This window comes from Mesoplodon densirostris, chromosome 9 (assembly GCF_025265405.1).
Source record: "Mesoplodon densirostris isolate mMesDen1 chromosome 9, mMesDen1 primary haplotype, whole genome shotgun sequence".
NCBI classification, from domain to species: domain Eukaryota; kingdom Metazoa; phylum Chordata; class Mammalia; order Artiodactyla; family Ziphiidae; genus Mesoplodon; species Mesoplodon densirostris.
Window position 1 is genome coordinate 11,642,249 of NC_082669.1, and position 122,380 is coordinate 11,764,628.

General features: G+C 36.4%; 1 protein-coding gene across 1 annotated transcript; it reads right to left on the reverse strand.

The window, feature by feature from the left end:
- Positions 1-446: 446 nt before the first annotated feature.
- On the reverse strand, positions 447-61,867 carry LOC132495670 (platelet glycoprotein 4). The gene is made up of 15 exons (XM_060107553.1): positions 61,780-61,867; positions 31,826-31,922; positions 31,143-31,351; positions 20,690-20,850; positions 16,386-16,533; positions 15,201-15,380; positions 13,866-13,957; positions 11,725-11,771; positions 8,679-8,748; positions 7,541-7,728; positions 6,422-6,540; positions 5,395-5,468; positions 4,767-4,821; positions 3,804-3,968; positions 447-1,272 (listed from the first exon to the last, which is right to left on the reverse strand). Exons 3-14 carry the CDS (start codon positions 31,260-31,262, stop codon positions 3,804-3,806), a joined length of 1,419 nt encoding a protein of 472 aa, XP_059963536.1. The 5' UTR covers positions 31,263-31,351; positions 31,826-31,922; positions 61,780-61,867; the 3' UTR covers positions 447-1,272.
- Between the last annotated feature and the right edge of the window lie 60,513 nt (positions 61,868-122,380).

Consider the following 122,380-nt stretch of genomic DNA (forward strand, 5'->3'; position numbering starts at 1 on the left):
TATGGGGAGCCTTTTTAGGGAGCCTAGTGCTCTCTGCCATAAGTGAACCCCTGCTAACGAAAGGGGTTACCTAACAATATGTCTTCTAATAAAAAGGAAAGATCCTTCATAGTCTAGACTTTAAGTCCTACAACTCTAAAGCATGACCAAGTATCTTTTTGTTTCCTTTCCCCCCAACTAGCTCAAAAAATTACCTAAAGAAAAAGTGGTCGAGGTTGAATTTAGAAATGTTTCAGAAGGAAATGTAGATGCATAAAGAAATAAAAGTTCAGATAGAATACATCAGTCAGAAAGCTAGAGTAAATGTTTTGTGACACAACAGGAACTAGGCAAAGCACAGGAATTTAAGGAAGGACATCTTTTAATGTTTGAAACCAGTCTTTCTGTGGCGACTATGAAAGCAAGAAATAGTACAACAAATAACTATGAATGGACATTCTGCTCTTTGTAATCTCCCACACAATAATTTCTGTATTATCATTTACATCTCTTAATACTAGCACAGCATTCTGAAGTTGCCAAGCATAAGTTGTATGCAACTGAGTGAAAAGATCAAAATCTACTCAGATTTCCAAAAGAACTGCAGAACATGGAAAATGACAGTCCCAAACATGTCCATTTGTATAATCATTGACAAAAATATAAGCCCATATTGTTATGAACAGCATGGTTATAGTGCCTACTGATGCTGTACAAAGGACTCCATAGAGAAAGAAACTTAAGTAATGTATAATAAATGGTTCATAGGCCAGTCCTTTAGTTTCCATTTTTAAACGTCTTTCAAAATGGTTCATGTTCATGAAAAGCAATGTCCTGACCGTCCTGGGGTCTGTGTATTGCAGGGACACTGATAAGGGTAGTGATGTTTTCCATTTGATGAGGAAGACAAGAGTTCAGGGTCCAGGATTTGTTTAGAACATCCACCCATCTTCTGAATTTAGCAAAAGGGAACCAATCAGTGAATCAGTACCAAATAAAAATAACTGGATCATGCTGAAGCCACATCTGTAGAAACTGAAATCCATTCCATTGTGAACATGTTGAATTTTAAAAGTTACTGCTTTTTGTTCAAAGTGTGGATTTTAATGACATCTTAATAATCCTTTAGAAACGTGCTGCTGCTCAGTTCAGAGAACAAAAGTGCCGCCAGTTCTTCAACTGTAAGACAAGGTGTGTTTTGCAAATATAAAGCATATTAAATCTTCATTTTGTAGGTCGATATGAAGAAAGGTCCTCATGTAGCTGGTGCATAAATGTTGACTCATTTGCTTCCTGGAAAGCAGAAGAAAGGTAAGCACTTATCAGAAAGTCGTGGAAAAATAAAACAGGTAATATTCAAATTCTAAATACTGAAGATGTCATGTTTTCTAGTAATTAGCCCAATTTCTCAAGCTGCAGAGAAAAATTCTCTGATGAATTTCATGGATAAGGCAATTATTTTCCCATTCCAGGATACGTGGAAGGCTGCTTTCCAGCTCTCAAGAGCTGCGCATGGCCAGATAAGGAGGGGTAGCCCATTAAATCTGCTCTGGATGAGCATTTCCACTCTTTGCTGTCCCTTCAGACCATCCTCCATTTAGCAGTGTATATACTACTACTTTCAAAAGGACTGTTGGCTTATTCTCTTTGTGATCCATTGAGCAAAATCACACCTTAGCTCCACCATCTTTGCTTTACTCCCTCTTGTACATCCATCTCCTTATTTTTCAATTGTTTATAAATCTTCCCAGAGGCATAATTATTATAGTATTTGAAACAGAAGCTTGTTTAAGGAAATCTATATCTGTGATTCTTCTAAATCTAGTAAATCAGGTAATCTACAGAGAACAGTGTTCTCTATTAGTAAAGAAAAGAAAACAGACCTATCATTGTGTAAAGAGCAGTAACTTTTCCTTGTAACAGTCAAATGTTTAAGCCAACTCAATATACTTGTTGATAAAGACACTCTAGAAAGTTTTCAATCTTTCATCTTAATTTAGCCACATAGAGACCCAAGATATTGGACATTCAGGGCTCATTAAGCACTGATGAAATAGATCATATAATTTTAATAGAGAATAGTATCAGAAAATTTTTACAACTACTATATACTTCATTTTGAAAAGCATATTCTCCCACTACAACAAGGTTTTGTTGTAAACTGGCTTTTCAGTGAATGATCTCTTCTATCTATTATATAAATGGTCATATGAAGTACTTTGTTTAATCATAACTCATTTGTTACTGGACAGATGACAGGTCTTAATGGTGATGCAGTATTCCCTTTACTTATTATAATGTGAATGTATTAAGTCAGCACTTTGAATACATTCCGTCCAAAATGATTGTAGGCAGAATTGTTCAGTCTTCTTTTCAGGGAATAAATATAGGCCAAAAACATCAGAACAAAAGATGGAGTTGCCTTCCTAGGCCCAAGCTCTCAATCTCACACACAAAAAATATTGGTCCAAAAATGCCATTTCATTTTTTTTAATCTTCAATTTGACTGATTCACATTTTGAAAATGGATAATTTTGCAGTTAAAATTTACAATTTTCTGGAACGTCTCCAAAAGATAGAAGGATGATGATGGATCCATGGCTATTGGAAACTCATAAAATTTTATCGGGGATTAGTTGTGATAATTCATGTGAAATATTTAGCATGATTTTGGCACATTAAGAAGGTCAATAATTATCAGTGGCAGCTCCAGAATTTCTATATAAGACAGCTTACGGTCAACAACCTGATGGAAAGTAGAGTAAGAAGACTTGTTTTGAAATTGTGATTTTTCATAGCAAGTATATTGCTTTTATTTAGATTCCATTTTTTTTTTTGATGTTCTCGGGAAGGAAGGGTGGATGGAAGCTATGGATAAGTGGAAAATCACACCCCCCCCCAGGCCGTACCAATGCTACATATGATCATTAAAGAAAGTCTTCCATTTAGGAAAGATAGGGTCAGACATTCATTCCTCTATGTACAAGGGGGCACAGGCACTAATGTCTAAAACCCAGAAGCCTGAACCGTCTCTTCAGTTTTGTTAAAACTCCTATCTGTCCACATTTACCTGATTTTTCCTGTAAACTCTGAGTAATTTGGTTTTACTATGTTGGACATTTTTTGTCTCTATTTTCTTGTACTGTTGTATTCAGTTCTAGCTCCCGAATTGTAAGCTCCCAAATTGTAATCATTCATCAGGGCTTCCACATCATGATTTTGGACAGCATGTCTATGTGCAGCAACTCTGTTTTAATATGCTATCTTCATTTAAAAATAGCATATTTTTATCTTATCTGTATCATTTATTGAGTTTTTAATTCTCATTAATTTTTAGCTTACCTAATCTAAATTTTCCTTTTTATTTTCTTTTCCTTTGTAAATTTCAGTCTCCCCTAATATCTACTATTTTCAGTTTCACATATCCTTTCCTAGTCAGATATATTAAATTAATTATTTGTGATTTTTAAAAAAATAACTAGCTAGAAATAATCAAGAAATAAAATTTAGTACATGTATAGCTTTTGTGCAACATTCTAACTTTTCAAAGGTGACAATTTCATAATTTAGCCCATTCCTCCCAGAATAAAGATGAAATGTAGTGATCTGCTTAATATTAATAGGGCTTGTTACTCATTCAGGCTTTGTCTATAATTTACATTAAGCACCTCAAAACTTCAAGGATGTGTTAAAAATGCTAGATGACTAGACATATCCAGAAATATTTGCAGCCTAGTTTATAACCTCTTTTTTGATAAAATGAAAACAAGTAATATATAAACTAATGTTATTAAAGCCGTATATAATTTTTGTTATATACTTACTTAATTTACTCTCTTTGATCTGCATGCACAGTATGAAATCATAAAAGCAATAAACATCACCACACCAACACTGATTAAGGTAATTTCTACCAAGCCAAGGAGGTTTATTTTTCCAGTCACTTGATTTCTGAACATTTCTGCCTTCTCATCACCAATGGTACCAGTCTGTAATCAAGTTAATAAATAACGTTATTTGGTTAGATTTGGGAACAAAATACTCAACTCTCCACTTAAGTGTATCACTCTTTTTTTGAAACATCGCATAGATGTTAGTCATCTTTATCTGTAAGACAAGCTAATGGAATTCCCTTTGCATGTCAAAAAAGGCAATAAATGCCAAGGTAGAATATTTAGAGAGAGAAATATAATCTTCCTCCCTTGAAACATGTCAGCTAGCATTCTTCAATATACTGATTTCATTGATAAATACAATGGTCTTACTGGAATATTCTCCAATTTTCCGAAGGTTGTTTCCTAGTGGCAGAGGAAAATGCCAAGGGTCAACAGTTTTCTTCCTCTAAAGGCTTATGCAGTTCATTTCCTAATCCTGTGGCTAATCAGTTCCCTGATTTGTACTAAAAGTATCTTGTCAGGCACTAGATAGACTGCCTACATCTACTCTAAGTTTGGTTGGCTTTTATTAGCACTACAACATTCACATGGAGTTATTTGGAGTTATACGTTTGCATGACTCTTTCCTAACACATGTATTATGACAGGAAAAATTGTTTAATAAACATTATGAAAATAAGAACACTGAAATCTAACATAAGCGTGATACTTCTGTGTGATTTGGTACTCTCAAAATAATTATTATATAATTAATATATAAATCTCCCATATATGCAATGGAAACACAAGTTCAAATACTATATATGTGTATTCAGTTTTCAAACATCAAAAGCTTTTTCTATCTACCAAGAAGCTTACTGTTTTTAGTGACTAATAAATAAAAATACTAACCTCATTAAGCCAAAGAATAGGCACAAAATAGTTCTGCTTCAGACCCTTTAATGCTCTGTAATAAACATTGAAAATAATTATGAAAATATATACTAATATACTACCCATATATGACAGAAATGTTAATAATTATTAATGAAAATAAATGCTCAGAAATTAGCTGCTCTTGAAACTTGGTTAAGTACCTTGATGTTTGTTCCCTGTAGTGAATCATTTAAATTTTAATATGGCTGTTTCTCAAACATCTTTCACGCTTATAAATCTTTCTAATACACATTTCTAATTAGACTGACTTTTTCTAAGCCTATGTTTTGTCCTTTCAACAAATTATACCCAGGAAACTAAAATATGAATGCTAGAAACTATTCTCTTGAAAATATTTGGACAGCTAGCAAAATGAGCAGTGCCACAAATACTCATTCCAAAATATGTGTAAATACCATTTCAATACACACTAGATATAATTCTAAATTACAAATGAAAGTTATAAGCATTTAGTAATCATTTAATGACATAAAGCCAAATAGAAGGTGAAAGTTTTATTATTTCCACTTCCTGCCATAGATATACCCACATTCTTACAAGGAGGTAGTAAAAATCATAATGAAACTTTTTCCGAGGGACTCACTCAATTTTTCTTGCTGGCTTGACCAATATGTTGATCTGCAGCCGTTTTGCAAATCGTAAGGTAAATCCAGTTATCTAAAGAGAACAAACTAAAAATTACCAACTTATTTTAAAAACATTCTTTTATAATATCCAAAACTTATTTTTACTGTTATGTAGAACCTAAGGTGAAACCTTTATACTTAAAACTTGTGAAATTTATTAAATAATTAATTGGACTTATTAAATATTACATACAAAACTCTCCATAGTTACATTTTATGTGTATATGCCTGTGTGTATACAGATGTATACACACATGCATTATATATGTGCACATGCGCACACACAATTTTTTGCCCAAACTACTGTCAAGGTTTTAGTTAGATTTTTGATTTTTATCTGAACTGGTTTTAACAACAACAACAGTAGTGAAACCTAGAACTCATGTAGTCAGTTTAAATCCTGAACTATATATTGTCAAATATATATTCAGTCAGAATCCCTGTATCGTCCGTATAATTATAATGCTACTTCTGTCATTATTTAAACTGAAACATGACTACTAAAATCCTGGCATTTCATTTAACTGTTGACAAGGAAATATTAAAATAAAAGTTATACTGTTACACTATAGGAAATTTAGTAGATTTTTTACACTAAGTATATCATAGATCTTGCCTCAAATGCACATATACCCGTAAAACTTTTTCAATCCCTCATAGTCTACAGTGTCCCTTCATGTAAGCAATACTTGCAGTTAAGTATAAAAGAAGCATAAAAGAGTACCTTATACCAAATTGTTTTAAACTGATTAGAATCATTTCCTTCATTGTTATTACTGACCTTTGCTGAAAAACTAAAATTGAATTACCTTGACATTTCATAAGCAACAATAGGAAGAAATCAACGTAATTTTCATTGAAATAAAAGTAATTTATCAAGATCGTGATACAATAAATATCAATAAATGTGATTGACAAAAGGAGAGAATTTAATTTTTCCTTCATTTTTAAAAAACAAATGAGATAAATAATGTATTTGCTTACAGGTTCAACATCTAAGTACGTTCTGTGTTCTTCTTCATTTGGACTTAAGCCTTCAATAGGTTGTGCAATGTCAGGACTTGCATATAGAAAATGAGGAAGTGAAATATACACAGGTTTTCCTGAAAACAAGGTTTAAGAGACAATTGGGATAAATTGTTTTCCTCATTTCATATACCACTTAGGAAAGACTTCCTTGAAAATAAAGCTATTTAGGTTAGAAAGAGAAATGCATAAAGTTGGCTTTGAATACTAATTGGGGGATGATGGTGAGGGAAAATTATTATATATGATTGCTTTTGATCAAAAATAAAATATAAATTTCTGCATCATCCTACTAACGATTCAGTTGATGTCTGTCGTTTATCCCTTAGGTGTTTATTTTCAATATGTAATGCTTAGCTGCTGAACACAAAGTTACAACCATATACCTTCATGTTTCAGGCAGTAGTATGTCTATGGACTGAGAATTTATTTAAGAGGCTTTTCTTTCTTTATTCTCACCCATTCCAATATGAAGAAGGTGAGCAAAATAAGATAGTCTCCAAATTTCATGTTTGAAGCAATTCTTGTCTCAGACACCCTGAAATATGCTTATCTTTATTTACCATTTTCTAGGGTAGAAAAGGTTAGAAAAACGTCAGATGGGTAAGTTGGGATGCTCAGAATATTCTGGGAACTACTTTCATTTTACCCTAAATCTATAAGGAGCACAGGGATTCTGCACAGCAAAGAAAACCATCAAAAAATGAAAAGGGTATATCTATGGGATGGGAAAAATATTTGAAAAATGCATATCCCATAAGTGATTAACGTCCAAAATATACAAGAAATTCATACAACTCAAAAAAATGAGCAAAGGACCTGAAGAGACATTTTCCAAAGTAGCACTGGGAAATATCAGTAGGGTTTTACCTAATAATAACTAAGTTTTGCAACACTGAAACAATTGGGACCTTGACAACGGTACAAAAATCAGAACAAAAATATCCTACCACCACCTTTACTTTCTGCCCTTATTGCTTTCACACTTTAAATTTTTGGTGCAAAGGATTCCTGGGTGAAGTTTAAAGAAAACTACAAATTATGGCATGGATTGCACCATCGAGAACTTTTACTCACCGTCTTTGCATTTGCCAATATCTAGCACACCATATGAAGTACAATTTTTGGAGATAATTTTTTCTGTGCAGAAACAGTAATTGTCTGGATTTTGAAGTGGAGATGCAAAAGCCAAGGATGGAAGAATAAATCTATACACAGGGATTCCTTTCAGATTAATTTCCACTCCAAACACAGCATAGATTGACCTAAACACAGATAAAGATCTTCATTCTGGGAAACTGAACTTCATTCTGGACATTCTTTTTTTTTCCTTACTCTTAAATTTATATTACTTCCTTAAATTAGAAAAACTGAATATGATCTTGTTGGAATTCTTGCCTAATTTTTAGGGAAAAAATTCTTGTGAAATTCTAAAATATACCGGAACTCAATACCTGAGTATGAGCTCTTACCTTTGTTTTCAAAAGCTTCTGAGAATAATTTTTGCTTGTGAACTACTGTGGAGTGTTTATACTGAGGACATTTCTCAGAGTTTCCTTTATAGATTAAATATTTATATGACTCCCTCAAGTCCTATATTTGTGCCCAATTTAAATTAAAGAAAACTAAAATTTCAATCTTCTACAACTTAATCCTGGAGAGAAAGGCTGCTCACTTGCTGGGGTGTGTGCATATGGGTTTTGATATACATCTCCTACACTCCCCCATGTACCAAGTGTCCACCATAACCCCGGCAATGTACCGGGACTGCCAATGCTTTCGTAATAGCTGCTAGGCCCCATCAATTTGAAAAGATGCTATACTGTCTGTAAAGCACATTAATATAGCTGTGACTGTGGTATCAGTCTCTTTGGACATCTTTACAAAGACTGAACATGCCTTTCTAGACTCGACTGTTACTACACATACTACTAGTTTAGTAGAAGAATGAAAATATAGTTATTGCTTAGAAATAACAAAGAAAATGATTTGCATTATGCAAAATATCCTCCTACATCTTTCAATTTTTTAAAGACTTATGAACACATTATGAATTCCATATTATATTTCTTCTTAATACATCAAGAAAAAACTTCCCTAAATGTACTTTATTTTTCTCAAATAACATGATTATTAAGTATGAGCTTTTTGGTCTGTGTTTTATCTCTTAGGGAAAGAACTGACTTCGAGAAATACATCAATGTCTTTGTCTTACCTGCAAATGTCAGAGGAGAAAAATTGCAATACCTGGGTCTTCTCAACGAAAGGTGGAAATGATGCTGCGTCTGTTTAAAAACCAAGCCAGTGGCAAGGGATTAGGTGTAGTGTGTGTCCTAGACAAATCTAGAAATCTTGATTCCAGCAGGGTTAAGAGAAACATAATGCAAACTGTATATATAATATTAAAATTCTCCGGTAGCCACATTTTAAAAATGAAAAAAGTATCTGGTATATTTTATTTAACCCAATATATCCAAAATACCATCATTTTAACATATAATCAATATAAAAATTAACAAAAATCTCAAAATCCAGTGTGTACTGTATACTTACAGCACATTTCACTTTGTACTAGTTGCATTTTAAGTGCCGAATTGTGGCATGTGCTAGCAGCTGCCACATTGAACCAGTCTGTACACTGTATACAATCACTGGTATTCAATTTCATACTAAAATTTCCCACTCCTTAAAGATTAATGAAAGTTAAAAAAACATGGCAAAAATCGCACGTTGTTAAAACTGTGATTGTGTGTTTTGAAATCCTCCACCTATCAGTAGAGTAGCACTTTTCTTACCTTGAGGTTCCTTTAGAACTCACTTTGGTAAATGTTGTTCTTACTTTTAATAATGATGCATTCACCTACCCTAACGTCTGATTAATATTTTTTAAGTCACTTATTGAAGTTCTCTCACTAAACAGAATTTCATGCAAATGGATGGAAAATGTACACATCAAACTAAAAAGGGCATTTGTTGAGCTTATTGAATCTCTACTATGGTTATGATCCATGGCACACACTGGATATAAGCAGGAAAAAAGAGATTATTCCTCCATTTGCTCCACAAATGAATATCACCAAAATGAGCCACCACTGAATGTGTCTGTTCAATACAGTAAGACCCATCCTTCAACTATGAATACCACACTCTTCTGGTAACTGCACTAACCTTGTGATCTTATTACATTTCATTTATATTTTTGTGATAAGTGAAATGTAACAGAAGATCTCAATGAACTTGATACTGACATTGAGAGAATGGGATATTGAATATTACCTTAAACTCCACAGATAGGCCCCTGAATGGGCATTGTCTACAACTGCTGTCCCAACATCGCAGCCATTAAAGAAAAGGAATACCTTGAAAAGCTTTAAAGATGATCTGAAATATCATCGAAAATTGTGTTATAATGACACCAGCAATTACCATGGTCCATGACCATAACATAGCTGATATTAGCAGGGCTCTTTTTTGTAATACATTCAAATGTAAATCAATATTTTCATTTTCTGTCTCTTTAAACTATTGAAGAAGGTAGAAGACGTACATCTAAATCATGATAAAAAAAACACCTTGGAACACTTTCCATTTCATTAGTCTCTTTCCTAGCGCCATAACTAAGAATCTCTCTCACAGGGATTCCATCAGAGTCCTCTGGCCTGTTCAGTCTACCTGTGCTCCTAGTTTGTTTTACTGCTTTTTTACCCTTAGATACTTTTAACTTCATGCCTGATGCACATGTATTTATATTATAGTCATTAACGAATCCTCTAATTCCTGTTTTAAAACTTCTCTACTTCTCTGTTTTGGACAAAGTTTTTAAATATATTTTTAAGCCCATAAACAGTAGTTTACTAGAAGAAGCACAGTATATTTTTCTCTGTATCTAAGGACTGAAGTTTATGCTTATGAAATTACTAGAGTTAGTGGTATTGGGACACTTGACTATTTGCAGAAATGAACTGCTGAGAAAGGACTTCCTTACCCATCCCCATGACTCAAAGCACTATAAAGCAAACTCAACGTTTGGTTTTGCTGTTTTCTTCTAGAAGAGTGTTAACAAAATTAAATAAACATGCAAAACTCAGCAATACGTTTGTGAAAATGAATATTCTATGTTTCCTTTTTATTCCCTGCCTTTTACATAACTTTGTATTTAACATTTTTCATCTTCATTATATTACTTTCCTATAAAGTATTGTCTCACTAGCTTTGTAAACATTATACTCTGCTTCTGCTTCTTAGCAGCTGAAAGTTCACCTCTGATTTTAATTACCTCATGGGATCCGATTCCCATTGCTTTTCACAATCTTAATTCTTTTTTTTTAATGCTATTTTTATTTATTATTTATTTATTTTTTTCTTGCGGTCCTCGGGCCTCTCACTGTTGTGCCCTCTCCCATTGCGGAGCACAGGCTCCGGACGCACAGGCTCAGCAGCCATGGCTCACGGGCCCTGCCGCTCCGCGGCATGTGGGATCTTCCCGGACCGCAGCACGAACCTGCGTCCCCTGCATTGGCAGGCGGACTCCCAACCACTGTGCCACCAGGGAAGCCCTACAATCTTAATTCTTAAAATAATAGGCATATGTGTACTTTGCTTTTCTTTAAGGAGAATAATAACCTGGATCTACCACACACTAAATCTAAATTCATAGTACCTTCTTTCTTCACAACTCTAATTCAGAATGTTCATTTCTGCATACGTTTTTCGTGGTTAATACACTTATAACCTTGTTTTGTTGCTGTTGTAGTTTTCTCTCTCATTTCTGATCATCTTATTCAAAACTCCGTGGCTCTGTCTTAACAGCTTCAGTGATTCTACCTCATACTGAAACCTCAATTTGGATGCATGTTTTACTTTTGTACTTATCTTGATTTTTTAATTCTTTCACTTTTAAACTATTATGTACAGAGTACTTATAAAAGATGCAGACAGTGACTACTACTCTAAAACTTTCTAACCCCTGACTTCTGTGGCCAGGGAGGGAGTTCAATTAAGTAAAGCTTTTATGAAGCAAACATTTCCCCAGGAATGCAGTAAAGGCTCATCTTCAATGGTTAAGCTTCAGAAATCCCATCACATTAGATAGACATTTACTAAGCCTACATAAGAACAGAGACTCTGAATTATGTTGCAGGGATACAAAGATAGGTAAATGCATACCCTCAACCTCTGGAACACTATAGGTACCCTGGTGGATTTGTGGGAGAAAGGAGTTGGTTTCACTGTGATTATTACCACAAAACAAATGCCCTTACCTGTACCATTAATCATGTCACAATAACTTGGCCAATAGGAGAGATTCCTTAGGAATTTAAAAAAAAAAAAGAAAGAAAATGATCAGTCTCATTTCAAGAGCACCTTTTCACATTACATTGTCTATTATGAGTCAGTACTCCTGCAAAAATAATAAATATTGATTAGACTAGATGTGTCAAATGCCAAGTTTAAGAAATGTTCTAAGCCATTTGGTCTATGTTTTGTTTGAAGTTTGCATCTTGTTGAGTTAAATGAAGTGCCTGATGCCATTAAGTGGCCAGATTATACAATAAAAGCTGCCATAAGTTGGTAGTTAGAAACAACTTGGAACAGAGTTCTGCAAAAAGGAAATTGAGAAGCACTTATCAGAAATTTAGCTCTCTACTTAGGGGAAAGTTTTTTTGTTTTGTGTGTTCAGCTGAATAGGAGGAAAATATTAACCAGATAACTGGTATAAACTCAGTATGAGGGAAGAGGGAAGTGTGGAGGAGGACGGAAGGAAGCAGATGTTTGATCAGTAGAGATTAGAAACATGTAGATAATCAATTTATACTTTTCCTCTCTTTTACCTCTTACGTGAGTGGGCATTAAAGTAGGATGGAGTTTATTACTTTGTACTCTCGTATCTACATAAGATATATGTATCAACATATATATCTGGAAACAATAAAATCAACAGTAGTGATAGCTTCTCTGCACACTCAGCCACATTTTGGTGATGGAAAATGGGTTTCTCACACTCCCAACATACCATCCAATAAGACATCAAGGCAAGCTATTGCTTCTTTGTTTTTTTTTTAATTTAATTTAATTTATTTATTTTTATACAGCAGCTTATTAGTTATCTATTTTATACATATTAGTGTATATATGTCAATCCCAATCTCCCAATTCATCCAACCACCATCACCTCCATTGCTCCTGCTTTTTAAAACAGAGTAAACTTAATCATGCTCAGTCTTGCCATGGTCAGTTAAATTAACCTTGTCATAATCTTAAACTCATGTGAAATTCTTACTCCAATTTGGAGCATTTAGTAACTCTCCTCAAAAACTCTCTGTAATATTGAAATAGAGGGAATGCTCACTTGCCTCAATATATAGTGATTTCCCTAAAATGAGCATTTAGATGTGTTCATTTTCCTCCATTAGAATTTTCAACAAAAATACGTGACTATGAACTCTGTAGCAGAAAAAGGACTACCTGAGTGTTTAACTGTTTTAAGCAACTTTTAGATAGGAACGCAGTGTGAGGTAATGTTTACTTAATTAATAAAAATATTTCATCTCTTTTGATGTTGATTATTCTTTGTCAAGAAATCACTGATTTAAAAGTCATTTTAACTTTGAGGAGAAAAGGATTTTCTCTTGATATTTATTGGGGTTCGTCCTATTTTAGACATAATGATGAATAACTTAGGTGTACTCCAGATAAATAGGCACGAGCTAGGGGAAAGTAGGAAATCATGGCTATACGAACATATCTCATTCTACTACTACTTCTTAGGAGGTGTGCTCCTTATTTTCAAGTTTAATATGTCAGTTTTAGCACTTGAAATACTACTTCCCTTATTGCATTGATAAAGTTTTTAAAAGCTAAGTTATCAATATAGAAAATTATTTCAAGAAAATTTTGAAGGGGAAAGTCATGAAAGTGTTGGCATGGATTCATTAAGCTTCCACCTTTATAGGCACATTTAGTCATGTCCTTGGAATGAACATTTTTTATTTGACATGCTCAGTTAAAATTAAAAAAGCGAAAGGTATATTTTCCTACTTACTAGATGAGTTGATGTATTGATTTTCTTCCTTTTCATTTGTGCTTATGTAATTGTATGAGTGCACGATAATGCTGGTTATGCAGCAGAGGTGGAAGTAGTTTCTTTAGATTTCTTTATGTAAGAGACCCTGTGCATAAAGGTCAACCCTCAGTGGGTCTGACACTCAGCACCTATGCACTAGTGTGACCAGTCGTCGCAACTAAAGGGTAAACACCTGGCAGAACAGGAGTTTCTAGGGCTGAGATACAGGAAGGTCTGTTCCATAGGTTGGTGCCTGTGCATTACCAGTTGTTAAATAAGTTTCTTGCCTGCCTTAGAGTATCCTAGTGACACACACACACACTTTGTGTGAATACTTACTTTTTGCCTTTATATGTGTCGATTATAGCAACTTTGCTTATGTCGTCCTTTCCGCTGAAAACTTTATAAACTCCATCTGCAGTATTGTTGTACTGAAAAGATATGTACAAGAAAAAATTACTTCTACAACAAGCCACATTGTCCAAGTTATAAAATATGTAATTAACTTACACATTTCTCAGTGGTTGTTCATAATTATTTTATATGATTTGAAATATATATATGCAATAAAGTTTAAAAATTTTTGGTCTTTAACATTTTAAAAAGATGTAATAGAAAAGGTGCCTAGAAATAAGTGCTAGATCCTGAGACAGAAGGAAACAAATAGCAAAGCTGACATGCAACTCTAGCACACTTTTCATAATTAAGCCAGAAAGGCCATCTTAATCACTACTCCTATTTTATTGAGGTGAGGGGATAATGAACAAAACCTATGAGAACAATGACAGATTTCTAGAAGTATTCTCAATGTTATGATCTTTAATAAGATAATAAGTGCTTACAAAAGATTAGGTCACAAAATTTAAAACAGAATTAGCCCAGGAAAGGATTAAGAATATTTGCGTTAAATAATAGTAACTGAATTTATTATCCCTTAAGGCTTTCTATATTCATATTTGATTGATATATGAACTTGCAATCCTAAAAACCATCTAAAGTAAAATAACAACCATGAACTGGAGAATATAACTAATATGTCATATAGTGCCAAGTGAAATCACAGCCATATTTTCAAAGCAATAGTCACCTTGTCCTATTTATAATTCAAAACATTATGCTATAACTAAGTACATAACCAAGCTCACATTTTTCTTTATCTCCAAACTGCCTTTTCATGACATTTGTAGATTCCTAGAAGTTCTTATCAACTAATTCTGTGAAAATATGACATTGCTGACCTATCAATCTGCTGTGCAATTTCTGGTGACTTTTAAATTTACATTGAAATAAATTTGTAACAAGTCTAGAGAAGGAAGAATGATATGATGAATACAATTAACAAAAATAAAAATATGGTATTAAACTTGATTTTATCAGACAGGAAATCAAAACCAAAAACAGTGTTCAAAGTCTTACCAGGTTATTACCTTATTTTTACAATTGTATATTTATCTAAGAGTGGAAACTTGATTAAATGTGCTAAATTCAGATAAGTGAATTCTCCCAACTAGGAAAACTAAATCCATGTAGGTAGAGACTTTAAAAAACTTAGAACATGTATTCCCATATCAGAAATAGGGTTAACACATTAAATGATAAAATTATGAATTGCCAGTGCCATTCTATTTATCCAATTAAAGTCTAACAGTATCGACATTCATATTTCGTACTCACAGGATAAAACACACCAACTGTAGTGGTAATAGGGTATGGAACCAAACTCAAGAATGGATCCTTATAGCCCCACAATAGTTCTTTCAAAGTTCTATTTTGAAACATAGAAGATTTTGACTTTTTGATAAGTGAATTGAGTACTCCTTGAATAAATACATTTGGGTAGAGGTGCGGTGCAGCCTGCAAAAAAAAAAATCACCGTTAAAGACATCAATTGTAGTATCAGATTTTAAACAAATAAATGGAAAATACTAGAATTAAGCTTGATAAAACAGTTTTCAACTGTATCTTTAAAATGACTGCCAAATCTTGCCAAGACTAAGAGTGTATTTTTTCTTCATCTCTGAATGATTACATTTCTCTGCCTCAGTGTGAGCCACAGGAAGAAGACTTTCAAAGTTAAATCCTACTTTTTAAAAAATATACTTTGGGCTTCCCTGGTGGCGCAGTGGTTGAGAGTACGCTTGCCGATGCAGGGGATGCGGGTTCATACCCCGGTCCGGGAGGGATCCCACATGCTGTGGAGCGGCTGGGCCCGTGAGCCATGGCCACTGAGCCTGCGCGTCCGGAGCCTGTGCTACGCAACAGGAGAGGCCACAACAGTGAGAGGCCCGTGTACTGCAAAAAAAAAAAAAAAAAAAAAAAAACACTTAAAAAAATAAATTTTATTTATTTATTTATTTTTGGCTGTGTTGGGTCTTTTTTGCTGCATGTGGGCTTTCTCTAGTTGCAGAGAGCAGGGGCTACTCTTCTTTGTTGTGTGCGGTCTTCTCATTGCGGTGGCTTCTCTTGTTGTGGAGAACGGGCTCTAGGCACATGGGCTTCAGTAGTTGTGGCTCATGGGCTCAGTAGTTGTGGTGCACGGGCTTAGTTGCTCCGCAGCATGTGGGATCTTCTCCGACCAGGACTCGAACCCGTGCCCCCTGCATTAGCAGGTGGATTATTAACTACTGCGCCACCAGGGAAGTCCTAAATAATACACTTTAAATAGTTTTCTAATTCAGCTGATTATTCTATAAGCTTGTTATCTTTCCAACTGAGTGTAATTCAAAATAATGCCATAAGAACATATTTTCATAAAAATGACAAAATAAATGATATCTAATAGTAGTTCTAATCATGAGATTAATTACAGTGGATTCTAGAGTATTTCAAAACCAGTAATTTCACTGTTTGTCTACTCACTGCTACAGCCAGATTGAGAACAGTGAAAGTGTCATTCTCGGTTCCAACTGATAGTGAGGGTTCAAAGATGGCACCATTGGGCTGCAGAAAAGAGACTGTGTGGGTCTCGGAGTCCCACGTTATATTTTCCTTGGCTAGATAACGAACTCTGAAGATAAAAAGGAAATAAAATTCAAAATAATTGTTTCAAGTGAACATTAAGTCTCAAATGCCGTTCATTCATACAACAAATAATTTTTGAGTGCATGGACTATGTCAGAAATTAGGCTAAACAAGTAGGTTAAAATGATATATAAGCAAATGCTGAGTTTCTAGCAAATCAGAGAAGGCGGGGAGGGGTGGGTGGGGAGATGTCTTAGAGGTGCAGAGCAGGGGAGAAGGAGTACGTGTTATTATAGGAGTTTACACAGAGTCTGTGGGAAAACACACAACAGGTACAAACCCAGGCTTGGGATGGTTATGGGGGGATAATGGACAAGAAACAATTCCTCATAAGTGGTCTGAATGACAAGGAGAAGTTTAGTTAGGTAAAATAGGGTAGAAAATAGCATGTAGAAGATTAAGGAGTAAGAACATGGTGTAATTTTAGATACGCAAACATTTCACTATGGTTGGTTTACAGAGTTAGAGTAAGGAGAGTGGTGGAAATAAAGCCACTAAAATAAACAAGATCTCAAACACAAAAGGGTTGTGTCCTGTACTCAGATATTTAGCTTTTTATCCTGAGGGTCGGGAGGAAGATAGCAGAGAGGTTGAAGAAAGGAACAGTAAGAGCACGTTTTCGTATATTAGAAAGACTGTTCAAAGTAAACAGCCTTTCCAGTACTGGCTTTTTCATAATTTGTGGTATTTTAATGAGAATTAAAGATAGCTAATGGAATATAATTTCCACTTTAGAGATCATTCCCCTCCATCTCTGTCCCATATATTGTATACTTATTAGTTCTAAGCTCCTGGCTCTAAAATCTCTAGGCAAAGTACCAACTACTTTTTAGGAATGTGGTGAAGGGTTATATATGGAAAAAAATCTTCTGCAAGTATAAGATATTTACTGGGATGAAATAAGGTATACATTATTCATTGCTATATCATATATCTGAATGTCTATTATGTGAGGTTCTAATAATTATCTGTTGTTATCTAACCAAGGTAAAGACTGAAAAAGCATGGGACTGAAATGGAAAAAATAAAACCAAAAACACCTGACCTGATTTCAATCAGGTGTAATAAAAATGTAAATTTCTATAAGATAGGTATTATGTATGTTTTGTATCACCAAGCAGTGTCTGGTACATGGTAAGTTCTTTGTAAATATTTTTGAATGAATAAATTTATTGTTCACGTTCTTTAAAAAGAGAATTCACAAAAAATTGAAATAGATTTTATTTCTAATGGAATTTCATCAAGCTTTATTATTTATTCTTCTTGGAGTACTGTAGACATGTAAAGAATATAAAAATCTGGAACATCTCCCTGGAGAGTCTATTACTAGTCAATTACTCTTTTCTATTAGATAACTGTATATTAAAATTAGATTACATATTAACATTTAAAATTAAAATACTTTAATTTTCAGGATTATATATATATATATGTATATATATGTATATATATATATATATAAATAAAATAATTGAAATAGCAAAATAATTGTGACCCAAATTCTAGTTTACTTAGTTGTACTTACATTGTACCAGTAGATGGCACTGACTAACAGAAAAATCCTTTAAACTGAGGCCTGTGTTTAGAATGTACTTTTAAAAAGAGAACATAAATCACTAAAGTTTTTGTTTAAAAATTAGAATGTATACAGGTTTTAGAAAGTGTTGGTTAATAAGGCCAAAGGGAGGAATGTGCCTCAGATTTTGCTATGTACTCCTGCCAAAACAAAGTAATTAAAAAAAAAAAAAATTGGATCTGAGAATATTCTGAAAGAGTTACCAGGTCTTCATAGAGATGGTGTGGGTTGGAACATATATAATTCAGATCTCTATCCAGGCAATCTTATGCTTTGACCCATGTCACATCTTGTCAATCAAAGTTTCATCAAGCTCACTTTAGCAACCAAAAGCCAAATAAGCCTGTGGTTCTCTTTGAGGAGAGACATCCTCCTCCACTTAGAATTTCAACTGAATTCAGGGTGTAACTGATGGAGAGGCAGGATCACCTCAACACGTGGAAGACTCTCAAACTATTAACTTTTTCGGAGAGGTAAACGTCATTTTCCCATCATTTAAGGCATCCAAGCAGACACTAAGGACTGTTTTGTTGACATCACGGGACAAGATAATTTGTAGTTAATCATAAATTCCTTTAACATTGTTATATAAATAGGAGTTTATTGTTTACATACTTTAGCTGCAAATCCAACTTCTCTTCTCCAATCCTCCTCTCACTGCTTCTCCAAGTAAATCAGTTATATCTAACCCACCCCCTTTCATCCCTTCAAGAGCAAGGTTTAAGCCTCCAAGAATAGAATATGTATTAACTGTCAACTATCAGAGCAGGACTAGGACTAGATTCAATATTATGTTTATGTTTTTCCATACCCCAATTAATATCTTTAAAAGTAAAAACATAACCTCTCCAAACAACCAAAAAATTAAAAACTGTGATGAGTTCCCAAATTCTAAGTATTCTCTTTTATCACATGTATTCGGTTCTCTCAGGGTATGATTTTAAATCAGTTATGCTTAGATTCTAACTAGGTCATATGTGAATTCTACATTTTCATAGGTACACATCACAGCTACAACATTTTTTGGATGAAGGTATTCATACAGGCTTTTCATAACAACATAAGAACTATAAGATCATGAAAAAATAAAAATATTTTCCAAGGTGAGGTGTTGTTTTGTTTTGTTTTCTGGGTTTTTTTTTTTTTTTTTTTTTTTGTAACAATGAAAACCATGTCTTCTTTTGACAGAGCTGGGAATAGTCGCAGACCTGTGTCTGGAGACAGGAGACGAGGGGATAATTATTAGGACAGAATAGGCACCAAGGCTCTTGGCAGCTTACATATCATGTGCTATGGCAGCAGGCATCACCCTCCCAACTACTGTTATTTCATTATATTTGCGTGTGAGTTGTCAATGTAGAAATATATTAATGCAAGGAAAGAAATTATATAATCATAGACTACCTGAAACAGATAAGAAAGTAAAACTATGAATTAGAAGAAATCATTACAAATATGAAATTTTGTAATAATACTTGATCATGGCATATGAGTAGTTGTATTATTCTTGAGGAAAAACCACTCGTGTGTAACAAATGATACAGCAGGATTAGCTATGTTCACATATGGGCACCATAAATATATTCCTAATACCTGGATAAGGTTAGTGTTTTTAGCACCTCAATCTCCCCTTTTCCTACTTTGATAGTTAGAAAATACACATAGTCTATCATTTACATAGGAGAAAATGTACACAAATATCTAAGAGTTACCTGTTCCTAGGTTTGTGAGAACATGGACAAATCATTTCACTTACCCTGGTATCAGTTTGTTTTTAAATTTACAAAATGAAAAGTTCTGGCTAATTATTTCCCCCTACTTCCAATAGGCTACGATTCTATTCAAAAGTATGTTAAGGCATGTAGATAAAGGTATAGCTTATTCAGTCTCAGTACTGAAGAAAACATAAGAATGAAACTACTGAATAAATACAAACACCCACATGACCTAGAAATTAGTTTGAATAGAAGTCCTTAGCAGATATTGTAGTTAGGTAGAATCAGTTTAATGCTGCGGTTCTCAGAATTGAGTGTGTATTGCAGTCCCCCAGAGTACTTGTAAAACTCATTACTGGGGTCTAAACCAAGAGTCTCTGATTCATTTGGTCTAAGGTGGGGCCTGAGAATTTGCATTTCTACTTAGTTCCCAGGAGATGCTGATGTGGCTGGTTGAGAAGCCACCCTTGGAGAACCACTCACATAACCTACACTTTCAATTTTAGGATTTCAAAGTGCTCTGGTTTTAAAATTGTGATAGATGGTTTTTTATTTAGCATGCATATTTTAGACTTGTTGAAAATACATGCCACAAGTGTAAAACTCCTGTAACTTCCTAAATGTAGGGCAGTTAATTGGTGCTGGTAAATTCATAATAAAATATATATTTCTTATCATCATTAAATCCTTAGATTAGGCTTTTATATAGGCAGAAACAAAAATTTCAGTGTATATTAATGGTAAGAAAATAATAAGTACATTTCAATACAATGACATTTGTCAAGTGGAAGCTTTTCCAGAAACACATATGGTCAAGGAAAGAATGCCACTTATTGCGGGGACTCGCTCACCTGTACGTGTAAGGACCTCTTTGCTTAACTTTAATTTTGCTGCTGTTAACTGCCACCTCCTCTGGATTCTGCACATCAAAGATCCAAAACTGTCTGTAAACTGTTGTGCCTGTTTTAACCCAATTTTTAAAAGCAATTGTACCTTCTTCAAGGACAGTTTCCTATGAAAAAGAAAACAAGTTTGGGTTATTTCTTTGTAGTCAATATGGGCAATTGTGGGAGTTTAAAACCATTAATGAGTTAGTGAAAGAACCAAGCTCAAGTATCTTGTTTGTGAGAACCTCTGCAACCTGCCACAGGTTGCGACAGAAATGTTTTCAACACATTTGATAGCAATCTCGTCAACCTTTTACAAAGAGAATCAGTGTCTAATAATGCAGATATGTCTGTCGATTGTGAGGCCAACCATTAGCAAGCTTTACAGTGACCTTATGGCAACATTGCAACAGTTTATAACACAAGTTATTAAGCTAATTTGAAGCTTTTCCAAAAATTTCTTATCAGATTGAATATTAATTTCTCTTCTGCCCTCAGTGAGATGGATTGAAGAGGCAAAACAGAAAAACGGAGAGAAAATTCTAGTGGTATTGGAAGCTTTTTCATTTTCTTCAAAAGTTGGATACTTCAGGGGAAAACCACTTAATATCTGTTAAATTAAGAAAAACATAAGTTTGACTTCTCCCCTTCAAAATCCTGCTCAATGAGGCTTTCCCAACTCTCAATACATTTGCAGAAACCTACTAGTACATGTTTCCAAAAATTACAAGTTTAATTCATTATTATTAGGTTAATACTTTTTTTAAAAAAGGATGAAATAAGGAAGTTTTCATGTTAACCTTTTGTGAAATCCATTAAAAATCTTTGATGCTCCTTGTCATAAAGATAGACAAATAGGAAACATACGAATGACAGAATCAGAAAACCCTACATTTGAAATCTCTCTTGTGCTTCAGGAGCTGGGACTGAGTAGAAAGTCACCAAACCCCTTGGGTCAATTTCAGTATCTGTAAAACGAGGGAATTATCATAGATGCTCTCCTGGATTCCTTCCAAGGCTTTCACTCTCTGGGCAGGAAGCCTATGAAGCTCTAGTAGCTAACGCAGACAAAGGTGACTTTGTAGCAAGCAGTGTTTCTAAGTAAGCACCTTGGGAGGAATGCCCAGGTGTAAAGTTCCAACTTACCTAGCTGCCAGAGGAAGAGGAAGGAAAATATTTCACACAAAATGAGCCTAATAAGACCTATGAATACAGGGACAGTCTGACTTCTTTGTTTCTGTCACCTGGAAGCATCAATTCATAGAATGATGGATCAGGAAAGGACAGTGAACATTAGCACATTTTCTAGGAGAGCATGCTGAGGCTCTGAGAAACCAGGTGTCTGGCCCACGGGTAACTGAGGCAAATACCTAGAAGTAGAATCATGACGAGGATCCTAATCTCTGACCCTTAGGCCGGTCCTCTTTTACACCGCATTTTTACTATTTTTTGTTCCTGTCACCTCTGCACTTAGTTGGTAGAAGTCAAGTTAAGTTTCATATCTTCAGGAAACTTTACTTATTACTTAGTGGAGAGAATAAGGGAATTCCTTAGAGAAGAACAGGGCATCAGCTAAAATGCCTTTACAAAATCCTGTGCTGTTGCAATCATTGCTGTTGCAATGCAATTGGAGCTGCTAAAGCAATGTTAGATCTTCTTACGTTTTACAAGCAATTGTCCTTGAAAATCTTTTTATTTGCTCCTTAAAAGTCTATTTCCATAGCAAGCTCAAAATTAAGACAAAATTGTGTACAGATAAAGTATTAATGCTATTCTTTTAAATGTAAAGGTGTTTACCCTAAATGATGGGGCTTTTGAGGCTGAAATCTATATGGAAGCTGAAAGCTATGTTAATTTACCCATTTCAAGAGACTTTATGAGGGGAAAACACACACGAACATAGACACATACACATTATTACTCTCACACTATAGAATGTTAAGGACTAATGTATATAGTATCAATTGTTTATCATGTACCTATCAAGGCACATATTTTATTTCAGTTCTTAATGAAAGGAGCTCAGTAATGTACTTGGCAGGACAGAAAACTCCCTAACTCTGATGCTTGTGCATTTCATATCAAAAGACATTGTAACTGTATCATGCCTTTCTTCTAACGCCATGAATTACTTTGTCTTATTTGTTGACCTAGAGATTTTTTTTTAATGGGGAAATTGAAACACAAAGAGTTGAAATGAATGTATTGAATTACTAGCTTTAGAATTAGGGTCATCTAACCCCATCCAGTTTTTAGAAGTAGAAGTGGGTCCTAGAGAAGCAGATGTCTGATTCAATGTTGTATGACAATTTAGTAGTAGATAATGGAGAATCTGGCTTTCACTCCAACCTTGTGTGGTTTCCATAACACCATGGTTTGTTCAGAGACACAGAGAAAAATATTGAAGCAGTCAAAATAGGAATGAATTTCTTCTGATCCTAACATTATCAAATGTACTAAAAAATTGTATAGGCCTCTTTGACTACCAAGGCTAAATATATCATAAGTTCCTCTAAAAGGAGAAAAAGTTTTTATGTTCTTTGTGAATTTAGGAGGCCTTGATTTTAAGTTGACTTTGGACTCTCTACCCCACCTTGCAGATCTTTTACTAAATTTGAAGTACAATGGTGATAATTATGTGTACAGAAAAAGTAATATAATTTAACATCCTCTCACTTGGCTAATATGTACATCAGTATCTGTCCCTGACTTTAAGTGTTCAGACTATCCAGCCCTAGTAATGTGTGGATGCCAGCCTGATGATTGCCACATGACAGGGTCTCCAGCTGGGTTTAAAGCCACTTACCTTGAAACTTCTATTTTGCTACATTAATTTAAAAGTAGATATATGGGACTGTAATGCCCTCTATCTAATCACCGGGTCACTTGATTATTGTTGTTATGGGAAAACAGTACTCATCAACTTTAGTGTAACTATTAAAATGTCCTTGATATCTTCCTATGCGGAAGTATATAGAATACATATGTAGAAAATATATCGTCCCATTTCTCAGGGCTCTTACAGAGTACCCAGAGACGGAATCGTATATAGCAGATCTTTTTTTTTTTTGGCCACGTCATGTGGCATGCAGATCCCAGTTCCCTGACCAGGAATCAAACCTGCGCCCCCTACAGTGGAAGCGTGCAGAGTCTTAACCACTGGACCACTGGGGAAGTCCAAGAGATTTTAATCTATGAGTAGATTTCCTTAGCCTACTCCCAGCCTGACCAAGTATATTGGCTTCTTCACTCAAAGCCTAGAGTGAAGTCGTTAACAATGAAATAGATACTATGAGTTTGATTCCCAGTTTGGTCACATGCTAACCAGTTAAACCTGGGCAGGTTATTTAATTTCTTTGTACCTCAGTCTCCTTATCTGTAAAATAGGGATACTAATAATAACATTAGATTGAACTATATGAAAATAGTATTTTTGAAAGTCAAAATAAGTGGAATATATTGTAATTAAATATTTATCCTCAGAGGTTATTGTAAGAATGAATAAATGTGAGCACTCAGAACAGTGTTAGCACATTCAGTAAACATTGACTATTATTATTATACAAATATTCTCCACCCCTTAGAGGGAGAACTCTCATCTCACTTACTTTCCAGATTGCTTTAACTACTTCGTTCATAGGATTCCTGTCTAAACCAGTCATGTGGCAATAACTCATGTAAAATCCTGTGACACTACTTCTTCTGTTTAATCACTTTTCTATTTATTCTCCATCCAGTGAAATAAAAACTTCCCTAAAAAGCAGAAACATATTGAAAGGAGTCTTTATCCTCTCTACTCACTATTACAATTTGTTCTGTTTAGGACCAGTTACAAGCAGTCTTCCCATGTTCAAAAAATATTCTCCCATGTGTGTACATGATGCATATGTGTGTGTGTGTGTGTGCATGCTGAGAGAGAGAATGAGTTAGAATATTAGTACCAGTTGTGTTGAGAGTCAAAAAGTGGTTTTAGTCTCAGGTTATCAAATCAACAATTAAACCACAGAATAATATTTGGTGAAATGGATCAGATTTAATGTGTTTCTGAAACTCAGAAATCAGCTGTCAGGAGTTTATGTAAGAACCTAAAATGGGAGATTTTGTATTTGGCATGAAAAGTAAACTATGTTGATATTAAATTGGGCTGGAGGAAGAAAATTACACATGCTGATCTGCTTTTTCTTAAAACATTTTAAAGTGATTTTATTATTGGAGCTAATATGCAAATATATGTGTTTAAACCATGTTATTCTGCTATTTAAATTAATAATTTGTTTTAGATTATTTCATGTTCTTATATATTATCATTAAATTTAAAACAAATGCTACCATCTTTAACAAACCTATACTTCTGGCACTTTTTTTGAGCTTTTTAGATACTATAATAATGTAAAAACTATTTTACCATATCTGGAAATGCTCTAAGCATATATTATGAAATTAATATAAATATAAATTAGTTTTACTATTAAATATGTACTGTTGATTTGAAATTCTAGTTGTTTTAATGAACATAAATAATTGTTATTTCAATTTATTTTATCTGGAAGCATTTTTTTGGCTACTGAAGGATCATTCTTTTCAAGAATGGGAGAAGGAAATGATGGTATAATTGAATGATTGTATAATTGAACATTAGTTTTTAATTGGAAAAAAGGTATCTTTAATTCCCTTCTTGGTGTTCTACAGTTAATATCACAGGGAAATTAAATTAAAATGATTTGAAATTGCCTATGTTATATAATATTCACCAAACATATATCAAGTGACATTAACAGTGTCAAGTGATAAATTAACCTTTGTAAATGGTGGCAGAACTTTGACCTTTTTCTGAAGTCCTTTGATAATTTCTACTTTCCATATTCGTGGCAGCTCATGACATTGACTTTAGTGTGTCTAGCAAGAGTGCATAAACCTGCTGGGCCCACACAAATCTACTAGGAATCAAAGTCTAAAATACTGGTAAAAAAGTTTCCAGTTATAATGCATAAAAAGCACGAAGTCCCTAGAAAATATCCCTTGGAAATAACGAGTAAAGAAATACATATATATACATATACACACACACACATATACACATGAAGTAAAGTGTATGGACCAGTTTAGGCCATTTCAAAGGCTGGTGTAGGGTGCCATCTTTTAGAAGTGGAAGGTATCATAGAGTCCTAATTCTATATTTAAAAATTAGATAACAACATGATATGATTTTCTGATCTTTTTATTTATTTTTTATTTTTTTATTTTTTTATTTTTTGCTGTACGCGGGCCTCTCACTGCTGTGGCCTCTCCCGCTGCGGAGCACAGGCTCCGGACACACAGGCTCCGCGGCCATGGCTCGCGGGCCCAGCCGCTCCGCGGCATGTGGGATCCTCCGGGATCGGGGCACGAACCCGTGTCCCCTGCATCAGCAGGCGGACTCTCAACCACTGCGCCACCAGGGAAGCCCTGATCTTTTTAAATTAAGCACTTCTTTTTTTTTTATGGCGCTTGTATGCAGGTAATAACTTTGCCAATTTGCTACTAGTCCGTTAAATAAAGCAAGTAATCTGCAATGAGTTTCAATTGTAGACAAAACTGACCAGTAGTAAAACTTGTATATATTTGTAAAATAACAGAATTAACCTAAGTGCTCTGAGTCAGTGGTAAGATACTTGGCTCTCTGGGATTACGCATAATTCAAAGATTTGACTTATACTGCATGCCGAACAGATACATATGCCAATCTCATTTAAAAAATAATTTTTAAACTAAATAAAAAAGAAACAGTTTTATTTAAATAAAGAAGTCACAGCATCTTTACATGATTCAAATGGGCAAGATCATCATGGATATATGAATATCTGAGAGCAAACTCAGGCTTAGTCTTAAATGTACCACACAGCCCCTGACCATTGAAGGGATTCTGACGATGTCTTAGTCTGTGGATATTGAGCTGGGTTACAATGTAAACCAAAGATTGCAGATAACCCTCATTTCAAAAACAAGAAGGGAAAGCACTCTATTTCTTTATTTTATCCCTGCTTTGTTACCCTACCCTACTGAAATTATACTTTCAAAGTCATTACTGGGCTTCCCTGGTGGCGCAGTGGTTGAGAGTCTGCCTGCCGATGCAGGGGACATGGGTTCGTGCCCCAGTCTGGGAAGATCCCACATGCCGTGGAGCGGCTGGGCCCGTGAGCCATGGCTGCTGAGCCTGCGCGTCCGGAGCCTGTGCTCCGCAACGGGAGAGGCCACAACAGTGAGAGGCCCGCGTACCACAAAAAAAAAAAGTCATTACTGACCATGTTCTAACCATTATTTCCTTAATTTTCATCCACCTGAGATCATTTTATTCTCTTTCCCTGAAAATTGGCTTCCTATTAACTTCCAAAAAAATGCACTCTATTGTTTTCATTGCTTCATATAAAATAATTTTACCCTTTTGTTTTTGTCTTCCAACCTACCTCTGAATGCACAAATCCTATAGTAATTTCTCTGCCCTTTTGTCTCTATATTCAAATATATAAGCAAATCTACTGCTTAGTTTTATCTGTATTCTCTATAATAATGATCAAATCTCTTGAGCTCTGACCTCTGAAATATACACCGATGTTCATATCAAATCGCTTTGATATGATATCATATCATTTGACATTTGATATCAAATGTCTGTCTTTTTATTCTTCTAAGGTATACATTTCTATCAATAACAACTGGACATCTTGCAGTTTGTTCTTTTTACTCCTCTCTCTCCCTGTTTAGTCCTCTATCCCATTGCATCCCATCACCCATCAGTTCTATGTACCCCACCACACTAGACCAGAGTGCTTTTTGTTATGTGCAGACTGTGCAAAGATCTTTCTAAAGGGAGTCTTAAATTCTCTTTGAAAGTGGTCATGTCCTACATAGCGCTTCCTGTTTTTGGTCTCCTCACTTTCCAGTACATTCTATTATAGAATTATAGAGTCCAAAACTGTGTAAATCATCTAGTCTCTCCCTTCAGGTTCCCTAGGTTTGGAAACTAACTCGACCTTCTTTTGGCTAGGTGAGTTGGCAAGTTGATTTAGGGTCTTGTGACTGAAAAATGGGTAAAATAATAGTACCTTCTCATACATATTTCTGAAGATTAAATGAATTAGTATATATGCAGCTCTTAGTAGGACTAAATAAATGCTTTATTAGTATATTAGTATATAGTATGGTATATTAGTATTTATAGTATATTAGTATATTAGTATATGGTATATTTGATATCAATCTCTGAATGCAGAATTTGTTATATCTAACATCTACCAGAAAACATACACCATCTATTATTGCCTATCATTTCATTAATTAGTCTTCTGACTGACGTTCAAAAAGCTTCCTAAATCTTACCCCATGTTATTATTTTCTAATTGTCTCTCCTGTTAATCCTATATTTTGGGCACATTTTTTAATATTCTTCTTTCCCTCGTCACAACATTTAGTTGCATTTCCACAACTTTTCCTATAGTATTAAACAGTCCTTTGACACTTTTATTCTTTGGACATTCAAAATTTCATACTTCAAAATCCAATTCAAGTCTCACCTTCTTCCTGAAGTTATTGAATACTCTGAGAAAGTTCTCTTTCTAAATAATATTTATTTTCTATAGTATATGCTTGAGAATTCAATTATAGAGTTTCACAGGTCTCTGTAGTTTTTTACAATATGCTTTCCCCAGTTAAAACTTATAGTTCTTGAGATAAATATTTATTTTATTCTCTCTTAGCCTCTATATAAAAGCCAATTTTTGATGACTCAAAACACTTATTTCCTCAGGATTAGCCATTATGAACTTAGAGATAAATATTAAACAATTAAAATAGAGTCTGGCACCTCTCATGCCATCTAACAGGGCCTAAATGAATAATATTGTTGAATAATAAGAAAGAATAGATGATCACTATTCAGCTACAGATGATCAATTATGTATCAAAAAATAATCTTAGTCTAAAATGCTGTGCACTGGAAGATTATTGTCACTTTTCTATTCTGAAGATTTTTCCAAAAAATAAGTTATAGTCTCTGTGTTAGAACTGATCCTGTTCTCTCACCACAGAATATACAGAAGAGAAGCAAGTTTATAGAGCAGAAAGGGTGTTGAACAATGGCAATTCCCTCTCGCACTATTAGATACTCCCCACCTCACCATCACCTGTCTGTCTCTATTGAACTGTATTAAAAATAGGGCTTCCCTGGTGGCACAGTGGTTAAGAATCCACCTGCCAATGTAGGGGACACGGTTTTGAGCCCTGGTCCAGGAAGATCCCATGTGCCACAAAGCAACTAAACCCATGCGCCACAACTATTGAGCCTGTGCTCTAGACCCCGCGAGCCACAACTACTGAAGCCCACGTGCCTAGAGCCCATGCTCCTCAACAAGAGAAGCCACCACAATGAGAAGCCCGTGCACTGCAACGAAGCGTAGCCCCTGCTCACCACAGCTAGAGAAAGCCCACGTGCAGCAACAAAGACCCAATACAGCCAAAAATAAATAAATAAATTTATAAAATATAATAATAATAATAATATCAAGAAAACTGGGAATTCCAAGGAAGGAGATGGAATTTAATGTATATTTTCAGTTAAATGAATGAGGTTGAACATTTTGCAGTCTGTTAGCAAGAGAAAGGACAGAAATGGCTATACTGTTATTAAGCAAATATAGCATGCAAGTATAGAAACTGTACCTAAAAATGTCCTATTTTTAAAAAAATCTGTTATACTAAGACAAGAGCTATAATGGTACAGTGAGAAAAGTTTTTAAATGTAAAGACTAAGCATTTTAGCTAAACCAAAAAAAAAAAAAACATTGGAAAACAGTAACTTCTTGTCCTGGGTAACTAGATTTGAAATTAAATCTTCATATTTATTTGTCAATTAGGTCAGTGTTTTAGTGAAATATAATTGTAGGGCTTCCCTGGTGGCACAGTGGTTGAGAGTCAGCCTGCCGATGAAGGGGACACGGGTTCGTGCCCTGGTCTGGGAAGATCCTACGTGCCACGGAGTGGCTGGGCCCATGAGCCATGGCCGCTGAGCCTGCACGTCTGGAGCCTGTGCTCCGCAATGGAAGAGGCCACAGCAGTGAGAGGCCCGCGTACCGCAAAAAAAAAAAAAAAAAAAAAATATATATATATATATATATATATATATATATAATAGTATATGTTTATACTCCTAGTTAGAGTAATATGTTAAACATGGATGAATGGATGAGACAGATCAAGGTCTTAGCAGGAACAGAAATTGCAGCATGAGTTGGTAGTCTAGCCCATTTCCAGATTCAGTTCTTCTTGTTCTCCATGTGCACTGTGCTTACTAACATCTAGACTGCTGACATCTGAACCAGGCTGACAGCTGAGGCCAGCATTCAGATATGTTTTATTTGGCTAGCATTGTATTTTAAAAATGAACATATATGCCTTGGGCAGAGCACACACTTTTAAATTCACAATAGTCCTTGTCTTGCTTTTACCTTGTTCTTGGTAGGTCCCCATTTTTTTTTTTTTTTTAAACCTTGTCTCCAAACCCCTGAAGCCATTTGAATTTGCCATCCCTGGTTTAGGACTTCAGCAGATCTACTTTTCTTTATTCTAGTTTTCCTTCTCTTTATCAATTAAAGTTGGTGAGTATGAAAACGAATTAGAAGGAACTAGGATGGGAGATAAATTCTAGTTTGTTGTACAAAGCCTATATATTGTCACTTTATTTTTAGTGACTTAACATATAGGTGACTAAATATATTTTAGTCACTTTTATTTTCAGTTTTGTTAAAACTACAGTTGACTTGTTACATATATACTAGGATATGTTCTACATAACATTTCTGGAAGCATTTTCTAAAAGTCAATTATCAAACTTCATCAATAAGAAATGTTCATAAGACAATCATATATTATTACACATATCATATAGAGCAGTTTACCAAACAGAAATAATTTTTACCAGTTTTACCAAATATTCCTACATCAATATTAAACACAATTTTATTTAAGTTATATATATATTAAATATGATTTTATTTTCTCAACATTAATCAAAGTGCAACTATTTTATAAATGTACCCTCACAAATAACACTCATTTCTCATTCAAAAGCTTATCAGCATACTCTTTTAACATAATTAAATGCAATTATTTCTACTTACCTGCATACCTATAATAGTTTTTTATCAGAAATTAAATATTTAGACCTAAGATGACAGTGCATTCATATAGAATATGAATGGTAAAATATACATCATACTGTGACCACTTCTCTATCATGTAGAGTTCAGTAGCTCACAATCACGTTTGTGTTGGAGACACATGATTGCCAGTTACAATGAAATAACAAACAGCCACCCTAAGCCAAAAAGGGATGGAAGATAGAATGAATCAGGATGGCAAGAAATATTCTTGAAATTACTTGTACCTTTTTAATTGTCTTCTCAATAAGCATGTCTCCAACTGGCATTAGAATACCTCCAAACACAGCCAGGACTGCGCCAATGACAGCACCAGTGATGAGCCCACTGTTTCGATTGCAGCCCATTTTTCTTGTTCAGGGAAATAACTAAGGTTCAGCACCTGTTTCTTTCAAACTCCCAGGTCTGATGCAGGTGGTTTCCAAGAAGTCTGGTTCTATCATTAGAAGGAGATCATAAAACAGAAGCATAAGTAGCATACAAAAAGATCAAAGTACAAGGAAAACACGCAACTGAAACAGATTACTTTGCCAGTTATAAACAAATGTTTTTTTTTTAAAATAAAACTTTCTAGGTCTTGTCCTTTCTTGATATGACCTACCTACCAGTGGTAGAAGTAATAAATAATGTCACATAGAGCAGTTCTTCAAAGTTCTCCTCTTTAAAATTTTCTATGGATGATTAACATTCTGAAATCTTATCTAAGGAGAATATGCTTACTGTACTCTCGCCCTCTGCCTACCTTGCATCAGCCTGGGACACTTACGGGCATCTTCACCCTCTATCTGGCTTCTCCACCCCAACACAACCATCTGCACCCTAACTGGAGTTCTCCTGCAAACTGAAAGTGGGTGGACTGATGTCTATCACATCTAAATGCTAAGCATTTAGTAACAGATGTTTTCTTTACCTTTTTCACAAATAGAAAGATACGGATTTTACTTTATTTTAGGAAATAATCTGATGAGTCTCAGAGGAATCAATTCTTGTAATCAATTGTAAGCTATCTGTTAAAACAAAAAAGCATGAGTAAATTGGGAAAACACATTGTCAGAAAATTAGCACTAGACTACTCCCTAATATCATCAAAATTATAATCACTATTAAAAGAAAATTCCACTTTCATCAATATTGACTTCATGCCTGCATTCTTTCTTATACACGGTGTTGAAAACATTGAAATATTTTAAAGAAGAGTAGTTCATTTTCAATTTCTTTTTTTAACATCTTTATTGGAGTATAATTGCTTTACAATGGTGTGTTAGTTTCTGCTTTATAACAAAGTGAATCAGTTATACATATACACTTGTTCCCATATCTCTTCCCTCTTGCGTCTCCCTCCCTCCCACCTTCCCTAACCCACCCCTCTAGGTGGTCACAAAGCACAGAGCTGAACTCCCTGTGTTATGCGGCTGCTTTCCACTAGCTATCTATTTTACGTTTGGTAGTGTACATATGTCCATGCCACTCTCTCACTTTGTTACAGCTTACCCTTCCCCCTCCCCATATCCTCAAGTCCATGCTCTAGTAGGGCTGTGTCTTTATTCCTGTCTTACCCCTAGGTTCTTCATGACATTTTTTTTCTTAAATTCCATACATATGTGTTAGCATACGGTATTTGTCTTTCTCTTTCTGACTTACTTCACTCTGTATGACAGACTCTAGGTCCATCCACCTAATTACAAATAGCTCAATTTCGTTTCTTTTTATGGCTGAGTACTATTCCATTGTACATTCAAGCAGCCCCATGGACTACAGGAAAGAGTTTCTGCAAGGGGCAAAGAGTCCCAAGAAAGTCCACTGGATGACCTAGGGGGCAACATATTATTCAATGCCTCTCTCTCTAAATCTGAAAACTCATTATTATGACTTCCAAGGACCCTGAGCCCAGAGATGTGAAGTCATGGGCAGACCTGGGTACTGCCTAGGCTCTGTCTGCTTTAAACTTAAAACTGAAGTGAGATAGTATACACAGCCCACTGCTGTTGAGTCAAGTTCATCAGAAAACAGAAGTGTCAATAATTTTTTTGGTTGAATTGCATGGTTAGACAGTTCCTAGTCTGACACTGTCTGGATGATGCATAAGCAAAGATACAAGAGTTACTCTAACATTCCTGCATATGTGTACTGATATTTTCAACAGAAAAAGATTGAGTTTATCTAATTTTTCACATTTTCTATTGGCCGACATACTTTTGTTACCTTGATGTAAGTTTCCATTTTTTTTCTAAGAATAGGCAAGATATTTCACATGTGTAGTGTAGTCCTCCTTTATCAATGGCTTTGCTTTCCATAGTTTCACTTACCCATGGTCAAAAGTGGTCAAGTGAAGGCAACTGAACCTGTAGAAAGCAAAATCTTGGCTACAGGGGGACTACTTAGGGTTTGGTGCTATCTCTGGGTTCAGGCACACACTGAGGGTCTTAGAAGGTATCCTCCACACCCGTGAATATGGGGGAACTACTTACTTGCGTTCATTTATTATGCATCAGTGCCCTGTCACCATAAGCTAAATATTGCTATTATAATTATACTTTAACCTTATGCTTCATATTACACAATTACAAATACAAGTTGATCCTTGAACAACACAGAGGAGTTATGGACCCTGCAGGCAGTGGAAAATCCACATATAACTATACAGTCAGCCCTCCTTATCTGTAGTTCTGCATCTGTGGATCCAACCAACTACACATTGTGGATCAGGTAGTACTGTAGTATCTACTGAAAAAACTCTGTGTAGGGCCTCCCTGGTGGCGCAGTGGTTGAGAGTCCGCCTGCCGATGCAGGGGATACGGGTTCGTGCCCCAGTCTGGGAGGATCCCATATGCCGCGGAGCGGCTGGGCCCGTGAGCCATGGCCGCTGGGCCTGCGCATCCGGAGCCTGTGCTCCGCAACGGGAGAGGCCACAACAGTGAGAGGCCCGCATACCACAAAAAAAAAAAAAAAAAAAAAAAAAAAAAACTCTGTGTAAAAGTGGACCCACAAAGTTCAAACCTTTTCTGTTCAAGGGTCAACTGTAGTTTTATTCACCTGAAGCAAAGGAGGGACCAACAAATTAAGTAGGACATGCACTGAATACATAAAAGTTCAGGTTACTCAGGACATTCTATTCCAGAGCTTCATAAAAAAAAGTGTAGTTATTCCCCACTCTCCTCTCACATGTAGCCATTTAGAGCACATAAAATTTGTGTTTTGCACACTTGGTTTTCTCAACAGTACAGCTTCTTACATAATAAAATTTATTTTACTTGCTAATTTTAGATTAAGTTTTATTCTTTACTGTTATTTCTTCTTCATAATAAGACATTGAGGAGAGGACTGGCAGCGTGAACACAGCCTAAAGGGGGTTAGTGCACCACGGCTAGCCAGGAGGGAGTCCAGGAAAAGGTCTGGACCTGCCGAAGAGGCAAGAGACTTTTTCTTCCCTCTTTGTTTCCTGGTGCGCAAGGAGAGGGGATTAAGAGCGCTGCTTAAAGGAGCTCCAGAGACGGGCACAAGCCACGGTGATCAGCGCGGACCCCAGAGACGGGCCTGAGATGCTAAGGCCACTGCTGCCACCACCAGGATGCCTGTGTGCGAGCATAGGTCACTCTCCACACTTCCCTTCTGGGGAGCCTGTGCAGCCCGCCACTACCAGGGTCCTGGGATCCAGGGACAACTTCCCCGGGAGAACGCATGGCGCGCCTCAGGCTGGTGCAACATCACACCGGCCTCTGCCGCCGCAGGTTCACCCTGCACTCCATACCCCTCCCTCCCCCCGGCCTGAGTGAGCCAGAGAGCCCAAATCAGATGATCCTTTAACCCCATCCTGTCTGAGCAAAGAACAAAGATCAGCGACCTACACGCAGAGGGGTGTCCAAATCCAAAACTTAGCCCCGGGAGCTGTGAGAACAGAGAAGAGAAAGGGAAGTCTCTCTCAGCAGCCCCAGGAGCAGCGGATTAAATCTCCACAATCAACTTGATGTACCCAGCATCTGTGGAATACATGAATAGACAAGGAAACATCCCAAATTGAGGAGCCAGGAGTCAGTGCTGTGCCTCTGAGGTGGGAGAGCCAACTTCAGGACACTGGTCCACAAGAGACCTCCCAGCTCCACATAATATCAAACGGCGAAAATCTCCCAGAGATCTCCATCTCAACACCAACACCCAGCTTCACTCAACGACCAGCAAGCTACAGTGCTGGACACCCTATGCCAAACAACTAGCAAGACAGGAACACAACACCACCCATTAGCAGAGAGGTTGCCTAAAATCATAATAAGTCCACAGACACCCCAAAACACATCACCAGACGTGGACCTGCCCACCAGAAAGACAAGAACCACCCTCAACCACCAGAACACAGGCACTAGTCCCCTCCACCAGGAAGCCTACACAACCCACTAAATCAACCTTAGCCACTGGGGACAGACACCAAAAACAACGGGAAATATGAAACTTCAGCCTGCGAAAAGGAGACCCCAAACACAGTAAGATAAGCAAAATGACAAGACAGAAAAGCACACAGCAGATGAAGGAGCAAGATAAAAACCCACCAGACCTAACAAAATGAAGAGGAGATAGGCAGTCTACCTGAAAAAGAATTCAGAATAATGATAGTAAAGATAATCCAAAATGTTGGAAATAGAATAGAGAAAATGCAAGAAACATTTAACAAGGACCTAGAAGAACTAAAGATGAAACAAGCAATGATGAACAACACAATAAATGAAATTAAAAATACACTAGAAGGGATCAATAGCAGAATAACTGAGGCAGTAGAACAGATAAGTGACCTGAAAGATAAAATAGTGGAAATAACTGCTGCAGAGCAGAATAAAGGAAAAAGAATGAAAGAACTGAGGACAGTCTCAGAGACCTCTGGGACAACATTAAACACACCAACATTCGAATTATAGGGGTCCCAGAAGAAGAAGAGAAAAAGAAAGGGACTGAGAAAATATTTGAAGAGATTAGAGTTTAAAACTTCCCTAATATGGGAAAGGAAATAGTTAATCAAGTCCAGGAGGCACAGAGAGTCCCATACAGGATAAATCCAAGGAGAAATATGCCAAGACACATATTAATCAAACTGTCAAAAATTAAATACAAAGAAAACATATTAAAAACAGCAAGGGAAAACCAGCAAATAACACACAAGGGAATCCCCATAAGGTTAAGAGCTGATCTTTCAGCAGAAATTCTGCAAGCCACAAGGGACTGGCAGGACATTTTTAAAGTGATGAAGGAGAAAAACCTACAACTAAGATTACTCTACCCAGCAAGGATCTCATTCAGATTTGATGGAGAAATTAAAACCTTTACAGACAAGCAAAAGCTGAGAGAGTTCAGCACCACCAAACCAGGTTTACAACAAATGTAAAGGAACTTCTCTAGGCAAGAAACACAAAAGAAGGAAAAGACCTACAATAACAAACCCATAACAATTAAGAAAATGGGAATAGGAACATACGTATCAATAATTACCTTATATGTAAATGGATTAAATGCTCCCACCAAAAGACACAGACTGGCTGGACAGATAAAAAAACAAGACCCATTTATATGCTGTCTACAAGAGACCCACTTCAGGCCTAGAGACACATACAGACTGAAAGTAAGGGGATGGAAAAAGATATTCCATGCAAATGGAAACCAAAAGAAAGCTGGAGTAGCAATTCTCATAGTAGACAAAATAGACTTTAAAATAAAGACTATTAGAAGAGACAAAGAAGGACACTACATAATGATCAAGGGATCAATCCAAGAAGAAGATATAACAATTGTAAATATGCACCCAACATAGGAGCACCTCAATACATAAGGCAAATAGTAACAGCCATAAAAGGGGAAATCGACAGTAACACATTCATAGTAGGGGACTTTAACACCCCACTTTCACCAATGGACAGATCACTCAAAATGAAAATAAATAAGGAAACATAAGCTGTAAATGATATATTAAACAAGATGGACTTAATCGATATTTATAGGACATTCTATCCAAAAACAAAAGAATACACATTTTTCTCAGGTGCTGATGGAATATTCTCCAGGATACATCATATCTTGGGTCACAAATCAAGCCTTGGTAAATTTAAGAAAATTGAAATTGTATCAAGTATCTTTTCCGAACACAACGTTATGAGACTAGATATCAATTACAGGAAAAGATCTGTAAAAAATACAAACACATGGAGGATAAACAATACACTACTTAATAACGAAGTGATCACAGAAGAAATCAAAGAGGAAATCAAAAAATACCTAGAAGCAAATGACAATGGAGACACGATAACCCAAAACCTATGGGATGCAGGAAAAGCAGTTTTAAGAGGCAAGTTTATAGCAATACAATCCTACATTAAGAAACAGGAAACATCTCGAATAAACAACCTAACCTTGCACCTAAAGCAATTTGAGAAAGAAGAACAAAAAAAAACCCCAAAGTTAGCAGAAGGAAAGAAATGATAAAGATCAGATCAGAAATAAATGAAAAAGAAATGAAGGAAACGATAGCACACATCATTAAATGTAAAAGCTGGTTCTTTGAGAAGATAAACAAAATTGATAAACCATTAGACAGACTCATCAAGAAAAAAAGGAAGAAGACTCAAATCAATCGAATTAGAAATGAAAAAGGAGAAGTAACAACTGACACTGAAGGAATACGAAAGATCATGAGAGATTACTATAAGCAACTCTATGCCAATAAAATGGACAACCTGGAAGAAATGGACAAATTCTTAGAAATGTACAACCTGCCAAGACTGAATCAGGAAGAAATAGAAAATATGAACAGACCAATCACAAGCACTGATGTTGAAACTGTGATTAAAAATCTTCCAAAAAACAAAAGCCCAGGACCAGATGGCTTCACAGGTGAATTCTATCAAACATTTAGAGAAGAGATAAAACCTATTCTTCTCAAACTCTTCCAAAATATAGCAGAGCGAGGAACACTCCCAAACTCATTCTACGAGGCCACCATCACCCTGATACCAAAACCAGACAAGGATGTCACAAAGAAAGAAAACTACAGGCCACTATCACTGATGAACATAGATGCAAAAATCCTCAACAAAATACTAGCAAACAGAATCCAACAGCACATTAAAAGGATCATACACCATGATCAAGTGGGGTTTATTCCAGGAATGCAAGGATTCTTCAATATACGCAAATCAAGCAATGTGATACACCATATTAACAAATTGAAGGAGAAAAACCATATGATCATCTCTATAGATGCAGAGAAAGCTTTCACAAAATTCAACTACAATTTATGATAAAAACCCTTCAGAAAGTAGGCACAGAGGGAACTTTCCTCAACATAATAAAGGCTATATATGACAAACCCACAGCCAAAATCGTCCTAAATGGTGAAAAACTGAAAGCATTTCCACTAAGATCAGGAACAAGACACGGCCGCCCACTCTCACCACTCTTATTCAACATAGTTTTGGAAGTTTTAGCTACAGCAATCAGAGAAGAAAAGGAAATAAAAGGAATCCAAATCGGAAAAGAAGAAGTAAAGCTGTCACTGTTTGCAGATGACATGATACTATACACAGAGAATCCTAAAGATGCTACCAGAAAACTACCAGAGCTAATCAATGAATTTGGTAAAGTAGCAGGATACAAAATTAATGCACAGAAATCTCTGGCATTCCTATACACTAATGATGAAAAATCTGAAAGTGAAATCAATAAAAAACTCCCATTTACCATTGCAAAAAAGGAATAAAATATCTAGGAATAAACCTACCTAAGGAGAGAAAAGACCTGTATGCAGAAAATTATAAGACACTGATGAAAGAAATTAAAGATGATACAAATAGATGGAGAGATATGCCATGTTCTTGGATTGGAAGAATCAACATTGTGAAAGTGACTCTACTACCCAAAGCAATCTACAGATTCAATGCAATCCTATCAAACAACCACTGACATTTTTCACAGAACTAGAAGAAAAAATTTCACAATTTGTATGGAAACACAAAAGACCCCGAATAGTCAAAGCAATCTTGAGAACGAAAAACAGAGCTAGAGGAATCAGGCTCCCTGACTTCAGACTATACTACAAAGCTACAGCAATCAAGACAGTATGGTACGGGCACAAAAACAGAAACATAGATCAATGGAACAGGATAGAAAGCCCAGAGATAAACACATGCACATATGGTCACCTTATCTTTGATAAAGGAGGCAGGAATGTACAGTGGAGAAAGGACAGTCTCTTCAATAAGTGGTGCTTGGAAAACTGGACAGTTACATTAAAAGTATGAGATTAGAACACTCCCTAACACCATACACAAAAATAAGCTCAAAATGGATTAAAGACCTAAATGTAAGGCCAGAAACTATCAAACTCTTAGAGGAAAACATAGGCAGAACACTCTATGACATAATTCACAGCAAGATCCTTTTTCACCCACCTCCTAGAGAAATGGAAATAAAAACAAAAATAAACAAATGGGACCTAATGAAACTTCAAAGCTTTTGCACAGCAAAGGAAACCATAAACTAGACCAAAAGACAACCCTCAGAATGGGAGAAAATATTTGCAAATGAAGCAACTGACAAAGGATTAATCTCCAAAATTTATAAGGAGCTCATGCAGCTCAATAGCAAAAAAACAAATAACCCAATCCAAAAATGGGCAGAAGACTTAAATAGGCATTTCTCCAAAGAAGATATACAGACTGCCAACAAACACATGAAAGAATGCTCAACATCATTAATCATTAGAGAAATGCAAATCAAAACTACAATGAGATATCATCTCACACCAGTCAGAATGGCCATCATCAAGAAATCTAGAAACAATAAATGCTGGAGAGGGTGTGGAGAAAAGGGAACACTCTTGCACTGCTGGTGGGAATGTGAATTGGTACAGCCACTATGGAGAACAGTATGGAGGTTCCTTAAAAAACTACAAATAGAACTACTATATGACCCAGCAATCCCTCTACTGGGCATATACCCTGAAAATCCATGATTCAAAAAGAGTCATGTACCAAAATATTCATTTCAGGTCTATTTACAAGAGCCCGGAGATGGAAACAACGTAAGTGTCCATCATTGGATGAATGGATAAAGAAGATGTGGCACATATATACAATGGAATATTACTCAGCCATAAAAAGAAACAAAATTGAGCTATTTCTGATGTGGTGGATAGGCCTAGAGTCTGTCATACAGAGTGAAGTAAGTCAGAAGGAGAAAGACAAATACTGTATGCTAACACATATATATGGAATTTAAGAAAAAAAAATGTCATGAAGAACCTAGGGGTAAGACAGGAAAAAAGACACAGACCTACTTGAGAATTGACTTGAGGATATGGGGGAGGGGGAAGTGTAAGCTGTGACAAAGCGAGAGAGAGGCATGGACATATATACACTACCAAACGTAAGGTAGATAGCTACTGGAAGCAGCCGCATAGCATAAGGAGGTCAGCTCGGTGCTTTGTGACCGCCTGGAGGGGTGGGATAGGGAGGGTGGGTGGAGGGAGACGCAAGAGGTAAGGGATATGGGAACAGATGTACATGTATAACTGATTCACTTTGTTATAAAGCAGAAACTTAAAAAAAAAAAAAAAACAGTCACGTACCAAAATGTTCATTGCAGCTCTATTTACAATAGCCAGGAGATGGAAGCAACGTAAATGCCCATCATCAGATGAATGGATAAAGAAGATGTGGCACATATATACAATGGAATATTACTAAGCCATAAAAAGAAACGAAATTGAGTTATTTGTAGTGAGGTGGATGGACCTAGATTCTGTCATACAGAGTGAAATAAGTCAAAAAGAGAAAGACAAATACCGTATGCTAACACAAATATGAAATCTAAGAAAAAAAATGTCATGAAGAACCTAGAGGTAAGACAGGAATAAAGACGCAGACCTACTAGAGAAGGGACTTGAGGATATGGGGAGGGGGAAGGGTTAGCTGTGTCAAAGTGTGAGAGTGCGAGATCAGCTCGATGCTTTGTGACCACCTAGAGGGGTGGGATAGGGAGGGTGGGAGGGAGGGAGATGCAAGAGGGAAGAGATATCGGAACATATGTATATGTATAACTGATTCACCTTGTTGTAAAGTGGACACTAACGCACCATTGTAAAGCAATTATACTCCAATAAAGATGTAAAAAAAAAAAAAGAAAAAGGAAAAAAAAGAAAGCACATTTTACTCAAACATAAACAAAGAAACAAAAAATAAGACATTGCTATCTGTAATAACTTACTGCTTGCTTAAAATACTTAAATTTAGAAAACAAAAAATAATCAAAGGTACACGGAAGAAAACAGATTTTTGAGACCTATAAGAAGAAGGAAGAGAAAATAAAAAGAAATGTTTTAAGATTTCACTAATCCCATTACTTTCTTGAGTCTATATGGAGATCAGCTGTATCCTATCAGTTCACAGACATTAAGTCCTATTCCTTTTGTAGAATTCATGAGTTTATGTACACGTGGCTGTTTCTTTTTTTGCTGTCATATCTACGAAATGTTTCTAGATGAGCTTTTGAGTGTTATGCCATTCCACTATGTTGGAAACCTGCTGGTAGGAACTGAGACTGAGCTATAAGAAGCGTCTCCATTAGTAGTTCAGAATAATAATGTTCCCAGAGAATCTGTAATTATTCCCATGTGCAGATAGAGCTGTGTTTCCTGGGAAACTGCACCCAGAAAAGGCATGACCCAGAGGTACAGTTTCCTGTGATGTGAACTACGAAACTTTAACATTTTCAGATTATAAGAGTATTTACTTGTACCATAAATGAATGCCAGGACCTGGATGACATTTTCTAACTCATGAGTGAGTTAGAAATTTCCTATTCTCTCCATAAGCCTTCCTTCCACTTTTCCTTGGAATAGGAAACCAGATCACACACCTCTGTTTTCCACTAGACACACACTGTGATTCTTTTGATACACAGTCTTTCTCACCTAATAAATACAGTATCTGCCCACAAAACCCAGTTTTAGAGTTTTGGGGGTGATTAATTCAACAGGTTGAATATGGATGATGAAAATTAGCTTTCCAAATTAAGTTCCTGTTCACACTCTTACTTTATATGATATCTAGGTGTGTTTACAAAGCCATGATTCCCTATCCATGAGTAAGATGCAGATTCACATCAAGCTAGTTAAATCAATCATTTAAATCTGTTTGTGTTTCATTATGTGGAAACAGAAGGGCATTAGACTAGTACTTATTTTACACACAATCCCAACATATAAAGATAGTTAAAAGAATAGCTATTCTGGTCAAAGTTGGCAAGAACTGTGGCCCTTTCCCCTTCCAGTCACATCTCATTTGGGCTCTGAGTCATCCCCACAGAACACAATGGCTACGTGCAAAATGTTTAAATAACTAGATTAGGAGATCTCCGACCCCTTCTCTTATTCAAGTTACCATAATCCTTTTAATTTATATGGGCATTTCCATCCTATCAGAATATATGGAGCTAAACGTATATAATAGAAAAAAGTTTATAGACATATATAATACAAAAAATAATATACTTTACTAAATTATGCCTTTCAAGTATAACAACTTAAAACTTGTTTTGTGGTAGTCTTAGAAAATTAAAACAATAATTACATTGACTTCATTATTACACTAAATGTTCTTCTAGAAGCAAACCAACCTTTTTGGAGTAGTTTTTGGAGTACTTGAGTATAGAGATTACTATAGGTTTGAAATGATTCTCTTAGAGTTTAAATAGGATTATTTAGAGCCATTCTTGATTGTTGAGTCCTAGATAGAAATGCTATTATCTCTTTTTTCCCAACCCAACTCTTACTGTAAACAGTAGAATATTATAAGATTTGCAATAATTATGATTCTGAGCTTTGAATTCAAATAATTAGGTTCAATTTGCAGTCTAACATTATAGTTTTCTCTGGCTCAGTTTTCTCTAAAATGGGTATAAATACATCATATATGGTTAAAAATGTTAAATAAAACTCAATGAGGTAATGAATAAAAATTCCTATCATAGCACATGTTATGTTATTTGAAATATTATGGAATATTATATTGAACAACCATAACATAATAGTAAAATGTTATTGTAAATTGGCCAAGTATTATTTTTTTTAAATCTAATAAATATATATAAGTTACACAAAGAAGAATGATTGATTATTTCCAAAACCCTTAGGTTACAATGAAGTCTGATGAAATGGTTTATTCTTATGTATACCAGGATTTAGAGTATCATGCAAATGAAAAGGCAGCTTCTAGGTTAAACTAATGCTCCTTGAAACTTTCAGCCATGACTTGGGCCAGTGAATTAAAACACGTTTGAATTAAATCAGAAAATAGTTACAGAATCCATTACTTCAGGAAGAAAAAAAAAAAAGTCCACAAGTATTTTTTGCTAACATTTTCTTAAAAATTAAGCGTAGCAACTATAACTCCCAAAATAAATTCCAAAATTTTTAGTACACTCTGTCCAATACCTCTCCAGTTGTAATTAGGTTATTCCTCCCAGCTTAACTTCTGATGATCTTGTATTGGATTTATTGTTCCAGTCTCATAATGATTTTGGTAAATGAAAAAAATTTCTCATAAAATCCAGTCCACCACTGGACTCACTACATAACAATATTTTTAAAAATTATTATTTTGGTTATTTTTTGAACAAATACTAAAAGCACTGTTTCTTTTCCTAATTTAAAACTACACAGTCAAGGACTGAAAAGTACATGAAGAGATTTCAAAAACATCTTTCAATATGTTACAATTCTAGAAACTGTTATAAATTTACTCTAGACAATTTATGCCATTTACAATTATGTATGAATTCACTTACTATAAATTAAAACTTTTAATTTCTCTATTATGATTTGTTCTTTAAACTTTGTATCATCATTCAAGAAAATAATTTGCTGATATTTGTAATAAGCTTCCTAAATATCCAAAAACTTGAATTTTTTTTATTCTGTTACCAAATTTTATATAATTTATAAACATTTATATAAATCAGAATCATTATTTGGAATTAATACAATTAAACATCCCCAGTAGCAATTACAATATCTTTGTTCATTTTTAAAAAATTCTTAATAAGAATATATCCAAAACATGCACTGCATTTAACCATGTAGACAAAGTTGGGTTCACTAAAAGTTGTGAAATTAAGATAGAAGATTGAACAAAATAATGACTCTCTAAAATAATAGGTAGTTAACAATTGCATATTAGAAAGCATGTTGGCATAGAGTGGCAAGTCATTTATAAGAACTAATCCCACTATACTGGTTTTTATTTATGTTGATTTTCATTCATAATTTAAATTAAAAATCATGTATAAATAGCCTAAGTAGACAATGAAAGTTCTGCAATAATCAAATTGGATAGTACATCATTTTAAATATTAACAAATAAATATTTACAAATAAACATAAGATTTTAAACATCAAGAAACAAAATGTCATAGGCTGGTGGACAAGGTTTCAATTTTTTTAAACATAAAAGGTAAGAAGATTGATAACTTGGAAAACAACACAAGCCTACATTTTAAAAAAAGCCTAATGACTTCAAGAAAACAGTTCCTGCTTGCTGTTTCTGTTCTATAACTTCTAACGGGTGTTTATACAGTAGTGTCATCTCCTATCATTTGGGAGATAGAAATCTTTTTATTTAAAAAAAAAATCATTATGACTTACCTTTAAAAAGGCTAAGAAGGATTTTTCAATCAAATGCTCCAACATTTGAACGGTCAATTCTTAGGAGGACCAAATGGTATTCTGCAGAAAACCCTACACTGAAATCCCCATTATAAAAAGTGTGAGTTTAAATATGCTTTAAGAAGAAAAAAAAAAAAAAACGAGACAGACAGACAGACGTCAGATCCCAGTGAGTGTTTCGCTGCAAGAGTAATTCAAACAAACAAACAAACAAACAAAAACCCCACACACATCCCACCACTGATATGGCTCCTACAAGTCTATTTTTATGTTCTGGTAAGGACCCATTACCTATATCTGAGATCCTCTGCAGTACTTTTTTTTTTCTTTTGGACATTTTCCCATCCAAGTAAGTCAGAGGCCAGAGAGACAAAAGGAACTAACTTGCTGAGTGGCCTCTAATATACTCTTTTACTACAGAATCATTATTCCAGATGATAAACTGGGCCCAGGGGTGGAAAGTGTAGATTGGGCAGAATTATCAGAATCTAACTTTCCTGCTTGAAAACCTCATTTCATAAAGTTTAAACAAAACGCACTTTTCATAAATCTAAAGTGTGTTGAGGCTAACAATTGCAAAAATGACTGGAGACTGTCAATCAACAAGGATGACAAACAGATATTTAAAAAAGGAAATAGCCTATTGTTCTAAGTGGAAGTTCTTCACTGTTTATTATTTTCTCTTAGTTTTATAGAAGTTTCATGAGCACAGCAAAATCCTTCTATGAAAGCACCCCAAATTAAATTTCTCTTAGATCTCTTCAGATAAAAAGACAACTGTTACATAACATTTAAATAATTCTACTATTTAGGATGACCCTTTAATATAAAAAAAGCATATACTAAAGTTACTTTAAAAGAAAGTTATTATTTTAAAATCTTGCACTTTGGGAGGATAAAAAAGACCCTCAATATTAGAAATACATTTTTACAAAGAAATTCTCAGAAACATACAGGCAAAAATCAAAATCTTCAGAAGGTTAAACTGTCATCTATCAGACAGACCAGCTAAATAAATGCCTCTAAGTCAGGCTTGAAAGACAACAACCTAACAGTAATAGACAGAAATACATTTAGTTCATCAGATCGTATTTAAACCAGTCCTCATTGGATTGCTCGTGCTGTCCCCTCTGGGCCTGTGTTGGATCCTCTCATTTGCTAGCCGTGCAATACAACTGGAAAGGAATCCAAAGCACTCTTTTCCCTCTAGCATTGCTTTCTCTTTCCAGGATATTTTTACAGACAAATTTATTTAAAAATTAATAATAAGTTATAAAAGTCTTCAGGTATATTGGAATTTAAAAAAAATTATCTGATCATTTAATTACAATAAAGTAGAAATGGCCTTCTGTAATCTCATTACGATTGATGCTTTTCATTTAAAAAGAATAACTTACAGAGATTTCAGATAATTTAAAAAGATGATTCCCTTATAATTGTGACCTTTTAACTTTGTTGTATTAATAAAAAGGTAGTATAAAAGCTAATTTAATAATTATTTTGATTAAGAGTATCTATTTTATTGTATTTAAGCTACTTTGATACATTTCCTTCTCGGCCTTCTCACAGATACACACACATACACAAACCCTCCAATGTGACAATTTAGAAATAGCCCACCAATATAGGAGTTCAGATGCCATTTTAAACAGCATATTTTTGTCGGAGACCGTCCTGGATCTGCAGGCAAGGCCTAGCACAGCTAGGCCTCCCAGCACAGCTGGTGGAAAATGCAGTATGAGAAAGCAAAGCTTCTCACACCAAGGACCTGGGAAAATAATGCAGTTAAAGTTAATTGGAATTGTTTGTATGATGTTCATGTCTAAAGTTCTGGGGGCTTCCCCAAAACAAGGTAATAGATGCTTTTCCCAAGGGAAAAAGATAGATGTGTCACATTTACCAACCCCATTACCAACGCATCGTCCCCCATATTGGGTGAGAACGGGCACTAGGGGGATGTTCCGATTAAGAAACCCCACCCTAAGGGAAAAACTTACAGATCTTTGGCCCCCATGGGGAATTTATGATATCTATAGGAACTGGTGGTATTGGTATAAAAACTGCCTAAGAATAAAGTCAAAAATGAAAGAGCAATATTGGCCTGAATGGAGGGCAGGAGCATATAAAGCAGAGAGTACCTATAATAGCATGGACATAGGAATAAATGTAGGGCAAGCCATATTTTGTAAATACTTTCTTAACCATCCAGACATGCCCCCTATTACAGTTAAGTGCCCACCAATTCATCAGAGAAAATTAAAGACCTTTAGGAATGAGGAAGAAATAGCAAAATGGAAAAAGAAGTTAGGAGATAATTACTATGTTAAGACAGGTTAAATATCTAACCAATGTCTAGACTGTGGTGACCATTAATATGACATTAGAATGTTAAGACCTGTGTAATCTTTATATATGCTAATAGAAGAACCGAACATCTTGGACCCTGAACTTTATAATAATGAAAAGGACATGATGTTAACATCTTGAAACGGAAACCAAAAGACCATATTCAATAGAACTGGACGTAACAGCTGTGAGTAAAACGTGCCAATACCCAGAAACTGAGAAACCAAGAAAAGTTCAAAGGACTCATATTCATATAACCACAAACAAGAGAGTTTTGCGACATGTAATGACCTAATGTTACCCCTATTATGCCTAAGGTAAAATGAAAGTGTATAAAAGAACCCTGTGCCATATAATAAATTGGCAGAATCTGCATGCACCTAGGAGTGTCGTGTACTCTGTCCGCGCCGACTCCGTCTTCCCCTCAGGCAACTCCTGTCCCGCTGGAGCAGGACTCCGGCATATTTTAAATATATTGAAAGGCTAGTTAAAATTATTATTTTTTAAAATTTTGGCTGTGTCAGGTCTTAGCTGCAGCATGCGGGATCTTTCATTGCAGTGTGTGGGCTCTTCGTTGTGGCACATGGGCTCAGTAGTTGTGGCACGCGGGCTTACTTGCCCCGCAGCATGTGGGATCTTAGTTCCCTGACCAGGGATGGAACCCACCTCACCTGCATTGGAAGGCAGATTCTTAACCACTGGACCACCAGGGAAGTCAAGGATAGTTAAATTATAATGAAAATTTGAACACTGTTAGAGAAAGATGATTCAGAAAAAATACATGTAAAATAGATGCCTAAGCTGACACTGAACTTACTTGGATCACTATTTACTCAGTAGCCTAATGCCATTCAAACACTGTGTCTCTGGAGAGGAAAATGTCACACCCTCCCATGAGCAGCCCAAAGAATCAAATTTACATTCCCAGAGGCAGCTGTTAAGTGTTCAATCCCATAGACAACCGTTCTGAGTAGCTTAGCACATAAGACCCAGGAACTCTAGAGCTAAGTAAAATCTGCAACCATATATCTATATTTTGAGCAAAATATTCACCTTGAACAAGGCAGAAAACTGCCGCACCCATTTCTGAGTAATGCATGTTGGGGTTTTCATTTTGAAAATATAATGTATGTGCAATATTTTGAAGGGATATTTTTATATGAGGCTATACCTTGCCTTCTGTAAATCCACTACAGCACTAGATAAAATTTAGTAGAATGAAAGATAAAACTGTCAATATGCTTAAGTCAGCTTAGGCACAGTGCTTTGGGAACTCTTTTTTTTTTCTGGAAGACCACTTAGAATTTGGAATCAGACAGACATCCATGACTTCTGGTGTTACCACTGCTAGCTATATTGACTGGGGATTAGGAGTTAAATAACTACTTATTCTTCTTTTCTTAATCAAAAAATGGAGAATGAAGTCTTTATTGAATTTGTTACAATATTGCTTCTGTTTTATGTTTTGGTTTTCTGGCCGCAAGGCATGTGGGATCTTATCTCCCTGACCAGGGATCAAACCCACACCCCTTGCATTGGAAGGTGAAGTCTTAACCACTGGACCACCAGGGAAGTCCCCATATAGTTTTGTTTACTGTGCTAGGACACTAGTAAACAGCAGAAAGTGAAATTTAAAAGTATGCACTTTTTTGGCAGGGGGAGTTTTACCAAATTTCTGTTCATACATGTACACAGCAATGTGTAAAAATGCCTGTCTCCATACATCACTCACACTGGTTTACACTAAACTTTGTTTTTTACAAGTACTTATTTTATCGGTAAATATTTAATTGAGTGAAGGTTCACCTATTTTCTTAAGCATATTGGCATTTATATTTTTTAATATTTGTGATAATATCTTTGTTCATCTTTTTTTCCCCCTGTGGGTTTGTTTGTCCTTCCTTATTAGCTAGTAAGGAAATAGCCAGTCTTCTGACATTTGACAGTTTTTAAAACTTTTTTGACTATTTTAAACTTTATTTTGATTGTATTTTTAAATTACTGACAATTTCAATTTTTATGCCATTAACTTTCCTTTTAAGTACTGTGTCATGCTTTGAAAGTCTTTCTCCAAGAATATAAAAAATAATAAACTTTCTTCTAGCATTTGTATGGTTTCAAAAGATCCTTTAGAACGGTATTTCTAGATGAGCTGATTCATGGAATTTAACACTTGTGAAATAAAAGAGGAAGAGTAAAATATGTTGAGTAATTACAAACATTGCAACATATTTGAGAAGCAGACAACGCAGGCATAATAAGAGTTCTAGAAGAGGAATCACACAGCCCAAGTCCTGACCACAGCTCTTTTAATAATAATAGGTTTTGTGAACTGGGCAGCACACAGTCCTCATATTCCTGATTTCCTTTCTTGTCAAAGAGAATAACGACAGAGCCTACCTACAGCCTCAAGCTGAAGATCAAGTTATATGGTAGATTTAAATTTAAAATGTAAAGATGTATGCAGATTCTATATAGTAGATAACAATTTTTAATTGATTCATTTTTTTTTACAGTCTAGCAAATGAAAAGAATTTTGGTATCATATGCTTTGTAATTCTAGTTGTATGGGCAATCAAAGACCTATAAATTATGATGGTGATAAGGTAACAGAGTTAACATGTATTGGGGGCTTACTGTCTGCCAATTGTTGAAATAAATGTTTCACATAAGTTATCTCATTGACCCACCACACCACCTTACTATGTTCTTTAGACAACTAGTGGAGGTCACACAGCTAGCATGTGCCAAAACAAGGATTAAAACCCTGAAAGACTGACTGAAGAGCCTATACTCTTTTCTGAAATAAAAAAAATATATATAAATAAGTTCTTGATCAATACCTCATTTACGTATTCTTTTCAACACATTTGTTCAAATTGAATAACAATTATAAATAACCTGCTCTTAGAAAATGATATCTAAGTACAATAAACAAGGAACGAACAGTGAGCATATTCTGTAAGTGGCAGTTAACAGAATTATTTTGAGATTAGCTAAAACAAAATTCATTCTGAAGACCTGTAACACATAACACTGTAAAGTATCTCAAAACATTAGTTACCGGTGTAAAACCACAAGGCAAAATTCGTCTTATCACTTTCCTTGGGCTAACTAATCATGAAGATTTACACACACACACATATTTATGCACTTGCATAGGACACCTGATTGTGTGTGCTATATAAACAAATACCTATTTTTTCAATAGCTGCCTTACATTTATTGAAGTATTAAACCAATGGCAGGTTCTACCTGCTTCATGTGGTGAGGAGGGGCTTCACATATATTTTATGTACATAAATATATATGTACATAACTTTAAAAGAGAATATTAAATGCACAAGACATAGCAGTACACGGTAATGCCAGCGAAAGCGTGAGAGATTAAAATGGAGGTTTTTAATATCACATTTAAAGGAAAATTTCAAAGGACGTCATTAAAGGTAAAATGCAGACCATCAGGGTCATTAAAGTTTAGACTTAAGCTATGTCATCTAATGAATAGAGCACACAATGAAAGTAAACTGACTGCATTAGTGATATAAAGTAAACTTCCCCATATGTCTCATAGAAGTCATGGTAGGAGCTGTGTGTAAAAGACAGATTAAAGACAGCACCTCTGTATATGTGGATACTTCTCATGTGGTCTGGGCCAGATCAATATGTAAATTTCACAGGCCTTCTAAATATGTTGGCGCACCTATCTTTACTTGAACCATTTGCAAAACAGACTTAACTCTCTAAGGAGAGTGGAGAAAAGTCAACATTTAAACAATACTAAGAACCTTAAGGAAGTGTTAAGATCAGCACAGTTGTCAGGACAATTTGTGTTCATACACTGGAAAGGAAATTATTAGGGGGAAAAAAACAGAAATCTTCAGGTAAAAGAATAACTAGACCTCAAAGCAGGTTGTTATGAAATAATAAGAAAAAATCAATAATCAATTACAAAAATAAGCATTTGGCTAACCAAATACCAGAAAAAGGTTGAAAAAAATTCTGTGAGCAATTAATTTATAATTTCCCATGGCAGAAATATAAAATTCATTGAATTGAGGGTACAACAGAGTTTTGTGTTGAGAAATGTCATCTACACTATAAATAGTCCCTGAAGTGGGGTCTTAAAAAGGAAATCAATAAAATAATTTTAAGAAGGGTTAGAGAAATCAATTTACACATTCACATTAGCTGATGGCTTGATCAAGGTGATATGCTTTGAAAGGCTAAGAAGCTTTCATTGTGATGAATGCATAAAAACAGAAAAGAAATCAGAGGGATAATGAGACTTAAAGTGATTTTGTTCCATTTAGTAAATAAACAGACATACTAACCATACTCTGTAGTCTGTCTTTTAAACAATTATATTGACATCTATGCCATCTGACAATCCGTTAAATTTAGAGATACACAGCACTTGGGTGTCAGATTCCTGAAAGTGTTAAACTCACACACGTGCATGCACAGGCACACACACACACGCACGCACACACACACACTTTTCCAGGGACACGGAAGCATACCTAATGAAATTCTTTTTTAAAGCTGAGAAATAAAATACTTTCTAAGAAGTATGTCACGTAACAATAATTTATCTTAGAAATCACCACACAGGAAATAAGATATTTCTGATGCCTTTCTTTTTCTGTTTGTCTGCTTGAAAATGGAAAAGTTTGATCCTTCTTCCCTGACACTTTGAAGAAACATTTGGCACAAACCTTGCATTTGAGTGGCACAGCAGCTTCTGCTAGAAGCTTTAAAGAAATATTATACAGCCTATCAAACCCTATAGTGAAATCAAATCGTCATTTTCCAGGTTGGTTCTCAGTGGGCTTACGGGAAGGATTTGCTTGTGGCTAAGCCAGAGTTTTCTGTCTTCCAAGAGACCAAAGGGTTTGGTTTAGAGTGCTGCTTCTCAAATGAACTCCTTGGAAGAACTTGAAATAAATTCTTAAGATTTCCAAGAATCCATAAGGATTCAAAGTGGGAACATCTTGCTCTAAATGTATTTTTCAGTTTGAACAAAGCCTCGTGTAATAGTCTGTAAAAACAAAACAAAAACCTGTGGAACACACATACATACCCACATATAGAGTGTATGGGTGTGTGTGGGTATCTATCTAATATATCAAATAAAACTTCCAGAAGCAAATATTTTCCTGGAAGTGTTATAAATCATTTAAATTTCTTTCTATATAGCTTATTTTCATGATTATATTCTATAAATCATAAACATTAAAATCCAAATAGAATAAAAGTGACAGACCACTATTCTATCATGCATAAGGTAGATATCATAAAAATTCAGAATCCTAAAATATCAGAACCCTGCAACTGTTCTGCATGTTTCTCTGTGACAGTTGGTTATCTGCTCTAATGAAAGAAATGACAACTAGTCAGGGGTACAGTAAAACCTTCCCTTTAGTATCTGCACACTTAAATTTTGAATAATAGAGAAGTTCAACTTACCTATTAAACTTCATTTTAGCCCTAACGTTTTAGTAGCATCATTAAAGTTTGTTTCACATTAGGGGGCACTGACAATGGACTTGATAAAGGAATTTACCTTATGATTAAGTAGAAAGAAATCTTCTATTCTGAAGTAGGTTTAAATAACATCAGCCGTGTCTTTATGCAAGTGTCTGTCGTCCTCATCATTCTCCAACAAGCGACCAAGGACTCAAATCATGTTCATTCTCACCATCCCCTTTCAGATTCCTGAATGTTGCTCTTCTATTTTGTCCGGAGGTTGTGATTTAAGTAAACAGTAGCAGGTTATGGAATCTGAATTGCTATGGAATGTCACCCTAAATGACTCTACTGGTCCTCCTAGTTTTGCACTGGTTGATTGGTACATTTATCCTCAGAGATTGCTAACACAACCGTTTTCCTGGCTTTCAGGGCCCAGGGCCCTCAGTTGTGGTATTTAGCAAGCAAACTGTCCTACTCCACATTGCCTCCTGTTTGTGGGTAAAGATACAAATGTGAATTGAGATGCTTATGCTGAGTGCATTTTAGTGTACTCTGTAGTACACCTTTTGTTAAGGACACAGGGCTTTCCTGTTGAGAGTGAATACGCTGAGATCCTCATTGTTTTCCCAATCTGTGTATACAAGGCTTGGGGCACCATCCTCCACGTAGTCCAAGGACTAAAAACATTTTCTGGACATGATCCAAGACTGTTGCAGGCCTGTTTTTCCTCTCATTTTCTACAACTCCACAGGGAAAACTGGATAATCACAGTAGGTTGAAGAAATGAGGACTACAGTGAGTAATATTTGGAGGTGAAATAAGCCCATAAAAATATGGAAACCATACCATTTCATGCAACTCAAAATTAAAAACCACTAAATATTTCCCATGTTATAAATAAGTCTGTCCCCAAATATTATTTTTATAATAAGTTTCAGTATAGGCTTCTCTCCTCCACAAGATTCTCAGTTTTCATTTTTCCTTCTTTTCTTCCTTGGTTTACCTTGCATTTATCTATCTCAGTTGATTTTTATTTGACATCTCATTATTATCTTTCTAATAGTTTTTCAAAATTAAATGTGGTTTTAGGTATGTAAATTTGAAATTGCATCCAAATTAACTTACTGCAATTATACTTACAAAATCACAGCTATTCCTAAATTAGCAGAAACCATGAATTCATTTGTTCCTTCACTCTTTTTTTTTTTTAAACATCTTTATTGGAGTATAATTGCTTTACAGTGGTATATTAGTTTCTGCTTAGTAACAAAGTGAATCAGTTATACATATACATATGTTCCCATATCTCTTCCCTCTTGCATCTCCCTCCCTCCCACCCTCCCTATCCCACCCCTCTAGGTGGTCACAAAGCACCGAGCTGATCTCCCTGTGCTAGGCGGCTGCTTCCCACTAGCTATCTATTTTATGTTTGGTAGTGTATATATGTCCATGTCACCCTCTCACTTTGTCACAGCTCACCCTTCCCCTTCCCCATATCCTCAAGTCCATTCTCTAGTAGGTCTGTGTCTTTATTCCCATCTTAGCCCTAGGTTCTTCATGACATTTTTTTTTCTTTCTTAGATTCCATATATATGTGTTACTGTATGGTATTTGTCTTTCTCTTTCTGACTTACTTCACTCTGTATGACAGACTCTAGGTCCATCCACCTCACTACAAATAGCTCAATTTCGTTTCTTTTTATGGCTGAGTAATATTCCATTGTATATATGTGCCACATCTTTTTATCCATTCATCCGATGATGGACACTTAGGTTGTTTCCATCTCCTGGCTATTGTAAATAGAGCTGCAATGAACATGTTGGTACATGACTCTTTTTGAATTATGGTTTTCTCAGGGTATATGCCCAGTAGTGGGATTGCTGGGTCATATGGTAGTTCTATTTGTAGTTTTTTGTTTGTTTGTTTGTTTGTTTGCGATACGCGGGCCTCTCACTGTTGTGGCCTCTCCCGTTGCGGAGCACAGGCTCCGGACGCGCAGGCTCAGCGGCCATGACTCATGGGCCCAGCCGCTCCGCGGCATGTGGGATCTTCCCGGACTGGGGCACGAACCAGCGTCTCCTGCATCAGCAGGCGGACTCTCAACCGCTGCGCCACCAGGGAAGCCCTATTTGTAGTTTTTTAAGGAACCTCCATACTATTCTCCATAGTGGCTGTACCAATTCACATTCCCACCAGCAGGGCAAGAGTGTTCCCTTTTCTCCACACCCTCTCCAGCATTTATTGTTTCTAAATTTTTTGATGATGGCCATTCTGACTGGTGTGAGATGATTCCTTCACTTCTTTTATTGATACACTCACATTATCCACTTTACGGGTATTTCTGTTTTGAAAGACATCTACCTCCTGATGGCAGTTCAATACACAATCACGGGTTTCCAAATATTACCAAAAAATATTTTAGTTACAACTGAACCTTATTCTGCCACTTATTCTTTTAAGCTCATATTTATTTACCATCCTGTGTAGAAAATATTTAAATTCTTCAAGCTATGAACTAAAAAAAAAAAGAAAGATTAAACTAAACTTTACTAAACTTTCTTTGGCTTATTTGCCATGCCATTTAGGTTAGGGAAAAAATACTGTGGTGATTTTCCTTTTTAAGTCTTTTGGTGCCAATTAATTACAGGGAAAACCTTTTCTTTCTATGATAAAACATTCTACCATTGAAGATGTCACCCTTTCAGGCAATCTTCCTCCAATCTTAGGTGAATAAAATTAAAACTGAAAATAGACAATATCTGTTTTTTGAAAAATTCCAACATGCATGTGTTAAGACATGTTTTAGGAGATTGGCTTCAATTTTTTAAAGATGAAACATAATGAGTAAGTATAACTAAATTCACCCATTTTGATTGACTAAATCATAATCTCGATGGGACATTTCTACATGCTTAAGAATCTCCCAGAGGAAAGGAAGATAGTAATGTTTCTTCAAGAACTTATCCTCAGATCCTTAGTACATCCTGTGTAGTGAGAAGCAACTAGTGTTCCGGAAGCCACAAGCAGCTGACTTTGCTTTCAGAGATGCGCCTCAATATTGAGTACAGAAGGAATGATTCAAAAGCTACCTACATATTTTGATTTATAAAACATGTATTAACATGGTACTAACATGGTACTAACATGATATTGCCTCTAAAGATGTCAGTGTTCTATTTAATATTTTCCTTTATTTAATTAAATCCCTATTTATTTGTTATAAGTTAAAGTGTTATCAAAAGTTTAGTGTTATAAGAACATATGTCTCCTCAGGACTCACAAAACCTAGGCTCCTTTGCTCAGTATGGGTGGGAGTTGATCTTCCCACTATCATCTTTCCCCATTCACATACTCTATATGTAAGAATGTGTAAGAATAAGGGAACATGTACTCATGCTGCCAGGAACCATCTCAAAACTTCAAGGGAGGCCAACCAGGGTAAAAGCCAACACCCAAATAAAGGGAAGAGCCAAGAAAAATCAGAAGAGACAGCACTTAGATCCAACTGTGCCTGAAGGGTGCTAACTCTGAAGTTTTCAATCAAGTGGGCCCCTCATATCCCTGTATCAATTCAGCTAGTTTGAGTTGAAAGTACTCAAACTGATACCCGGAGATTCTATGTAAAATATGGACTGTAGATCACATATATTTTATTTTATTATTATTATTATTTTTTTTTGTGGTACGCGGGCCTCTCACTGTTGTGGCCTCTCCCGCTGCGGAGCACAGGCTCCGGACGCGCAGGCTCAGTGGCCATGGCCCACGGGCCCAGTTGCTCCGCGGCATGTGGGATCCTCCCGGACCAGGGCACGAACCCGTGTCCCCTGCATCGGCAGGCGGACTCTCAACCACTGCGCCACCAGGGAAGCCCCGATCACATATATTTTAAACAACTAAACATATAACCAAATTTCTTGCTCATTAAGTGTGCTCAAGAAATATGATTTAATCAGTAGATTCCTAAAAAAAGTAAACAAAGAAAAAAAAAACCCCTGCAACATGGTTTTCTATAATATATGCAACAGAGGTTTTAATATTAAGCACATACAAAATATCACGTGACTATATTTTATTCATCTCTATATCTCCAGAATACTTTAGTGTCCTACTTGTACAAAGTATCGTAAAAAAGCTCAATTCATTATTTATTTGCTCACTAATGAGTTGCAAGGGAGTAGGTCCCAATGAAACTCCCTATAATGTATTCACTGGGATCTGTGTTTGGTAATATGCCAGATTCTACAATAGTGCCTGACACATAATAGGTGCTCAAATATTCATTGAATAAATGCTGAAAAACCTATACTACAAGTACCCCAACATACATTAAAGAGACATGGGTATGTTAAATACTTTGGTAGAAGAGTATATTTACTTTTCCAGGTTATCCAACATCAAATTTAAAAGGACTGGTTATTTTCCAGATGTGCATCTTTTACGTTTAGTAGACAGCAGGCATGTAATGGAATAAAGAACAGATGTAGTCTACTTTAAGCAAGAATCTGAATGTGTTAAACAGTCTGACTCTTCCACACTGGAAAATATTCTTCAGAAGGGCTTACTTCTTTTGTTCCACAAATATTTATTGAGTAACTGCAATACAAGGACAAATGACATGCGACTACACAATAAGTTTTTTCCCAAACGTTTTAAACGATCAAATGTGCCAACTGTGCTTATGTCTCCAGTTGCCAGGAATAGACATATTGATTAAATGGAAGATTTTGTAAATTTGTGACAGTACTTCAATCACACACCAAAAACCACGATTAAATATAAAATGTAGATCATTCCTTGTACTGCGTTTTTTTGCCTAGTCCAAGTCTCCTTAATATTTTACTCTACGATTTAATTTTACATGCCAATCTCCTATCTCTTTATAAACTAACACGTGTGATCCCTTGCTGATAGTTTGATTCCTTTGGGTTGTTTAGTGGATTTGTACCGGACTGCTCACTTATTTTGTTAAAAAACAGCAGGCCTTTATCTGACAACAAAATGCACCTCTGTTGAGGGTGCCAATGTAGTCTAGTCACTGGAGCCTTAAATAAGGACCCCATGGAACTGGCTTTTCTGTTCTGACAGCAGTTAATTCAAGGAAAACAATTCAAGTTTTGTCCTCATACTTGTTTCCATCTGTGAAATGAGATATAGCATCAGTAACATGGGCACTGCCCAGATGAACTGACATACTAGAGGACTGAAAAATTTGATCAATTGCAGAATTCTGTAGAAATCAAGAATAATGAAAAATCGAAAATATCACCGAATGCATCCTTGTCACATAAAAGCCTGAGTCACACTGATTCTTTTATTCTCAAGAGAACCTGTAATATGATAACCTCTTAAATATCAAAACAAAATGCATAAATGTCAAAACCCATGGGAAAATGACAGTAACTAGAACTTTGTAGCAGTCTAGTCTCAGGAGAGGCTGCCAGCTCTACCTGTGCTTTTGGCTGTGATAAACATGAGAGTTGGAATCAATAGGAGATACGATAAATACAGTGCCTACATATGAAGAGGTACAGAGAAGATTACAGTTTTTATATAGCATGAGTATGTAAAAAACTAATAAACAGATGGTATTATTAAAAGCTAAAAACATGCCTTAAATTAGAAGGGGCAAAATAGTTGAAAATGTACCACAAGGAGCAAATACTTAGACTGAAGTTGAGAGTACATTCCCTAATGTCTTTTCCATTATTGCAAAAATGTGCTTTTCTAATACATTAATTTTCTAATGCATTTGTGTGTACAAATTACATGGCATATTACTTAAGACTTAAGATTTTAAAGAGAAATAATATGGTAAATAATATTTTTAATATATTATATTTATATGTGAAAAAGGGGTTAGTAATGTAAAATGAAAATATCATTAAAATGTACTACATATACATGTATGGTTAAATTTATGCATTTGTATAGATTAATAGAAGTCAAATTTTATAGAGACTTTTTTATTAACACATAGATTATATACTGTACTAGTCTAACTTTCCCATGCTTCTAATTTAGGGCAAAACTTACACGTATATGAGGCAGTTTAGGCAATGAGATAATAACCAGCTGACATAACAAATTTGAAATAACTAAAATTACATAGTGAATTTAAGCTAAATTTTCATATATTTGCTATCTATTATAAACTATAAATTATTCTTTTCAAAATTTGGTAAGTTGTAGTATTATTTAGTTTGATTGTGTGAATAATAAATACTTATGTGATAGAAGAGCTGATCTGAATAGTCTTACTAGCAAAATATGGAGATTTGGCAAAATGCCAACTAAGTTACTTTTGCATTCACTGATAAATTGGGTTGCCATCACAAGCATATAGTCACCGAGTTTCTAAGCAACCTAAGACTCCACACACTTCAGATACATAGGAGTCCACTGATCTTTCATTATCCTTAAGGGAAAAACATGAGAACCTGTGGTACCAAACTCAGTGGAAGATTCCCTGATTACCAAGTAGAGCAGTGACCCCTATATAACATCCCCTATATTGATAGATTTAATTTATTAAATAATGATATTTATGCTGGGGAATTAATTGATCAAAGTGCTAAGTGGATGAAATTAGGTACAGAAAATGGTCAATGTGCAGTATGTGATGGGCAGACAAATATTTGTTGAATGAATAAACAAGATGCAACACATAATCCAACTCTCCAAAGTCATGTACATAATGCTGACATTCACAAAGTCCTTGACTTTTCACATAAAAATATATCTGTTTGTGAATGGATAAAGAAGATGTGGCACATATATACAGTGGAATATTACTCAGCCATAAAAAGAAACGAAATTGAGTTATTTGTAGTGAGGTGGATGGACCTAGAGTCTGTCACACAAAGTGAAGTAAGTCAGAAAGAGAAAAACAAATACCATATGCTAACACATATATATGGAATCTTACAAAAAAAAAAAGGTCTGAAGACCCTAGCGACAGGACAGGAATAAAGATGCAGATGTAGAGAATGGACTTGAGGATATGGGGAGGGGGAAGGGTAAGCTGGGACAAAGTGAGAGAGTGGCATGGACTTATATACACTACCAAATGTAAAATAGATAGCTAGTGGGAAGCAGCCGCCTAGCACAGGGAGATCAGCTCGGTGCTTTGTGACCACCTAGAGGGGTGGGATAGGGAGGGTGGGAAGGAGGGAGACACAATAGAGAGGGGATATGGGGATATATGTATATGTATAGCTGATTCACTTCGTTATTAAGCAAAAACTAACACACCACTGTAAAGCAATTATACTCCAAAAAAGATGTTAAAAATAAAAATATATGTTTAGTAGCATTACTATACAGCATGTCATTTCAAGTTTTTTGTTTTCTAATTATTTACATTTAGGTAACATACATAATTTTAAGTCAGTAATTGTTTTGTGATTTTGGATCAAAATATTTAATTATGGGTTGTCTGGAATGCTTAAATAACAATTAACTACCAAAATGTCAAATAGAATTGTATAGGTGTGAGGTGCAAGGTTATGAATTATTCCTTGAATGAGCTTGTATTGACATTTCCTGTCCCTGTCTATGTTACACACTTTCTTTAGTATACTATCTTCATACAATACCCACTGAGGCAAACCACTGCCTTCAATTTTAATTCACAGTTTACAACTATTTAAGATAAACACAGTGAAATAAATTTAAGGTATACAAATGTTGTTTGTTCCTATAGAACACTGTATCATAATATGGATTGAAATAAAATGTCATTAATAGTAATGGTTATATGAGACCAATAAAACGATTATGTCTGGAATCTGTAAATTTTTATCTAATTCTTACACCTGGTTTTCTATGCCTCCCATTTTCATTCTATGTAGCTAGTTCTTGCCATGAAAAACCTCATAGGAGTGATTTGCAAACGGAAAATTGGCTTTAATCTAATGGCTAATTTTTTGACGTTACTTCCTATATCCTGTTGCATCAACAGTGAGGCAGTGGGATTCCTAAACCAAAGTAAACCCTGCAGCCTATATTTGCCAAGCTCTCCAGCTTGAAAATGAGCTGCTCTTTCCCCTGTTTCTTTCCTTAAAAAAAGAAACAATTACTCTGCGACATTTAAAAGAACACAGAGGCAACTCCTTCTCCAGGGATATCCCTACTTATTTTCTCATAGCAATTCCCTTGACTCTTTTCATCTTTCGTCTTTAGGACATTACAGTCTTCCTAGGAACCACATAACAACACGCACACTGGTCTTTAGGATAAGAAACAAAGCATCAGGGAATATTCTAGTTTGTGGAAAGCTGGAGATGCTAGCAACGTTGGGCAGGGTCTTGCAAAATGAACAAGTTCAGTTTTATGATAGTTATGACATTCTTTTGTCATGTAAGATTAGCAATATTTGGTGAGTATGCTATTATATATGCAACTCATAAGAATAAAGAAACTAAGACAAAAAGATATTCTAAAAGCCAATCAAGCCATTACAGTATACGCTACATTAGACAAAAAAATGTATGATTTTCCCCATATCTCTTAAGGCAATAATTCTGTAAAGGTTAAAGTTGATGACATGCATCCTCATGCACACACACACACATACTCAATGAATATTCATGATGTGGCCACTGTGTGCCTAGAATCCTGTCACAGAGAAGAAGAAAGCATGATCCCTACAGTGAGGTTTTCTGTAATGAACTTCAAATACTCACATATGAAATGCAATGAGGGAGTACTGAAGACTTTTAATCTACCATCTCGAAATGGGCAGTTGTGAATATTGTTCTAGTTGTGAATATTCATTCTAGAACTGTTTACTTAGCGTGTAATCAAAATCTGTAATTTAGTTATCTTTATCTTCTAAAATCTGGAAATTTTCATAATAAATGTAACAATGAGGTTTTTACTGCTGGAATTAATGGTCTCAAAAGATTTACGAATTGGCTAGAAATATTACTGGCCTAAGTCTCTACCCTCACATTATAGGCTATAAAAACCCACTAAGCCCAGTTCAGAAATGGCCCATTGTCCAGCTCTTGATTTCATGGCATTCCTCGTTGCCTGACTGGGACTGGATGGTTAGCTGAATTCTGTAGTTAGTATGTTAAGTCTGTGCCTCTGAGGAATCTTCCATGCAAGAACTACTGGGATACTTAAAAGGACTGGGTGTCACAGAGCACATGGAGCAGGTTGGGTTCCTGCTGGCTACTTAACTCCTTCCATCAGAAGCCAATTCTGAGAAGGTTTCTCTGTAGCTGTCTTTCGAAGAGATCTATAGCTCACCCTACTGTTGTTTATTGGAAGCTACCAGTATTTAACAAGATCACCCAATAATAGTGTGTGCCCAAATTGGCTTGGATAGTTTAGCAACGCTTACCTTCAAGGAGGTCATATTTTAGAGGTGTAGCTCAGACACAGAGGACAATTCTACATGAAGATCCCAGTGTAAACAACCACAAGTCTCCAGGCTCACAGGACATTCACATTTACTCAGATATAAATAGCTGTGACTGTTAGTTCAAAGACCTTTTACCCACTTCCATGTGTGACACATTTCTTCTCTCTCTCGTTTGTGACCTTTATATTACAAAATGTGAAGGAATTTTAAGAATCATCTAGTCTTAATCATTTAGCAGATGAAGTTTCAGAGGTCTGGGGAAATGCTCGTTTTACACTGCCCTAGTGGCAGTTAAAAAACAAAACTCCTCAGCTAGAATACTCTCTATTTTTCTCCTTTTCACATATCTTGTCCCAGGATGTGGCCTGATATTTGCTAATGTATTACTTTAGTTTTTTTGTGTATGTCATTGTACTCTGTTCTTCTTCAGCAGTGCTAGTCAGTTTAATATTAATTTCCTGGATAATTGGAATAATTTACACCTCTTCGATTCCCATACACTGTACCCTGTTACTAGAGTGAAGTTAGGTTTTTTTTAATTATTCTGGTTCCAATGCTCTTTTGACTTTTAAAATTTTACTTTGTTTTAAATATGTTTTTTAAATTATTTAAATTAAATTATTAAATATAAAAGTAGAATACTATTTCTTCTCCCTTATAAGGACAACTGGAAAAGTTCTAAGAAAGGATAAGGGGGAGGACAAATATTTGTTAACATATTATCATGCTAAATGCTTCCATGTCATTATTTAAGCCTACAAAAAGTTCTATAGTTAGGTATTGTTAACCACATTTTTACAGAGGGCATAACTGACAGAGAAAATTAGGAAAATTAGATAAATGCTAAGATTTCCAGGATTTGTATGAAATAGGTCACCTTGGGTTTATGCATCCAGGTGACAAGTAATATCAAAGATTAGTTGGAAGACATAAGGATGCATGATCATGTAAGGCATTTTCTTGCCCATATCTAAATCCTTACCTTGTGTCAATATAAATCTCTCAGCAAATGCAGTGTGCTATGCTACTGTGATGTTTCAGAATTATTTTCATTATTTTCATATACAGATTATAGTTAAAATAACTCATTTGTTCACAAAATTACTTAATTTAATAAACTATTCCTCCTTGCACTAGATATTGCTGGGTCCAGAAATTATGAAAATAAAATAAGTAAAACTCTAGCTTCATGGAATGACAGATAGACATATAGAAAAATTATTATAAAATCAAACAATAGATGGTCTAGTGGAAGGTTTATGGTACAGTGGAAAACCTACAGAGGGGGGAGGTTTTAGAAGGAGAGATGACAAACTTCTCAGAGGACCTGATATTTCAGCTTCCTCCTCAAGCATGAGTCAGAGAACAATTACCATGTATTGGCTAACACAGAGAACACATTGGCTAACATAAAGGCAGAGAATATTTCTCCATCTTTTGAAGGATACAGCAGTTTCTACCAGAAGCCAGTGACTTCAAGGAAGAAAATGTGAAAAGTTGCTGTGGCTACATTAAAATATATAAGATTAGAGGGAATTCAATGCAAATGAATTGAGTGTCTGCTATGTCCAGGCACTGTTAGGGAAAAAAATGGAGTTTCACCTTAGAACTTAAAAGAAATTTGTATTAAACTACCAAAAGTTATAACCTTTTATTGTGTAAAAACAGTACAAGTGAGAACTAAAAATTCTGCTTCAAAGCACAAAAATTTTACTTCATACGGAAAAAAAGAAGAAAACCATACTGGATGCATTTTACAAGTATCTTTGTTATGTTACTATCTGGTGCCTTTATAGATAAAGAAAGGCTCATTTAAATTTAGAAAATGAAAGCAAATATGTTGACTGTTATAAAAAAAAAATAACCCTGCCAGTTTAATTTGAAAATGATGGAGATTAAAAGTAAAGGTGTATACATAACTTTGGAAGCACTTCAGTGATTTTTAAATTGAAAACTAGTCAGACTAAATGTATCAGAGGTAAGTGTTTAAGGTAGTTACAGATTTCTTTGCTGTATTAAGTAATGTAAATTTAAAAAAAAGATCTTAGTATGTCTCTATGTCTCTTATTATAGATAAAACTTATCACCTTACTATGAATGTTAGGGATTAGAGAAAGCAAACATTCATACTCAGGGCTAAAGAAATAAGGAAAAATGATGTTGTATAAATACTAATTCACAACAAGACAGAAAATTAATAATGCATTCTTATTAAAAAAAATAATAAACCTGGGGAAATTTATTTCCATTTGAAAGCACAGAGGAAAAATATTTTTAAATAAAAATTTCTTGCTTCTTCTATTTTTCATCATAAAACTTTCTGAAAATATGTAGAACCTAGATTGTAGCACTACGTCATGGAAGTTGGCTATTTAGAAGCACTGCTTTTCCTCTAATCTCCTTTATTCCCCTCACTTTAAAAGTTTTTTCACAATCTCAGATCACTCATTTTAAAATCTGCTCTACAGGTACCACCCAGTTATAATGCTTTCTGATTATATTCACTTCCAAGCTCTACTAACCTTACCAGACTCAGAGGCAACATGAGGACAGCACACTCTCTCCATGTGTAACCCTCCCTCTGGCCTCTGTTGGGCAGTTTGTCCTGGAGTCTCTCCCTCTTCTCTATTGCTCAACTGGATTAAGTAAGAAGAAGCAGAGTCTTGCTCTCGCCTATCTAATAGGTAACTTCCAGAGTCCCTGGGGGCAGGGACTGGACTCTTCTTGCCTTGAAATTCACTGAGCTTCAATGTCTAAACTCATAAATCAATGTTCAGGTACACGGGCAACCTCACAGAATGAGACAACAGGTCAAATAATTATTTAAGTCTAACTGTAAATACCACCTAAATGGTATCTTGTGCCCTTTCCTCCTTTAGGCTAAGTGCAACCAAAGCTATTTCTGGCGAGTACTTTTAAAAGTCATTGAACTTATCTCCAGAATGTGTCTGGAGGGCAGTTGACACACTTGTTGTGTGTTGACTGACTTTTAAAATAACCACATCACCATTTTTATTCCTTGGAATATCACTTGGCATTTAATGTGTGAAATGATAATCTTATTAGAAGCTCATTTTTTGAAAACCCCAAATTATGTCATGTTATACAAATGGCTGACACTGAGGGTGCTTACTATAGGCCAGACACCATTCTAAGGACTCTATGTGGATTATCTAAATTAATCTTCATAAAAATGACTTGAAATAAGAATGACTGTTTTGCTAATATTACAACTGGCAAAAATACTGAAGCACTGAGAGGCAAAAGGACTGAGAGGTTAAGTAAACTGCTCCAGGTCAAAGAGTGCTGAGCAGTTGTATCAATTAGGAGGCTTTTGTCTGCAAGTAACATAATACTCCAATAAAGTAGATCAGAATATCGTGGGAACTAATCTACTTGTCAAGTAATAAATATTAGGAAATAATTATCAGCTTCCAAAATGCTAGCTTTTCTCCAAAGCAGCCATTTTACAATATTGGACTGTCATACCATCTTGATAATACAATTATTTGCTCAAATTGCACATACATGTGTATGTATATGCAATCAATGCTAAACAAAGAGCATAGAAATGCCACCACCTCTCCTGTCACCTAGAAGGGTATATTTCTTTAAAGGGAGAAAAAATTACATGTTAGGTTTTCAAAATCAAATCAAAGTTCAAAATAAAAATCAAGTCCAAGTTTCCACCACTCCCGGAAAACAGAATTGTCTGTCCTGACAAAGGGAATGTGAAATATAGAATTAACTAATCTAAAACAAAGAAAAGCTATCATGGTTACCTGAAAGGGTTTTCCATTTGTTTTGGCAAGAAAGAAACTTTGGGGATGGCTGTATATTACTGAAATGGAAATGAGTGCTATAGTCATAGACTCAGGTGTGCAAAAATGAAATTTCATTTTACCTCAAGCCTCCATTCTGCCTGATCCAGCATAATTAATTTAGTCACTTTTAAGAAACTTTTCATTTTTGATATTTCTCAGTCATTTCAAGTTTAAAACTGTGTTGTATTTTTCTCAATAGATGCCATTTTCAGAGGAGGAGATGAGAACACAGAGCATGCTCTCTCTAAATTTGTGGCTATAACTTTCCCTCCTCCTGGCCTTGAGCACTTTGCAGGGGATGGCTCTCTTTTTCTCAGCTGACTTGCACAAACTTCAAGGGCCTTAAGCTCAGTGTTGGGGGTCCCAGGGGCTCCATAACACATAACTGCCTACACACCACACACAGCCCAGGATACTCCACTGCTCTGGTGCCATGAGTGATGCAGTGTTTTCTGAGGCTTGTTCTCTCTGAGCGACACTCCCACTCTGAGATCCTCACACTTGTGGGGTGAAAGGGGAGAAAGAACTTGCCTTCAGGAGTGAGTCTGCAGCAGGGCAGATCACAGCAGCTCTCTGGGATTTATTCACATCTAGCCTCCCACATTCTCACTTCTATCCAAGCTTATGGCCCTTTTATCTTTTTTAGGACAGTGTTGAAAAATAACGGTTTCAAGTTGACCATAACTATTTTCCAAGTCTTTATTAAAACCAAATAGGAACATAATGTCAGTTCCTTGTCTCCACTAAAAGTCCTCCTTCAATTTGCTGCTTCATATCTTGCAGTTAAAAAAGAGAATGAAGTGGGAGGAACAAAACCATATGGATTAATACCTCACAATATCATTTTATCGTAGTATAAAAACTATAAATTCTGGGAAACAGACACATGATAGAAGTTTAGCTAAGAAAGAGATCAATGGGGACTAAATTCCTAAGAATATGGTCACAGAACTCTTAGATCCTTAATCTTCCCTAGAAGATTAGTTAAATGTGAAAAAGTAGAAGGAAGTGGGATTCTCAGCAAATAAAATTAGATAATCACATAAAGCATTTAGGAACGTAACTGGGATGTTTGAAAAAAAGCATGTGCACAAGCTAAGCCTGGTGTGCCATGAAGGTTCATATCTACAAGTAGAGGGAAGTATATTAGACCAGGCTATAGGAGACTTAAGTATCTGAACATAATCTGACAGAAAAGATTGAAGAAGGGAACGACAAGATGATTTTAAGGTTTAAACGTGGCAGATTCGATACATTTGCACCTGAAATCTCATTAAAATGCAATTAATAGAATTTACAAAAATATGAACACACATGTTCAACTCAAAGATTTAGATGAGAGAAGACAGGAAGCCAGTCAACATAGAGAAAGCCACAATGGACTAACAGTAATTGCTCAGCCTGACGTGTCATATTCTAAACATCTAGACCTAGAGCAGAAGCCAAAAGAATCTACTATATAATCCGAGAGAGGACCATGGGTGCATGGGAAGCAGAGTCTAACTTGGCTGAATATCTTTAGAAGTCCTAAACCCTAGATCTTCTCCCCATATACTCTGCATAGCCTGCTCACTCTCCTTCCTCACCTGTCAGAAGGTGGGGTGTTTCTTTGGAGACTTGGAGTAAGAGATCTCTGGACCTAAGACCAGGAGGCCCCGCTAAGGGCATGAGAGAGATCCATGTTGAAATAAGTTTAAGTGAAAGTCCACATGCTGATTCCTCTTCCACTGCCACTTCCAGAACTCTACCAAGCAAAAGATTACAGGATTCAAAAGTAGTGTTGATACTACTTTTTGGTGGAAGTGGGGAGTGCAGGGAGCATAATGAAATGGTCAGACCCTTATCTGATCACTCCAGAGCAGTACTGCCCCGTGGAAGTGTGATACAAGCCTCATGCTAAATATCCTTTTGAAATGTCCAGTAGCCACATTGAAAGTATCAGTAAATAGGTAATATTAATTTTAATATTATGTATTACTTAGTCCAGTATCATAACTACTATCATTTCAATCAATATAAATTATTAATGAGATATTTTTTTCAGTGCAAAGTCTTGAAGTTTGGTTTTTACTTCACTCTTGGAGGACACCTCCACTGGGATTAAGTACATTTCAAGTTCTCAATAGCCACCAGTGGCTAGTGGCTACCGTATTGGACAATGCAGCTCTAGAATGAAATCTGTACTCATTTGGCCACAATCTTAAATATAAAGGGACAATCACCAGACATTTGAGGAATACTTCCGACTTGCATGAAAAAAGTTAAAAACAAGTAAGCCAACAATAAGGATGAATACAAGAAAAGGGAATAAAAAACACTAAATATTTTTGTGATTAATATCTTCAGACAACGAAGAGACGATATTACATCATGAAATCACAAAATCCTGAAACCCAGAGAAATAAAAGGCAGCAATGTGGAAAATTAAAACCATGATTGTAGAAATGACACAGTCAAAAGAGCAAGCAGTTGGAATATCTGAGTACAGAGGAGCCTCTGGAGCAGCGTTTGAGTAGCCGTAGAATAGATCCAACCCCCACGTAACAGAGTTTCCTGAGAAAACAAGATAAAACCAGACAGAAAGTGGGGAAATACTACACAGTGCATGAATATTTTCTAGAATCAAAGGACATAAGTCTCCAGAGTGCAGGAAGCCATCCCACTACATCACAGGGGATAAAAAGGGCCACAGGACATGGTCTACCTGCCTGTCTTCACATCACAAGTACCAAGAATAAACAGAAGATCTTAAAAGTTTCTGGTGCGTTTGGGAGTAATGTCACATATAAATCAGAAAGACAACAGACAGCAGCACTGGGAATTTAGAAGGCAAATGAGCAATTTCTTCAAAAATCTGCAAAACGGATTTCCAACTGTTATTCTATGTGCAAACACATTTTCAAGAATGAGGATACAGGCATTTTAATATATGCAAGGTCCTAAAGTTTACTTCTCTTTTACTCTTTCTTAAGGAGCCCAAGAAATCCCAGAATATAAACTTTACCGAAACAAGTAAACCAAGAAATCGGAAGACAGGGGATTAAGGAAATAGCTAATCTGACAAATGAGGGGCAGAGGGAATTTCCAGGAAGAGCTGAAAGGAAGTTTCAGGGTAAGAAATATGTTACAGGTCGAGGGGGAAAAAAACCCCAAACAGTCAGTATTGGACCAGGAGGACAGAGGATTTAAGGATGCAATTATCACCAGGAAAACATAAATTGTACCAGAAAGAAAGCACTCTGTTTATTTCTTGGCTCTGCTGCTCAGAAAATTCATAATAATGATTTAAACAGTCAATAATATTAAAAAATAACTACACTGGGGCTTCCCTGGTGGCGCAGTGGTTGAGAGTCCGCCTGCCGATGTAGGGGACACGGGTTTGTGCCCCGGTCCGGGAAGATCCCACATGACGCGGAGCGGCTGGGCCCCTGAGCCAAGGCCGCAGAGCCTGCACGTCTGGAGCCTGTGCTCCACAACGGGAGAGACCACAACAGTGAGAGGCCCGCGTACCGCAAAAAAAAAAAAACAAAACCAAACAAACAAAACTACACTGGCTGGAAGATGAGAAGCATGTATATGGATGTGGTGTGTAGAGTGGTATTGTGTGTGATAACTATAAAAGTTAGATCCTTCTCTTCCACAGGAGGAAATTGTGTAAAACAAAACAATTTGTTTTTTTAAATCAAGGAGTAACATTTTAAGTATGTTATCTAGAAATAGTTCAGTGTCCTCCTTGAAAAAAACATGGGGAATGCGAGACGGTGGGAAAAATAGGGCAATTGTCTTTTTATTTTTCTTCAAGCTTTGAAATACTATTTGACCTTTTTTTTTTTTTAATAACAAACATTCACTTGACAACCACATACATTTTTAAACAAGATTATATATGAACTGGGCCATGCTTACCAACCCTTTACTTTCTTTCCTATCTTGTGACTCTTACCTTCACTCTCTTGGCTTTGCTGTGGCTTCTTCATTTTCCTAAGAATTTCCCTGGAAACCTATGTCCTCAGGATACAGCTTTATTTTCTACTTTACTGAAAAGTTTGAGGCCATCTACTGTGCATCTCTTAACATCTCTTTAAAATACAGTACCTCCTTCACCCAGAAACTATAATCCCTCACCTGGAATCCTGAGCTCTTGTGAAGGTATTTTTGTGCATGGTTAGTTCTTTAAATTCATGTTTCTAGTAGGGGATGGGTGTCGAAATTCCTGTAACGGTCGTTTTGCTTACATCATTTCTGTTTAGTCTAAAAATGTTATTGAAGTCTTCACAAACAGTTGCTATATAATTCTATAATCAGAAAGTCAACACCAAAAATGCAATTATTTCTTTGGAATTTGGCCAAGATATTATTGCCAGTTGCTTACTAGCTCCCAGTCACCTGCCCTGTAAATCTAGAAAACTTTCTCCTATTGAAATTATGTTCATTTGTCAATAATTAAAAAAAAAAGTACTTGGGAAACTTTAGTGCAATAGTATATACACAAAAGGAAACGGAAACATAGATTCACATAATAAATGATCAAATAAACCTAGCATTGGAAGATTCTTTATAGATCATCTGGTACAACTGCTTCATTTTAGCCAAGAAGCAGAGATAAGATGTTAGAAATTACTTTTTCAGTGTCACAGATAGTAAGAGAACAGAGACCAAGTTAATGTCTCCCCATTCTGAAAGATGAAAGGGGTATTAAAAATAATTTAAGGGCTTCCCTGGTGGCGCAGTGGTTGAGAGTCCACCTGTCATGCAGGGGACACGGGTTCGTGCCCCAGTCCGGGAGGATCCCACATGCCGCGGAGCGGCTGGGTCTGTGAGCCATGGCTGCTGGGCCTGCGCGTCTGGAGCCTGTGCTCTGCAACGGGAGAGGCCACAACAGTGAGAGGCCCATGTACAGCAAACAAACAAACAAACAAACAAACAAAACAAACAAAAAAATAATTTAAATGATTTATTTTTCTGATGAGGAAACAAGAGTGTTCCCAATTGTTCATATATAGTTTGATTTAAAATCTTAACCATAAGATAATTTTGTAGCCATTTTACAGATGGGAAATCTGAGACACTGAGAGGTTACATAATTGATTCAAGGTCACAAAACTAATATGTGGTAGTTCACACTTGAACTCAAGTCTATCCAATGCCATGTAACCTCTAGTTTTTACATTTGGGAACTACTATCAGGAAAAACCACTGAAGCTTCCTCACTAAGCCTTCATGGGAGAAATTATAAAAAGCAGAAGTAAACACAATTCCAAGCTTTGGGTTAAAAGAAAGGAAAGGTGTTCAGGAACTTATTTATTCATCTGAACACTTAGTGACCATCAACTATATATAGACTTTGAACTTGGCACTGGGACACTAAGATAAATAACATAGGGTATTTAATAGATTGTGGTTTTGTTGAGAGAAGTTAGACTATAAAATAATGGAAGGGCTTCAGTGACAAAAGACAGTTTCTAATCACACAGAAGGGAGAAAGGTCAATACAAGCAGAAAGAACAGCATGCGTAAATTCAGAGGCAGGAGGGAATGACATATTTGGAAAATCATAAACCTTGATTTTTAGGGAAATAGCAAAAAGTGAGACAAATGGGTGAAGACCAGATGTTGAAGCTCCTTGTATAATATTCCAAGGAGCTTGAACTTTATTCTGGAAGCAGAACGGAATCGTTAAATAATTGTAATTAGGGAAAGGGACAGGATAAGTGTTTTCACTTTTAAAGGGTCAAATTAAAAGCAATAAATTGGGATGAGACTCTACGTAGAAGACTAATAAAATAATACTGGAAAGACATATAGCTCTGAACTAAGACTTGTGTTCAGTCTAATGAAGAGAAGGTGTCCACCTTCAGAGTTTGGATTAGTGGGAAAATGGGTGCAGTTTATGGCGGCAGCCGTTGGAAAGAGGGCTGTAAAAATAAAAAGCAAGCCCTTACAGGCATCATCGTGAGTGGGAGAAATACGCTTGCTAAGGTTTTTTGCTTTTTTTTTTTTTTTTTTTTGTTGATGGCACTCTGGAGCATAACAGCAGGGGTAGAAAGAGGAGAAGTAATGAAAACTGGCTAAAAACTGAAGTAACAGTCCTGGTACAAGCAGAGACAATACACTAAAGATCAAAGGAAATGAGGGACTTAGCACTTCTTTTATACTATCTCTGGTTGAAGTGACAAACACAGTATCTGCTCTACAAACAGCAGACCAGATAACAAGAGCAAGCACAGACTTCAGTTGATATGAAGAAGTATTGAATCTCCTAATTTCTCAATTTCCCCACTTCACATTCCAGGCTGAGGTTTGTGGAATTAGGGCCGTGTTTGACATCTTTCCCACGAGTTGGGGGAAATATGTAGGGGCTGAGGGTGAGGAACAAAGGTCAGGAGATGGAGAGCTCTGATGCAAACGGCCGCGGAACAGTAAGCAGGAGACATCGATCACTTGATTTACTTAGTCTAGAGTCAATAACTGGACCTTGTCAGGAAGAAGCAATGGATAAAATGATTATATGAAACTACTTTTTGTTGAACATATTTATAATTTATCTTGTTTGGCCAGGAGGTGTGTAAAATGTAAATGCATTATGACAGTTCAAAAAGGACAGGATAAGAGAGAAAGAGAATCTAAGTCTAAAGACAGTCAGAAAGAAAGGAGACTCTCCAAGAAATCATCTGGGTGGTTTTTGCAGTTGAAAACAATTGCCACTGTTTGTCTCAAAGCCTGATATGCTCTGAGAAGCAAGGATTCTATGTAAGCAAAAAAGAGAAAGCTGCCATTTTATTCTGGCTTAAGTCATACGATAACTATTTTGAGAATATCTGTGATGTGTAAAGAATTTGCAGAAGCACACCATGTGTAGGAATATTTCAGGTAAGAAAACGGACTGACTCTAATCCTTTTGTTTTCATTTCAAATAGGTACCTACTGCTAAAATGGGTACACAAAATACTCCTTTTGACAAAAAGCAGCAATAAATGTTCATCTGCAGCAAACTTCCAGACAGTAATATTAAAGAATATACATATCCAAAAGCACATTATACAAATTTGACCGCACATAAAATCGACTCCAACAATAATAAGTTCCCAAGTGACCAATGGATATTTATTGGTATTATTCCCCTTTTATTACTGTTAACAAAGAATTAAATCAGTTATCAGGATTCGGATGTAATTTAATTATTGAACCATTCAGATTTAAGGATCCAAATTGCTGCCATTGGTTGTACGAGGCTTGAATAAGCCCACCTCTAGGCCCATGACAGGCACCTGTAATCCTTAAAATGATTTAAACCTTGTTGTTTAATTAAAAGTTAAAATGTTTAACTGGAACTTTAACTTCTCAATTTCAGTTTCCCGTTCAGTAAATTATTATTTCTGGCTCACGTAAAATGTAGCTACATGCTTTACTCGAAAACAGGAAAGATGAAATAGAATCATACAAAAAGGTAAACCGTAAGGAGAAAGTGAAAAATGAGCATCTTTCTTTGTTTAGATCATATCTTCAAGGGTAACTAAAGGGCAAAGTCCATGAAGTTCAATCAAGACACCTTCTCCTTATTAACAAGATAATATGATAAATAAAGCAGAGCTGGAAAATAAATAGCTATTTCTTCTGTACTGCCTTAATTCTATTTTAAAACCAATCAAAAAAACTCAAATATGAAGAAACTTAATTTTACTTATGGGACTGTAACCTTGAATTGATTATACAGCTCATATTTAAAGAGCATATATGTGTAAGTCAAAGAAAGTGTTATATTTAACAATATTCTAAATACCTTAAATATGACATTATGGAAAGATGTTTTCTCATGCATGACTAAGCCTAGTTTATACAGACTCATCTCACCTCCTCCTCTCCCCAGAGCCCCACAGCAGCCTCTACAGATCTATGACAAGTTACAAAGCAAATTATCAGCATAGGACATTTGTCAATGGTTCTACCTATTTTAAATCCACACATTACTTAAATATTGAATATTGGTCATGAACTTGAATCACTCACAAGATGTTCTTTTCTTTAGGCAAAACTTATGGTAGGGGCTTCCCTGGTGGCGCAGTGGTTGAGAGTCCGCCTGCCGATGCAGGGGACGCGGGTTCGTGCCCCGGTCTGGGAGGATCCCGCATGCCGTGGAGCGGCTGGGCCCGTGAGCCGTGGCCGCTGGGCTTGTGCGTCCGGAGCCTGTGCTCCGCGGCGGGAGAGGCCACAACAGTGAGAGGCCCGCGTAATGTAAAAAAAAAAAAAAAAAAAAAAAAAAACTTATGGTAATGATATAGTCTATTATGTAAGAGAAAAAGTTAGATTATCCCATTTATTTTAGGAGGCATCTAGAATGTCTAAGTAGAAAATTTTTTAACCACATTTACATTAGTTTAGCTTAGATGTATATTTCTGGAGATACGTTGATTTATGATCTTTCCCAACTCCAAGATTCTACAGTCTTTGATTATTAAGCTCTTTCTCTCTGTAGTAAGTGGAAAGACCCTCTAATTTCTTCACGAGTAACTTTCACTTAATAAAATTAAGATTTTATTCCATCTATTTCCTATCTGCCAATGGTATATATTTTCATTTATATAATAAATCAGTGTTTATGGTATAAGTACAAAAAATTAATCAATTCCCTGAGCAATTTGTATACTTTTATTATACCCAGATTAATCTTCTCTTGTGGTTCTTATTGGTCATCATCGTACTGCTAGCATAAAGGAATGAAATTTTGTATTAAAATACCCAATGTGTTGAGCATACCGTAGCACTTGGAGGAAATTACAAAGAAACTGTATGAAAATACCGAAGTAGTGGAAAGTGAATTTCATGGAAGTAGGTTTAACTACTGAAGTAGCAAAAAATTTTATCATGAGATACAGCCCCTGACATCCAGGACCTGGCCTGGTGCTATCTGTTAGGTCTTGTTGTTTCTGGACACTGGCCTGGCACTCACAGCCTGGCCTTGGTACCCTCTTGTTGAGCGTAAACAATTTCACAGAACATCGACGCTAGATGAGGGCACTCTATGGTCATGAAGAATCAAGACCAAAACAAGACACTCTGTAATTGTGTCTGAATACAGACCAATCATGAACACTGTCTAAGCCACAGACACCACATATCCCCCTTTCCTAGTTAATATGGGTCACTGCTGCTTCATTACCCAGCCAGTCTCCTCTTTCCTCTTCCTAAATAAGACTTACTAAGGCACCAAATTGTAAAAATCACCCTGCTTCCTAATGACATTCAATTCAGAGCAATGCTCTACCTCCTTAAACCCTCTCCCCAGATCACTCAACCAAAGTCCAAGTTCTATAAGACATCCTTTCTAACACTTCAGACCAAGTCACCATTGGTTCCATATGGTATACACTTCTCCCTCTTTGCAGTAAGTAATGAATTCAACTTTTTCAACTCTAGGCATCTTTCTGGCGGTCCCTGGCTGAAGGGCATGTACAGTAATAAGGCGGCTAAAAAGCTTGACTCCTCATGTCAGTGTTATCAGGAGGCTCTGACATATTTGGTAGCATAATTGCCTAGAATTTTGGAACAGAGTAAATAGAACTTCAAAGAAGGAAAATTAGAAGATGACATAGTGATGAGGAACAGGAGGGATTAGTATGGGGTTTGCAAAATGACACTGGACAAAGATTTTGAGGTAAAAGTAGCTGTTTCAAGTATGGAGTAAAAGATCCTGCTGAGATGAGGACCACAGGCCAGAGCACAGGGAGGGGCAGATCATCAGCCGAAGGACCATGAAACATCAAAGAGCTTTATAACCCTGTTTCAAAAGTATCAATGGCTAGAAGAGTATTTTAAGTCTGAATCACCAAGTCCCAGCCACTATGTTGAAGATATTATACTATTCTTATATCTTCAAAAGAGCACAAAAGAATAGCATGGCATCACTAGGGGACTAGGGACCCTCCCGGGAAAGGGCTATCAAGATAATGGTAGGTTTCTTTTTATGGCTGAGTAATATTCCATTGTATATATGTGCCACATCTTCTTTATCCGATGATGGACACTTAGGTTTTTTCCATCTCCAGGCTATTGTAAATAGAGCTGAAATGAACATTTTGGTGCATGACTCTTTTTGAATTATGGTTTTCTCAGGGTATTGAGCTATTTGTAATGAGGTGGATATACCTAGAGTCTATCATACAGAGTGAAGTAAGTCAGAAAGAGAAAGACAAATACCGTATGCTAACACATATATATGGAATTTAAGAAAAAAAATGTCATGAAGAACCTAGGGGTAAGACAGGAATAAAGACATAGACCTACTAGAGAATGGACTTGAGGACATGGGGAGGGGGAAGGGTAAGCTGTGACAAAGCGAGAGAGAGAGAGGCATGGACATATTTACACTACCAAACGTAAAATAGATAGCTAGTGGGAAGCAGCCACATAGCACAGGGAGATCAGCTCAGTGCTTTGTGACCGCCTGGAGGGGTGGGATAGGGAGGGTGGGAGGGAGGGAGACATAAGAGGGAAGAGATATGGGAACATATGTATATGTATAACTGATTCACTTTGTTATAAAGCAGAAACTAACACACCATTGTAAAGCAATTATACTGCAATAAAGATGTAAAAAAAAGATAATAGTAGGTGCATTTTAAATGACTTAGAAGGGATTAAGACAAAGTCAGTATTTAGAAGGGGTTAAAATTTTACATAATCAGTGAGGTGGGGAGAACTGGGTACAAATGTAGATTAGGAAAACAATAAGAGTAATGATGACAATGATGATGAAGATAATTCTAACAACAATGAGTTTCTTAAAAGCAGGCACTATGAGGGCTGAGTTAAGCACTGCTGGGCTTCACCCCGAAGGCCTGCAAGCCCTGTGCTTGCCCAGCCTCAAGACTGAAGAAACAGCCTGGAGTCAGTGACAGAGACATCAGTGGTTCAGTGGATGAGGGACCTTACATGTGTGAAACAAGGTCCTGGAATGACAGTGCGGCAGAAAATGAGCAGGACACGCAGCAGTCTTTGCTGGGTGCGGGGGTGGCTCGGAGAGGGAGGTTACCAGTTGACATCAGGCTGGGTCATTGGTTACCACGGAAGCCAGCAGAGGAGCACATCCTTCACTTCCCCCTTTGATAATCTGTATCTGATCTACAGATTAGAACAATCACTAGCTGGGGCCTGGGACAAGTTTGTAGGCATTTATTAATTAGACTCAATGATTAAGAGGGAAGGTCAGTCATGTGAGTAGGATGTAGGTGGGCAGGGACTGGTTGAGCAGTGGCTGTACAGAGAGCAAGAGAAAAGCCATCTTGCATGGCCTGATCATACAAGCATTCTTGGTTATTCTCATGCACACCAATTTTTTGAGATCTACTGTGCTAAAATCTAATCTGATTTAACAAGTGTTAAAACTGAGCTGAGTGCCATGAGATAATGCTTCTTACTCTCTAGTTTCCAGTGCTCACTTGCTAGTCCTTATTTTCCCAGAAAAGGAAGAATTTAGCCTCTGAACTTGGCTTACCCATCATAGTACATGTCCTTCCCTAATCTTATCTTGCCCTCAACCTCTTGCCTACATGGCACGCACCTGCCAGGCAGTCACGCCTGCAACCTGAACCAACTTCTGATCTGGCTCCCTTCACAGCCAGATCACAACCCAGAAAATAAGCAAACTCTGTCTGCAGTCTTTTTGCAATGATCTTTACTGGTTCTCATATTGGATCATTTCCCCTATCAAACTCTTTCACATTTTTGAAAATTTCAGATTACTTTAGAAGCTACTTTCCTAGAACAGTTTGAATCATTAACTTTGCTTTTCATTTATTTATGCTTTTATTCCTCCAATGACACTTGCACATGTTTCATTAACCTGTTGCCCTTGCAAGAGTAAAATAAAATAAATTCCTTAAGCATTCTTAGCCTGGACTTTTAATTGGGATAAAATGAGAGAATCAACCAAACAAAAACCTGATATATTTTCCTGCAAGTAGCTCACAGCATGCCTAGGAAGACAGATTTGTAAACAGACAATTATAATACACTGTGACACCTACACCCAGGTGGGGAGAAGAATGGTGGGTCATGGAAGGATGGGAAAGGACAGCAAAGGGATCAAAGGCATACCCCCAAAATACAGATGCATAAGAAAATGTAAAACTATGGAAATATAAATAGTTTGGTATGGCTTTGGTTCAATGTACGAGTTTTAGAAAAGACAAGAAAGGACATTGGAGAGGTGAGCACAAATGACATCATGAAACCCTAACATAATGCATAATATACCACTGAGGGTTGTGCTTGAACACCTAGGAATTCATTCTCTCAGGAATTTCTCCTGAAAGCAATACACAATCACTTAGGCAGCGGCTTCCCTGGTGGCGCAGTGGTTGCGAGTCTGCCTGCCGATGCAGGGGACACGGGTTCGTGCCCCGGTCCGGGAAAATCCCACATGCCGCGGAGCGGCTGGGCCCGTGAGCCATGGCCGCTGAGCCTGTGTGTCTGGAGCCTGTGCTCCGCAACGGGAGAGGCCACAACAGTGAGAGGCCTGTGTACCGCAAAAAAACACAAAAAACAGAATCACTTAGGCATTTTAGGGAAGGAGTATATGATAAAATTTGGATTTAGGAAGATGGCTGTGGTGTAACATGGAGAAGAGATTGGAGCTAAGGTATGAGAAAGTCTTTTGAAATAATCCAGGTAGGAAATGATATGGTCTGAATTCATGCAGTGGTTGAGGAAGAAGACATTGGGAAAGATTTCAGAGATATTTAGTAGAGATGAGGAGATATTTAGAAGGTAGCATGAACAGCTAAACTTGGGTGATTTACACTGCCTGTAGCAAAGAACAATTACTATACATACTGTGGTTTCCCAACAAGTAATAAGTAGAGAAATCAAAATCTATTCATTGCCTGTTAGCAAATCTTAATGAGCTAGGTAGAGCGGTAAAAAATCAAAAATGGATTCTAGGTTTCAGGCTCGGAGTAACAAGATAAAAGGAAAGAATGGAGAGGAAATAAGAGATTTGGGTGGGGGAAGAGGATAGATCTATCTAGCATTTTCACAAACTAGCTGCAGGACCCTGGGCCAGTATCTTAATCTCTGTGAGTCTGTTTACTCAGCCTTATGTGAGGCTAACACTGCCTATTTAAAATTATTGTGAGAATTAAATAATAATAGTTAACCCTTCTATAGCACTTGTGCAAGGCACTTGTGTAAGTATTTTACATATAGTCCCTTGTTTATTTTGAACTACTGACCCATGAAGATGGTACTTTTATTATTCTTATTTAACAGACAAGGAAGCAGAGACACAAAGAGGTTTACTGTTTTGCCCAAGGTCACAGAGCTGGAAAGTGGCAGATCCCAAGTTTCACACCTTTTCAATCTAGCTGCGAGTGCATCTCAACCAATAATTTACAACACCTCTCATTAAATACTAGGCATTTTGCGTAATTATTATCAGAATGCCCTGAGCCCACCAGTAGGTTATAATTAGCTCTTATAATTTAATCCATCCTATTTGTTTAAAAGTATTTGCAGAGTACATGCATGTGCACATATTTTATGAACATTATAAGAGATTCAAGCAGAGTAAGAAACACACCACTCTTGGGTTTGTTTACAATTTAATTTTGAGCATAATATGCACATCATGAATCAGAACAGAGTAACAAGGTTATGTGTTGAAAGAGGTTAGATACTTTCAGCTCAAGAGTAGGGCATCCATGTCTAGAACTTGACCAGCAGGCACATAAATGGATGAGTCTAAAGCCCAGGGAAGAGAATGGGGTCATGAAAAGTAGATTTGGGTCTCTTCAACATCTAGGTTATAGGTTGAAACCATAAAAACTAGATGTTGGTGTTGATGGGAAGGGGGGACCTAGAAAAACTGCAGAAAGGGAAATGAGAATGACAATCCAATGGCCAGGCCAGGACCTAAAAGCTCACTTCATGTCTATGGGCCTCAGAGTCCTCACTTATAAAAATGAGTGGATCTTGGTTTAAGACTCTGCCAAGAACTATTCCCAGTTCCAATGTTTGCAGCTTTTGCCATGAACACATGTGAACATCGGGAGACCTGCTAAAAGTTGACTTCTAGCCTTAAGCCACAGAAAAAAGCCAAGCTTCATAGCTGCTGCTCTGCCATGGTAAATAATTACTAACCAAGTTTTCTTCTCACAAAAGCCCATTCAGATGGTTTCAATTGCTTTTCTTTATTCTACAGGATTGCAGCTTCAGAAATGCTCTTGCTGTTACTATGTACAGAGTTCTGCATGGGAGATGTGAGAGAGAAAACAAAATGGCATCTTTCATACTCAGGAGGAATATTAATGGGGTAGAGAAGACAGTGGGAGTCATTATAGTAAGCTTCCTTTCTGCTTGCCTCTCAATATTAGAATTCACTTTTTTCCTTGCCTTTCCTTACAGTATTTTGCTGAAATACTGTAATAGGACTGCAGTATAAGAATGCAAAACACAGAAGTTTGGCTAACTGGAGGCAAAGAAACTCTCAGCGAGGTCTGGAAGGAACTCTGACCAATGAATTAAGGAAGAGAACAGGTAATGATGTCTGCATCTCTACTACCCACTGGCTTCTACATCCACCCCAAGGGAGGGTTTTGGAGGTGTGATCAGGCTAGCAAAGAACAACTACTATACATACTGTGGTTTCCCAACAAGTAAGAAGTAGAGAAATCAAAATCTATTCGTTGCCTGTTAGCAAATCTTAAAGATGACCATTGGACCCAGAGTGCAACAGCTGAGCAAAGAGCTTTTCTCTGGCTTTATCCAGAAACTTGGTACATGTAGTGAAGACATCTAAGAGACTGAACACACAAGAAAGCGCATCTAAGCTTTCCATGTAGATTGGGGAAAAGGACTAAAGCTGCAGTGGCATTAGCTTAGATGAATGAGCTTCATAGACTTGACTCACTGAGAAATTATCCCTGTCTGTGAGTTTACATACTTAGTGTAACATGAAATATAGAATGTTTCTCTGTTAAATTTTGTAATTAATTAATTTTTTTTTTCGGTATGCGGGCCTCTCACTGTCGTGGCCTCTCCCATTGTGGAGCACAGGCTCTGGAAGCGCAGGTTCAGTGGCCATGGCTCACAGGCCCAGCTGCTCCGTGGCATGTGGGATCTTCCCAGACCAGGGCACGAACCCATGTCCCCTGAATCGGCAGGCGGACTCTCAACCACTGCGCCACCAGGGAAGCCCTGTAATTAATTTTAATAGATGATCTGCCCTATCATTTTAATAGATGATTGCCCTATACACCCCCCTCCACCAATTAAAAAAAAAAAACAGACATTCTGGGAAAGGCGGGGTTGGTGCTAGTGATGGTGATCGTCCATGAAACTACCTACCTGAGAATTTATCACTCAAAAAACTGCACACATCTATATATTACTTTATAGTAGAGATTTATGTCAATCTGGATATTTTTAAAAGTGCTAAGCATAAGAGATGGGTAAAAAAAAAGATTTTACATTATTTTAAATGACTAAAAATTCTTAAAATTCTATTCATAGACCTCACTGGAAGGTGAACATTTTGGGTTAGAAAAGATTTAGACCTAGTTGACATATATACAGTACTATGTATAAAATAGATAACTAATGAGAACCTACTGTTTAACATAGGGAACCATACTCAATGATCTCTGGGGACCTAAATAGGAAGGAAATCTAAAAAAGAATGACTATATGTATATGTACAACTGATTCACTTTGCTGTACAGCAGAAACTAACACAACATTGTTAAAGCAACTATACGCCAATAAAAATTAATTAAAAAAATGATCTAGGGCTTCCCTGGTGGCGCAGTGGTTGAGTCCACCTGCCAATGCAGGGGACGCGGGTTTGTGGCCCCGGTCTGGAAAGATCCCACATGCCACGGAGCGGCTGGGCCCATGAGCCATGGCCGCTGAGCCTGCGCGTCCAGAGCCTGTGCTCTGCAACGGGAGAGGCCACAGCGGTGAGAGGCCCGCGCACCGCAAAAAGAAAAAAAAAAAAAAAAAAAGATTTAGACCTATTTTTGAATAAATGGATACAATCTGTCTAATGAGTGCTTACTATGTGTCTGGCATTGTATATTTCTGATACTAAATTACAAATGACTCCTGCCTTCATGGAGCTTACATCACAACAGGAAGTGTAGACTCTACCTAATAGCCAAGTTCTGTAAACAGAGCCCTAATCACTGAGCATTGCCCTTATCACAGCTCATGTTCTCTTGCATTGTAATTGCCTGGCTACCTGTCTGCTTGGATGTGACTTTTGACCAAGCAGCTCTTAAAAGGATGGGGCTCATATCAACTACAGGTTTCCATGCAAACTAGAGGTCTTCCCCTAACCAAGAGACTCAACTACAATTTAGATTATATATGTTCCCCATTTCAGACAAAAAATAGTTCAACCAGAAATAAATTTAGGAAGCTATGAAACCTAAGGCTTCATAGTGCACAGTGCAGTTATTTTTTTCTGGAGGTATTTCCATGTGCTGTACGTTAGTTAGTTAGAATTTTAAGAGTCAATTATGCATTTGGAAAGGCAATCTCAAGAAGCTAACTCTGCCCGGTATCTTCCTTCTACTCCTCCTGTACATATAGCATTATTTTTAAATCATTTGTTTGGCCTATTTTCATCAGGAGACTCACCGCTGCTTAAGGGGTCTGTTTGTGGGCAGTGGTGGGAAAGTATCCACAGAATTCAACTTATGTCTTCATCATTTACTAACTTAACTTTTTCTTTTTTAATTTTCATCAAAATATTTCATTCCATATAAACAAAATGTAGAACCACCACCTGAAAGAAAGATCCTGGATCCTTATAAATGTCCAGCACAATAAGATTTCTTATAATGTTCTCTGTAGCCTACAACATTTTCTGACACACAGTAAGTGCTCATAAATATTTTTCAACAAATGCATCAGTGAATAAGTGTATCTGAAAGATAGTGACTCCATTATGATCTATCCAACCAAAATAGCTTTTTGCTGTTTTAGGGTTCTGTCTTAAAGTAAGAATACTTGTAGAAAAGATCCCACTTATTAAAATGTATGCCTGCTCTGAGAAGACGTGTTTAGGGTCCATGCTTTGCACCCACTGTACTGAATAACCTTTTATTACTTTATTTCTAAAGCTTCCTAGAGTGAGACACAAGAAAGACCCCTTACAATAGCATCTGTTACATTTCAAAGAGAGTAATAATGAAGTTCCACATAGAACAAAGTGAGCCTCCAAATGAATTTCAGTAAGACTGCGTTCTCATGACTACTAAAATCCCTTTTGATTTCCTAAAAATTAAAGTGGGAGAAATGTAAGATTTAAGTTTGGAAGATTTAATAAGAAAAAAACAATATTAAGAGATCAAACTAATCATTTTTAAAACTGTTCTCATTCCACTTTTAAACTTCACAAACACTGAAGGGTGAACAATGCTTTTCTATTTGAGCACACTCTGGAGACCTTGGTGACTGTAGCCAAGCTGTCTGCTATGTCCCCTCCAGAATGTTTGCCAGTTTTCTGTCATTTCCTCCTTCAGATGCTAGTGTTTGTGTGACAAAGGTCTCTGGGTATATTTCAAAACATCTTAAACTATTAACAGTGTACTATCAAGCACTGATTTAAAAGTGTTATTTATTCTCCACATGACTAAATTTGTCAGAAGACACAAAGCAGAATTCACCTTACCCTTCTCCATAAAGAAATGGCTGGGAAGTTCATTGTGGAGTCACTGGCATACCTACTAACTGCCCTTTGTAACGGAAAAAAAGTTTCCAGTGGCTTAGCCAATATCTATACTTCAACATAAAACACACGAAACAGTAAAACTATTTACTAAACTATATTTCTCTTTTTATTCCCGGGGCACTTAAGCTAGCTTTAGACTATTTCCTTTTCCTGACAATTCATTGTTTGGGATTGAGAGAATCCTTTTGGGTTAGGCATTATTTCTGATTCCAGGAACCTGATATGGAAATAGCATCCCTCCTCCACCAGCACCACCCTGCTTCTTACTCCAGATCTTTTAGGTTGTAGTAAAGTGGCGACACACTTTTCCATTTTCATCCAAAAGCATCAAAAACATATAAACAACTGACCAATAAAAAACACTTTTCATTTTAAAGCATTTCATTTTCATTTCAAAATTTTATGAATTGTTTTCAAATAATTCAACTGTGAAGCTTCGTTTGTAAATACTATTAAATTCCTTAATTAGTAATCTCAATCAGCAATCTGTGCTAAAAGCAAAACTAGCCTTAGTCACATCAACAGCAATATATTACTCTGTATTTTTTTGCTCTAAGAAAAACATATTCTTCCATTTGATTGGTCCACTCTGCAGTCTTACATGGCCTTTGTCACTAATTTGTTAGCACTTTAAAGCCTTTTTCTTTTCTTTTTTTTTTTTTCCTAACAATGATTCTTCTGAGTTCAGGAGCTAACCTTCTTTACCCAGGTGAAAATCGTTTTATTATCCTCAGGTGTTTTCTTTCTGAAACTCTCGGAACCGTTCATTGCAAAGTCCCGATTGTCCTTTACAAAATGATCCGATTCCAAATAATTAGTTTGTGTTGTACGTCATCTGAAAATATCTCTCCTTTCCCCTTGTCAGGATTGCAGGAGTCTCATATATTGCCCCACAAATCGCACTTCTATTACTTAGTCAGGTATACCTGAGAACAAGACAGGTTGCCTATTTCTCTTCATCTGATCCTGATCCTACCTGAGTTCTGAATTCTCTCACAGGAAGTGAACAAGAAGTTAATACTTTTATAAGTATCAGTCTAGAATGCTTTCCCCTGAATTCAGCGCAGCTCCAAGAAACCGTTCTCCAAAGAATAAAAGGAAATGACCTTCTTTAAAGGTAAAGAAACCTGTCCAATTCATTCTCAGACTTTGTAGCATAGCATAGAGAGTCAGAGGGAACTGCTCTTTTTTGTATCAGCACTTAATTTTGTCTCTAAATAAGTATATCCTTAAGTTTCCTGTCTGAGTAAGTCATTACTCTATCATTCTTTGAAGTGTTTCCTGGTCTTATATAGCCATTGTATGAAACATACCATGTAACAAAAATTCTTCTATGTAACAAAATGCCCTCCCCTCAAATATCTGGTGCCCACAGTCAATACAATTTCTAAGATCACTAGTGATCAATAAGCTTATGTATGGAATGATTTTTTTTTCCTTCTAGGAGTCAGTTTGTAAAGAGGATTGAGTCTTTTAAATTATCAGTCTTGACAACACATCAAAAAACATTTTTAGCTCCCATGAACACAGGTCATTCAACTTCTAGTCTCATTTAAAAAAATGTTTTTCCAGTTTGGAAGCAAAAAATTGAACTGGTCAGAATTTTAGAGCATCCTTTTCAAAAGAGTAACATTTTTAAAAGAAGATGCACAGAAATTTAAATAAAATAAGAAATCAGTTTAGATTAGGACATGCCAGATCAACTAAGAGAATCTGAAGGAAGAAAAATTTCCATTAAAATTGTACTTTTAAAAATAATTAGTTCAAGTTTCTGATACTTTCTAAATAAAAGGTATGAAAATATGCAAATGGAAATTTCATAGGATGAATTGAGAGGCTAGTGGAAATGAGAAATTTGTGTTAAGTTTGTCCATTTAGTTGAAAGTTCATAACTCTGTTCAAAGAAGCACCATAAACTAAATTATTATACCAGTTAATATTTATCTTCTTAAGGAGTTAGAAATAACAATTACTAATATTTACTAGATGATAGTCCATCAACTACAAAGACATTTATAGCCACACCCCTAAACAAATAATTGTGCTCACCAACTTCTAGAGGAGCTTGCTTGCCCAGATGTAGGATCTTAAAACTGGCTTCAGAGTGACTGTTGTAGGAGGAGATGCAGAAAATAAACACATGATTTCCACAGCACAGCAGCTGAGAACTCAGAAATGAGGCTCAGGGTCTTGACCATTCCTCTGTCTTTAACGTTATCCTGACATGTGAAAGCCATTGACATCCTGAGACTTCCAGTGCTTCGGACGCATGCCTAAACTGAGATAAATATAGATCCCTGACACCTGAGCCAGATGAAATGAAAATTAACTTGAAAAAAAAACTCACTCATTTTGTGCCTCAGGTGAGGAAAATAAAACCCTTAATCCTTTTCCTTTTAAAACCTGTTATGCCCCTTAACAGATAGCTGCTTTGCTTATGAAACATGGGAATTCTGATCATCAATCTTAAACAATCAAATTGCTTCCCTCTATGATTAGCATTTGCTGTGATAGTATAGAGACAGGTTTGAATTTTCCTTGATTGATTAAGTATGAAAAAAACATAATAGTGAACATTAAATATTTATTCAACAAACTTTGGGGGGGGAATTTTGCAGGTGAGTCCTTGAAATGTGAATATCTATTTGGTAAACTTTCTAGTATTTTTTATCCTACATGGTTTAAGTAGTAATTTGGTCCATTTTGGTTTGCCTCAATTAACAAGGCAGAAAGTGTCATGCATTGCCAGCGTGCTTTGTTTTAAGTTAATCTTTTGGTATAGGTGTATAATGTAGTAGATTTAAATTGAATTTTGCTTAGTCCTATTGGTAAGCATATGAATAAGGCTCTACCCTCAGCCTGAGCAGACTCTATGATTAAAGTTATTACCCTGAAGCTATAATGGCAAGATTTCTAACAATAGGTCACTTCCTGGGATTCATACATTAAGGATCTATAATAATACATTAGAACAAAGTGACTAGAGAAACTAGAAAAGTCATGCTGCTTTCCTGAGATTTTGACGTATTAATTATTTTCAGTTAATACTGTCTTTACAGAATGGCATTAGAGAAAAATGATGGATTTTGGAGTTACCATTTTCTAAATGAACTGATCTTACCTACTGTATTATCTATCATCCCAGGAAAGAGAATGACTCTTTTCAAATTACCAAAAATGGTATTTTCATATCTTGCTAATAGATCCCATGCACTGAGCACTGTCTACATGCTTGGCACTTTGCTAAATTAGATACTGTATAATCCCATTCTCTTTTCCTAATCCCCAAATATCCTTTCAAATCAAGTTAATATTTTTAGGTCCAAATGTTTACGGAAAAGAAAACAAACTCAAAAGGATAAATATTGACAATGGACACATGGCTAATAAGTAGTTCATATGAGAGTCTAACTCATACAGTTTTGACTGAAAGCATGTTTCTTTCCCGCCCTAAAATAGAGTTATGGGTTAAAAATGAATTTCATCCACACATTATCTGTGTCAGATTAACCATCCTATGAGGAATGAATGCCAAGGCTGCTTTAATTTTTTTCAAACAAAGTTAGGAAAAGTACAGAAATGGTCCCTATAGAGTATTGCTATGACACCAGGAAATCCCCAGAAACATTATGTCCCTAACACAAGGAAAAGATAGAAGATCTGTAAGGCACAAGCTTACAACCAGAGATATTTCTCATCTCTTGCATTCACTTTTTTCAACTTGTCCTTGTCAGTTTGCATAAACAGACTTTGACCTACCAGAGCCTTGGGGTCTCATGGCCCCTTCTCAGCCATTAATATCATGTTTGGCAGTCGGAGGCTGGATAACTGGCATAGGGGAGTGACATCCAGGTGGCAAGGAGTCAGCTGGTGAGGTCAGGAGATCAGAGAGATTTTGGCATGAGAGGGAAGGCCAGGTTCTCATCTATCATAGAACGTGACCCCTTTCTTTATAGGAAAAAAAAATGTTCTATATGTATAAAACGTTTTTCTATTACTTGAGCTAGGAACTTGTTAAACAAAATGTTTTATCAAAGAGGTCAAAGGACAAACCACAAATTCAGCAAACTCAGGATCACACATACTTTCTATGAATCACAATAACTATCATAGCATGCCCACACCCGACTCACCATTATCTTTGAATATGGATTATATCCTATGAATAAGAATAGGAAATGTGGAATTTCCTTTCTATGAGTTATATATTCATTATCATTAAATTTTTCACTCCCTGCTGGCATTGACTTCTGAAGCGTGGGTGGTGAGGGAGAGGAAAGAATAGTGGTGGATTGAGCTAAAAAAATAACTGGGCTCTGGGGTAACTAACTCCGACAAGACCTCTGACCCTCTTCAACCAAAGAATCGTCATTCTTGAAGACAGCAACTGTCTTCAAAATTAAACATTTCATCACAGGATGTTAATTAAACCTAGGACTTTTTCACCCCAACTTGGTTGCCTTTCAAGTGTTTATGAACCTAAAGTATTAAACTAGGCAAAAGCAAAGCCTCTCCCGGTTTTTGTTGCACAATGAGTGCCATAAACTGTAAGGCATGAAAGTTGAACCAACAGTCCTGCTGCTAACAGCAGCTTTTGCCAGCTGTTGATAGTATGTTCTTTACAAGACATGATTGCGAAATGTCCCATTTCTATGTGAAATTTTTTTCTCAGAACAGCAATCAAATTAAGCCATCCATACACATAGCATCATGTTCACAGCGGCAGTAGTCACAATCATATTTTCTGTCCTTCCTTGCCCCAACCCCCAGATCCTGTTTCCCTGACACCCTCAGGGTGCCATCTCTCTTTCAGATATCTCTTCTCCATCCGACCAGCACCATCCAGGGTGCTTCATCAAATACTATTAACAGCAATGACTTCATCCCTAAGTACTATGTCCTGCGAAACATGTTTAGGCCTTTTCAATTAATAATATGATGCTTAAAAAAAATTCCCTTCAGGACTTCCCTGGTGGTGCAGTGGTTAAGAATGCACCTGCCAAGACAGGGGACAGGGGTTCGAGCCCTGGTCTGGGAAGATGCCACATGCCACAGAGCAACTAAGCCTGTGCACCACAACTACTGAGCCTGCGCTCTAGAGCCCGCAATCCACAACTACTGAGTCCGTGTGCCACGACTACTGAAGCCCACGCGCCTAGGGCCCATGCTCTGAAACAAGAGAAGCCACCACAATGAGCAGCCCGTGCACTGCAATGAAGAGTAGCCCCCGCTCGCCGCAACTAGAGAAAGCCCACACACAGCAACGAAGACCCAACGCAGCCAAAAAAAAAAAAAAAAAAATTCCCTTCAGAAAAATTCAAGTTTTAAATCAGAGATTCACCCCTTTGTTTATATTCCTGTCTACTGTATAAGTGTTAACAGCAATCTGTTCTTGAGTCCCTGGCTCTGTAACATAACAGGGAAGGAATGGTTGTGGCCTTAGTCAGGAGATTTTGGCATAAACCCCTGTACACACTTGAAAACAATGAGAATATTCACCAATATACCTTAACATGTGAACCTTGCTAACTTATTTTTAGGAAAAACACATTTGAAAAACACCCTTGGATTATCAGCTTGCGTAAAGTATATATTTAGGATATGAAAGACATTTTGAGGACTAATTTTTCACTGATTCTAGTAACACACCCTTCTTTCTAGGCTTTTCTGTTTGTCTGTTTGCTTTCCCATGTTAATATGGAATTAATACTTTCACTCAGACATTCTTTGTAAGGACCATTTTCTTGCAGAAAAGCTGGGGAAAAGTCTTTTTTTAAAAAATTGCTGTATAGTTGCTTTACAATATTGTGTTTAGTTTCTGCTGTACAACAAAGTGAATAAGCTATATGTATACATATATCCACTCCCTCTTGGACCTCCCACCTCTCCCGATCCCACCCACCTAGGTCACCACAGAGCACGGAGCTGAGCTCCCTGTGCTATACAGCAGGTTCCCACTAGCTATCTGTTTTTCACATGGTAGTGTATGTATGTCAATTCCAATCTCCCAATTCATCCCACCACCCTTACCCCGCTCCATGTCCACACGTCCATTCTCTATGTCTGCATCTCTATTCCTGCAAATAAGTTCATCTGTACCATTTTTCTAGATTCCACATATATGTGTTAATATACGATATTTGTTTTCCTCTTTCTGATTTACCTAATCTGCGACAAAGGAGAAAAGAACATACAATGAAGAAAAAGTCTTAATATTAATCTTCTCTGCTTACCTTGCTCTCCTCAAATCTATACGTGTGTGAAATGTCTTTATTCCAAACATCAGCTTGAGGTAAAGGTTTTACCACCATTTCCTCTCAAAGCTGACTTTAGAGGTGAGTGTTGGCTTTATGTTTTTCATCCAAAGTAATGAGGATTGGGACTTCCCTGGTGGTGCAGTGGTTAAGAATCTGCCTACCAATGCAGGGGACATGGGTTCAAGCCCTGGTCTGGGAAGATCCCACATGCCGCAGAGCAACTAAGCCCGTGTGCCACAACTACTGAGCCTGCGTTCTGGATCCCGCGAGCCACAACTACTGAGCCCGCGTGTCACAACTACTGAAGCCCGCGCACCTAGAGCCCGTGCACCGCAACAAGAGAAGCCACCACAATGAGAAGCCCGCGCACCACAACGACGAGTAGCCCCCCACTCGAGGCAACTAGGGAAAGCCCATGTGCAGCAATGAAGACCCAGCACAGCCAAAAATAAATAAATAAATATTTAAGAAAAAACAAAAGTAATGAGGATTGATGGAAATCTATACTATTAAAAATGATCTAATAGAGTGGTGCTCTTGTATTTGACATCTAAAATTATTGCTCAGTTGTGTATCTTTATTTTTTTCTCCCTTCCAATGTCATCTTCATTAGTTGTAAAAGCCTTACCATTAATTTGCAGTGTGAAGGATACTCCAATAAAAATTAATTAAAATATAATTTGCAATGAAATATTATAGCTCCAAAGCAACACTCTTCCCTTCTAAGGTGGATGGTTGATCATTTAACCATTCATCCATCCAACAGCAAAACACATTGAGATTCTGTTTATGTGTATGGTATTGTGCTACTCCTTTGAGAAAAAAATGGTGAATAAAGGGCCAAAGTTTGTGCTCTCATTATCTTATTGTTTAGTGAAGGGAGACAAGCAGTATTTCACAAATCATAATGTATTATCATAAAGTGGGATAAATAATGAAGGAAAGTTTTATTGTGATAAGCTAAGCTAAAAGATCAGAGAGTTTTCCCTAATATACATATACATTTGAATGTATATATATGTGTGCATACACATATATGTAATATATACATTGTATTATTTGTTTATATATGTATATACAAGTGCATATATGTATACATCTATATATTGTATGCATTTGTTTATATGTGTGTATGTGTATATATGCATATATTGATTGTTTATATATATATGTATATAAATATACATATTATACAGGGAAACCTATATATAGATATATTAGGGAATTCTCTCTGACCTCTCAGCTTATCACAGTGTAAATCCCTTCAAAATTTATCCTTGTTTATCTCAGTTTATTATAATATATTAAGATGTCTTAAATACTGCTTGTCTAAACAATAAGATACTTGAGAGCATTAACTTTGGCTCTTTATTTACCATTTAGTTCAACCATATATAAATACTGACATATAATATATTTATATGTATATCATATATATCATACACACACACACACACACACACACACACACAAATATCTAAAAATGATTTGCTTTTAAGTGGCAAAGAATTAGGAAAGCATTCAAAGGTAGGGGTCCAGCAACTCTAAGGAGGCTGCCATGGTCAGGAAGGAGCATGGTAGAAGATCAATGTGACTGGATGAAAGAGGGCAGGGAAGAGTAATATGAGATGAGGCAGAAGAGCTGGGGAAGAACCAGATGTCATAGGGATTTGTAGGGATTTATCCTAAGAACAATGGGAAGCCTTTGAAAAATTTTAATCAAGAGAGATACATGATTGGATCTGAATAACATTTAAAAACAAGCTCTCTGATAGCTTCATGGTTAATGGATTAAAGAGAGGTAAGGATGGACGTGGGGAAACCATCAAGGCAACTATTACTGACTTTAATGGTAACATCCTAAAATGATTGAAAAAAATGGAGAAAAACCATGGATTTGTGAAATATTTAGAAGGTAAAATCAACGGAGTCTGCTGTTGTGGTATGTGAGGAAAGGGGAAGAAGAAGAATTGATAAACTGTTTAAATTGAAGCTATTCTAGAAATTATTCTACACCCTAGCATGAACACTTATTCTTCAGTTAACATATGAGAACATATCTAGCTCAATGACTGGCATATTTCAGCTGGTGCTGAAACAACATTTCTTGAATGACAGATTATATAAATGAATGACTGAGTGGAACTGAGTACAATGTGAACTGGAGTGAACATTTATTGCAACGTCAATTTATCTTTTTTGTTTGGGTTATCCTACAAAGCTTTCACAAGACTGGGGCAGGGAGAGTCACAACACAAGTGACACCTTAGAGACTGGAAGTCCAGGGAGATGATTGATTCTCACGGAGGAAGGACCAAAGGAAACTGAATGAACCTAATACTAAAAGCAACAAAATTTTAAGTGACTTAGAAATTGTGGAAGAGTCTTGCACACATCTGGCTCTTTGTAGAGAGCTTGTAATCTAATGGAAACTTCAGTCCCCCTGGACTAAGAGCAAATAATATCCACAGGACATAAAGTCCTTCTAGCACAACAAAACAACAGGCTGGTGGCCAATTATGGTAGCAACCAAGCAAGCAGATGTCCTACTGGTTTTTAAATCAGACACAGAGCTTTGGTTTTTTATAATTATTACTTACATGTTGCAGCACTTTGTTTATGAAATTTTGTTTTGATGTTATCACATGATAATCAGCTAATAATCAGACAGTTCTTATGTACTTTTTTGGTAAGCAATTGTACAAAACACTATCTAGTGTGCTGTAGCTCTGTTTTCTTTGGGAGAGACAGGGAAAGATTAAGTAGGATACTGAGACCAATCAAAACGTACTAATAAAGCTCTAGAACCAAGATTTCCAGCACTTAGATCATACTTCAAATAGGATTCCTCTGTTTCTGCATAAATTCTTCATACCCATGTTCTTGATTGTCCGTTCCCTGCCCATTTTTGTGTTCCCCTTGCTCTATCTGCATTCTCAAAATAGGTATCTTCTATGTTCTAGTCCTATCCATTCTCTTTTCTTCCTGTATCTTCTCTTCCTGGGCAATGTATGCTACTCTATGGGCTCAATTTAACACCTCTGCTCAGTTAATCCCCAAATCTATTTTTTACCCCTAAATTCTACCCTAATAGTAAATTTACTTAGCATTTTTGAGAATTCTCTATACACTAGTAAAGTGTCTCTATTAACTCACTTTTTAAAAATTCTGGATATAAAACTAATATTTACCATTTTACACATTTAAATGAAAGTTTAGTAAAGTTAAATAACTTACTTCACTGTTACAGTGCTCCGAGTAGCCAGATTTGGGCCCAGATCTCCATGGCTCCAGGTCTTAAGCTCTTAAACACCGTGTTTGGATTGACTCACTGTGATATAACTGCACGTCAACCTTCCGTGCACATCTCTACCCTGCTGCCGTAAACACATTTCCCCTTTCCTACCTCTACGTCTGTGTTCTTCATCTCTGTAAAATTACATTACCATACCTCCTGTTACCCAGCCTAAAACTGTTCCCCATACACCCAGTCATCTTCCAATTCCTCACAACTCTAACCTCACCATATATTTTCCATTTGTCTCCTGTGTTTTATTTTCACTGCCTCTACCTAAGTCAGGTTTCAATCACCACCTACCTTTAACCATTACCATGGTCTCCTGATTGATTTTTCTGCATGTAGAAATACTCCCCTCTCATTTACCCTTCTCACTGCTTTCAGGGTAATCTTTCTAAAACCCAAATTTGATTTTATGATTTATTTATTTAAAATAAAACATTAATAGTACCCATTTCCTAGAGAATGAACTTTAAACTCCTTAGACCACTACGGAAGTTTCTCAACTATTATTCCTATTCCTGCATGAAGTCTATTCTTCAATGAAATATTCTCTGAATTTTTTCTTGCATTTTCCACTGCTTTAAATATTTCCTCTATCTAGAATTTTTAATTCTCTACCTAAATGTTACTCTCCAAATTCAATGATCCTTAACATGGTGTGGACACTGAAAGCTTTAAAAAACATAACATGTTCATTCTTCATCCCAGACAAATTGAACTGGAATTAACGGATACTTTCATGTTTAAAAATTACTGTTTGGGCTACTATTGGCCTATGTGGTTACTTTGTGCAAATGAAAGGAAACACTTCTTCAAAATACTCTGAAGTACCCTACAAGAAAATTGCCATTATATATGTACATATATTATATCATATATAATACATCACATATATATATAATATCACGTATACAATGTGAATGACACCATTTAGTATTGTTCAGTGTATAATGAGTCTTATCATATTCAGCAGTCTTCCTTTAAGCACCTCCTCTCTGTGATTTCTTCTTCAATTACCCTTAGCCAACAAAAGCTCTTCATGACCTGACCTCCCATAGTGTTATATATGAGACTTTAATTCCCTGTAAGTTTAAATCTTATTTTATTATACTTAGCATACCAATTTATCTCTTTGATGGAATCGAGGGCTTATTCATTTAATTTAATCCATGGTCTCTAAATACTAACCAACTGTTTAATAAATGGATGTCATATGAATCATAGTTTTAGATAGAAAGACCTCTGATTGGCAGATTTGGTCTTTTTTGTATTATACCTATTTCCAAAAGGTATTTAAAGCAACAATAAACAACAGAAAATTAATGAAGATGTGAGACAAATTTAAAAAATCGTGAAGGAGTGGAGATGAGTTTACCCAAAACCTTAGCTGAGGAACATTCATTCACTCAAGCCCAGGCTTGGTGTCTCCTGGCAGCCATGGCCACAAGGGTACTGTTATGTGTTTTAAAACTCTCATCATAAAAGAAAACTTAGCAGTCCTTCAGAAGGCACCAAATTTCTTCATGAACCAAATTTTAAGATAACTTGATTACTAGATCTTTAAAAGAGATATACATTAAAATGGACAGTGTCATCAAAGAGTTCTAGCAAAAGGTTCAGAAGTAGAAAATATCTTCAAAGGTTCATAATCTAAGACCTCATATGGTTGGTCATTGACCTCTCCTCCATCTTTATCTCTTACTATGTTCTACTTCATTCACTCTGCTCACACCACTCTGGCCTTTCTGGAACATGTCAAAATACATCCTATCTCTGGACCTTCCACTGGCTGTTCCCTCGAACTGAAACCCTCTTCTCCCAGATATTTGTGTGTTGGTTCTGTTCCCCCTCTTTATTCAGGTTCTCTGCTCAAATGTTATCTCTCTAATGTCCAATGCATTTAAAATGGCAATCTCTCATCATACTCTATCTTCTAACTCCACTTTGTTGCATTTATTATGTTACTTGATTTTATCATATATTTCTTTGGTAGTTTTTAAATCTTTAATATATATTATATGAAGATATAAAGTCCTTGGGGCCAGGGAATTTTCACTCTTTTGTTCACTGCCATATTCCACATTGCTCAGAATAGTACCCAACATGTAGAAGGCATACCAGAAATATTTGCTGACTAGTTGAATAAACTATTTTTATATATTTATTTATGGCATTAACCTGCAACTAAAATGTTTAAGATTTAACACAGAACCCTTAATTCCATGAAAGAATTTCTGTGGGGAATGGAAAGTCTTTAGTCCCAGAAATAGCTTTCAGGTTATCTGTTTTGATATAAGAAACAATGGGAATTAATGCAACAAAAAAATAAACCAAACCAAAACAAAAAAAACCCTATCATATTAATTTTCTATTGCTTCATAACAAACTTAGTGGCTTAAAGCAACACCCGTTTATTATCTCACAGTTCTGTATGTAGTTCAAGCATAGAGTGGCTGAATTCTCTTCTCACAGTTTCACACAGTTTCTGCTGGGCTACTTTCTCATTTGAGGCTTGAGGTCATCTTCTACACTCGTATGTTTGCTGGAGAAAGTGAGTTCCTTGTGGTTGTAGGACTGAGATTCCTGCTTCCTTGCTTGCTGTTGACTAGGTGTTGTCCACAGCTACTAGAGGCTGCCTTCAGGTCCTAGCTATATGTGATCCTCTCAAAACATGGCAGATGACTATGTGAAAGCCAGCAGGAGAGTCTCTCATACTGCATAATTTTAAGACATACGTTCTTATTCTAATGAAACTTTTGATCCTAAAATTCCAGTCATTATAGATATATTTTGTTATTTGATAGTCAACATTTAAATGTAATTTCAATCCATTTCCTCTTTTTAGAACAGCATTCTCAGATATGTTTGTGGGAAATAATGGAGAAGAACAGAGAGAACTGAGACTTCTACTAACTCTTGGCCAATCCATAGATCTATCCAGCCAAATATAACAGAAGAAATTGGAATGGTACTGCTGACTTTGAGGTTTAGGCGTGAGAAAATTAAGAAGATTATCTGAGCTTATGAAAAATATCTAGGTGATAATATCTAATTCCCTCCCTTAATTAGATGAAAAATTATTGTTTATTAGATTGAATTTTATAAATTTTTTTAAGTTTGGTACAATGTATTATAAAAGGTAGATGAGATGGAAGACTAAAAGATTAGTCTTAGTCTTTTAGTCTTCCATCTCATCTAGGAAAGTAATGGATGATATCAAAGAACAGTGGGAAAAATGCAATTGAATTTGAATAAATGAGGATTACACACAAGAAAGCTGGGAAGAAATACTAACTTCTAGGATTTGTGTCTTTCTCCTGAACATTTCAACACAGGTTGAAGCCACGTGTATACCACATGCAGGCTGAAACTACACTCAAAGTAGAGCAAGAAAAGAATGGGATAAAAACTTTGCATAAGGACTACTGCATAGGTAGGTATATTACTGGAACTGCCATATCTATTATTTTTATAATTAACTTGTGCTCAAAGACTTTTGGTAGGATATCTTTCCTAAGGACCTATAGCTCATAAGTGGCAGTTTTAAAAATTCAAACCAGGTCTGTCTGGCTTTACAATCAATTTCTTCTCTAACAAATCTTGCTCTTGTCTCCTCCTTCTAATTCATGTATTTATTCATCTATTGATTTATTTATATATCACATTTCTAAGTGAATATAAAGTATTAATTTGTTATATTCAGTTTTTAATTATTTTTATTTATCAACTAACATTTCCAAACCTTTTCAGACCTGAGACCCATTTTCATAGTTATATCTATAGCCTGTCATGTTAAAAAATTTTATTCATTTTTAATGATATAAAGAGTCAGATTTCTAATTATATTAGGAAATTATTAAGGATTGTGTATTATTAAGGATTGTGTATTCTTTATTATAGCCATAATAGAAAACTAAATTTGATTTTTCCTACTAAAAAAAGGAAATTTTACCTCCAAATAATTAAGTAATAAGAAGCTTAATTTGTTAATGCATAAACTAAAGTTTTAATATATTGTGTTTCATTACCAAATATATAGTGAAAGCTGACCTGAAATTTAACAATTTTTTGTCATCAAATATGGACAAAAACAACGTTTCCTTAATTGATATTTGATTTTTGTATTTCATACATTTAAACTATATCATACTATTTTTTATATTTCTATTAATTTTTTAATTTCTTAATTATGGGATAAGAAAGAAGGTTAGAGGCTGCCTTATGAAAACACTTCTACATCAGTAACACTATTTGGATGTGCTTGCTTTTGTACCTAACAAGTAAAAGATTAAATATATGTGACACATATATTTTCTTTGGTTACTGATCTTGAATTTCCAGACACAACTCTTTCTTCTTTATTGAAATGTGAATTGCCTGAATGCACTTTTCAAACCTGATAAAGATGGTGTTGGTGCAAATTTGCAGATATACAAACTTCCTTACTTCTACTTTCACCTCTGGTTTTCAATACCCTTAGGTCTCTCAATATCTTTAATCAATGATTTATAAAAATAGTTTTAAAATAAGAATAATGGCAGTTTAAAACTGAATAGAGTTTAAAGCTCTTCCTTTCAGCTGGCATTGTTCAGTTTTGATAAACTGAATGGGTATTCATTTGACAGTGTTTGAGACCTCAAACTATTTTTCTTCCTCTTTTAAGCAGTTATATTTCAAATTGATTTTAAAATTGAAATGGACACATTTACCATCTTTATCATTGTTAATCCATGGATATTTTAAATCAGTGGTTGGAAAAACTGCTTTACAGTAATAGATAGGTAGGTAGTTTTACAATCATAGGATATGCATAACTAATTTGCTTTGAGACCTCAGAGAGAGATAAGGAAATGCAGAGATAGCAGGTTATTATGTTAAGCTTTGAAAAATGAGTAGGATTTGAACAAGTGGAAAAGGCAGAAAAAAGGGCTTCTAGGTAGGGCACACAATGTTAAGAAAAATTCTGAGGTCCTTAAAGATGTGGGATGTGTACAGAAAATAGACGGGCAATCAATTTGCCTGAAGTTCTGCCAACTCAAGAAGTAGGAGATAATTTTTAAATGGGGAAAAAAAGGAAAAGAAAGTCTGTATGTTTGCTGATCACAGAAGCAGTTCAATGCTTGGTCAAAGTATCCATTCAGGGACTGTGGAGATATCAAAGATTTATGAAAGAAGTTGGTAGAATTTAATCTCTGCATTATCTTGGCTCATACGTTCCCTTTGCTTTCCTTTTTTTTTTTTTCTGCTTTGCTATTTTTAACTCCCATTATTCTCCTTGAAAATTATAAGTGTCTCAGGACAGTAATAAAAAACATTAGAATGATATTCAAGATGCCTGTACTACCTTTTGCCCTGATATTGCTGTTATTATTGTCCTAAATTTTGTGATCCATTACTCTCCATGATATTCTATTTCCTTAATCACATATTGGCATTCAAGTACCAAATTTCTGTTTTTTACCTTAGAACTCTAAGCATATAAATTGAATATTCTTTGTCACACCATTTTCTGAGTATCACCTATGTACATGTAAAGAGTATTTTTATCTTAGTAAATAGTTTACAACAACTTACTACTAGAGGGAGATAAGGGATAGCCAGGTCAAGTCTATGTACCTTATTACTGAGTTCAGGTCATAACACTGGTCCTGTCCATGATTCAGCTGGAGACTCAACAAGTAGACAGAAATCAGTCATAACTATAAGGGTATAAGAAACAGTTTTGCCATAAAGCCTAAAGACCTAATAATAATATTATATAAGAGAATGTTTTTATATTTTTTATGAGGTAAAGTTCAAGTAACTGTTTAATAATTACATATCACAATAGTCTCTTTTATTAGATGATAATGAAAGCCTGTATGTTTGCTGATCATACTTGTTTATTATCGAATTTCGGCACTCCAGTAATACATTCCTGAAAGACGTGAGCTAAATTCAGTTTTAACTTTTGCCTGTTCATTTGTACCTGTCATATACCTTTCAGGGTATATGACACCAATAACAGCTTTCTGTTCTTTATTTCATGTATCTCTGATGAGGTTTTTATTTTGCTTTTTTTCTAGAAGTTATTTGCTTTGTTTTATTTTTGCCTTTTCAAGTACAAATAGATAGATTGACTAACTTATACACAGTACTCAAAGGACACTGTTGTCTACAATTGCTGATGGTGGTTAAAATGGCATAACGAAGCAGTGATCATTCTGCCTGAATGGAGGCCATGTCAAATTATATTTGAAAGTGCATAGATATAAATAAGAAACTTTATGGAACGACTGTAGATTTACTACATGTCTGTTAGTCCAAAGAGACAAAACATAAAGGCCAAAGCATAGAAGACTAACTAGGTCAACGTTTGAGCAAAGGTCAAAGGTCTGAAAACTAAATGGATCCACTGTAGCCATGGAACTGTGGAACCATTTTTTTGTGATCCTATCGGTTTTGTTAATGTATCCTTCCCATGATGGCTCATTCTGCTGTGCATTGGATGTGAATCACTAATATGTTTTTTAACCCTGGATCCCTGCAACTTTTCCTTGGGTGACATTTTGTTCTGAGACACATCATGACTCTGAAACTTGAGAATATTTTTTTCTTTAATGTTCCCCTAAATAATATTTCAACAGCTAGCACAGAGAGTGGCAATACACTCAGTGGGGACCTACCATGCATTTTTCAGTGACTGAAGACACTAGAAATTATTGAATATAAACTTTATGTGATATGCCTGATGCAACTGCTACAAACCTTCCAGCAGGCAGCTGCTAAGAAACTGTTGAACATGCAATACTGTAATTACTTTCCTTTTACTTCCAGTTTAAATAGTCTGATATGTGTGTAGGGTGGAGGTGGGGGGGCAGTTAGGGGGTCTGAGGCCTTCATTGAGAACATAGGTTATTATTTCCGATGGAAAAAAGGCCCAGCAGAAAGCAAAGAGAATTTTGCTGAATCACTGCATCTAATCACTAGCATAGATTTCCATTCAGAACATGGGAGAAATTAGTCTGCATCACTGGCATCTGAACTCTGCTGCTCAGCTCAGACAGCCTGTGAAGCTCAGACCTGTTTGCTCCTTTCCAATCTGTGTTCATGACATTGCTCATTTCCAGTCTGTTTGCTCATTTCCAGTCTGTTTGCTCATTTCCAGTCTGTGTTCGTGACATTCTCTCATCCAGCTCTGAATACTCCTCTGATTTTAACTTTAAGCTTCATCACTGGATGTGGTGTTCATAGGTGCTTTGCCTGGAATATTGATCTCAGCTTTATCTTATGGTCTTTGCTTAGGCTCATGCCATTGGCAAATAGGGTTTCCCAGCTTTCTGAATGGGATATTTTCAATGAGGTCTTGGACCTTGGAAAAATCAGTCTTCTTTCTCGACACTCAGATGGTGCTTCAAATGACCAGTTTGTGTACAGTTTGGGGGTTAAAAATGAAGTCTAGATAGGTCTCCTGAATTCATTTATCACCTATTAAAATGCATTTCAAAAGAGATATTTGAGTATTTAAAGGCATTTTAAGAATCTGTTTATATACTGTGTATATGTCTATAAAGTTACTTGATAGCAAAATAAATCCAATCAGTTTCCTCTGAGTTGTGAATTGGCATGTATGCAAAACAAACAAAATTTAATGACTGTTTTTCATAAGTGACATGGTTCCTCATCACAGTTTCAATGAGACTTTAAGTTAGCCTTTATCCATAAAATATAGCATCTACTTTAAAAAAGAAAAAAAAAAGATACTGTCTTGTCATTTTATTCTTTTGGAAATATCCTGTTTCTAAATCTAATAGGTTCTTAAGAAATAATGTAGTTTTTTAGGCAAAAACATTATGTAACTACCACTGAATTTTATCTAATGAGATTAGATAAAATTCAGCAGTCAACCATTCAACACATTTGAAAATCAAATGACAACCTGGTTGAGATTCATTTACATCTTCTGTAGAAGACTTTTGAAAAGCTGGGAAAAAAACACTGGAATATATATTTTTAAATGCTGTTTCTTTTATTGTCAAAGGAAACAAAAGTGCTTTTCACTAATGGGATCCCTTGGAAATTAAACAGTTCTGAATCAGGAGATCTGGGAGTGCTTATAATGGGGGTACGATTCTCCCACTTTGAGATGTGTGAGCATAGGCTACTTACCCTCTCTAAATGTTAATTTTATCAATTGTAAAATGCAGCAGAAAGATAATAACTTACAGGACCTGAGGAACTTGGTTTTTGTAGTAGCCAGCATAATCCTGAATGCCTTTTGATGGTACATGTATTCTATTTGATCACATGGAACAAAAGTTACATCAAAAGAAGCATAGGGGCTTCCCTGGGGGCGCAGTGGTTGAGAGACTGCCTGCCGATGCAGGGGACACGGGTTCGTGCCCCGGTCTGGGAAGATCCCACATGCCGCGGAGCGGCTAGGCCCGTGAGCCATGGCTGCTGGGCCTGCGCGTCCAGAGCCTGTGCTCCGCAACGGGAGAGGCCACAGCAGTGAGAAGCCCACGTAATGCAAAAAAAAAAAAAAAAAAAAAAAAAAAAAGAAGCATAGTGAACGACATTGTCAGTATTTTGTTTTTCCCACTAAATGATATATAATATAAAATTTAATGAAACAATGAGAATATTAAGCCATGGAAATAGTCATATTCTAAAAGAAAATTATTAAAAGTTTATCCGAATATTAAAGTAACCTAAGAAAGCAGATTGGAATGTTTCCCTGTAAGGTTTTTTTTTTTTTCCTTCTACATTAAGATCACAGTTAAACAAGTTGTGAGAATGTTTTTTTTTTTTTTAGCTTCATCTGGTATATCCATACACTGTGCTTGTTTCCTTTTTTTTTCCCTTCATTTTCCACTATATTTTTCTCTTAGAGCTTCCTTCCTTGTCCCTGAGACACTATTCCAAGCTTCCAGCTCAAGGACTCTACACAGTAATGTCTCTAAAACAACCTTGTGGAAGATGTATGTTATAAGAAAAACAAGGGAAGCAACTAAGAAGCCCTACCCTGATCTAGAGGAAACATCTGGTCCCTAACGTTAGTGATACGTTTCAAAAGAAATGCAGACCTGTAGAATTTTAAATGTAAGTTAACAACAGTGACCACAACATAGAAATTGGTGAATTTAGCAGTTAAGATTCCAATGCCTGTTGACCAAGATTTATATGACACCACTCCATCAAGGAAACTTAGAAACAATTAGAGACTGATAGTCTTTCATAGAAAGACTTGATTGCACACAAACTTCTTAAAGCAGAAAATCCTTGTGGTTTTTGATAGACAGAGGTAGCACAGTTAGGTCTGTGAGTCTTTCTCTAAACTTTTCTCTTCCTGTAAAGTTAAACATCAATTTCATACTCATATGGTTCTCATATACAATATCTGAAAGTCACTTCTATTATGGTTTTCTTTGTCTTTTGACTTTCTCTTGAAATTTTCAAAAGTGGAAATAAGGGTATAACGACCTTGTACGACCATCCCCCAGCTTCAATGTTTATCAACATTTTGCCATTTGGACAGCAAATAATTTTGGATCTTCAGTCTTAAAGGCCTTGATGAAAACAAAGGGAAATGTGGAGGACTCATACAAAATAAATGGTTATGTAAATACTGGGAGTTGGACCCTAAGTCAGAGATTAAAGTCACAAAGACCAAGGCCTGGAGTCACCAGGAAAAAACAGTTATGAACTGTATGTTGGTTTTGTATGCATGCCAATCCACAAGCCAGAAAACACTGTATATCTATTTCACAATAGTATGCTATAGTGTTAAGAAATCTGTAGGATCAGAGAGATAATATAAATCACTGAACCTAAAAATGTCAACTCTACTTTTCTTGATGATACATCAAATGAGAATTCTATTCCATTGCCTTAATGTCACCTAGGGGTTTGTCACATTGTAATAAAAATTCCCTTGGAGGTTTGGTTCAGGTTTTTTTGCCAGCATTAGTGAGTTTGCTCTTGTTTAGCACAGAGCCTGTCACACTGAAAGCTTTCCATGAAAATTTACTGCACAAATTAGTTCAATGAGCCATGTAAGAATACGTGTTCCTGGGTACCAGAATAGGCAACTGAGAGATTAATGTGCTACCAAGGTGACAAGAGCCATTAAAGGGAAGGCTGGTCATACTCTGAGGACAAAAGTCACCCACTTTACATTTTTGAGCCATGTCAGCACTGGCTCTATGAGAGAACTAGCTGAGCTCACCCGATGACATTAGCAAACCTTCCCACACTCCAGTGAGCATTATAGAAGTCCTAAGAACAAAAGGTGTATGTGACCAGAGGCTCTCCATCTTCCTTTTCTCCTACCTAAACCCAGCCTCCCTTCCCCAACTTTGAGAATCTTTCCAGACCATACAACTAAATCAGATTTCTAGATCCCTTTCCTCCTTTCCCATGATCAGGTTTTCATTCCCAACTTCACAGGAAGAAACTAGAGAAAATCAGTAACTTGCAGAGCAATCTAATCTGTAAGGAGCTTGCAAATATCCTGAGGAGAGTCTCAACACTTGTGTCACTTGTCTTGAATCACTGATCAACACTTAGATATCCTCTAGAAACTATAATAAGAAGCATTTAGATATGGTACATAAAAATTAGAAAAGATATTATATCCCTACATTATGTGAGGTATCTCAGTGTATGCCTTTCAATGATTTCATGACTCAATGAAGATTATTGCCATCATCTAACTTTCCATTCATCATTCTAGGAATTCACAAACTTTCTTTTGAAGTTCTTTGAATAACTACCTTACAAACAGCATGACACATATGCTTTTCTATCAGGGTTTCCCTCAGGAAGGACAGTTAGGTTATCTGTTCTGGTGGCTTAAAAAATTTTTTAATGTATTTATACAACTGCAATGTAAGAGAATGATCAAGACGTATTATCAAAGCAACTTCGTTTTTCTTTCACCAAGGACCTAGGTCCTAGATAAACTTTCACATTATTTAGTTTATCAGTAGGCTTGATGTTTTTCTGTATTTCTTATGAGATGTAAGAGTTTCCTTTTCAAGAAAATTTTTCACATTTAGTCAGGTAATAGAAACTTCTAGTAATTTTGCATCATGGCTTAAAAAATAAGTTTTTAAAAGACACAAATGAAATATGTTCAGGAAATATTACTAATGTCTTCATTTGTTTGTTGCTGCTCCCAGCCATGTTATAAAACACAAATAAAGAAGAAGTTGCTTATGGCAATAATAAAGCCAAAAGGAATTCTATATAAACACCAGCTGGTTTTCCTTGGGGAAGAATTACATTTAGCTGAACATTTCACAAGATACTGTCAGGAAGCAGACAAACTTTATGAGCCCCTCTATTCAAAGAGATTGTTTCTTCTGATGAACTCCTGGAGAATTTACTGTCAGTGACATGCATTTGAAAATTAATGAATGCTGTTTTGTGTTATTAATTATCATTATCCACTAAATTAGAAGCCTCTGGAAGGAAGTGACTGTGGCTTCATAGTCATCACTGTGTCTATAACATAGTGGATGCTCAATAATATTTTTGAATACATGGATTCATCAATACTTTAAGGGAATAATAAATTATCAATACTTTGATTGAATCCTGATCCTCTGTTCTATCAGAATCCTGTACAGTGAGTGTCCCTCATGTATAAGGATTTCCTATTGCACAATCAAGCAATTTTAAAGTTTAGTTTTGAGATCAAGCTAAACGATCTCTCCTCTTGGATTTCAGAATTCCCTCCAATGTCAAGCCATTCTTAGTGACTTCTTATGTTTGCACTTTGCAGAGTAAGGCTGAATTTTAAGAAAAGCTCTTCTGATGACTTGTGACCATAAAATCCAGACTGGCTGACACATATACGTAAAGCAATTTATTCATGGTGAATGCATATTAATAGTGCAAACTCAAGTCACACATATGGCAGAGGAGGAAACTTAAATGCCTTCCTCAAGGTTCCACAGCTATGAGTGGACAACTCCAACACAAACTCCTGGTCTCTATACTACACTGAGTTTATGTCTCAAGGTATAACTTACGACTGATGTCCCTTCAATGTGCAGTTTATAACCACTCTTTTACCACTCCTATCCCTGCTGCTACACCCCACCTTAAAGCTACTTAGCAGTCACAGGACTAACTCATTAACCATTTCATTTAAGCCTCATGATGTCTCCTTTGAAAAGAACACTGTAGTGCAGGTAATCTATGAGATGAGGAAACTATCCTATATATTAGCCAGACATTGCTCATTACCATTGCTATTAGAAGAGCCACTCATCAGGTGTCAAAATCTACTTTGATAATAACATCCTTCCTTATCCTGGTAGTCAGTTCTTATTGTCTCTACCCTTACCACTACAGTTCTGGAACAGGAAATGAATTTTTAATGGATCACCCATGAATCTGTTTTCCAAACACTGTCACTTGGGTGATTTCCCAATACTCAGCTGCCCCAACCCACCTTCTTTTAAAACCAAGGACCACTTTTCCTCAGCTATGAGCAAGAGCTATGAATCCTGGGCCCTTGAAGGTTAGATTGTGGGTTACATGGATTCTAAATTTGGCCTTGGACTTATCACTATATAAATTTGAAATTGAGATGTGTGAAGGGCCTGAAATCAGAATCAAGGGTGTTTTTTGTTTTTCTGTCTTGTTTTGTTTTGTTTTGTTTTACTATGCTCTATAGATATTTGCTATGATAATATCTAGGAATAGTGGTCAAAATGAACCATAATAACATATTTAGAACATCAGAAAATACTCCAATCAGAAAAAAAAATGAATCCAATAGATGCAAAGCCTAAATGAATGAGAACTAAGTTGTCATGATAAATTTAGTTAAGTATGACTATTTTATTTCTAGAATTTCTTTCAAATCTTAATTAATAACACTGGATTTCTTAATTTTTTGATACTTTACAATAATTGGTCATCATTAAGTGCTACTCTTAAGCAATAAGAAATAGGCTTTTCATTGGAAGAAAATATACAAAACCTTTAGAGTGGTCACCTTTAGTTAGAGGAACAAATAATAGATATATATGTTTTTCATTTTTAAGTATTTCCCTAATTATATTTAAGGAACATGCTCATCTTTAACACAAAAAAACCCCAAAACATTAGTTTTAAAAAATAAAAAGTATGAAAAGACAGTATGAATGCTATGGTTTAAATATTTTTCCAGGTAAATGTCACTTTATGCTACCTGCCAGAATTATACTTATATTCTTACTTTATGTAAGAGTCTAAGAAATAAAAATATGTTTATTTACTTACAGTAGAATAAGAAATAGAACCAACAGTGCCTCATAAACAATATTCTATGGCTTTTTTATAACTACTTTATGAGTATTAATTCAGTGTAAAATTAGTATTCATTCAGTTTGGGGAAGTTGATCATGCAAGTGAAGATTCCTTAAGGACTTTTACAAGAAATAGCATGTCAAATCACTTCATAGCCTGTGTACCCTTTTTTCTATCTTGTACCTTCTTCTCCAAAATCATCTATCTCCTCCAAGATATATACAGCATTGGGGAAAATAAAACACTCAGTTTTAAGTCCAAGAACTTTGATTGAAAGAGCTGGGAGAATGACTTAAGAACAATTGTCTTTCACCTGGGAGATCTTGTAAATAAGAAGGGAATACATTTCCTCCCTAGAGAAATCAAACTGTAAATAAACAGAATGAGCTCAGATCTATCTGACATCCAGACATCTCTGACACACCTGCTCCCAGAATGTTTCTTTCTGTAATGTTAAAACTATTTAGAAAATCTCAGGTACAGGTAAGTGGTGACATTAAGGTTCCTGAGAGCAAAGTTTGAACAAGATGATTTGAAAAAATATCATCTCAAGTCTCTTTTACCGGAACACGTAGAGATGTTAGTGTCTTCACCAGGCATCCCTTACCACAATCATTTTCTAATCTTTACTGTATACAAAATTACAGTGTATTGGTTATCCATTTTTTGCCAAATATGCAAGAGTATTAGAAAACAATCATTTGAGGGTAAGCAGAAAATGATAGTGCCTAAAATGGGTAAAATGCGCTATGAAGTGAAATCCTTTTCCTTTCAGATTTTTAAAACCAATGCCATTTCAGAGATTGCATTAAAATACATTCTAAAACTTTTCTTATTTCTCCTGTAATCCCTTGGAACAAAATCTGTAACAAACTCCAGAGAAAAATGAAGTACAAACAGTATTAGTGAGTGATCCCGGCCTCTACCATAGCTTTGCGTGTCCCAGCTATACTAGGGAGATCACAAGCTCTGTGCCACAAAAGGAAATGTCTATTTCTTGTCTTTGATCTTCAATCAAGTGGTCGAACAACTCTTCTCACAGTTAGATTCTGGATTTTATTTCAACCTTTCTCTATCAGTAAACTCTCTGACAGCATGGCTGCAGAAGAGGCCGACAGCCTCCCCTGCTGCTAGTGTATTGTGGTAGCAGTTCTCTGGTTTTCTCCTTTCCCCTTTCACTCTGTCTCACTTCTCTGGCTTCCCCTGCTCACTTTGTCCCATGCCACAGTATCTGATTACATGATCCAGGCACTTATGCAATGTGCTGGCACGCCTCCTGACGCCCTGGCACCTTGGCCAACATGCTTATGGCAGAGATTATCATGGGAACCTCTGACTAGGTCTATTTAAAATATGATGAAACATGTTCAATATCAAGGCCAAGGGGCAAAAGGTGCTTGGGAAATAGGGGAAAACGGAGAAAAATGGAGAACATTACTGCAATAAGCGAAGTGAAAAAGAAATCGTACATTTATTCTAGAAATACTTACTTAGTACATTCTACATTCCAGGCATGGAAGATGCAATATATATATTCCAGGCCCTTAAGAAGTTCAAAGTCTGGTAAGGAAGACAGGCGTAGTATGTACTGTGGCTCCCTGGTTCTTGAATAATTGACTCCATAATTTTGCCTTCATAAATCCTTTCAGGGATTAGATTTTTTAACCATAAAATTCGCTTTGAATGAACTAAAGTCCACAAACTTGTTTTCTCCTAATTGGGCCTTGGGCAGCTGCTATGGATATCCCCTGATACATTATTGTACTTAATATAAGTATATTGATTATCTATTTGCACCAGACACGAAGGTGCTTACATAGGCCATTTCATTTAGAAAACTTGATATTATCCACTGAATGCCATTCAAAGCCTAAATGAGTGTTTCTTGTGGCCTCTTGTGGTGGGGGTCAGTGTTAGACGCACACATGAGACAGCGAGCCTAAAGACTGATATTTACCAGTCTGATCTCCCTTCCTCTTTGACATGTCCCATCTAGGAACTTATAGCTTCATTGGCATCCTAATTTTTTTTTAATTTTTATTTATTTATTTTTGGCTGCATAGGGTCTTCGTTGCTGCACACGGGCTTTCTCTAAGTTGCCGCGAGTGGGGGCTACTCTTCATTGCGGTGCGCGGGCTTCTCATTGCAGTGGTTTCTCTTGTTGCGGAGCACGGGCTCTAGGCATGCAGGCTTCAGTTGTCATGGCACGAGGGCTCAGTAGTTGTGGCTCGTGGACTCTAGAGCACAGGATCAGTTCCTGTGGTGCAGGGGCTTAATTGCTCCATGGCATGTGGGATCTTCCCGGACCAGGGCTTGACGGATTCTGCCGACCCTTGGCAGGCGGATTCTTAACCACTGCACCACCAGGTAAGCCCTCCAGATGGTTTATACTCTATTTTAACTCCGAATTATGTCATCAGCACTGAGTGTATCTAGAGTATTCTTATTCTTGGGCTTTTTTTTCTTTTTTATGATAAAAATTTTAAAAATGGGGATTGGTGCCTTCATCAGCATTACTGTGGCAATTGGGAAATATCTAAGTATCTAGACTTGACCATTAACCAACATCTCTAGAATTGTTCTGATCCACCCAACCACACTATTCTGTCCATATTCTAACCTCGTTTGACTTGGTTCCTCAACTCCAAATCCTTTTCTTAAGAGCACTAGCCTTAATCTTTAGAGTCAGACACATGCAAATACCTTGGCCTTGTAAATCACCTTGGCTGATTTTCTGATATTTGCCCTCCGGCACCAAGCACAGTGGTGTGAAACACACTCTTAAAGCTCTCTGCACTCTCCCTTCAGACCTGAGAAGCTGGGTCCTTGCGTGATCAGCCTTCCCACTTGGTCAGGAAACAAGATATTCTCTCTTTTCCTGCCCTTCTCAAAGAGGAAATACCCCCAAGAGCAACTGCAAGGAGTTTTTGCAAGCATACACAACCCTTTGTGGGAAAGAAGAACATTTCAGGGTGAACCACACCCACCCAAGAAAACAACATTCAGCTGATATTGATGGAATAAAGTCATAATACTGTTTTGAGCAACTGACATTTTCAGGTAAGCTAGAGTGAGACTCTACTCCTAAGCAATTATGCTCTATAACTTCTCATTCTTCTCTCACCCTTGAAAGTCTGATCTTCAAATGGGTAAGATAAAGAGGCCAAACTAACTTAATCTAGGAAAACATCAGCAGGAGATCTTGATACAGGTAAGGCGGAAGAAAAGGGATGATTAGGAAGATGACATTGTATTGGTGGAGAAAAGATTCAATGCTATAATTGCCAGTAATAAATATAAACTTTATATAACTGCCTTTAGGTCAGACATGCTTATGTTTAGGACAAACACCAGTGAGAATAAGTGGGGCCCTAGAACCCTTCTAAGACTGAAACCTTGGGTGGGATGGAGCTGGTGGTGGGAGAAGGAAGATTAAGAAAAGTGAGCTCCTGAAAGGGGTCGTCAAACATTATCCTGGCACCCAAGTTCACCTTCCTAGTTCTTGAGATGTCGACAGGCACTGTTTTGTGTACATGTGACACTATGGGGTAACATCTCCATACAGGATGATGTGTACATGTTTCAGCTTTCTGGTGGTAGAAATGGTGACTGAGATAATGGTATGTGGTCACACAGGAATGGGAAACAAGTGTTCTTTGAGAGGACACAAAGGTTTTCTAGTGGTATAAAGTGACTAGATAAATTACTGAGTTACGTATATGTGACTGACCTCCATTTTTTCCTTCTCTTATTTCTACGCATATTGTTGTGCCATTTGAATGTTCTTACCATAAAGATTTTTGTAGAGCAGAAAATAGAACTCACTTGAAGTTAACTCCATGTTACAGCTTTTTAAGTGTTCAAACACATTTGAAGAGATTATGCTTGATATAATGGAGAAGAAGTGACTTTGGTAGAGGGTGGATAGGCAGGACTCTAAAAGGCAAAAAAAAAAAAAAAAAAAAAAAGAGGACTTTTCTCCATTTTCACTACCATACCCCAGGGGGAGTGGTAGGATTTCAATGGCTGTAAACTGAGCCTGGGGAAGCATCTCCTAGCATCTCCAGAACTCCCACTTTCCATAAAGGTTTATGTACCCAAAACATAACACAGAAACAACAGAGTCCCAGAAACCCAGGGTACCATGAAGACTTGGTCATTGGACATTTTAGTAATATTCAGTGAGAACAAAGTACATGAACAGTCTCTGAGGCTTTCGTGCAGATTAACCTTCTAGAATTTATCCATGACCTTGACAGGAAGAAAGAGAATCTCCAAAGTAAACGAAGACTGAATTCTCCCAGTTGATTGGGTTCTCAGAACCTAATTTGAGTTTATAAGAAGAAGGCATAGGTATATGACATATGTCTCACTCTTCAGCTTGTGGCTATTAAAGCCATATCCACTACAAACCATACCTACAAATATTGAAGGCGACTTCCCCGAGCCCTATTTCTGATAACTCCTACCGTGTGGTTTGGTGATAAGAATTCACTAAGTGAACTTGCCAGGGAGTGATAGAACACTCACCAGTCACTCATAACTTAAATACTTCTGCTTTCTTACCCCTTTGAACTCAGTTCCTTTCCTTAGAGAAATAAAGGCTCCTGCCCACATCAGTCATTGGCTCTGCCTCCTGATGATGGGGTCCCAGCTCCTCAACTTCATGTTTCTAAGAAAACCTCCTCTTCTTTACCCTTTCCTGAATTTTACTATTTTCTTCCGTCTCCACCTTGTTCTGTCCTTTATACAATTTTTGACAGCCTAATCTAATCTGCTGCCAGGATTTTCATTTACATATCTTGATTTATACCTACAGAGAACACTGTAACCCTAATCTACAATTTCTCCAGTCTTTTCTAGTGTTTTGCTCTTGACTCGGTCTGATCTCCTTGATACTTACCTACAGCATATACTGTCTTCTTTTCTAAACTTGGAAACTACAACTAAACACCAGCTCTTCCTCACATCCTCATACTGCCTATTACTCAGTGTGAAATGAGGATGTTTTCAACTTAAGAGGTGACTCTGTAAAACCAAAACACTTTAAAGATATAAAAATAATGGTGGCATTTGTTTTTATTGATTTCCCCTTTTTCTTGTTTTGTTTATTTGTTTTAAAGCAAAGTGCATGCCCCTAATCATGTGTAGCCAATCACATCTATTTCTGCCTACTAATAAGCTCCTGATAGAGATCAAGTTGATTTAAATCACCAATGTTTTGTTATTTCTAAAAAAATTTAAATGACATTAAAACGTTAGTGAATAGAAAATTAATGAATTGCAAAGAAATTCCTTTATGGCCCCTATTAACCATATTCATTGTCCCACCTTTGCAGTTTGGCTTCTACATTAAGTGAAATTTGAAGAACATAAAGTAGTTCAAGAGAAAGACCTAAAAATGACTAGAAGACTAGTGGTATAAAGAGAAGCAAAGGGCCTCCCTGGTGGTGCAAGTGGTTGAGAGTCCGCCTGCCGATGCAGGGGATACGGGTTCGTGCCCCGGTCTGGGAGGATCCCATATGCCGCGGAGCGGCTGGGCCCGTGAGCCATGGCCGCTGAGCCTGCGCATCCGGAGCCTGTGCTCCGCAACAGGGGAGGCCGCGACAGTGAGAGGCCCGCATACCGCAAAAAAAAAAAAAAAAAAAAAAAGGTGGAATAAAGAACTAATATGAATAGAGTACATAAGACCACATAGTTGAGTGGAAACCATCAACGAATATATGATTTGTTAATCTAAAAAACAAATAGTTTATTTTACATTTAAACATTGGCAAGCAACACTATGAAGCATTGAACATGGTTTTTAAATTTTTTTAAGTTTTTTTTTCATTTCAAAGAAAATCATCTGCCTTAATAAATCATCACAATCCAATAGGCAAATGAACTCAAAGGTCAGCAAGAAAGGGTGTTCTACTAGTTAACTATTGCCTGCACACTAAAACAATGTTCTTGAAACAGTTATTCAGAACTAAACCCATCTTCCAGTAATACTAAAATGTGACTGTATGTTTAGTGATGACACATCTACTCTTTTATGGAAAGCCAGTATTACTGATATGACATAAAACATATGGTATGACAAGAACAACAGCATTTTGGAGATCACGGACACCATTCTTTTCAGCTTACAAACAAAGCAAATGGAATACCCTAGAACTGAGTGACTTGCATAAATACATATTGTTATTTAATAGAGTTGGAGGTGTCCTCATTTCTAATATAATGTCCAATTGCTATGTAGGACACTGATAGATTCAAGGAGCCTATGTGGAATAGATAGAAAACCACAAACACTAGCAAGGTGACCATCATAAATAAAATTTGAATGCACTTAAAAGTTTTTAAATTTACTGTCATTTTTTAAATTATTCAAAGAGCTCATCAGCCTAGAAATGTCTTGAAGCCAATAATTTATTATAATTTTTAGACTTTCATAAAAATGTCATAGGGCGTAGCTTCCAAATAAGATTTGCCATTGAGTTTAGAAAATAGTATTCTTTCTTTTTCTTTTCTTTTTTTTTTTTAAACACTGTTATTTTTGCAAGCACTCTAATCAGCACTGGGGATAAAATGGCAAGGCAGACATGTTGCCTGCTCTGTAATTGCTTGAAGACTAGTGGGGATTTGAAGCAATTAAACAAGCAATTAGAATAAAAGTAAAAACCTTTTTGTGTTATTTGAAATATGGTTAACTTACAGTATAATATTAGTTTCAGGTGTATAACATAGATATTAAATATTTTTATAGATTATACTCCATAAAAATTAGTATAAAATGTTGGCTACACTCCCTGGGCTGTACATTACATGCTTATATTTTATTTATTTTATACCTAGTAGTTTGTAACTCTTAATCCTCTTCACCTATCTTACCCCTCCCCTGCCTCCCCACTAGTAACCACTAGTTTGTTCTCTGTATCTGTGAGTCTGTTTTGTTTTATTATATTCACTTTTTGTTTTATATTTTAGATTCCACATATATGTTAAAGTATTCAGTATTTGTCTTTTTCTGTCTGACTTATTTCACTGAACATAATATCCCCCAGGTCCATCCATGTTGTTGCAAATGGCAAAATTTCATTCTTTTTATGGCTGAGTAATATTCCATTGTGTATATATACCACATCTTCTTTATCCACTCATCTAATGGACACTTAGGTAGCTTCTATATCTTGGCTATTATAAATAATTCCACTATGAACACTTGAGTGCATATATCTTTTTCAATTAGTGTTTTTTTTTTAAATTTATTTTACTTTTTTTTTTTTGGCTGCATTTGGTCTTCATTGCTGTGTGAGGGCTTTCTCTAGTGGTGGCAAGTAGGGGCTACTCTTCGTTGTGGTGTGCAGGCTTCTCATTGCGGTGGCTTCTCGTGTTGCGGTGCACGGGCTCTAGGTGCGTGGGCTTCAGTAGTTGTGGCACGTGGGCTCAGTAGTTATGGCTCATGGTCTCTAGAGCACAGGCTCAGTAGTCGTGGTGCATGGGCTTAGTTGCTCTGCAGCATGTGGGATCTTCCCATACCAGGGCATGAACCTGTGTCCCCTGCATTGGCAGGTGGATTCTTAATCACTGTGCCACCAGGGAAGCCCTCAATTAGTGTTTTCATTTTCTTCAAATATAACCCAGGAGTGGAATTGCTGGATCATATGGTAGTTCTATTTTTAATTTTTTGAGGAACCTCCAAACTGATTTTGATAGTGGCTGTACCAATTTACACTTCCATCAGCAAAGTACTAGAGTTCCCTTTTCTCCACATCCTTACCAACACTTGCTATTTCTTGTCTTTTTGACAATAGCTATTCTGACAGGCATGATCTCATTGTGGTTTCAATTTGCATTACCCTGATGATTAGTGATAATGAGCATTTTTTCATGTGCCTGTTGACCATCTGTATGTCTTCTTTGGAAAAAAGCCTATTCATGTCCTCTATCCAATTTTTAATCAAGTTGGTTTTATTTCTTTTTTTGATATTGAATTGTATGAGTTCTTTATATATTTTGGATATTAACCCTTTATTAGACATATCACTTGTAAATATCTCCTCCCATTCAGTAGGTTGCCTTTTTGTTTGGTTGATAGTTTCCTTCTCTTTGCAAAGTTTTTACATTTAATTAGGTCCCGTTTGTTTATTTTTGTGTTGTTTTGATCCAAAGAAATATTGCTAAGACCTTTGTCAAGGAAAATACTGCCTATGTTTTCTTCTAGGAGTGTTATGGTTTCTGGTCTTACATTTAGGTCTTTTATCCATTTTAAGTTGATTTTTGTATATGGTATGAGAAAATGTTCTTTTTCACATGTAGCTGTCCAGTTTTCCCATCACCACTTATTGAAGAGACTGTCTTTTCCCCATTGTAAATTCTTGCCTCGTTTGTTGTAGATTAAGTGACCATAAGTGCATGGGTATATTTTGGGGCTCTCTATTCTGTTCATTGATCTGCATGTCTGTTTTTGTGCCAGTCCCATGCTGTTTTGATTACTATGACTTTGTAGTATAGTCTGAAGTCAGGGAGTGTGATACCTCCAGCTTTGTTCATTTTCCTCAGGATTGCTTTGGCTATTCAAGGTCTTTTGTGGTTCCATGCAAATTTTAGGATTATTCATTCTAGTTCTGTGAAAAATGTCATAGGTATTTTGACAGGGATTGCATTAAATCTGTTTTGGGTAGTATGGATTTTATCAATATTAATTCTTCCAATCCATGAACATGGATATCTTTCCATTTATTTGTTCAATTTCCTTCAACAATCTTCAGTTTTCTTTATCAATACCTTATAGTTTTCAGAGTATAGGTCTTTCATCTCCTCTTTTCATCTCCTAAATTTATTCTTAGACACTTTATTTTTTTATGTGGTTGTAAATAGGATTGTTTTATCTTTATGATAGTTTGTTTTTAGTGTGTAGAAATGCAACAGATTTCTGTATATTGATCTTGTATTCTGCAACTTTACTGAATTCGTTTATTCTAATAGTTTTTTCAGGGGGAGTCTTCAGGGTTTTCTATGCAGTATCATGTCATCCGCAAATAGTGGCAATTTTATTTCTTCCTGTCTAATTTGGATGCCTTTTATTTCTCTATCTTGTCATACTGCTGTGGCTAGGACTTCCAATTCTATGTTAAATAGAAATTGTGATAGTGGGCATCCTTGTCTGGTTCCTGATCTCACGATGTGAGATCCTTTTTATGTTTGTTGAACTTGGTTTGCTAATATTTTGTTGATGATTTTTGTATCTATGTTCATCAGTGATATTAGCCTGTAACTTTCCTTTTTTGTAATGTCTTTGTCAGGTTTTGGTATCATTTAATGCTGACCTGGTAAAGTAAGTTTTTAAGTGTTCCCTCCTCTTCAATTTTTTGGAATAGTTTTAGAAGGATAATTATTAGTTCTTCTTTATATGTTTGGTAGAATTCCCCTGTGAAACCATCTAGCCCTGGACTCCCCAACAAAAAGTTTGGAGATTTTTGATTACTGATTCCATTTCAATACTAGTAATTAGTCTTCAGATGATCTATTTCTTCTTGACTCAGTCTTGGAAGACTGTATGTTTCTAGGAATTTATCCATTTCTTTCAGGTTGTCTAATTTGTCGGCATATAACTGTTAGTGGTATAGTCTTATGATTGTTTATATTTCTGTGATATTGTTTGTAACTTCTTTTTTTTTTTTTTTTTTTTTTTTTTGCGGTATGCGGGCCTCTCACTGTTGTGGCCTCCCCCGTTGCGGAGCACAGGCTCCGGACGCGCAGGCTCCGGACGCGCAGGCTCAGCGGCCATGGCTCACGGGCCCAGCCGCTCCGCGGCATATGGGATCCTCCCAGACCGGGGCACGAACCCGTATCCCCTGCATCGGCAGGCGGACTCTCAACCACTTGCGCCACCAGGGAGGCCCTGTAACTTCTTTTTTTAAATTAGTTTTGCTAGAGGTTTAACAATTTTGTTTATCTTTTCAGAAAACCAGCTCTTAGTTTCATTAAATTTTTTTTTTTTGGTCTCTTATTTATTTCTGCTCTGATCTTCCTTTTACTGACTTTGGGGTTTGTTTGTTCTTATTTTTGTAACCCCTTTACAAGGAAAAGTAGGTTGAGATTTTTCTTATTTTTTGAGGTAGGCTGGTATCTCTCTTAGAAATGCTTTTTCTGCATCCCATAGATTTTGGAAGTTTGTGTTTTTATTTTCATTTGTCTCAAGGCATTTTCTCATTTGCTCTTTGATTTCTTCATTGACCCATTTGTATTTTAGTAGCAAATATTTAGTCTCCACATGTTCGTATGTCTCCCAATTTTCTTCCTGTAATTGACTTCTAGTTTCATACTGTTGTGGTCAAAAAAAGATACCTGATATAATTTCAGTCTTCTTAAATTTACTGAAACTTGTTTTGTGGCCTAGCATGAGATCTATCTGGGAGAACATTCAATAAGAGCTTGAAAAGAATGTACATTCTGCTGATTCTGGATGGAATGTCCTGTAGAAATATTTTAAGTTCATCCAGTTTAACATATCATTAAGTTCACATTTTCTTTATTGATTTTCTGTCCAAATGATCTATCTATTGACGGAAGTGGGTTTTAAAGTCATCTATTACAGGCTTCCCTGGTGGCACAGTGGTTGAGAGTCTGCCTGCTGATGCAGCAGACATGGGTTCGTGCCCCAGTCCGGGAAGATCCCACATGCCACGGAGTGGCTGGGCCCGTGAGCCATGGCCACTGAGCCTGCACGTCCAGAGCCTGTGCTCTGCAACGGGAGAGGCCACAACAGTGAGAGGCCCACGTACCGCAAATAAATAAATTAATTAAATAAATAAATAAAGTCACCTATTACTATTGTATTACTGTCAATTTCTCACTTTATATCTGTTAATATTTACTTTATATATTTAGGTGCTCTTATATCAGGTGCATATGTGTTTATGAATGTTATATCCTCTACATGGAGTGACCCCCTTTATTATTAAATAATGCCCTTCTTTGTCTTTTATTATAGACTTTGGTTTAAATTCTACTTTTTTGATATGAGTATTGCTACAGCCACTTTCTTTTAGTTTTCACTTCCATGGAATATCTTTTTCCATTCTCTCTCTTTCAGTCTTTGTCTTTAGCTCCTAAGTGAGTCTCTTGTGAGCAGCATATAGACCAGTCTTCTTTTCTTACCCAGTCAGCCACACTACGACTCTTGATTGGGGCATTTAGTCTTGACATTTAAAGTGATTATTGATAGTCAGGTACTTACTGCCATTTTGTTACTTGTTTTGTAAGTGTTTTTGTAGTTCTTCTCTGTTCTTTTTTTTCCTTCATCCTTTAGGCTCATTTAGTCTCTCATTATGGTTTGATGATTTTCTTTAGTGTTATGTTTGGGTTCCTTTCTTTTTAATTTTTGTGTATCTCTTGTAGGTTTTGGATTTGTAGTACCATGAAGTTCATATATGCTTACCTATAATTGTACCTATGTGTTTTAAACTGATAGTCATGTAAGTTCAAACACATTCTAAAAGATCTACATTTTTTACTCACCTCTCCCCCACGTTTTGTATGTTCGATGCCATATTTTTACATCTTCATGTCTGTCCCTGAAGAGTTTATTGTAGTTATAGTTGACTTTATATTTTTTGTCTTTTATCCTCCTAACTAGCTTATTTAAGTGATTGATCCACTGCCTTTACTATATATTTGCTATATATTGTACATTACTAAATATCTTCTCACTTCCTACTAGACTCCATTTGATGCATTCTTTTTTTTTTTTTAAACTTTTGCCTTGCAGTGTTATTGAGAGGATCAAAGGAGTTCATATAAGTGCTAAGCAGTTTCTGATACGTAGTAGGTATTTAGTAAATGTTATTTATTTATTTATTTTAAACAGTTACTTCTTTTTTTTAAAATTAATTAATTAATTAATTTTATTTTTGGCTGTGTTGGGTCTTCGTTTCTGTGCGAGGGCTCTCTCCAGTTGTGGCAAGCGGGGGCCACTCTTCATCGCGGTGCATGGGCCTCTCACAATCGTGGCCTCTCTTGTTGTGGAGCACAGGCTCCAGACGCGCAGGCTCAGTAGCTGTGGCTCACGGGCTTAGTTGCTCCACGGCATGTGGCATCCTCCCAGACCAGGGCCCGAACCCGTGTCCCCCACATTAGCAGGCAGACTCTCAGCCACTGCGCCACCAGGGAAGCCCTGATGCATTCTTTACAGTCTTGTTTACAGAAGAGTGATTCTGCTAGTTCAGGTTATTCTCAGTGAGAGTTGCTTAGTATTTAGTTGTAGTTTTGATACGTTCACAGGAGGATGTGAGCTCAGAGTCTTCCTAGTCTACCATCTTGACTCTATCCCCTCTCAAAATAAAAATATTGTAAGTCCCTATTATTTTTCAGGCACTATTCTGAAAAAGCTGCTAGAAAAAGCTGTACATCAGCAAAGGAGGCAGGCAAAACCTCTCCTCTACCCTTCTATGGAAGGAAAGAAGAGGAAGAGAAAGAAAGAGAGAGAGAGAGATGGAGAGACAGAGGGGTGGAGATAAAGATAAGTAAAATATAAATAAATATATATTCATAAATAATTCATGTGATACCACAAAACGATAAGCTATGAAGAAAATAAGTTAGGGTAAAGGGAACAGAGTGTCTGGGTCTGAAAAACAAGCATGGCTCTTTTCGAAGTCCTCTCTGAGGTGATGCATTGGAGCAAAGAAGTAAATGGGAAGTAGACCAGCCATAGAAAGATCTGGGAGACCATTCTAAGCAGAGGATACCACAAGTGCAATGGCCAAAAGATGGAAAGGGTTTGACAGAGAAGCACCAGAGCCAGTATTGTGGAAATGGAGTAAAGGAGTGAGAGTGATTAAAAGAAGATGAGATGGGAGGAAGTCACATCAGATTAGGAAAGGTTTATAGGTCATGATAGGAGTTTTGATTTGATTCTGTGTATGTTGGGAAACCCTTTCAAAATAGTGGAATGTAGGGGAAAGAGTGGAAGCAAGGGAACCAGTTAGGAGACTGGGACAGGAGGCTAGAGTTATAGGGGTGACCCAAGAGAGGGTGGTATTGGTGTAGTTGTTAAGAAAAGACTAGATAAATATGTATTAGAAGTAAAGCATACTTGCTAATGAATTGATTAGATGTTGAATATGGAGGAACAGGAAAAATCATGGTGAATCCTGGATGTTTGCCTTTGAAGGGCTAACAAACTCAGCACTGGAGAACAAGTAAGCATTCCTGAAGACCATAATAGTCTGCCAGATTTATTTGGTCAAATTATGCATATGTTCCCCAAATACACAACTAAGTATTACCCAACTACATTAACTAAAATGGGCATTACTGAGCCTAAATTTCAATAAGAATTAAGATAAAAGGTTTATAAGTTCTTTCCTTTTAATTGCTAACCTTGAAAGAAGGTGATCATTAATGAAGGGTGGCAGAATGTTCTATGATATCTATCAAATTTCATTGCTCATGTGCAATCATGAACATACTGGGGATACAAACAGAAAGGCAGTATGTGTAGATTATGTTTTATTGAAACAGATTAAGCCAGCATAAGAGAAAATCAATATAAGTATAAAATGTTCAAGTTGGAAGGAACTTAGAAATCATCTTATTCATCGACTTTATTTTCCAGATGGGAAATCAAGTATCAGAAATATTAGGTAACTCAAAGTAATTTTGCACAAATTTCTCTGTCTTCCCTATTTACATGAAAGTACATATCATTTAGCCTTCTTCTATCTCCCTCTTGATTTATTAATACGTATGATTTTTAAACTCAAGAAGCTGTCTAATCTTACAATATGACAAACTAAGCTCATGTTGTTTACCTCCTTTCCTCCAAAACTCCACTCAAATAATAGTAAACACATAATAAATGTATAAACTAATAAAATGAATGTGAGGAGAACTTTGAGTACAGGAGATTCCAACACATATCTGGAAAAGGCTAAAGGGATTAAAAAAAAATCACTGAAAGGTGATACAAAAAACAAGGAAGTCATGCCCTAAAATACAAACAGAAATGGTTGCAGAGGAGCGGCCAGACAAACTGGTTTTTGTGAATTAGATCTTTGTCTCATCAATAGAAAATATTTAAGATTGATGATTCAAAAAACAGGGATATAACTAAAGTATTTAGAAATTTGGAGGTATTAAGAATAGATGGGATGGCAAGGAATGTGGGCAGCCTCTAGGAGCTAAGAGTGGTTCTGGCTGATAGCAAGCAAGGAAATAGGTCTTTGGCCTACCATAGCAAGAAGGTGAATTTTGTCTGATCCAAGAATGAATTGGCTTTTCCCCAGATCTCACACGCAAGAACTCAGTTTGGCTTATACCTTGATTTTAGCCTTGTGATGCTCTGAGGAAAGAACCCAGCCAGGCCGTGCTAGATTTCTGACCTACAGAACTGAATTGGTTCAAGATGGCAGAGTAGAAGGACATGCTGTCACTCCCTCTTGTGAGAGCACTGGAATCACAATTAACTGTTGAACAATCATCAACATGAAGACCCTGGAACTCACCAAAAAAGATACCCCACATCCAAAGACAAAGGAGAAGCCACAATGAGATGGTAGGAGGGGTGAAATCACAAAAAAACCAAATCCCATAACTGCTAGGTGGGTGACTCACAAACTGGAGAACACTTATACCACAGAAGTCCACACACTGGAGTGAAGGTTCTGAGTCCCATGTCAGGCTTCACAACCTGGGAGTCTGGTAACAGCAGGAGGAATTCCTAGAGAATCAGACTTTGAAGGCTAGCGGGATTTGATTGCAGGACTTCAGCAGGACTTGGGGAAACAAAGACTCCACTCTTGGAGGGCACAAACTAAGTAGTGTGTGCACTGGGACCCAGGGGAAGGAGCAGTGACCGCATAGGAGACTGAACCAGACCTACCTACTACTGCTGGAGGGTCTCCTGCGGAGGCAGGGTGTGGCTGTAGCACACAATGGGGATGGGGACACTGGCAGCAGAGGTTCTGGGAGGTACTCCTTGGTGTGAGCCCTCCCAGAGACTCTCATTAGCTTCACCAAAGAGCCCAGGTAGGCTACAGTGTTGGGTTGCCTCAGGCCAAACAACCAACAGGGAGGGAACCCAGTCCCACCCATGAGCAGAGAAGCAGATTAAAGTTTTACTGAGCTCTGCCCACCAGGGCAACAGTCAGCTCTACCCACCACCAGTCCCATCCAGCAGGAAACTTACACAAGCCTGTTAGATAGCCTCATCCAAAAGAGGGCAGACAGCAGAGCAAGAAGAACTACAATCCTGCAGTTTGTGGAACAAAAACCACATTCACAGAAAGAGAGACAATATGGAAAGGTAGGGGGCTATGTACCAGATGAAAGAACAAAATAAAACCCAGGAAAAACAACTAAATGAAGTGGAGATAGGCAACCTTCCAGAAAAAGAATTCAGAATAATGATAGTGAACATGATCCAGGACTTCAGAAAAAGAATGGAGGCAAAGATCAAGAAGATGCAAGAAATGTTTAACAAAGACCTAGAAGAATTAAAGAACAAACAAACAGAGATGAACAATACAATAACTGAAATGAAAAATACACTAGAAGGAATCAATGACAGAATAACTGAGGCAGAAGAACGGATAAGTGACCTGGAAGACAGAATGGTGGAATTCACTGCTGTGGAACAGAAAAAAGAAAAAAGAATGAAAAGAAATGAAGACAGCCTAGGAGATCACTTGGACAACATTAAACTCAACAACATGTGCATTATAGGGGTCCCAGAAGGAGAAGAGAGAGAGAAAGGACCCAAGAAAATAATTGAAGAGGTTATAGTCGAAAATTTCCCTAACATGGGAAACGAAATAGTCACCCAAGTCCAGGAAGCACAGAGAGTCCCATACAGGATAAACCCAAGGAGGAACACGCCAAGACACATAGAAATCAAATTGGCAAAAATTAAAGACAAAAATTATTGAAAGCAGCAAAGGGAAAATGACAAATAACATAGAGGGGAACTCCCATAAGGTTAACAGCTGATTTCTCAGCAGAAACTCTACAAGCCAGAAGGGAGTAGCACAATATATTTAAAGTGATCAAAGGGAAGAACCTACAACCAAGATTACTCTACCCAGCAAGGATCTCATTCATATTCGTTGGAGAAACCAAAAGCTTTACAGACAAGCAAAAGCGAAGAGAATTCAGCACCACCAAACCAGCTCTACAAGAAATGCTAAAGGAATTC

Excerpts from the sequence above, each read along its gene's own strand:
- LOC132495670 (XM_060107553.1), bottom strand. The coding sequence starts at position 31,262 with ATGGGCTGCAATCGAAACAGTGGGCTCATCACTGGTGCTGTCATTGGC. Across the intron at positions 13,958-15,200 it reads CAGTTGGTGTGTTTTATCCT|TACAACAATACTGCAGATGG; the intron begins GTGAGTACGAAA and ends ATATCTTTTCAG. Across the intron at positions 7,729-8,678 it reads TTCTCCTCTGACATTTGCAG|GTCAATCTATGCTGTGTTTG; the intron begins GTAAGACAAAGA and ends ATCTGTGTTTAG.